Below are 142,605 nucleotides of genomic sequence, written 5' to 3'. Positions count from 1 at the left end.
TACCCAATCGTATGGAATTCATTCAATAGTTGCCACGGGAAATAATGTAAATCCAATTATTCCATTCCAGACACCCAAAAATCTGAATTAAAAAAATAATTTTCACGAGAATAACTGTAGCTTGACATGCAAAAACAGTGTGGAATAAATGTTACTAATGAAGCAGATACATGAACATTGAACATCACTTTTACCTTTACTGAAGATTCTTGATGGCGTATAGAAGATGGGAGGTGGAGAGAGAGGAAACCATTTTTGTACTTTGAATTCTATCATGTTTTTCGCCTTCTTCGTCAAATGGCCGGCACTTGTAACTTTCTGTCGTATTGTGTTTAAAAAAACAAAAAAAGGTTCAACAGATGCCACAATGCAAGCTTTTATTCACTACTTATGGCAATAACAACCCTCCCGGGCTGCTCGGCAAGACTGGGACAGGTTGGGGCAACATTGATGTAATATCCTGTCAAAAACCAGGCCTTCAAAATAAAAGTATGCTTCACCACACTTTATTTGGCCCTATGGTGGCTTATTTAGCAGTCACACAAACTATTTTGTGCTTGTTTATTAAGTGCGACTGTTAAATATAAAAGTCCAGCCATCTATCAAAAAAAATTTCCACGTTTTTTAAGACAAAATGACCATGTACACACTGATGTTTTACATATTTACCTCCTCCTCCCAATTTCTCAACCAGTTCAAACGATTGCATCTTTTAACTGTTTAGTTCGACTGAACTATTTTTGCATTACCCAAATTCCCACATTTTTCAGTATTCCACATTTTCCAGGACAAAATGAACACATACATGCAGATATTTTATATGCTGTATTTACCTCCCCTCTTGTACAATTTCTCCACCGATTTCCGACTTTTCCCCAAATTGCCACTTTTCCAATGTGCCGCATTTTCCAAGACAAAACTTCCAAATGTAAAAAAAGGAAAGTTACTGTCACGATAATACCGTGTTTACGGAGGCTCACGAGCACATCCACCCGTGGTGTTGGCCCCACAGTAGAGGGGAGCGTCAGGTGAGCAATGACTCATTTGCGTGAGACAAGACCGCCCTCTCGAAACAGACTCCTAGAAAATCTGAGTTTAAGTGAAGTGAAAGTGGCAGTGCAGCATTTTTAGCCGCAAGACAGGCTGCGCTCCTCCTCCTTGTGCTCTCGCTGCACGAGCAGCTCTTGAACGTGAAACCACAAATGAGGAAGGGACATCGTGTCCCTTTAAACCGTCATTAGGGTCAATATCTTTGTAATCTGAGGTGGTCTAGTTTGTCGGATTAAAAAGCTTTTTTCCCCCGTCAGAGGCCATTTTACTTCCGATCAAGTCCTTCGAGGGAAGCACTACATTTATGAAACAATATGTTGTTTATTATGACAGCGCTGGGTTTTTATTTTTTCCATCTGTTCTCCATTCTCCATGAGCCAGGAAGTTCCCTTCTGCTTGAGTAACTAACAAACAGATGGAGAAATAAAAAAATAATATGTTAGCCTACCCCTCCTTGAGCCGTCACCTTGTCGTGGTGGAGGGGTTTGTGTGTCCCAGTGATCCTAGGAGCTAAGTTGTCTGGGGCTTTATGCCCCTGGCAGGGTCACCCATGACAAACAGGTCCTAGGTGAGGGACCAGACAAAGCACGGCTCAAAGACCCCTAATGATGACGACAAACAATGGACTTCGTTTTCCCTTGCCCGGACGCGGGCCACCGGGGCCCCCCACTGGAGCCAGGCCTGGTGGTGGGGCTCGAAGGCGAGCGCCTGGTGGCCGGGCCTGCACCCATGGGGCCCGGCCGGGCACAGCCCGAAAGGGTAACGTGGGTCCCCCTTCCCATGGGCTCACCACCTGTGGGAGGGGCCATAGGGGTCGGGTGCAGTGTGAGCTGGGCGGTGGCCGAAGGCGGGGACCTTGGTGATCCGATCCCCGGCTACAGAAGCTGGCTCCAGGGACGTGGAATGTCACCTCTCTGGCAGGGAAGGAGCCCGAGCTGGTGTGTGAGGTCGAGAAGTTCCGACTCGATATAGTCGGACTCGCCTCCACACACACCTGGGGCTCTGGTACCAGTCCTCTCGAGAGGGGTTGGACTCTCTTCCACTCTGGAGTTGCCCATGGTGAGAGGCGCCGAGCAGGTGTCGGTATACTTATTGCCCCCCGGCTCGGCGCCTGTACGTTGGGGTTCACCCCGGTGGACGAGAGGGTAGCCTCCCTCCGCCTTCGGGTGGGGGGACGGGTCCTGACTGTTGTTTGTGCCTATGCACCAAACAGCAGTTCAGAGTACCCACCCTTTTTGGAGTCCTTGGAGGGGGTGCTGGAGAGCGCTCCCGCTGGGGACTCCATTGTTCTGTTGGGGGACTTCAATGCTCACGTGGGCAATGACAGTGAGACCTGGAAGGGCGCGATTGGGAGGAACGGCCCCCCCCGATCAGAACCCAAGCGGTGTTCTGTTATTGGACTTCTGTGCTCGTCACGGATTGTCCATAACGAACACCATGTTCAAGCATAAGGGTGTCCACACGTGCACTTGGCACCAGGACACCCTAGGTCGCAGTTCGATGATCGACTTTGTGGTCTTGTCATCGGACTTGCGGCCGCATGTCTTGGACACTCGGGTGAAGAGAGGGGCGGAGCTGTCAACTGATCACCACCTGGTGGTGAGTTGGCTCCGATGGTGGGGGAAGATGCCGGTCCGACGTGGCAGGCCCAAACGTATTGTGAGGGTCTGCTGGGAACGTCTGGCAGAATCCCCTGTCAGAAGGAGTTTCAACTCCCACCTCTGACAGAACTTTGCTCATGTTCCGGGGGAGGCAGGGGACATCGAGTCCGAGTGGACCATGTTCCGCGCCTCCATTGCTGAGGCGGCCGACCGGAGCTGTGGCCGTAAGGTGGTCGGTGCCTGTCGTGGCGGCAATTCCCGAACCCGTTGGTGGACACCAACGGTGAGGGATGCCGTCAAGCTGAAGAAGGAGTCCTATCGGGCCTTTTTGGCCCGTGGGACTCCTGAGGCAGCTGATGGGTACCGGCTGGCCAAGCGGAATGCAGCTCTGGTGGTCGCTGAAGCAAAAACCCGGGCATGGGAGGAGTTCGGTGAGGCCATGGAGAAAGACTTCCGGACGGCTTCGAGGAAATTCTGGTCCACCATCCGACGTCTCAGGAGAGGAAAGCAGTGCACCACCAACACTGTGTATAGTGGGGATGGGGCGCTGCTGACCTCGACTCAGGACGTTGTGAGTCGGTGGGGAGAATACTTCGAAGACCTCCTCAATTCCACCGACACGCCTTCCCATGGGGAAGCAGAGTGTGGGTTCTCTGAGGCGGGCTCTCCTATCTCTGGGTTTGAGGTCACCGAGGTAGTTAAAAAGCTCCTCGGTGGCAGGGCCCCGGGGGTGGATGAGATTCGCCCGGAGTTCCTAAAGGCTCTGGATGTTGTGGGGCTGTCCTGGTTGACACGCCTCTGCAACATCGCGTGGACATCGGGGACAGTGCCTCTGGATTGGCAGACTGGGGTGGTGGTCCCCCTTTTTAAGAAGGGGGACCGGAGGGTGTGTTCCAACTACAGGGGGATCACACTGCTCAGCCTCCCTGGTAAGGTCTATTCAGGGGTGCTGGAGAGGAGGGTCCGTCGGGAAGTCGAATCTCAGATTCAGGAGGAGCAGTGTGGTTTTCGTCCTGGCCGTGGAACAGTGGACCAGCTCTACACCCTCGGCAGGGTCCTCGAGGGTGCATGGGAGTTCGCCCAACCAGTCTACATGTGTTTTGTGGACTTGGAGAAGGCGTTCGACCGTGTCCCTCGGGGAGTCCCCTGATACGGGCTGTTCGGTCCCTGTACGACCGGAGTCAGAGTTTGGTCCGCATATCCGGCAGTAAGTCGGACTCGTTCCCGGTGAGGGTTGGACTCCGCCAAGGCTGCCCTTTGTCGCCGATTCTGTTCATAACTTTTATGGACATAATTTCTAGGCGCAGCCGAGGCGTAGAGGGGGTCCGGTTTGGTGACCTCAGTATTGCATCTCTGCTTTTTGCAGATGATGTGGTTCTGTTGGCTTCATCAAGCCGTGACCTCCAACTCTCATTGGAGCAGTTCGCAGCTGAGTGTGAAGCGGCTGGGATGAGAATCAGCACCTCCAAATCTGAGACCATGGTCCTCAGTCGGGAAAGGGTGGCATGCCATCTCCAGGTCGGGGATGAGATCCTGCCCCAAGTGGAGGAATTCAAGTATCTTGGGGTCTTGTTCACGAGTGAGGGAAGAATGGAACGGGAGATCGACAGGCGGATCGGTGCAGCGTGTGCAGTGATGCGGACTTTGTATCGGTCCGTTGTGGTAAAGAAAGAGCTAAGCCGAAAGGCGAAGCTCTCAATTTACCGGTCGATCTTCGTTCCTACCCTCACCTATGGTCATGAGCTGTGGGTCGTGACCGAAAGAACAAGATCCCGGATACAAGCGGCCAAAATGAGTTTCCTCCGCAGGGTGTCCGGTCTCTCCCTTAGAGATAGGGTGAGAAGCTCGGTCATCCGGGAGGATCTCAGAGTAGAGCCGCTACTCCTCCGCATTGAGAGGAGCCAGATGAGGTGGCTGGGGCATCTGATTCGGATGCCTCCCGGACGCCTCCCTGGTGAGGTGTTCCGGGCATGTCCCACCGGGAGGAGACCCCGGGGACGACCCAGGACGCGCTGGAGAGACTACATCCTTCGGCTGGCCTGGGAACGCCTCGGGATCCCCCCGGAAGAGCTGGATGAAGTGGCTGGGGAGAGGGTAGTCTGGGTGTTCCTGCTGAAGCTACTGCCCCCGCGACCCGACCCGGATAAGCGGTAGAGAATGGATGGATGGATGGATATGTTAGCCTAATTAAAAAAATAAAAATAAAAATAGCGAGTACATTGATCTTGTATTATTATTATTATTATTATTATATATATTTACGGTGAGGGATGCCGTCAAGCTGAAGAAGGAGTCCCATCGGGCCTTTTTGGCCTGTGGGACTCCTGAGGCAGCTGATGGGTACCGGCTGGCCAAGCGGAATGCAGCTCTGATGAGATGAGAATCAGCACCTCCAAATCTGAGACCGTGGTCCTCAGTCGGAAAAGGGTGGCATGCCTTCTCCAGGTCAGGGATGATATCCTGCCCCAAGTGGAGGAATTCAAGTATCTTGGGGTCTTGTTCACGAGTGAGGGAAGAATGGAACGGGAGATCGACAGGCGGATCGGTGCAGCGTCTGCAGTGATGCGGACTTTGTATCGGTCCGTTGTGGTAAAGAAAGAGCTAAGCCGAAAGGCGAAGCTCTCAATTTACCGGTCGATCTTCGTTCCTACCCTCACCTATGGTCATGAGCTGTGGGTCGTGACCGAAAGAACAAGATCCCGGATACAAGCGGCCGAAATGAGTTTCCTCCGCAGGGTGTCCGGGCTCTCCCTTAGAGATAGGGTGAGAAGCTCGGTCATCCGGGAGGATCTCAGAGTAGAGCCGCTGCTCCTCCGCATTGAGAGGAGCCAGATGAGGGGGCTGGGGCATCTGATTCGGATGCCTCCCGGACGCCTCCCTGGTGAGGTGTTCCGGGCATGTCCCAGCGGGAGGAGACCCCGGGGACGACCCAGGACACGCTGGAGAGACTACATCCTTCGGCTGGCCTGGGAACGCCTCGGGATCCCCCCGGAAGAGCTGGATGAAGTGGCTGGGGAGAGGGAAGTCTGGGCGTCCCTGCTGAAGCTACTGCCCCCGCGACCCGACCCGGATAAGCGGTAGAAAATGGATGGATGGATGGATATATATATTTTTTGGGGGGGTAACATAATGAGTTGGGCATTTATGCTATTAGGCTAACAAAATACGACTCTCAATGAATTGTTTTCACTTTTATTAATAGTTCAGGACTTGGTGGAGGTCTTTGATAATTATGGCATTGCTTGAACAATATTTATTTACAGTTATTATTTTTAAATTACTCAATTACATTTGTTTTTATATAAAACAAAGAGACTTATTTGGGATTCTCAATGAGATGGGCTGCACCAAATAACATGCAATTTAATTGGATTACTTTATATTAATAGCTAATTAATATTCATTTGTAAAATGTATTTTATAGTTTTAAAAATGAATTTTCATTTTTAGCAATCGTTCGTTTGGTTTTACTTTAATTACTTTAATTTTTTTTAAATCTATATATAGAATAAAGACTTCCTTTAGAGGTTCTCAATCAGCTGGGCTGCAAGAAAAAAAAAAAACATAAAATGTATTAGTATTCATTTTGTAATTTTTTTCATGCTTTTCATTTACGTGTATTTTTATGTCTATTTAAAACAAATTTAAATGTGTATTTATTATTTATTTTTATCTAAATTTAAAAAAATATATAAAATAGGCACAATTTCTTCGAGATTCTTAAATGAGTTGGGCAGTGACAAATGTCATGTTATTGATCAGTGTTAAAATTCTGATGAGCATTGTTGGGTAAAATATTTGTCTTCTTTTGCACAGATGCCTTCAACATCATGTCGCTGGACAGTGTCAACAACTATTACCGGTTGGTATGAGAGTCATTTCACGCAAAAAGTGGACGGCGCGCTTGTGGATGAATTGGGGCCTGGCGTCTATTAGAGCAGACGCCACCGTTTGAAGTAATGTCAGCCGTGTCTCCGCGTGCTATTTAGGAAATACTCAGCCAATCAGAAGGTGGGCTCCTTCCATTACGTGCACACCACGCCCTTCGGAAATTACTCCTTCGTGTGCGCCGACGCCACGCTGACGCCGGGACCCAAGAGGCCCTATAATTTCTTCGGGATTCTCAATCAGGTGAGTTACTGTATATGGTCGCGACTTCTCAGATTTTCGTTTATCATGGGATAAACGAGGGACTACTGTACTGATATAAATGTTTATTAATATGCTCAAGTGTACAACCACAATTGTAAACGGGCTGTTAAACGAAGGAACTAACTTGTTGTTTTGCAGACTCAGATGGACATGCTGGACGTGTTCAGAGCTGAGAGTCTTAAAAGCAACCAGTCGATCTGGTTCGGCCACTACACCACCTCCACCATCGTGTCGCCGTCTCCGGGCGTGCGGGAGCTGATGAGGTGAGCGGCCACTTCAAAACCTTCGTCTTTACAGGTTCACGATTTTGGCTCGTTGGTTTCCCGTGCGTTCAGGTCAGCCGTGGCCTACCTGTGCGGCCACCTGCACACGCTGGGCGGCCTGATGCCCGTCCTGCACAGTCGGCATTCCCACGGCACCCTGGAGCTAGAGCTGGGCGACTGGATGGACAACCGCAGGTAAGTACGGTAGCGTCACTCGCTTTTTATTTGTGATTTACCATCAAAATACATGGAATATGAAAAGACAGCACCAATGCGACTGAACTGGGAACTGTTACCGCCACGCAGGTACAGGGTTCTGGCCTTCGACCACGACCTGCTGAGTTTCTCCGACCTGAGGTTTGAAAAGTGGCCGGCCGTGCTCATTACCAACCCCAAGGATGCGCAGTACATGCATCCGGGCCTGGAACCTGTGGACCGCATGCGAAGGTCCACACACATCAGGTAGGCTCGTCAACACCCAAGCCAAGTTCTTAGTTCATTTATTTTGTTTGTCTTGTTTGATTTTGGTTTAATAATTTCAAATTAAACTTTCTATATTATTTTTTTGGGTAATGTAGTAAAACAAATTATTTTAAAATGTATGTGTTTTATAGGAGTTTAAAACAAATATTTATTAAGTGTATTTAATGTTTTATTAATATATTTAAATAAATAGACTTATATCTTGTTTTCAAATATTCATATATTTGAATAATGTGTTTATTTTATAGTAATTTATTTAAATCATGTAATTATTTGTTACTTAAAATTTTTAAGTTAAATATTTAGTTTTTGATATAAATGTATTTAAAATTAATTTGAAAATTATTGTATTCATGAAATTTTGTGTTTTTATGAATTGATTTTAATTTATTTGAAAAAACTTGCATTTGTATTTTTTATGATACATTATTATTTTGTAAGATTATTATTATGTTTTTTTGTCTTTTAAAAATTCTTTGATGATTCTAATCTACTGTGTGTTAACAGGATTTTGGCGTTCTCTGAGGCCACCATCACATCGGTGCGCGTCAGCGTGGACGGCGAGGCGTTGGGCGAATGCCACCCTGCCGGCGGCCCCCTGTACGCGCTGCCCTGGGACCCGTCGCGATACCTCACCGGGCTACACGCCGTCCGGGTGCAGGTGGAGGTCAGTCGATATCCCGTGTGACGCCGCCCAAACCTCGGGAGACTTAAGCCCAGACAAAAAAAGAAATATAGTTGGCAAACATAAATAAATAAATAAATACAAAATGTAAAAATAAAAAAAAATAAAAAAAAAAAGATAAAATAAGCAATAAAAGATATGCAAACACTTGAAAATATATTAGATGAAAAATAAAAAATAATAGAAAGTACAAACATTTTAAATGTCCAAATATTTTTGCTTGATTTTTTTGTTTTTGTTTTTGTTTTTTTTTCTTGGGCCAGGACTCGTTGGGCCATCACAGTGCGCAGGAGCAGCACTTCACGCTGGACGCGGACGGGGCAACCCCGAGCTTCGGCTTCGCGCAGTCCTTCATCCTGCTGACGGATCATTACGTGGTGGGCCGGGCGGCCTTCGCGTTCACCATGCTGCTCAACGTGGGCTTGCTTCTGTCCTTCAGGTTCTTCCGCCAGATCCCGGCCGGCCGAGGTGAGACCCCTCCGGCTCCCCGCTGTATCAGTACACACAGCGCAGTACACCAGCTTGATTGCATGTACCCCCTCAGCAGGGTGGTCCTCGCAAGCTTGTATGTCGCTGCGGCTGCTCAGTAAAGTGGACTCTTTCTTCTACTCCCTGCTGCTCTTCAACTTGTGCACAGCCTTAGGTGAGTTGACCCACTTCCACTCTACAACTATGACGATGTATATTCACCGGACACTTCATTAGAGATACCTAATGAGATCCAATCTGAGATGTATGAAAAAAAGGCCACCTTCACTAAGATGGTGCCTATTTTCAAGATATTGATTCAGATATGGTTGTTACTGTGTTTGTGGTTTATCTGCATTAGTCTGATAGTTGTTTCTTATAGTTTGACTCTCATAGGTAGATTTAGTGACATCTAGGGGTGAAATACTGTCAAACATGCTATTTTTTGACCACAAGAGACAAGCTTAATGCCACCTAGCGGCTAGCGTTAGAAGCTAAAGCAGCAGTCTAGGTCTTTACTTAGTGCTGCTTCTTGTCCACAGCCCAAGCAGAGATGCAAAAATAGAAGGCAGAAACCTTGATTTCCAAATCTCTTTGGGTCACAATAGGTTTATAAATAGCAACTCCGACAGGAAGTCCTGTCAAGCCTAAAAGAACGGGAACAGTATTCATCTGTAAGTCATTTGTTCACAAAATGTTGGTAAATGACAATTTTGGCTGGAAGTCCTATCAGACCAATGGAAACAAAAACAAAGCCCTATCAAGCCAATGGGAATAGAAAAAAGAACAGGAAGTAAAAAAAAAAAAACTCGATGCACGTTTATTTATACATCCTTTGTTAACAAAAAGTTTGTCAATAGCGAGTCCTACTGGGGGTCCTGTCTAGCCAATGGGAACGTGAACAAATCCAAATTGGTAGAATCCTTCATATTTAATTAAGTCCATTGTTCACTAAAAGTAGGTCAATAGCGACTCCATCCCGGGAATCCTATCAAGTCAATGGGAACAAAATCAGGAAGTAGAAACCTACTTGCTGGTAGCTTCCTGTGCAGATGCTAAAGTACTAATGCTAATGTTAGCGTCGTTGTTCTTGTTATTCTTTCCTGCCTCAGGGCCGTGGTTCATCGGGGAGCTGATCGACGGCCATAGCGGCGCCTGCTTTGCCTTCGGGGTGTTCATCGACGGACATTTCCTGGAGGGCAGCCTCACGTACGTGGTGGGCGTCATTCAGGTGAGCCCAGATTGCGACCCAGAACGGCAGAACTGTGAGACAGACATGCTAGGTACTAGTCTAAAGTGCTGCCCCACCCCCACAAACAAAACAAACCGCATTGGGTTCCGTTACCAATTGGGGAAAGAAAAAAAATACATTAATACAAATGCAAATACAAAACATACATTTCCAGAATAATAAAAATAAAAATTTCCCAATTGTGACACAAGGGTACAACAAAATAAATGCATACATTTAACTACATTTATACATATAAAAATTAAATACCAAAATATATTGAATGTGAAGCAAAATTAATTACTAAATGAATACATTAAATGATTAATTAAAATAATGAAAACACATGTAATGATTATTTAATACAATGTAAAAAAAAAATGTTAAATTTGAATAATAAAAATAACACATTTCCCATGTTTTTAATCATACAATTATCATTTCTTAAAATGTAAACATACAAGCACAATACTGTATTAAAAAGACATTATTATGCAATTGGAAAGCTAAAAACTAATTGTGCACAGTTATATGCAAAATAAATTGTAAAAATATATCAATTGTAAATTTAAATAAATGATTCATTAAGTAGTTATCAAAATTAGAAAGTAAAGAAACAAAAGAAGAGCAGCTATTATTTAGTACAATATAACTGCACAATGTTAAAAATAACAAAATTTTATATATATATATTTTAATCTGAGATTCAAATCCCAAACCATTGAACGCAGACCTGCTAACCACTATTAAATTAAAAAAAATAATAAAAAATCTGACTATTGTTATGTCATACAATAGAAACAAGCATCATATAAAAAAATCCTAACCAAATAATTTTACAATTATTTAGTATAATAAAAAAAGTTAAATTTTAAAAATAAAAATGCTTTTTTTTTTTTTTTTTTTTAATCTGAGATTTCAAACCACAAACCTCAAAACTGTGGGTTCATAATGACATTATATTGACAACAACAAAAACTGAAGAATGGGTGAAAGTCCATTCAAAACTTTAGTACATCACATCTGTATTATTGGAACGCACTTTATTTTGGAGTCAGCCAGTACTCCCTCAAATGTCTCCAGTTGGCTCAAAATGCTGCTGCTCGCTCTTAACTGGAGCTCGTAAGAGGGAGCATGTAACTCAGATTCTGGCCTCTCTCCACTGGCTGCCTTTGCATTTTAAAATCCATTTTGAGATTCTTTTATTTGTTTTTAAATCGCAGCTGCTCTTCTTCAACATGCCGCTCACCTTGTACCTGTGCTGGAGCCTCCACCTGCGTTGCCGCGGCAATAGCTTCCGCTCGCTGCTACTGCGCCCGGGCTGCCGCTGGCGGTGCCTGGCGGTGCACCTACTCATGCTGCTGCTGCTGGCCTGGCAGGCGCACTCTTGCTACTTCCTGCTGGAGACGTACGGCCTTCTGGCCTTCCTGCTGTCGCCGGTGCGCACGTGGGCGCTGGGACTGGGCCTGATGCTGGTCTACCGCGCGTGGACCTGCCCCGTGCCCTCTTGGAGCTCGGTGGCGGGCGGCGGCAACGGCAAGAGCGTCTCGCCGTCCTCCTGACAGTAATTCGCCACTCTCGCCGCATTCACCGGTTCACCTGCGTATTATTTACTACGCATGTTTTCAAGTGTAAAGCACCGGCGAGCACATTTCTGGACCATAGTGTACACCAGTGGTTCTCAAACTAGGGTGCCTGGACTCTCGGGGGTCTGGGAGACGAAGCTGTGCTGCCTTGAGAAGAGGAGTTTAATTCGTTCTGTGACCACGCTTGTATCTCAAATCATGTTTCCCCATTGAAATAATGGAAAATGCCATTCAAATTTCTTTTGTTAATAAGGAAAATACTACTCAATAATATTGTACTTAACATAGTCAAATAGAATGCAATGAATTAAACAGTTTGTGCATCATGATTTAATTAAATTCAATTCATTGTGCTGCTCCTTCTGATATGCCCGTCTTGGCCACCGGGGGGCAATATAATCAAGCAGCAAGTGTCACCATTACTCTTAATGTCTCAATGAGCTGCAATAATATTCGTCGTTTTTCGCAGAAGATAAAGAATATATGCCTGTGTTATGACAATGTGACTATCGATGCTGATCCTTAGCCCCGCTATGGCATTTTCTATGCGGTCAACAAAAGGCATAATAGTCTTTTTTTTTTTTTTTTTTTTGTTTCGAACAAAATACTTACAAAATTGTTTTTTGTTTTCAGAATAGAGTTCTATTTCTTTTTTTTAAAGACATCTTTTCCAGAGTAAAAGGGTTAATAGGAGAATAAAGTTCTATTTTTTTATTTCGTCCGTTAAAATATGACTGTTTTCCCTTGTTACAGTACTTTGACGTTAATATAATCATACTATGACTTTATCTCGGGAAAATACAACTTTATTCTCATAGGATGGTGACTTTTCATCCTAATAAAATACATATTTGTTCTTTTTGGGGTAAAATGACATGACTTTGTTCGCATGTTACAATTATTTTTTTATTTTTTGGCAAATATGAATTTGTTATCCCAACATTACAACTTTTTAAAAAATCAAAAATAGGCTACTTTTGACTTCTTATGTACCCTTAGGGGTACATGTGGTATGTTTAATTGGTGTTAGAATTATGAGGGTGTCCTTGGAAAATTTTCTCCGCTGTAAGGAGTCCATGGCCGCTCAAAAGTTTGAGAACCCCCGGTGTACACTTTAAAAAAAAAAAAAAAGAAAACAAAAACAAAGAGAGCCACATGGGTTGCTGTGGTTTGTTTACTTTCGCACTTTGTTTTTCAAAGTGTTGCCTTCTCATCACCACTGCCAAAGGACACAAAAGTACAAATGCATTCAATTCCTGACAGCCACAACAACCCAGAGTATGTACACTCAAAAATGTTGCTTGTGTTTCGAAAATATGTATTTTAAAACTCTAAATTGTCAATGATTGTAGGGGGGGGGGGGGGGGGGGGTGAATTCGGTTCATCGAAGACTATTCTTTGGCTTCAGTTTGTGAAAACAACATACACGAGGTGCATTGGAGACTCTTCAATGTGTACATTAGGATAATTGGAAACTCAATTTAACTTCAATTTAATTGTCCTCAGTGTTAGAAAAAAAATGTACATCAAGATCACTGAATTCTAAATGGTTTCAGAGTTTCCGAAAAACGTACGCATAGGTGCATTGAAGACTGTCTTCTTAAGTGTTTATGAGAAAACGTATGTTATGTTTATGGAACATTTTACATTGTCTTCAAAATATTCATTTTGGATTTATTGAAGATTAAATTGTCTTCAATGTTATGAAAATACCAAGATTAAATTATTCAAGATTACCTGAAAATCGTATGTTGAAAATCGAATGTTAGGTTCCTTAAAAACAAAACAACACCATACTTTAGGGTCATTACAAACTAAATGTTCTGCTTTTTTTTTGTTTTTTTTTACAAAAAAACTGAAGTTCACTGAAGAATCAAAATTATACATTAGATTTTAAAAAATTGGACAAAACTATGTAGGTTCATTGAAGACTCAAATTTCTTCAGTGATACAAAAAACATGCGCTAGTTGCATTGAGGATAATTGTCTTCGCAATGTTACAAAAAATGTACATTAGGTTCACTGAAAACTACATTGGCTTCAAAGTTTAGAAAGTAATAACTTAAGGTTTATTGCAGACTTAAGTTTTCACTGATGTTGTATGAAAACAGACATGTTCCAATTCACCAAAGACAAAATTGTCCCCGATGTTTTCCAAAACACGTAAAGTAGGTTCATGAAAGACTTGTCTTCAACGGTTTTAGGGAAAACAAAGTCAACACCGAAGACAACATTTTCATTAAGTTTACAAAAACACGCTTTTTACGTCAGCTTAAGACTCGAAATTGTCTTCAATGTTTTCAAAAACGCAAATGCTCATATATACACAGTAATAATAAGAATATTTGTTTACTCATTGCATTATATTATCCCATAAATGTAGTATCGCGCTCGGAGAAGTTTATAGGACAATATGACTTACGAAAGTGATGTGTTCAGTGGCGCTCGGTGGAAACGCTTCTCCTAACGTTTTGCTATGAAATCAACGCTGAGCTGTTGGGATTCTCAGGAACGTTAATGTTTGGACACAATAAAATCCCAGGATATTTTTATACTCCACAGTAGCTCTAAACAAAAATAACAAAACATCAATGGAAATCAACGCGTGGTGGCTTTAAATAGTGAAAAAATGATTGTGATATAGTTGTGAAATGAATCGCTATGCCGTTATTTAATTTATGATGATGATGTGTGATTTCCCCTCAGCACCACCATTTCACTAAATCCGGCATTGGGTAGAAGGCATCCCGTTGTGCCAAAACAAGTACCGACAGAAGGTGAAGGCCTAATTTATTAATTATGTATTGTGTGATTTCCCCTTAGTACCCCCATTTCACTGAATCCAGCACAGGGAAAAGGACATCCTATGTTGCGCAAATCTACCAACAGAAGGCAAAAGCCTCATTTATGAGATTGCTTGATTCCTGACACCAACCTACTCCCGTTTCACTGCATTCAGCACTGGGGAAAAAAAGTGATCACTTCAGAAAGGGAAGGCCTCATTTATCAATAGTGTGATTTCCCCCTCAGTACCCCAATGTTATTGTGTCCAGCACTGGGTAAAAGGCATCCCGTGTTACAGAACAAGTACTTACAAGAATGTGATTTTTTTATTTTTTTTTATTTATTTATTTTTTTTTGATGATATCGTCTGATTCCCCTTAGCACCGCAATTTCACTGCATCCAGCACTGGGTAAAATGCATCGTATGTCACAAAAAAATACCTTCAAAAGGTGAAGGCCTCATTTATCAATAGTGTGACTTTCCCCTCAGCACCCCCTTTCACTGTGTCCAGCACTGGGTAAAAGGCATCCCATGTCACAAAAAAATACCTTCAAAAGGCGAAGGCCTCATTTATGATGATGGCATGTGATTTATATTGTGTTTTGACTGCATCCGGCACTGGGTAAAAGACACCCCGCTGTTGAACAAAAAGTACCTACAGAATGTGAATGCCTCATTTATGATGATATTGTGTGATTTCCCTGAGTAAAAGGCATACCATGTCGCAAAAAAAAAAAAAAAACAACAGAGGATGAAGACCTCATTTATGAATTATGATATAGTGTGATTCCCTTCAGCACCCCCCCCCCCCCCCCCCCCCCCACCCCCATTTCACTGCATCCAGCACTGGAAATGTACTAGTGTACCTACAGAATCTTATGAATTATTTTACCCAATATGTATCCGGGAGGAGTTATTATAACCACTGAAATGACATATTTGGACACAGTCCAATGCACGAAGGAGTCTGACAATTATCCGATTGGACACACACAGGCAGGTGTCCCCAATGAAATTCCTGTGTGACAAACTACTGAGCAAACTGGCACTTCATTTATAAGCACGTGTGTGAGTGTCGAAGAGTTTATGGGTGCCCGCTGATTACATCATCACTACGCGGCTGTGAGTGTGTCTGAACTGTGTTGTGGATGTCACATGGCCACATCTATTTGTAACATTCACTTGCAAAAAAATGAATGAGAAGTGTGTTCTGAATGAAAAAGGGAGCAACCACTTTTTTTTTTATTGAATGGTTTATAGTGCTGTGGATTAAAAATGTTCAATACAGTTATGTCACAGCGTTGTTATTCACTGGTAAGTCAGTGGGAGATCTTCACGATTTGCTTGCCCAGGTTTCCCCCTTTCATCATAGAGCAGAAGGCAACTGAAAGGGGGGAAAACGATTAATCTGGCCAATTTTGAATACGTTAAATGATTAAAAAAAAAAAAACATACCTCCCATATTTTCAATGCCGTTCTCAATCGTTTCTTGCACCTGGAAAAAAAGTTAAAGAATGTGTATATACAACATTCCTAGAAAAGTGACTTTTCTCTCGAACATATGACTCGTCTCAAATATACTATAATTATATATTCTCAAAAGTGTACGTCCTTTTTCTTGAAAAGTAACTTTTCTTGAAGAGAAACCCTTTTTCTCAAAAAACAAGACTTGAAAATTATCTCAAACAACTTTTCCTTAAAAATTAGATTTTGTGAGTGACTTTTCTGAAAAATATTTTGAAATGTGCAACATTTTGCTTGAAAATGTACAATCTTTATTAAATAAATGACTTTTCTAAAATATACTTTTTTTCAGGTAAAAGTCAATTAGAATGAGTTTTAATGCCATTGTTAGTGAAAACTAAGATTTTTTTTTTCCAAAAGTACTGTTAATACATCCTTTTCTCAAACCTTCGTGTACAACGTTTTTTCTCTAAAATAATCCCCAAAAATGTCTCAAATGCGCGACTTTTTTTTTTGTACATCTTTATTCTTAAAAAACAAATAATCCAATATGCGACCACGACCAAATATGACTTTTCCTGACTTTTTTTTCTTCTTCTTCTTGAAACAACTTGTCTGTATGTATGACTTTTTCACAAAAATGTACAAACCTTTTCTTGAACACACACAGCCTTTTTTCTTCTGGAAAATACAGGACTTAAATCTGGTAAGATTCCGACTCACCTTGACTTGTCCGGAGGCGACCAAGCGGCCGAGCTCGCAGAGTGCGTCTTCGGCCTGACCCGTATAGTTGAGCACCATGAACCTCTCTCTTGTGATGTTCTTCCTGCGCAGGTTCTCCTGCGTTTCCCGGCTGAGGGGCGGCGGATACGGAACGTCCTTGTTGTACTGCGAGATCTGACCGCACAAGATCACGTGGCCGCCCTCGTTCATCTGACGGTGAATGAGACAAGCGGAGGTTAACTTTCAATTCTTTGTTGACGAAAAATGTGCATCAAGTTCATTGATGACTATACTGTCTTCAGTGTTTATGAAAAATATACGTTAAGTTCATTGACAAGTTTTAGTCTTCAATGTTTGTGAAATATATACGTCAAGTTCACTTTTCGTAAGCAATGAACTGAACGTGTTTTTTGTGATCACGGAATCTTCATTAGGTTTTTTTTAGTCATTGAACTTAGTGTACATTTTTCAGAAACGTTTAAAAACAAAGTAAATTTTGTACGTTTGTAATCAAGAATTTTGAGTTGTCAATTAACTGCATGTTTTTGTAAACATTGACACGTCATAGAAACTTGATGTACGTTTTTGGTGAACATTGAAATTTGACAAAACATTTTACAAAAATAGACAGTCACAGTAAACTTGAGATACAATTTTCAGAAACATTTAAACTTGATTCGTTTTCTTGTAACCTAAACATTGCAATGTGATGTTTATTTTTTGTAAAAATTTCAAGACAATAGGTAATCATTAATGAACTTGATGTACATTTTTCAGAAACAATTGATAGTCTGTGAATCTAATGTAAATTTTTTTCATGAACAAAGAATTTAGTCATCATTTAAGTTAAGTTTTTCGGGAACAAAGACAATTCAGTCATGAACTTGACGTACGTTTTTTGAAAACACCAAAGATAATTTATAGCTGTCAATGAACATAGCACACTAATTTTTCTACAATTTCTATGGAAAAAAACAAACAAAGCCGCGTGATGGTACCTGCGCAATAACAGTGTCGCTGATGTCACCTCCCACATTGTCAAAGTAGACGTCGATGCCGTCAGGGCAGTTCTCCCGCAGTCCCGTGGCGACATCCTGCCGCCGGTAGTTGATGGCCCCAGAAAAGCCCAAAACTTCCACCAGTGCCTTGCACTTGTCTTCGGAACCGCAGATACCGACCACCCTGCAGAAGCCACCCAGTCTTATTTTGTGTTGTCAATGAACTTGATGTACGTTTTACATAAACACTGAACACAACGTACATTATCTTGTACACATTGAAGTCGTTAATGAACTTGGCGTAAGTGGTTTGTAAATATTGAAACCTGTCAAGTTAATTGACGATTTTCAATTTTCTTCAGTGTTTACAAAAACATAAGTCGGTTCAATGTTTCCGAAAAATGGACGTCAGGTTTATTGACAGCGGTAAATTGTCTTTGTTTACAAAAAAACATATGCTAGGTTCACCAAAGACTATAAAAAGTTTTCTTTTAACATTGTAGACTGTGTCTGAAAAATGTAAAGTTCATTGACTCTAAATTGTCTTAAATTTTTAGGGGGGGAAAAACGTTAGCATCACGTTTCATAAGCATTGAAACTTCAAATAGTACGTTTTTGTTAACATTGAAGACAATTTAGATTCATGAAAGACCTTGACGTACATTTTTCGTAATCATTTAAACGTGACATACATTGAAACTAGACTTTACGTCGATCTGATCGGTGTTATCGGTATCGGACGATAATTAGCATTTTTAAGCTGATCGGCTTTCATGTCATAACCAAATAAAGTTTTTTCAATCTTGTCGGTGTGGGACTATTTTGCGGTGTCTCAGACAAACAACACGTAAGTTATTTGCAGTCTGTGCACAACTGAAGTACGCTGTGGGGAACGTCGTCTAAATGCTTCAAAACAACAAACTTGATCGAGCGCCTGAAGAATGTACACGAGGAGCATGTCACGTTCAAGCAACGCAGTGTGGGGCAAAGAAATTTTTTAAAATGTATTTATTAAAGTAATTTAATTGCAGTAAGTTAGCACCCATTATTTCTGTCATGTTGTAATGTTGATTTGACCTAAACTTATGTCAGTGGCCAATCCTTGAACTTTCAATTCAATGTTTATGTAAAAAAATGCCTTTAGTTCATTGATGAGTTTCAAAGTGTTCAAAAATATGTATGTCAAGTTACGGATGACTCTAAATTGTCTTCAAAATGTATGAAAAACCTACATTTTTGTAAACATTTACGAAAAATGCCCAACAATTTAGTCTTCAATGAACTTTAAGTACGTTTTTGATAAACACCTGGAGCAACCGTCCAATCGGCCGATCTGTCCAGCCACCGAGCCGCAAGCCCCGGCGGCTCCGCTGACCACCAGCGTCTGATTGGCTCCTCTGGTTACGTGACCCTTCTCTCTCATGCCCAGTAGCGCCGTGAGGCCCGTCATGCCCACTGCGCCCAAGAAGTACGAAACGTGGCCGTCCACCAACGCCGGATTCACCTGGATTCAGGAGGAATGATCGTCATCAGAATTGAGAGTAAAATGCACACAATTTCTACTAAAACGAATACCAGAATGTTATTGATAATAACGTTGATTGTACAAAATAAATATACTGTAATAAATGCAGATTATATTATAAAATGATTATGGCAGGAAGTTCATTTTTTAAATCACTAACAAATTTAAAACAAAAAAATCTTAATTTTAAAAAATTGCCAAACAAAGAGATGTCTAATAAAAAAAGTATTATGTAGTAATACAATAAAAATAGATGAATGAAAACAAATGAAATTGTTTTCCTTTAAATTATTCCACTGTAACGATTCATAAATGATACAAATGCTGAAAATGGATGATATATAGAGTATAGTTTCAACCTTGTGTAGGATGCTTGCGTTCACCACAGCGTGGCTCTGCCAAGGCCAAGTGAAGGACGTGACCACGTCCCCCTCTCGATAGGCGTCGTGGCGGCTGGACTGGACCACGCCGACCCCGCCGCCGTCCACGCTCTCCGACAGCTTCCACGGTGTCAGATACTCCGCACCGCTGTCTTCATTCATCCGACATCTCTGCATTGTGAGGCAAATATATTTGTGGCTTGGAAGCACATACCTCGGGTCAAAACTTTCCAACGTATACAATGGCACCAATGAATTGAACAAAAGTGCAATCGTACATTTACCAGCTGCTTTGTGTGTGTTCAGTACCATGTAAGGGTCAACAGAAAGGTAAAGCGTCCGAACCAGCACCTCCTCTTCTTCCAAACCAGGTGCAAGAGTTGTCTCCTCCAGGCGGAAATTTTGAGGATCTGGCACCCCATTTGACCCTCGATAAACATTAGCAAAGAAACATTCAGTCCCGACAGAAAATGGGACATTTCCGCGAATAAGAGTTAAGTTTGACAAACCTGGTCTGGAGTTGAGGACTACTTTCTTCACCAGCATCCTTTAAAAAACAAACGCTATAACCAAAAACTAGCTTCACTGAAACTGATTGCGTTCACAAAGTCCAGAGCGAGATCACAACCTACCGATAACGTCCGGTTTCGCTGCCGCTTAATTAAAGACTTAATTAGCGGGTTTTGAAAACATTAGACACTTAGAATAAACGAGAAATATTTTAATAAGGTTCATATAAAAACAACATTTTATATTTTTAAATTAAATGGTATTAAATAAGGCTGTTTTGGTGGCGAAAGTGCGACGTTCGTTAGCTCAGCATGTTATGATCTTGTCATTTGTTCGTCTTAGCAACGCAAGCAAGCGTCGTCCCCTGCAAGTAATCACGGCCAAGGGCAACAACTGCAAAATCAAAAAGGCTTCGCCGAGTTTCGATGTTTCCCGGTCGTCTTTCATCGTTTCACCAACATTATTGACATTTACTCAAAACATTGCTTGTGTGTGTGGCGTTAACAGCTACGGAGTTGCTGCAATGTGTCACTTTTGTCACGCTAACTTCCCCGGAGAAATGAGTGACGGCGTGTGGAGGAATTTGTCCACACTTGAGCAGATTTAGGACATAGTGGGCAAAGTCACACAAGAAGCCAAACAAACCAAGTGTAAGTACTGCGTGTTGAAGTGTGTGTGTGTTTTTTTTTTATTTTTTTTATTAAATATACATGTTGCTTTCCCAACCATGTTGCCGGCCCAGACGACCGCTTTACGCGCATGCGCAGTGACACAAACACGCTGACGAGTAATGTCAAGAAGTGACGGGAATTAATCACGACCGATAACAGTTGAGCAACTTTAGCACACCCCGCAGTGGTGGTGTACAAGTGTAATTGCAGTACAATGTATTTTCTTATTTGTGCGTGTTTTTTTAATTTATATGTGTTTAGCTGCGAGCTTCAACTACGGTACGGTGGCTGGGAAGTACTTCCCTTTAAGCGCATGCGCAGTGACTCATACGCGTTAATATTAATTAATGATGTCGATTCCCACCACGGTCAGAATTGACACGGACATGCACACTTCTAGCCCCAGTTTCTACACATAAGCTCCTAAATGTAATGTCAAATTATATCATAAAACATTATTACTCACCCGTTTTATTTTTTTTTTAACTTTCATTTATTCAGGTACAGCAATTGAGAACAGATTCTCTTTTGTAATGCTGACGTGACTGCAAACAGCAGAGTAAAACAAGGCAAAATTAAACCAAGTATATGAACACATTTACAGCAAACTGTATAATGTGACGTACTCTCACAGTACATAAAAGAAAAACAATAGACACAAAACATGAAATAATGCAATCACAAATAACCAGGCAACATATTGCCGTCCAATCAAAAGAGACCATAGTTCCCTTCACAGCGTGCGTGGCGTCATTTGCGTTTGCTACGAGCTGAGTTTGAAAGTAAACAAGCAACTGTAGTTTTCAACAGCTGACAGTCTTTCCGTTGGCGAGTAACACACATACAGAAAAGCTGGTTTAAATTTGCATGTCCAATTGAATCGTTTCTCTGGCTTCACTGTACTTTACTTACAAAATGGCAAAAAAACTAGTAAAGCCACTGCAGTTAACCACACACCTATGGGGGAAATGGAGATGCTGGGAAACAACATGGTGCCCGTAAACCACGTGACGCCGATTCAACCAATGACAGTGCGGTGCTGTGAGTTCACAGTGTGTCCAGACTTTGTTTCTGTGCGACTTTGCCTCCCTCTAGTTTAGTGTGATTCCTGCATGCGAGTGTGTGTGTTGGAATTTCCCGTAAGGCCTTGTTTGAGCTAGCTTGCCCGGTAAATGGCTTGTCACACCGGAAGCGACCTTATAAGGGCACCGGAACACAAGAATGGGCGGGGCGAGGAGCCTGTTGTCACGAGACGAGCAGCCAGTCAACAAGATAGATATTCTTTTATTTTTTATATAATTTCGACTCATGCAGTCGGCCACGCAATCATGTGCAATAGCGACATTAGCACGTCAGGTTAGCATTGTGGTTTCCCCACCACGGACTCGGAACTCCGCCTCTTATGGGGGGGGGGGGGTGAGGTCAGCAGCCGCCTAGCATGAGTCAACCTCGGGCAAAGCAACGCAGCAGTCATCGCGCCGCCGTTGTGCACGGTGCGGACGGAGCGACTGACTGTCACCGCCGCCCTCCGCAGCCCGAGCGTCCGTAACATCACACAACCAACGTAAGTACGACGAGGTCGTGTCGCCCCGTGCGTGGTGTCCATCTTGTTCTTGTCTTGGAAGTTGTGCACATGTGACATGCGTCTTGTTGACTATCGCATTGTTTTGGTTGGCTGCAGCATTGGGAAGATGGATAATCCCCCCCTGTTTTGTTGTTGTTACCACAACAGCGCTGAGCTTGGGGGTCCTGCCTGCCTGCGTGCCTGCCAGCCTGCTGCGTTGTGCACGTTCTGTGCAGCCTACGCGTGCAAAGTCAGATCTCCTTGCAACGGATTAGGGCGGCTAACGGTGCTCGTCGTTTATTTTAGGTACCTTGCTGCGCTTGTTTATGCTTTACTTATTTTTTTATTTTTTTTTTGGGTGGGGGGGTGCATGGGGTACAAGTGGTTAGCGCGTCTGCGTCACAGGTCCCAAGTTGTGGGTTAGAATCTGGGCTTCCTGTGTTATAATTTGCATGTTCCCCTCGTGCCTGCGTGGGTTTTGTCGTCCTTCGGACATGCATGTTGGGTTCACTGAAGACTGTAAATTGTTCATTTATGTTTATGTGTTTTTATTGTGGCTACTGCACGTGCCCTGCGATTGACAGGCACCCAGGGTGCACACCGACTCTTGCCCAAAAGTCAGCTGGGAAAGGCGCCTCCAGCAAAACAGAAAACTGATGGATATTTGGCAAGCTTGTGCAAGGTTGCACCCCAACCACCCTCCAACTCTCTCTTTGCTTTCCACCTTCGGCTGAAGGTTTTGCCTTTGATGTGGGCAAGATCGCAACTTTGCTCTGTGCATGGCTGCGTTGACACTGCACGCGTCAAGTGACAACGATTCGGATATGAGTCACGGCAACTCGAAATGGAAAGCTGCGAGAATTTCACATTTACGCTGATTGCGATTGAAGGGATCACGGTTTGCATTTTCAAGTTCAAGTTTTATGACGTACGCAACAAGAAATGCAGGCGGCACGGTGACGAGTGGTTTGTGCATCCGCCTCACCGTTAGGAAGTTAGAGGTTTGAATCCGGGCTCCGGCCTTTGCAGATTCTCCCTGTGGGTTTTCTAAAACATGCTTCATTCGGTTCATAGAAGACTCTAAATTGTCTTCCTCTGTAGCATGTAAAACGCATACTCTGTAGGGTTAAAGTTCGGAGATTGCCGTGGCCTGTGCAGTACTTTCCACTTTTTGGCCCTGATGAACTCTTTTTGTTTTTATGGCAGTTGTTGGTTTTGCATTATGTTGGCCAAGTGATTAGCACATCTTCCTCAATGCGAGTGTGACTGCTTGTTTGTGGCCCGTGATTGGCTGGCGACGAGTCCAGGGTGTACCTCGCCTCTCGCCCAAAATCAGCTGGGATAGGTTCCAGCTCAGCCCGCGACTCTAATGAGGATTAGCGCCATAGAAACTGGATGGATAGGTTATTATGTTGTGTTTCCTTGCCCTAGCAGAGACCCTTTAAAAAAAAAAAAAAAAAAAAAAAAGTGCCACAAAAAGTGTGAAATGGGAACTGCAGTGTCAGTACAGCCTTGGCAGAGGTTTCCTGGGATCTGAACATCACACGGCATTGCAGTCTCAGGGAAGGCTGAGTGTGAGCGAGCGAGCGTGCAGGATCCCAACAGCTGCAGCTCGTCTATTTTAAGGAGCCCCTCGGCGGGGAAAGGGTGACAATTGCCAGGCACTTCCTAGATTTGTCAGAGGGTGGCCTTTTTGCTAAGTCCATGGTGGCCACTCCAACATTGAACACCATTTTTTTAATTAACTGTACAGGAAATGTTTTTGTCACATTTCGATTTTTATTTATGATGCTAAATTGAGCAAACAAATAGCAAATTTATTAAGAATCAATGTTTACGTTGATGTTTTGACAAAGGGGACAGCATTTATTTGCACACGATCTGAAAAGAAAATAATATTTCCGTTATTTCTGTGGAAGTTGATGGAAGTTAATGATAGGGGGGGTGTTTTAAAAGTTGCTAAAATTGGGAATTAGACATTTATTAAAAATAAATAAAGAAAGAAAGGGGGGGAAAAAGATTTTATTTTAAGGCAATATCGCCTGGCATAAATTTATTCTACTGAGCACTAAGTAGAAAGAGTAGTTAACCACTGTGTAATACAGTTGGATAAAGCTCAAATATAGTAAAACTACTTGCCCAAAGGTGACACAAAGTGGAGAGGGAATAGGAAGGTGTTTGCAGAGTGTTACTGTCACCTGGTGGTGTTTTTCTAGGCGTTGTTTAACAGAATGCATTTTGTGTGTTGATAACGCTACCATAATGCTTAGTAAAAGTACTTGGTGTACTGATGATAAAGTAGAATGGGAAGCTAACCGCTGCGTAATAGAGCTAAATAAAACTGAAATAAAATGCGGAGTGAACAGTTTCGCGTTTGCAGAGTGACACCATCACCTCGTAGCATCTTAAATGTATTGCGTGAATTCAAAAGCATGTGAAGTGTATAATACGTGTATTTATCTTTTCACTTGCTCTGTAAAATGAATTTTTGGTTCCGAAGTGATAGTAAAGTTCCATTTGCTGTTCTTTGCGTATCGGCACACTTTCACTTTTTGCCAGCATTTGTAGACTTCTGTGGTACAGACGGAGTTATCATCATCATTATTATTATTATTTTTTAATCCCACAGATGCTTGACAAGTTGGCATCATTGCCAAAGTCTGCTCAGAAACCTGCGCTCCCAAATCTTTTTTATATTCATGACAGGGGTTGCCATGGCGATATGGAATCAAATGCCGGCTGTCAAGTCACGGCAGGGCCATTAGACTTTTTGGCTTGGCTTAGTAGTTCGTCATGACTTGCACTTGCTCACTTTCATTTGCCTGTCCTTTGTGAGTATTGGCGGTTCAAAGGGCACGAGCCCCCCCCCCCCCCCCCCAATGAGCCACACTGTGGTGTAACAGTCACTTTGTCTCATGTGAAGTAGTTGCAGGTGGCGTGCAGTTCGGACTGTGCGGTGTCGTTGAACAAAACGACAGATTACAGTCGTAGTCGTCATCGTTGTTTTGCGGGTTTTCTGAAAACAAGCTGACATTATTAAAACATGATAGTTTTGGTGAACGGGCAACACGGGGCCCTAGCGGCGAGCATGTCTACCTCACAGTTCTGCGATTCGGGGATCGAATCTCAACTCGGGGCCCCCTTGTGTGGCGTTTTTTGCGTAGGTTTTCTCCGGCTCCTTCCCGCATTCCAAACACATGCACGCCAGGTTCATTGAACACGTTCAGTTGTCCAGAGGTGTGAATGCTCTTTTTTTTTTTTTTTGATGAGCAAATGAATGGAGGGATGCTTTGACAAACACGAATCGTCGCTTGCGTAATGGATTGTCGGTGTCATGTGACTGAAGACAAACTCTCGCCCCACGAACGGCACCCATTCTGTTCTATATTTGCACACGCGATGATACCTTTCAGCTGAGGTTCAATTCTTTGTCCATTGGGAAAGCAAACAGTAGGTTTTTGTACAACCACGGCGGTGACGGTAGTGCTAGACCACATTCTGTCAGTAGAACCCCTTTAGGGTCAGTTTACACAATATTTTAAAGTAGAAAATGGATAAAGAAGGATGTCATTTGTCGTTTGTTTACGGTACAACAGTATTGTAGTCTAATTACTATCTCCAAACCCTAAAAACGTGCACAAGAGTCTCGGGTAGAGTTGTAACAGTACATGTATTCCGATTTTTCGGGACATAAAAAGAAGGTTGTAGATAATGGACAGGAAGTGTGACTGCCTCGTAAACCAACACAGTGCAGCTCAGCCTCTGGCTAGTAGATGTTACGGCTAGCGACATGGTCTAAGAATCGGCTATTTCAATCCAAAATGGCTGACTTTTTGTGCGTTCCGTTACGATGGACGCCCACCCAATTTCGTGTAAAAACTGTAGAAACTGGTGTCGGGGGATATTTTTTCCCTCACTTTCCTGGGGGCACTACTGACTCAGTATTGGGGGTGATCGTTCCCGGGACCCATGAAAACAAAATACATGAACATTGACCTAGATACAGACACTTGCAAAAATGGATGCGTTTTCGGGCATGTTGAGGCAGCTAAAAAAGGCGATTCATTCATCGGAAGAATACTAATAAGCAGCACTGGTAATGTTGCACTACACTCAAAAGAAAAGATGTGACGAGAGCTCTCTCATTTTTCTCTTCACAGGGTGTCGCACATGAACGAGGGACAAACATTTCAAGACTCGGAAGAGGAAGATGTTTTGCTGATGTAGTTTTACTCTTATTCAGACTTTTGCTTTTGTGACTCCATCAGGGGAAAGAACAATTAGTGTGCCCGAACAGTTTTTCCTGACACCGGCTTTTTAATGCTCGCCATGAGCGTACCAGCCCAGCAGAAACCTGGCGCAAAACGAACGGGCAAGCGTATCACATTTTTTACCGATCCCACCGGAGCCATGAAAGAGACCGGCCAGCATCCAGAAGGGTCCTACTACATTCAGGGCGGCGGCGAACCCGGGAAATCCGAGGCAGCGAGCGGTGTGGCGTCTAATCCGGAGGGCCATCGTGTGTACCTCAACTCTGTCATCTTTAGCCCTGACAAGGGCGACCAGAACAGGGGTCACTATCAGCAGACGGTGCCTATGAAGTGGGCCCACCAGGATTCCGGTCAGCAGCAGCAGAGGGCTGCCACCTGGACCACGGTGGCCAACTGGGAACAGAACTTTGCCAACTACTTGACCGACACCAGGAACCAGACAGTGTTTGCAAAACCGACGCAAGAAACTGGAGACAAGTCTGGAGACAAGCAGCAGGCGGGGCATGACCACGCAGCGGACGTATACCGAGACGCCGTTAAGGCGAGGGGCCTGGAGTGGGACCACCGGCAGCTGCAGTCCCAGGCCTTTCAGGAGACCCTGAAACCCGGGGTGCTGAACCCCCAGCCGAACAGCGCGGCCCACCCGGCGGGGAGCTCGGTTTTGCAGCCGTTTCAGTTGGCCTTCGGGCAGCCCCGGCAGCACCTGCCCGCCTACTACCAAAGCTTCCAAGGCAACGCCAGGTTGCCCAACCCGCCCAACTACTCCGTGCAGGCCAAGCCCCCCCAGCAGGCGCCGCAGCTGCAGAGGCAGAACCTCACCCAGCAACAACTTCAGCAGCAGCAGCAGATCATTCTCCAGCAGCAGCAGCAGCAGCAGCAGCTCCAAATGCCACATCAGCAGTTGCAACAACAAAGCCAGCATGTGCTCGACTACTACCCTCCCAACACGCTCTCCCGCCCGCAGCTCGTGCACTCCCGGGAGCCGATGTTGGCGGCCGCTCCCCCCAAAATCCAAGAACCGCTCATCCATGACATCACCCCGGAACCGCCGCTTTCCGCTCTTCTGCCGGATTCCTTGTCCCAGACGCAGAATCTTCGCAGGTCGCGGCGCCTCTCCAAGGAAGGCGGCGCACCGTCGGACGACAACCCCTTCCCGGGCGACCCGGCCATGCAGGGCCCTCAAAACGGGACACGCGGCTTCGACAGCGACTTCCTGGCTGCCCCGACGGGCGTTATCCACAGCGCGCCGCGGCGGACGCGCAGGGCGTCGCAGGAGGTCAACCTGGAAACTCTTGCACAGAAAGCCTCGGAGATGGAGACGCTGCCGTCACAGGGCGTCACGGTACGTGTCCTGAATGTTGACCCTTACGTGTCTACGTTGGGAGAGAAAACAGTGCTGTGAAAAAAAGTATTACCCTTTTATTTACCGCACTTCAATGTTTCAGATCATCATACTCATTTGAACATCTCACTATGGCAACCAAAGTTCATTCAAGTTAAAATGCAGTTTCTAAATCCAAACTTACCTGATTCTTTGTGAGCAAGTAATTTCCCCCCTTGTTAAATCACTGTTAATTGTGACTAACCAGAGTTTTGAGAAAGTTGCGTTCGCCTTGACTATCACCAGATTTTTTGGGGAATCAAGAAATCAGATAAAGTCGGCTGCAAGATCTCAAACTCGTCCATAGAAATTCAAGAGTGAATGAGAAGCAAAATGATTGAAATTGATCAGTCTGGTAAAGGTTACAAAGCCATTTCCAAGGCAAAGCACGGTAAGAGCCATCATACACAAATGAAGACAACTGGGGGACAATTGGTGCACCTCACTAGGACTGGTCGGCCGACCAAAATCCCTCCAAGAGTGTGACAACCACTCATCTTGAAGATCTCAAAGGAACCCAGAACGAACGACATCCGGAGAACTGCAGGCCTCGCTGGCCGTAGTTCAGGTCAGTGTTCAGACTCAACCATAAGAAAGACATTGGGCAAAAATGGCATCCATTTTTTTTAATGACATATTTTTTTTTATGGCACTGTACAAAATGAACCTCCGAGTGTTATGTTTCAATAAACACAGATAGGATCCCGTCCCGTCCGGTATCAGGCAGAGTCATGCGCCGTGATTGCGCAACAAGTTGCTCAACAACACTGTGTCAGTGGAGCTCAACGTGGCCTACATTTGCCTGCTGATGTCTCGCGCAAACCCTGTGTTGGGTTACATGCTTGCCGCCCCCCGCCCCAATCCATCAAAGGAGAGAAACTCCAGCCTGGCCCCACTTGCCCCCCACCCCCACAGCACACACAAACACACTCACGCTCTCTCTTCATGCAGCACTCAGCAAAATCTCTCTCCACCGACCACCACTCTGGTGGAGTTGCTGGTGTTTTCCACCGCCGACCGACATCAGTGTTTCACTTTGCAACACTGCTGGCAAAAGTTATAAATATATACCGCCGCTAAACGTTGACGTGGTTATCAGCTAGCCTGACTGTGCTTCGTAATAATAAGTGGTGTTTTCATTTAATTATTGATTTTTTTTTTTATTCCAGTTTGTTTTTAAGTCGGACACATATTCTTCTCCGCTCACACACAATTCAAAACAGTTCCTAGTTGTCTAAAACCACATCTAGTACTCTTTTGCCAAAATACCCCAAGGCCTATGAAACTGCTTAGTCATCTCATCGCTTTATTTATTGCATCATTCATGGCCCTGAAAACCTTTGCGAAAGAGTTTGGGAAGATGCCGTAACCGCAGTCATTTGCTTTTATGAAATATTAAAGGCTTTTTGAGTGCAGACTTTGATGTGGATGGCTCACGCTGGCAGCGTCACAATCCGGACGGAATAAGTATGAAGGGCTCACTCACGGGAACGTTTTCAGAAACTGGCTATAGGATAGCTCAAGATTGACTTGGTTTACTGACAACTATTTGTAAACAAACAAACACACACACACACAAAGTAAATTTGCACCTTTGATATTGTAAAATGAGCAACAAACAAACACATCCAAATTAAATGTTCCCTTTTTAATATTGTAAAATGATCCCCTTTGATGACATCATCCCCACATATGCAAGAGGCCTTTGGTTTGGTCTTGTCCGCATTGTTATGATTATTTCTATTTCCGTGACTTATTCCTAACTTCCCCTGTCTCTTGTTCACCAGGAGCCGCACAGGCCGTGGAGTCCGCCCCAGCCGGGCGGCCCGAGCATGAAGCGGCCGCGGGACGACGGCCTCCTCCCACTCGTCATCCCCGTGTCGGTGCCGGTGCGCCGGCTGGACCTGTCGTCGCGCACCGACGGCACGGCGCTGACGAGCGGCTGGCCGCCTCCTCCGCCGCCGCCCAGGCCCCCCAACCCGCCGGAGATCGCCGGCGCCGAGCGCAAGCCGTCGGTCATCGTGACCCGGCGGCGCTCGATGAGGAACTCTCTGACGGAGGGTTCGGAGCAGGTACAAAATTATTTGCTAAGATAGCTTGTTTAACTTAAAATTGCCCAAATCCTCAGAATTGCAGCCTCTCAGCAGTAAATATTCGCAGATTTGAAAGCAGACAGATTTTGTCTTTTTGTTTAATCAAAATCAGACATTTGCAAACATCAGCTTCTGCTTTCACTTTGGTAAACAATGATCAACATTTTTGCCTATTTTCTGACGTTATGGCCCAAACCACTAACTAAATTATAATCAATTTACGTTCTTACTTTTTCTGCACTTTTTTTTTTTTTTACAAAGGGATGGAAATTTAAAAAAAAGTTTTTTATCTGATTCATCAAATAATAATAAAAAAACAAATTGACAGATTAATCAATTATTGAAATAATCATTAGTTGCAGGAGAAAGTAAATGAACTGCACGCGTGTTATGTGATTTAATCCATCACTTTTCTTGCGATTTATTTGCGATAACATTCACCGTTCACAATAGAAATAAACAGAACGACTAGAAATATTCCACACGTTAAAAAAAAAAAAAAGAGCCACAATATGCTGGGTTACGCATGTGCGTCATGATAAATGCAAATAAATGTCGTCCCTCCTCTCGCTCGTTATTCATGATAACCTTCACCGTGCACAATGGAAATAATATCGCGATGGTGTAATGTGACTAGACCTACTGTATTCCACTGCGTCTTCTCGCCGTGTAAATTCCTTGCACCCCCCCCCCCCCGAGCCCCCCCCCCCACACACACACACACACACACTCCCTCCCTCCACGCAGACGTCCCCATCCCCCCACCGCTATCTGTGTCTCCCCGCCCTCCGTTGCTGTGCTCCTCACGTTTTCTCTTCATTTGATTAGAAAAGGGAGTCTACACTGTCCACGATCAAGCAGATTATCCAGATTATTTTTTGTGTTACGACCGCGTGGCCCTGCCATACTTTTTTCCATAGGATAGCTCTACACTGTACATTCTATACCACGAATCCTAAAAGTGCCATGCCTTACCCAAACCCTGAAATTGGTTATTTTTAGCATAGTGGAAGCACATTTTCCCAGAGGAAATAATGGAGATTAGAAATAGGATCAAACTGTATCTGCCAAAGCCTTTTATTGAACGCAAAGGCAAATTCGATTATTATTATTATTATTATTCCTATACTAGTGCAAAAATAAGTTATGAAAATAATGAAATAAATCATTAGTAATTCTACAAATAAAAGTAACATTAAGTTAACCATAACAATCATGTAAATTTAAATAAATCAAAATGAGGGCGGGGGAAAACGGCATTAAATATTGACATTGTCAGTTTCAATTGATATCTGTACATAAGAATAAGTTAACCGTAAACAAAATTTAGTTAAGACAAAAGCAAATACACATTAGTTGTCGTACAAGTGTCAAAAAAAGTTAACTGTCACGAGAAATATTAAAATAAAATTTAATGTGTTGATGTTAAATAAATGTGATCACACATTTATATTGTTAGTTGCTTTAAATAAAAATAAAATAAAAAAAAACATACAAATTAAAAGTAGAGAACCTTGGTGATCTTGCGGTGCCCGCTGAACTGCTGTCTCGATTACTTTGGTCATTGGCCAAAATTGACAGATGAATTTTGTATTCATTCCTAAAAGAATCTATGCAGTACATCTGCGGACTTGCCAAAATGCTTGAATGTAGTTTCTGCCTCCTGCGTTAACGTCACGCGTCTCCTCCTCGGCAGAACGGCGAGGCCGCGCGAACGGACGACGACGTGAAAAAGCTGAAGCGGCGCCCCCGGCCCGAGCCCCTCTTCATCCCGCCGCCCAAGCCCGCCGCGTTCATGCCCCCACCCGCCGCGGTCTACTCCGCCGTCACCCCGTACCAGAGCCACCTGCGCTCGCCCGTCCGCCTGGCCGACAACCCGCTGGCCATGCCGCCCTACACGCCGCCGCCCATCCTCAGCCCCGTGCGCGAGGGCTCCGGCCTCTACTTCTCCACCTTCCTGTTGTCCTCGGCCGCCGGGGGGCCACCGTCCGCTACCCCCAAGTCGGCTACGCGCAGCCTGCTCTGCTCAAGTAAGTCAGAAACATCCAAAGAAGCAAATAATGGCTTGAAACCCTAATTTTCCAACCGTAACCATTGCTCAAACCCCTGACTGAGGCTTGAAACACTAATTTTAGAACTGTTCCTTGAAACCATAACTCTTGTTTAGAACCTTAACCCTGACTTGAAATCCTAATTTGAAATCCTAACAAAGGTTTAAAAACCTTAATAACCCTTTCTTGAAACTGTAATCCTGGATTCAAAACCAAATTTTGAAACCATAACCATAGTTTGAAACCCTGACTGAGGCTTGAAACCTTCATTTGAAACCCCAAACCTGGCTTTGAACCATGATTTATAACCCTAACTCTAGTTTGAAACCCTAATTTGAAACCTTAATTGAGGCTTGAGACCTTCATTTGAAAACTTAACCCCAGCTTCTAACCCTGACACTTGTTTGAACCCCTAACCAAGGCTTGAAACCCTAACCCTGTTTTGAAACCTTAATTTGTAACTTTAACCCAGCCTTCAAACCCCAAATTGAAACCCTGATGCTTGTTCAAAACCCTAACCCAGGCTTGAAATCTAATTTTGAAACTGTTGGTTGACACCCCAAACCAGGCTTGAGCCCTTAATTTGACACCCTAACCTAGGCTTGAAACCTTAAATTAAAACCGCAACCCTGTCTTCACCCTAACTCTTGTTTGAAAAACCAAACTGAGGAACCTTAATTTGCAACCCTCACCCTGGCTTCAAAAAACTGCTTGAAACCCCAAACCAGGTTTGAGACCATGAATTAAAAACCTTCAAAAACCCTAATTTGAAACCCTGTTGTTGCTCGTTCAGGTAGCTGCGACATGACTCCTCCGGTTCTGTCTGCAGTGAGTGAGCCCACTCCAGTCAGCATTGAGCCGTGAGTATTTTCCTGTTTTCGGTGGAATTACGCACACACGCACATACACTCAGTCCAAGCGCCGCGGGCAATTATCCAGATCATAACACCGAGCTGAATCATCAGCTGTCCTCGGTGAGCTGTGTTGAACTTTCAAACCCAGCACCGTTGCGCCGTGTCATCCTCGGCTCATGAACACCATTTGTGATATCCGCCACAAAGTCCACATCACACACGGGCGTGTAGTGTTCATGTTCCGATTTCTGTGATCCCTCCTTTCGCCAGTCGGCACCGTGCAGTGTAGAAAGAATTTGCACGACTAGGAATAATCCAGAGTAGGGCTGCAACCAACCAAAAGTGTTTTTCATAATCGAATCAGATTTAAAAATAACTTCACGGACCATTAACTGGACTTTATCTCAAAATGACCATGCAGAAAATGCACAATTACAAATTGATTATGATTTAACTCCCCGGTTTGGTCAATAAGTCAGAAAATAGGCAAAATTGTTGTTGTATCTTTTGCAAGGTAAAAGAAGGTATTTGCAAATATCATATTTTGATGAATATGTCAAATGTGTCAGTCTGCTTGGTTATTATAATATAATATATATACTTGCTTTATTATAATCATAAATATAATTATTACTATTTACTGTTGAGAGGCTGAAATTCAAAGGGTTTAGACAATTTGAAGTTAAACCATGTCTCTAAACGATTACTCAATCATCAAAAAATGTAATTGAAAGTCGGCCAAAAAAAAAAAGTCCAATTTTTGCCCATTTTTCTCTTTTTGTTAAGGACAATAACAAGACAAATCTTAAAACAGTCACATTTTCTGCCTTTAATTCATATCCATAGCTAGCAAGTTATTTTATATCTTTTAAATTAATCGGTCGATTAACCGGTTTTCGGAATTTTACACTGACAAATATCGGACTCGACATTGGACTCAAAAAAAAAAAAAAAAATCCACATCGCCTCGGGCTCAAGTTCAAATGTCCCAAAGCTCATCCCGTTTCGGTGTCCCGTCGTCCAGACGGATAAACTTGGGGTCGCAGTACCAGGCGCAGGTGCCGGACCTGAGGCCGCGCTCCCTGGTGGAGCTGGACACCCACGGAGCAGAGCTGGTCTGGGCTCCCCTGACCGAGCTGGAGGACAAGCCGGACTACCACAAAAGAGGTACGTGGACCCCCAAAAAGGGGGAAGGCCACGTGTACGGATGACGCGATAACGTGTCTTTGTGTCTTTCCATCAGTGAAAGACCTGATGCACCTGGCATGTTCCAGCGCTTTGTGCGGAGGAGGCAGCAACCAGGAGCTGGCCCACCATTGTCTGCACGAGTGCGACGGCGACGTCATGGTGAGAACGCACGGCGAGCTGCTCTCAGCTCGCTCTGCGTCTCACCCACTTCCGAGCACGCGCTCGTCAACTCGTCATTCCCCAGCAATCTCGACACTTTATTTGGTTTGAAACACTGAACCTGGCTTAAAAACTCGAAACTTGGCTTTCAACTCGAGTTTGAAATCCCGACGTTTGTGTTAACAAGTAACTCAGGCTTGAAATCCTAACGCAGTCTCGGAGCCCTTTTTTGAAACCCTAACCCAGGCTTGAAGGCCTTAATTTGTAACCCCAACCCTGACTTCAGACCCAAATTTGAAACCTTAATCAAAGCTCGAAACCCTAACACAGGCTTGAAATCTTCATTTGAAATGCAAACCTTGACTGCAAACCCAAATTTGAAACCTATACTTCTAATTTGAACCCTCACGCTGTCTTGAAACCATAACCCTGGCTTTAACCCCTATTTTTAAACCCTAACTGTGGTTTCAAACCCTATCCCTGGAATGAAACCTTAATTTAAAACTGGAACCCTAAACCAACTCCAAATACTTGCACCTCAATGTCCAATCACATCAAATCTTCCCATTTTCAATTCTAACGATGTAAGACGGATCTTGAAGATTCCATGCCATCAAATGTTTTATTTATTTTTATTTTATTTTATTTTCGAACTCTTGGATGTCCCTTTATTGGTTTTGCAAGATATTAGGGTTGGAAATGCCCAGGATGTCCTTTTTCAAGCTATTCTCGTTGGTCTTTTACGCCTGGCAATTGAGACGGCCATCTTTCTCATTCATATTTGAAATGTGAATAAGCTTTGCTCCGATTGAATCGCTGTTATTCTTAATTTAAATATGGAAAACGGCTTTGCCCCGATTGGTCCTTAGCAATATCACGGCGTCTTGTGGCGGCCGAGCGTTCATAGCAGCGTGGTGTTCGGATTCTTTAATGCGGGGGCGTTCGATACGTTCACACCGGACGCGAAGCAAACTTTCGCCCGGCGACTCGCTCGAGTTTGATTGCGGGAGTTGCGTACGAGCCAAAGTTGCACTGGCTTCATTTGCGCCATTTAGACTCGCTCGCCCGTGTTGCCGTTCAGTGGCTGGTTACGAGCTTCAAAGTGGGCATATACTTGAATAATTACTATCTACGTCACAAATAACAACAACCTGCATAGATGTCACAGACTCATTTTGATCTGTGATACGCATAAAACAGAAACGTCAGGATTTTGACGGCATGGGACCTTTAACGAGCACAAGCAGGAGTCCCGACTGTCTCGGCAATTTCTGTGGCAGCGCCACGTTGAGATTCCAGGCCCTGGCGACCGGCGCCGCTCCAGCGTTGCCAAGGAAACGGAGAGCGCGCAAGAAACACGGAGGGGGTTGGCGGGATGTCGCGTTTAGGCGCCCACTCTGCTCTGCGGCAGCAATCTGGCAAGGCGCAAAAAAGCGGGAGAGCGCAGAAGTTGATTGATGTTCTGGTTAATTAAAATTCTCGGCCACCTCGTTGGCCAACGTTTGTTCAGTGTCAAATGAATGTTGTGTTTTTCAGGCTGCTTTATCGCTGCTCATGCTGAGGAATCCCGTGTTGCCCGAGTCGCATTCGCTGTCCAATTACCACTACTCAGGTTTGTCGTTTGTCTTAATAGTGGCCAGCCCTGCTCGCCAATAGATGCGCCGTCCACTCCGAACAAATGAACGCCCGCCTCACTCACACACACACACACACACACACACGCCCGGACATTGTAGAATTTAGCGCAGGCACCATTCGAAATCTGATGCTAACCGAAACAGCAGTTCGGAGGGATGTGGTCAGTGCGCCACGGTTTTCACAGTATCACACATGGGTCAGGAAGCGCTGAGTCGGCAGTAGACAAAGCGTCACGTGTTTGTACAAATGCAGACCTCAGAGCTGTGAACGCTGCAGTTTTTTTTTTTTTTTTACTTCCACCATCTCCACATTGCCGCAGAAGCCTTTAGTCTCCTCTTGGATAAAAAAGCATGCAAACCTTAGCTTAGTCTGTTTCTTCGGCCGCACGCTGCAGTGTGATACTCCACAGTCTCCACATTGCCGGAGAGGCCCTTAGTCTCTTCTCGGATAAAAAGCCATGCAAACATTAGCTTGCTCTGTTTTTTTTCAGCGGGATGCTGCAGTGTGATACTCCACAGTCCCCACTTAGCTTCAGCGCAGCTGCAGCAGCGAAGAGTGGGTGATGGGCGAACCGAGGACGGGACGAGTGGGGGGGTAGTGGCTGGGGTCCGGAGGGGGGGGTGTTCCAGCATGTGGTTAATCCCCATCCTGGGCAGAAGACAGGAGAGCCATTGTTCATCAAGTGTGTTTTTAAGTTTTGGGGGGGGAGGGAGGGGGGGGGGTGTCAGGGTCCAACATGTTTATACGCACGCGTGTTAGCTGTTGGTGCGCTGATTTATTAATGCAAACTATTTTTGTGTCCGTCAGGATCGGCCAGGTGGTCTGCAGTCGAGCGACGTCAGTTCAACAAAGGCATGGCCACCTGCAAGAAGGACTTCTTCATGGTGCAGAAACAGGCAAGTCCGCAATTGCAATTACATTAAAGGTCCTGTGCCATGAGATGGATTTATTTATTTCATAATCTTTGATGTCTACAGACAAACGTTTCATTTTTGGGGGGAGATTTTGAATTGTATGTGTTGGAAATGCCCAGGATGGCCTTTTTCAATCTATTCTTGTTGGCCTTGCAGTTGAGCCGGCCAAATTTCTCACTAATCTTCAATTTGTAAAGAAGCGTTGCTCTGATTGGATCTCTCATCTCCCTCATTAAAATACGGAAAACAGCATGGCTCTGATTGGTCCTTGGCGTTCATAGGGACATGGTGTGTGATTCCCTGAATGGCGATCCTGTTTTGACTGCACATACAGTATAGTTGATCATTTTTATTAAAGCATAAAGTAAGAGAGAGTGAGAGAGAGGAGCAATGAGGCAGGAGCGGCTGGCTACAGAAGATGTCGGTGAAAATCAAAAGAGAGGCTTATATCCAAGCTCCAGCTCGTGACGTTTCACTGCAAGCGTTGCTATTTCATCCACAGTTATATTTTAGATTATAAATATAGTAAATGAGTATCGTTGTAAAACAACACGTATGCTTTTGCATACTGTGTTCATACGGCCCGTTGCGGCCGCCGCCCCGGCTGAGTTGTGCACTCGTAACCCGGGAACGCACTTCCAGCGTGTGTGTGAAAGCCGATGTTCACGGAATGGCGGCAGTTTTATTCCTCAACTCGTCAGCATTTGGCAGGTGACGTTGTCGCTCAGCCATTTTTCATGTTCATTTTGACCTATGTTATGCATAAAACAGTGGGGGGGGTAAACATTTCTTTTATGACCTTTTAAAAAAAGAAAGTCAGCCCCCGAAGCCAGTTTCACTTGGGAACATGGAATTTGGTAGACATGTCTATCATAAGTTGACCTACAAACAAGTCTTAAGAGGCTATGCCCGAAAAGACACAGGAAATCTGGCAGTTTGGTTACAAGCGGCCATTTTAGGGCAATTTTGCCCATTTCCAGGGCTCCTTTAAAAACAGACTGTATAGATGCAAATGTATAGATGGGTCTTGCCGCAGGTGAGCACCAAGACGGTGGCGCAGTGCGTGGAGTTTTACTACTCGTACAAGAAGCACGTCAAAGTCGGCCGCAACGGGACGCTGATCTACGGAGAGGCGACGCCTCCGGACGGCGGCACGGCCGAGGAGGAGACGAACGCAAATAAGGTAAGCTTCGAACGTCACGCTTAATTTAAAGCGGCTCGGGGGATTCACCGTTCGTCGTAAATGCCGCCGCAGGCCTCTCTCAGGCTACAGCAGCAGCAGCGGGAGGAGGACAGCAGGAAGTGGGAAGGCTCAGCCGACAGGAAACGGGACGTCGGCCCCGCCGGGTCGGCGCGCGCGCTGCCGTCGGCCGACAACGTGAGTGTGGCGGGAAACGAAACACAATGCACAAATGAAAGGAGTGGATAAATAATTTTTTTTTTTTTTTTTTTTTTTCTTTTTTTAAAAATACAGCCTCAGTGCTGAGACGTTATCATGCTTTCGTTCATCGTGTTGCATTATTGACTCAAGCGGCCACGTGGGAAATAGCAGGAATGCTTGAAATGACTTTACGAGCCCACTTTAGTCACATTTACGGGACGCGAAACAGAGAATGTGAGGATAGAGTTTTTAAAGCATTTCCATTTATTTGTCCTCTCGAGAGCATCTTGCTCTTAATAATCCTTTGACAGTTTGATAACTTATTTTTATTATTATTGTCTGTTATTCCATCTCCAGAATGGCTTAGAAATACTGTCAATGGCTTCAAGTCGTCCATGTCACGTGCCTATTTGTATCATAACATCTATAAATGTAAGAACATAAAAAAAATTTTTTTTTTTTCTTCTTCTCAAAAATTAAACTAGCAACTCTCCACATTAAAACACATTTAACAAAAATGTTCTCAAATTATTTTAAATTCATAGTTATTTGCTCACTAAACAACACATTAAACCAAACTTAAAAATACCAGCATGCATTCTTTACAAAATAGAAAATGCTGTTTTAAAATTATAACATTTTAAGATATAATTTGGGAATTTTTAATTGTTTAAAAATTAATTAAACATTGCAAATTTTCAAAAAATATAAATTTTTACTCTCTAACATGTCCACACTAACACAAACCTTAAAACAACAACATATTATATATATAATTTAAATGAGTAAAGTGTTAAATACAAATGTATTATTATATATTATATTTTATTAAATACAATAAATCCAAAATGTAGTTGTTCAAAATATGGAACTAATTATTTCAATTTTATACTGTATCATGATAAATACTTGTATCTATATATTTGTATGTTCTTTCTCGCCAGTTTATCCATGACACAAACCAATTTTCAAAAAGTATATAAAAAATATTTGTTTTAATTCATAGAAAAGAATATATTAATTTAAAAGTGCAAGAAAGTATTTTTTACAAAAAAATATCTATAATCTATAAAAATATTGTTTTAAATATATAGATGCAAACAACAATTTGTAACTTTAGAAAGTTTTCTGGACACATGACTTTTTTTTTCTTGTTTTTCTTCCTGAGGTATTTGACTTGCCACGGTAGTGTCACGTTCATTGTGTTTGCTGCCCCCTGGTGGGCATGCTGAAGCACTATAACTTATTGCCTAACGTCAGTGCGTGCTGGTAAACGATGACTCTGCAGGAAAGCACTTTTTTTTCTGCATGCCATCACATGAACTCTTCCGATGTCCACAGAGCACCACAGTCCTGATCATGAGGGCCCAGGAGGATGTCGTGGCCAGGGATCGACCGCCGCCGCCGCCTCACGTCATCGGGCCCCCGCCCGGGACCGACCCCTCAACAGGCAACAAGGGCGCCGGCGGCCCGGAGGGAGAGTTCCCCTGCAAGAAATGTGGCAGGTCGGTCGTCAAACGTGAATAAATCATCACCCTGGGACTCATGCAAAAGATTTCGGTTTTGTCATTGCCAATTGCGTCGTAGCAACTGATAACAGGACACATGTACACTCGTACTACAGCGTGGTGTACCACTACATCCACCATGCTGTGTTACAAAATTACATCCATAACCAATCATTTATACATTATTTACAATCTATAATTCTATTTTATTTTGTTTTGTATTCTTGCATCAAAATGTAGATTTTTAGAAATGTTCTTAACGGATAAGTGAAAGTGTTAATCATGCGTGTCGGTCTCTCCGCCAGGGTGTTCTTCAAGGTGAAGAGCCGCAGCGCTCACATGAAGAGCCACGCCGAGCAGGAGAAGAAGGCCGCCGCCCTGCGCCAGAAGGAGGCGGAGGACCGGGCCCGCGCCGCCGCCCAGGCCCGGGCCGCCGCTTTCATGGCCGCCCGGCAGCAGAACGGCACGCGGCAGGCGGGCGGCGACAGCGAGGACGACGACGAGGACGGCGACGCCTCGGAGAGCGAGGACGACGACAACTGGCAGTGACGTGACGCACTCCGCGGCGGCGACCCGCACTTGACAAGCTCGCGTGGCACATTCAGGGAGGTGTGTGCCCGTTGTGTCGTCCGTGTGTTATCTCAGCTCCACAACCTCCAATTTATTAAAAAAAAAAAAAAAATCACTGATTTTTTTCATTTTGTTTTGTTTGTTTCTTTCAATTATTATTACCGCCACCGCCATTGTCAGGCTTTTGCCCCTTCCTGCCATTAAGCACCTTTTCACAGGCAGGTGGCGCTCTTGTTGCACTCTCGGGTTTTGGGTGAGTCAATGCCTTTTTGACAATCAAAAACATGATATAAATACTGTACATATACAGGGTATTGTTACTCTTTCAGTCCTGTGTGGCTCCTTTTACGGTTCCTGTTGTGTTTCTATTCTTGTTCATGATGATTATTATTATTACTGTATTATTATTATCTAGAGCGCGTTCAGTTTCCTGTTTTTGAATTGATTTCAACCAATACGATGGCTGCCTGTTTGTTACTGTGAAGAAGAAAAAAAGTGTCAGGCGTGCAATAGATGGAGCGTAACACACACACACACACACACAACACTTTTCACTGGAGTTTTTTCCCTTATGCGGGGACGGTGGGTCGCTTCTTTATCCCAGCCAAGAGTCCTTTCCTGAGCTTGCGAGTCACTGATGTCCCCCTCCCCCACCACACCCCCTTATTTTGTGAATGTATTGCTATATTTATTTATTTGACATATTATTTTACATTTACATGATTCAATGCCATGGTAGTGTGTTTCTTTTTTTATTTTTTATTCTTTGCTGTTGAGTAGTTCCGGGGTCTGAGCCGATGGAGGCCTGGCAGCCTTGTGATCTCTCCCGGCCAAGAGTCCTCTTCCTGGGGTCGGGAGTCATGGATCTCCCACCTCTATTGTGTGGATATATGGATGACCTTGTTCCCATGTTATTTGACACTTGGAGCACCCCCCCCCCCCCCCTTGCCCGCACCTGTGACACACACATACTCAAAAACACATGACTAGTGTTTCCCTACATGAGGAGGGTGGGTGTTTTCTCTTAAGCTCAAAAAAACCCTCCTGGACCTGGATTCTGCTTCTGTTGCTGTGGCAACAAAGCCACTAAAAAGGTTATTTTCCTTTTTTTTTTTTTTATTTCTAGAGAGGGCGAAGACGCTTCAAGGAGACGGTCAAGTCCCAGATGATAGAACTTGGGTCTATGCACAGATTGTGTGCGTGCGTGTGCGTTGATGACAAAAAACAAACAAGAAGACTGTTCCCGTTTGCTATGCTTAATGTATATTTTCTTCTTATTTCCGTGCACATGTTGAAATTCTTGCAGGGGAAAAGTTGTTGTTAAAAAAACATATTTAGCTAACTATTTAAAAAAAGATGTATAATGAAAAGGTCTATGTTTGCATACTTTCTACGCTATTTTCGTAAGGGGGTTCACACTAACGATTGGAAAAATGCAATCTCGACGAGTACTTTTTACGACAGTGTAACTTATTTGCTTTTGTTTTCTACCACGTTTTTTGGTAATGAGGCACTGTATTAAACTTAAGTATTCCTTAACAGTGTCGTTTTTTTTTTCCTCCCCAGTTGGATGTCAGGGCATTTTCTCCGAGACACTAGAGGGCAGTATTGCACAGTTTTCACTTACAAATAACGTTTTCGAATTATTGCATTTATTCCTCAATACAAAACAAGTAGTGAAACTGTCCATCCATCCATTTTCTGAGCCGCTTCTCCTCACTAGGGTCGCGGGCATGCTGGAGCCTATCCCAGCTGTCATCGGGCAGGAGGCGGGGTACACCCTGAACTGGTTGCCAGCCAATCGCAGGGCACATCGAAACAAACAACCATTCGCACTCACAGTCATGCCTACGGGCAATTTAGAGTCTCCAATTAATGCATGTTTTTGGGATGTGGGAGGAAACCGGAGTGCCCGGAGAAAACCCACGCAGGCACGGGGAGAACATGCAAACTCCACACAGGCGGGGACGGGGATTGAACCCCGCACCTCAGAACTGTGAGGCTGACGCTCTAACCAGTCGGCCACCGTGCCGCCTATGTAGTGAAACTGTTTTGTCCGATTTTTATATGATACAAAAATGCACCAGCATGCATTTGAACAGTTAGTTTTTCCAGCGCCACCGCTGTTGCTGTACTACAGTCTTTATAGTAAATACTCAATGTCACAGTCACTTTATTGATTTAAACCATAAACCAACAGAATAATAATCGGAACATACGCAAATGCTGCATTCGTGGGTCCCAGAGTGTGGGGGAATTTATCCTAGGCACGTCCATGAAGAGTTTACAGCTAAATACTAACATTCGAATGGTAAGATATGCAAAAATATAAGCAGCCTCAAGAAATTAAGACTTGTGATAATAATTAAAGGTGGAACAATCAATCGATCAATTGACAAGTAATCAATTATCAACATTTTGATAATAATTTACAGCTTTACCTTAAAATGGTCCTAATCCTCTAATTTCATCTTCTTGACAGTAGATATTCTCCGATTGCTGTTGTCCTCCATGAAAGCAGATTAACTTTGTGTTGAATCAAAATATTTGCAAACATTTGCTTTTACGTTGTAAAAGAATGCTCAACACTTTCACCTATTTTCTGACATGTTCTGGACCAAACAAGTAACTGAATCATAATCTGTGTGGTTTTTTTCCCCCTTTTTTCCACTGCCAATTTGAAATAATGTCCTGTTTTTGAATAGAGGAACGGAATTTTTCAAAAAAACATTTTTATCTGATTAATTGAAAAATTAATCGACAGATTAATCGATTATTTAAAATAATAGGCCTAATTTTTGTGGTTTTAGTACATAATTTTAGTATGTTTTGTCACTCTTGATGAAGCCAAGAGCATTTTCTATTTCCATCCAAGCTATTTTTAGCGTAAAGTCGAGGAGCTCCACGGTCTGAGCTCAGGGACTCCGGGCCGCCTTGCGATGTATCCCAGCCAAGGAGCCTCTTCATGGGCTTCCAGTGAGTCAAGGATAACCCCTTTTTATGTGGATGAATGAACAGACGCATTCATGTTTATTAAGTTGTTTGACATTTTCCTGATTCAGAGCCTTGTTATTTTGTGTGTGTGAGGTCGAGGCTTGTGGGGTCCCAGACGCCCCCCCCCCCCGTTTTGTGGATCTATACATGGATGCTCATCATAGAGATGAGAGGATGAAGTTGGCGCCCCTGACGACAAGAAAGATGGATGCATGACGACGGGAGGGAGTAAAATGAAAACTCAAGGTCGGTTCAAAGAATATGAGCTCATAATTCATGTGGCAGGAAACCACAGCTCTCTTTTGAGCCACTAATCGCAGTATGCAAGCTTCAGCTTCAGTCTTGATGCCACACAGTATTCCGTATGTGATGATAAAGGGTGCTGTGTGCTTGTCTAAGCAGGGGACAGCTGGCCCGCATGTTTTGTTTCTGTTTGCTGACTTGTTTGTGTCTGTTGCCGTGGCGACCGCCCATCAGCGACCCGGGAACCCTTTGACCAATCGGCAGCGGGCAAAAAAAAACGATGCGATGTGCACCCGCAAATGTACGTGTGATACTTTACTACCTGTGGTTAGTAAGAGGGTTGAGATAGATTTTTATTTGATTGACATTACAATTGATATGCAATTTTCATGTAAGACTCAATTTCATTTTTAAAAATTTAGGTTAGCTGGAGCGGCGCTGGTCAATTTTGTAAAAATTTGTAGGATAAATGAATATGCACTTAGCATGTTAATTAATTTTGATGTATTTTTCTATTATTAAATACCAAGACGTTAAAATTAATTTGCACTTATTTTATTTCATATTTGCAATTTTGGGGGGTTGTTATGAATTCTAAAGACCCTTTGAAATATTTTATTACAAGTTAAAATGTATGTGCACGTTTCAGATTTTATTTTTATTTTATTATTGATTTTATTTCCTGTATTATACTGTTACTTATTATTACATAGTGTACAAAAGTTAAAATGAAGTTGCACTAGGCAGATTTTATTTTATTGAATAACAGTAGCATGTTCGAATGACTTAATGCGCTAATTGAGTTCAGTCATGTGAATGGCGATTAAAGAATAAAACGCTGATTGTCACACATTGGCAAGCCTTTATTAATCAAAATATCCACTTGTAAAGACAATCAATTAGAATAGAATAGAACATGGTGTGTGTGTGTGTGTTAGAAAAATGGAAAAGTTTAATATTTGTGACTCTCTGTTCCTCCGTGTCCGTATCCTGCAAGAAAACAACAAGAATCAAAATGATTTTTGGGCGGTAATTAAGATAAACGTGTGAAATATATAGATGCTATGTGGACAAAAGTATTGGGACACACAGAACATTGGGTTTACAGTATGTAATAGTTTATTACCACCGGGTCCGAAGAGTGCGCTGTAGCAGGGCTTGTTGCAGTAGGGCTCGCCCCCATGCTAAAACACAACAACAACACACCCGCTCAGTTAGATGGATAAAATAACATTAGCGGTTAACAATAACGTTAGCCGTTAACTTCTTTTGCCACTTGTATGGCCGTCAATAACGTTAGCTGTTAGAAGCGACGTGCGGTGGGCGCCTTCAAAGGCTTTCTCTGCTGACCTGCTTTTACAATTTACAGAAAATTGTATTCCTCTATTTCCAACAATCTCCTGTATTCATGTCATAGCGCGTCTTGGCTGAGCGGCCGCCAGTCGTTTAAGGGTTAATTTATTTGGCGTCCAATCAGATTTCAGCTTCTCTGCGTTTTGCCATATGAATGTAATTTTCCCAGGGCCTTCAGACTCCAGATTGCATGATTTATTTATTTTTTACCAATCTGAACCAATCAGATTTCTGATTCCATAAACAGCGCCACAGAGCAGGCCCCCCGTGACGTTCGAGTTTTCTGTCCTCTGATTGGTTGAGAGCTACTCGAGTGGCATTTCCCTCCTTCGGCTGAGCAAGATGGCGAAAGTGACGGAAATTAAGGGTTCAAATTTGATTTCCAACGCGGACTTTTCAAGACAAACTGGACATTTTGACAAGAAAGTCGGACAATGCTTGCAGCTGGCTGGTAAAGGATTTTATTCACCACTTCAACAACTAAGTAGCTGGCTCAGTTGCACCCAACACAGCTAGCTAAAGAGGATGGAGTTTGTCCGACAAATAATATGCATCTCTGGTGAGTGCTGTGTGTATTATCGAAAGTTTTTAGGTTGTTATTCCATAAATAATGGTCGTGAAATAGTGTAGTGTAGAGATTTGGTGTTAGAACCGTAGTAGATTTCTCCTTTTAAAAAAGGGATTCCGACAGCAGTGTCGCCGTGTTTGTAGAATGCTCAACAATTAGCTTAATGAATTAGCCCGGCGGGCTCGGCGACAGAGTCGAACGTTGTCATGGAAGACTGTTTGGGCCACCAGCCACAATTTTTCGTGTCCGAAATGACGGGAGTCGGTGCGCAGCTGTTTAAGGTCGACTGAAGTTCCGCTGCTTCTCATTTACGGATGTCGGTTACCTCAGCGTGCGATCCCGACGACAGAGTCTTGCCGCACTTCTGACATCTGAGACAGCTTCTGTGCCAGTCTTTACCCAGAGACGTCACCTTCTCCGCTACAAAACAAACAAAGACTCTATTATTTTTTTATTTAATGTGTTTATTTTCCCGAGATTTTTAATGTATTTATATTTTGTAGTTTTAAAATGTTTAAACTTAAACTAAAAAATTAAAATGTATATTCATTGATTTATTTATTTATATTTTAACCCTTTAATGATAAAAATGTTTATTTTGTCATTTATTTTGGGAGCTTTTTAAAATGTATTTTCATGTATTAAATTTTTTTTAATTAAATTTGTATTTATTGGTAATTTAACATAATTCATTTCGGTCAGCATAAGAAAATTGTCAATCATTCACACCATGATATACATAAAATAAAGAATAGCTTTTCGAAAAGGCCGTCTGCTGAAGCAAAGCGTATAAATGCTGAGCCCCTGTTCTCTTTTTTCTCCATTCACACAACTTAAACCTTCATGCAAACCATTAATTTTTTTTATATATATATAGATGAATCACATTTTATTGTACTATATTATCATAAATAGTCCCCAAATACTTTTGTGATGTTTTTTTAAATAATGGGAAACTAATAATTAAAGAAAATTACTAAATAATACAGTTAAAATGTTTTCAAATGCTACTAAAGCAAAGAAAAAGTGTACGCTAACACAAAATTCTAAGCAGATCAAAAATATCCCCAGTTCCGTCTATTTTAAATACAGTCCAGGAGAAAATTAGCACCATGTGTTGGATGCATAAGCAGACATGCGGTGTGCAAAGCTTCTTTGGGTCTGCCTCTGGAATTTCAGAGTTCACTCAAAAGACCCTTTTGTTATGTTGAAGAAAGCCCATTTTCCCTGATTTATGGCCTCTCCCACGGCGACATGCAAAAACATTTATTCCTTGTGAATGCGGGGGCAGAGACCTCAAATAACAGTGCATTGACCTGTAACAATGACTTCACTTAACACCCAATAAAACAAGGAGAGTATGCTCAGAAGCCATGGTGGCACACATTAGATTACCACTGTTAAGTAATACTCCTTTAATGTCATCTACGTTGTAATTAAAGGCACACACACTAAGGGAAAAAAAACCATTGTGTTAGTAGTGATGGGCTGTTAACTTTTATTTATTTACACACTTTCTTGACAGTCAATAACATTATCCATTAACAATAATGTTAGCACTTAGTGTAACGTTAGCGGCAAACTTTTTTATGTTACGTTAGCAGTCACCTACGTTTGACACTCGAATGTCAATTAGCGGTTAGAAATAACATTAGCGCGGCACGGTGGCTGACTGGTTAGAGCGTCAGCCTCACAGTTCTGAGGACCCGGGTTCAATCCCCGGCCCCGCCTGTGTGGAGTTTGCATGTTCTCCCCGTGCCTGTGTGGGTTTTCTCCGGGCACTCCGGTTTCCTCCCACATCCCAAAAACATGCATTAATTGGAGACTCTAAATTGCCTGTAGGCATGACTGTGAGTGCGAATGGTTGTTTGTTTCGATGTGCCCTCCGATTGGCTGGCAACCAGTTCAGGGTGTACCCCGCCTCCTGCCCGATGACAGCTGGGATAGGCTCCAGCACGCCCGCGACCCTAGTGAGGAGAAGCGGCTCAGAAAATGGATGAAAAAAAAAATAACGTTAGCGGTTAACTTATTTTTACGCTTGTCTGGTGGTCAGTAACGATAGCAGTTAGCAATAGCATTGGCATTTGACAATAACATTAGTGATTAGCTTTTTTTACGCTTTATGACAGTAAATAGTATTAGCAGCCAATAATAATGTTAGCGGTTAGCAGTAACGTTAACAATTAACTTTTGACACTTGCGCGACTGGCAATAATGTTAGTGGTTAATGTTAATGTTAGCAGTTAGCAATAACATTGGTGGTTTAGAATAATGTTAGTGGTTAGCATTAGCAGTTCACAATGCCAGTAATTAGCAATAATAATAAAAAAAAAAAAAGTTCACAGGTGCGCCCTCATTTCTTTCCCCGAGGGGAAAATTATTTTCCAATTTGGATCTAAACGGGAGAATTTCAAAAAGGATCCTCTTTGATGTCAAACTTTTCCCATGTACTGTACACGCAATAACGTGGTCCTCCCGAGAGCAAATCCATCAGATTAGAAGTGGAATGTTTTGGCTTCTTCCCGCTCTGCTCGGCTCATTATAGACGTTATGCAACATTCCTGCATGATTCATTTTGATAAAGCGCACTAGAGTGACCTACTGGCGGCCCCGACCGGCTGCTCATACGCCGTAACTCGAGTTGGCTTTAGAATTGCCGTATTGTTCTCGCCTTTTTGTATCAGGTCACCTCACGAGATGATCGTCCAATGGGAGCACGGAGAAGTGATGCATAATTGATGAAAACTTCACAAGTTACATTCAAGCACTTTGATGATATTCTATAAGCTAATTTTCCAAGCACTATGAAGCTAATTTAAAAAAATATTAAAATATGTATTTATTTTCCTCCCTGTGGAAAAAGTACACTTTATATGTATTGTAATATATTGTTGTTATCCAATAACAAGTTTAGAATATTCATACTAGTCTGAAAAAATATTAAATTAATTTTTGATTTGTTGCATTGGACATATTGTAGGTTTAAATGAAAGAAAATGTAATTAAAATTCCCCACCCACCCCCCCAAAAAAAGTTCAGCCACACTCGTTTAGTAGAAAACAGAAGTACAGATTTTTTGGGGGGCTTGAGGAAATAGGATAAATAACTAATAATACTAATAATAATTTGGACACACAAGCATTCCATTGGACACATTGTAGTTTTAACATTTACAATTCACATTTAATTAAAGCTCCAGTCACACTTTTTAATTTTAATTAAATACAAAATGCATTTTTAATGAAATATTAGGAAAAATGCTTTTTTTTTTTTTTTGCATAAGAAATAATTGCAAAGCCTACATATACATACATACATACATTATATATATATGATTTTTTTTTAAATTCATGATTTTCATTTAAAAAAATGGAGGAAAGAGCTAATATAATCCTTTTTATGGCACTTTGATGAGGCATCTTGATTAATAGAAGCGTGACATCTGTTTTTAAGTTTTACTTTTTTAAACATATAAGTATTTTCACACCGTGCCCTACTAAAAAAATGCAAGGTCTTCCCCCAACCTTGAACACAACATTTAAAGTCAAGTGTTTTCACGCTCATAGAAAATGTGCACGTGGTGAAGACATTGTCTGAATTCATGTGCGTGTCAGCACTTGCCGCCGTTTCCTGTTTCCTCATTGAGATGCAGAAGAGGCACAACGATTTACATCGTGAAGCCAAAACCAAAAGAATGCAGTTCTTACCAAAGTAGACCTCCTTGTTGCACTTGGGACACTTTGGCATGTTGCTGCTGTGCGAATCCTTTTGTGCAGATGATTGACTGCCGTGTGCGTCACCACCGCAAAGACGAGCGCGTCTCCCGCACGCCCGCTCCTCCGCCTTTATAACGCTCCAAATGCTTTATTTATTTATTTAAAAAAAAAAAATTTTTGCTGTGGGAGAGGCTTTCGGTCACAATGTGTTGTTTGTCTCCGTCCTGTTAAAGAGATACACACCTCGATACAGCGGTGCCCTGGCTTATGACTTTAATTTGTTCCGTGTTCCCAAAATACTTAAATGGAAAATGTTCCAGCACCCCAAAAAAAAAAAACATCAATAGAATTTTTTGTCATAAGAAAAATAGCACTTATATAATTGTACTATATAAAAACATACAGGAATAACATAATCAAAAAGAATGTAGAGAAATAAACAGTTTGTGCATCATGATTTAATGCCCATTGACATTGTGCTCCTTGTGGTGCACACATCTTGGTGGTCAGGGGGGCAGTATAACACAGCTGTACATTATACACAAAGAAGAGTTTCACAATTAAGTGACTCAGTAAACTGAAGTACTAGTCATTTTTCGCAGAGGATAAAGAATATATGCCCGTGAGTATCGTTATATTGTCTGTCTACATGTGTTGCTGCACAGTTTCTGTTCAACTACTTGTTGCTTAAAGGGTGACTACTACTGCAACATTGCTGCTCGCTTTGCTTGCCCATCTATGGCGTTTTGCTTTGTGTGCTCTCTTTTTTTTTTTTTTTTTTTTTTGTCCAGGGAAATTTTTCCAACGACCCCCTAATAACCTTAATGCCAATTCAGCATAACTTCCTGCGTGTACCAATAAATGTCATAGGAATTTAAAAAGATGCACGTTTTTGGGAAATACGGTTGTATTGCTACGATATCAAATTCAATTTTCTTTTGAGAAAGTGTTTTGAGTATAAAGTTGTATTTTCTCAAGGGAAAAAAAATCTTTACAAAAACAAATATGTATTTTGTCAGGATACAAATTTATAATCTTACAAGAATAAAGTTTTGTTCTTGAACAAAATAGGACTTCATTCCTATAATAATAATACACATTTTGTCCTTTAAAAAAAAAAAAAAACTATTCATGCAAAGATGCAAGATTTACCGGTTTGTGACCAGTTGCAGTGACCATTTGTTTTTTAACTTTAACTATCTTTAAACTTTAGTTTAACTTTACTCTTTTTTGGACCCGACTGTAGTTTTACAATCGGCCTTGTAGTTGTTTACGCTCCAATCAGTCAGGGTGCAGCCTGTCATACAAAAATGTGAACCTGTCACATTCTCACAAAATGGCAGGGATGGTGGACAAGCTTCACACTCCAGATATGGACCCCGAGGCAAAACCTTTCATCTCACGGGAACTGTTGAGGAGAAAAAAAGCCATGGAATACACTTCTTCATTGATTGGTTGAGAGGAATCACGTGTGTCTGTGTATCTTATTGTGAGATGTGGCGTCCATTTGAAGTTACTTGCCCTATGAAGGCCAACAATCGGCCGTGGAGGTGTTTTTTACTCACAAGCATGTCTACATTATTATTATTATTATAATTATTTTATCGTTAATTTGGTAGTTGTCATATTTTCCCCTCAAAACATTAAAATATTCAATAAAAATGTTAAAAAAATAAATTATGAATATGTAAAATTATGACTAAAATGTTTGCCTATGTAGATGTCCAATCTTTCAAAATAGGAGATAAAAATAAATATGCAATTTAAAAATAAACCATACTAAAAAGTAATTGAAGAACAAATTGTTTGTGGAGTTGGAATATTTTTTCATGAAACACAGTTTACAAAATGAATTTAATAATGTTCTGTAAAAATAGATGTTGAAAAAAATAATAAATTAAACAAATTAATGGAAAGAAAGTTCGCTTATTTGATGTCATATTTTTTCATCAAATATATTAAATTAAAAAAATCATTCCATATGTATAGATAATACATATTTAAAAATTAATTGTAAAAAAAAAATGCTTTCGTGTGTAATCTTCTTTCATTCATATGCATACCATTCAGAAAAATACATTCCATAAAAAAAATTAACAAAAGGAAGAATTGAATTTCAAAAGTTAAGATTGCATTGTTTTTGCTCTGTGTAAAATACATAGAATTTTTTTTTGTGAAAATATTTTTATTAGAAAATAATAACATAGATTTCTTAATTATATTTAATATTTATTCTTGTCATGCTACTCCCAATATGTAAGTATTTTAAAATGATACCACAATTTTTCGCAAATAATTTTATATCCTATCAATTAAATAATAGACAATTACTGTGACTGTCTCAGTTAAAAAAACATTTAATTTGCTCCATCATTTAGGGTAGAAAAATAAATCACAACTTCTGTTCTGTGTACCTAATAAATTAAACTGTAAGCAATGTGGTTTCCATGGCGATGGCAACACTTGTTGCTTTATCCCGAAAGGGCAAAGTCTGCATGCTGATATGGAGTCATCCACTATCAACCCGACCTGATATGACTGGAACGACTTCACAGCCCAGTGGTGATGTCATCATCAACCTAACCTGCCCGGCAACATGTCCAACCTCTAGAAAAAGAGACATTGACGTAATATCAGGTCAATATTAAGTGCGCTTAAATGTTTTTGATAAACAGTGACCAAACAAATAAACAAACACGCCTTCTTAATGACGTTACCATGACAACCAAACAATTGTCACATGAGGCACGGGCTCACCTTTGGGTAGTGTCGCTTGATTGCCGACTGTTAGCCAGTCTGCATTAGTCTCACGATCAATGGAGACTAGTTGGGAAACGACACACAAAACACAAGACACGTACTGTAGAAAAGCTATTAACGGTTGAAACCTGAGGGATAGTTCGGGTTTAGGGTTCTGGTTAGGGTAGAAGTACATTTTAATAGCTATAAGGATTCCTATTAAAAATATATTAATATTTAAAAAATTGTCTTTCTTAAGGGTTCCAGGTTTGGGTTAGGTGCTTGGGGTTAGGCTAGGCGTTAGGGTTAGGGTTAGGGTTAGGGTTAGTAAGGGGATTATGGGGTTGGTAAGGTTTGGGTTGGTTTTGAGGGTTCTGGTTAGGTTTGGGGTTTTGAGGTTCATAAGGTTAGGGCTAGCCATTGTTATTTGGGGTTAAGGGTTAGGATTTAAGATTAAGGTTAGGGGGTTGGGGTTTAGGGTTCTGGATAGAGGGTTAGGGATTGTGATTTGGGTCTAGGTTCTGATTCGGTTTACGCATTGCGGTTTAAGGTTGTGGTCAAGGATAGGGTTAAAGGTTTAAGATGAGGGTTTGGTGTTAAAGTTTGGTTTAGGCTCTGGTTAGGCTTTGTGGTCGGGGGTGTGGTTAAAAATTGGGATTCACAGTATGGGGTGAGGGGTCAAGGTTTAAGGGTTAACGTTAGGATTTGAAGGTTTAGGTGTTAAAGGCAAATGTTTAGGATTATGGTTATGGATTTAAGGGCTAAATATTAGAATTTAACATGTTAATATTGGGGGTTTGGGGTTCAAGGGTTAATGGTTAGCTAGTCAAAGCAAGGTTAGGTTAGGGTTAGCTTTAATGGTTAAGGGTTACGTTTAGGATTAGGGAACAAAGCATGTGACTTGAACTGGTCACTTATGAAAATCATCTCCTGGGAAAATATTCCAATTAAAATAAATAAGTAAAGAATAATAATAATAAAATCCTAATAATCCCAAAAATGTGTAACAGGGTCTGCTCTTCATGCTGATTACGCTGGCACAAACGCTCGTCGAGTCAGTCTGAAACAACAAACAAACAAAGATCGGTCGCCATGGGCAACCGCTGTCTGTTTGTTAGGCTGATTGCCATGGGAACAGGGAGTTCTTCAACAGGAAACCAGGGAGGAGGGCCTGGGATCACTTCACAGGAGATGATGATGTCAGCAAAGATCACATAGTTAGCAACTATTAGATGGGGGGAAAAAAACATTTTTGGTTTTTTTCCCTCTCTCTCACATCTTTCCCAAAGGAAGACGTGGAAATGGAAACAATCTGTTCCTGGGTCAAATTGTCGCCGTAGCAAAACCTGACTTCACAGTCACACAAGTGTGGAAAAAAAAGTTAAACACTCCAAATAATCAGACGTAAAAAAACAAAAACAAAGGGTGTAATGCAAAGATGACATTCTTACAGGAAATGAACCACTGTTAAAAAAAATAACCAACAAACGAAATGGTCTATTTTAGCTTTGCTAACAAGAGACATTACGTCCTGTTTTTCTCGTTCTTCGACCCTGTTGCAAAAAAGAGTATAAGATGGCATGAGTTATGCTCGGGAAGTTTTGTGACTTTGGCGGAGCTTTCCTACGTACTTTCTATTTTGATGGTCATCAACGCACAGCTACCAAAGATGAAACATTCCATGCTCACTGAGCTGAAATTTCACAACAGTGCGTTGACGTATTCTGATTGGATTTTAGAAGGATTTAATTAAAAGGACTTTTTTTTTTTTTTTTTTTTTTTTTCTCAAACAGCATGACTTCATTTTCCACTTCAACACGCTGATGTAATAGAAAGGAGCCGCGAAACATGCAGGAAGGAAATAATTTGAATTGCTTATTGTTTTTCTATGAAAGCACCATGCAAAAGGCTATTTGCAGGCTAAAGTAGCGTACGTACTGTACGACAGTACCTAAAGGTAATGCGTAATCTGCTCTAAATGGCTTTGTGTCAACATCCCGCATGCATTTCACCGTAAAATCTACAATTTATTGGCAGCTTAAATAATGTGTTCATATTAAACTTGACTAAAATTGGGGGCCAAAGGACAGGGAAAAGAGGAATGCAGCACAATTGGGAAAAATGTGAGAAAAGAATAAAATAAATAGATGTTGGTAAATTAGAAAACAAGAAGGGGAAGAAGTTAAAAGAAAAAATGAAATGATTTAAAAAGCGAAATATAAGGCATACAGAGGAAAAAAGCAATATCCAAAAGAAAAAGTGGAAAGTTGGAAGAGAAAAGAAAAATTGAAATGAGAAAAAGCAAAAATGGGAAAGGAAGCCATTTTAAAAAGAATACAAAGAAAAGGGGAAAATATTGAAAAAGGGGCAAGAAAGAGAGTGAAAGGAAAAGAAAGTAGATGGAAGAAATAAAGAAAAAGGGAACAAATTGGGGAAAAGGAAAGAGAGATGAAAGAAAAAGAAAATTAAAGTAAAAGAAAGTAGGAAAAGTGGGAAAATTAAAATAGAATAAATACAACAGAGAGGAAAAATGTAAAGGGGAAAGAAGAAAAATTAAAGTCAAACAGAAAAAGAAAAATGAAACAACAAGAAAAGAGAAACGTAAAGAAAAGGAAAAGGGGAAAACTTCAATTAACAAAAAGATCCTTAATTCAAAACAGGAAACAAAGGGAAATAGTAATCGTAAAACAGCAAAAATTAAAACATTTTACATGATTAAATTTCAAAGTATAAAAACAAAAAAACAATGTTAAAAATGTGTGTGGACAAAAATCACCGCCTTTCCATAGAATTCCGTTTGCCTTTTTTCCCCCAACGCTGCACTGAAGACAGATGCTTCTTGGAGGAGGTCATTCCTCCACCACATGTAAAAGAGTGTAAAAACAAACGATCCTCGTGTTAGAGGCCACAGCTATTATTATCATTGTATCATTATTATTATCATTATTAGGTGAGGGTGTGCCTGCTCAGATCTGCTTTCTTTCTTTTCTTCATCCATGCACTCAAATCGGCCCATCTGCTCCTGGCCACGATGCCTTCAAGTGCGTTTGGAGGAAAGAGATACTTTATTCTTTCAGCCAACCTTTTAAAAAAAACAATAAAAAAAAAAAAAAAGACCACAGTGGTGCTTTGTGATGTGAGTTTAATACGTCCCGTGACCGCATTTGTAACTCAAAGCACTTGTTACTGAAATCATCTTTCTCCATTTAAATGAATGGAAATGCCATTAATCCATTCTGATCCCCCCCTAAAAAAAACATTTTTTTTGTAATGTGTTCATTAATAAGAAAAATGGCACTCTACAATATTGTACTTTATCAAAACATAGAGTAATATAACTAAATAGAATGTCAAGAATCATGATTTCATGCTTTAATTGAATGCATTTTTCCGCTCCTTTTAATGTGCCTGCCTTGGCCACCGGGGGCTGTATAATAGTCATACAGACCCAAATGCGTAAGAGTCATCATTACTCTCAGCGATTCAGCAGCCGCAATAATATTAGTCGTTTTTTTCACAGAGGATGAAGAATATATGCCTGTGAGCATTGTGATGGTGTCTGTCTACGTGTGTCTCCACCATTTGTGTTCAAATACAACGGGCATTAAAGGGTTAAAAAAATCACTACTATTGACGAGTACTCTAGAACGGGTGGAAATTAGAGCGCCTACCTCGGTAGAAATGTTTAAATCTCGATGTATGACTTATTTCTACATGCTGGCATTTATTGAAACCACACCAAGTATGCAAATTGCCTCTTTGCCAGCTCTACCCGACATCTGGATTTTGGCCTGTTTTACTGCCACTTCTCCTCTGCCCTCCTTCCTTTCCTTCTTGAAGAAGGGACGAGGTGGCGATGATCGGAGTGAGGCTGTTGCTGGAATGATTCGGCAGCGACCGACCGGGACGGGTATTGAGGAAGAACCACTGGACGTGTTGTGGTGGGCGGCAGATGGCGGGCGGGGTGCGTTTTGGGTGCGCTCAGAACTTGGACGGAACCTTTCAGGAAGAGACGGCCAGGAAAGTTGGTTTTGATCCCAACATCTGCTTTCAGACTCTACAAGCCTTCTTTGTTTTTTGGTTTTTCTTTGTTTTAAACTCAGTCATAACGGTGGTAAAATAATGTAACCACTGTAGCAAGTTTATTAGTACTCTCACTGCAACACAATATGGAAAGTAGCAGTATGAAGCTCCACATAGTAGTAACAGTAAAAAAAAATTAAAAGTAGTATGCATTTTATGAAGTTCTGCAGAGGAGTAATAGTAGACTATATATAAAGTAGCATAAAGTTCCATGTAGTCATAGTATTAGTAGACCATGAAAAGTAGTATGAAGTTATAGAAAACCATCATCAGGGGAAAAAAAAAAAAAAAAAAGTTGTGTATAAGGCCTCCAAAAAGTGAAAAACTGGGAATTTTTCACTAAGGGATGAGGATCTGTTCTGGGTCACTGCTTTATGAAAACTGCCAAAATCTTCACAGATTATCTTGTGTGAAAGTAAAGCCGCAGCAGCATTTGGGCGAGGCTTTGATTGCCCTGCCTTCCTTCCTTCCTGTGTGACGCAAAGTGAATGTGTGCCAACGCGTGGGCGTCGCAAAGCGGCTTCCCGAGGGACACACAGCAGGGAGCAGCTGCTAAGCACATCCACAACACCCATTTTGCACACTTTTGTCACCCTTTTTCCTGTTTTCTTTTTCCTATTTTTGGCCCGACATGAAGTCAATGAAGTATGAAGGCAAGAGACACTTCATTAGGTACACCTGCACATTCTGCTGCTACTACTACTATCCTTAAATTCACGCTACTCTTCATGTAGTATAATACTACTACCAAACGGAAAAGAAGAAGAAGATGCAGAACTTCATGCTACCCTCTTACCTGGAACTCCAGAGTAGTCCAATTGTCTACTACTTCTACTACTACTACTACGACGCAGAATTTCATAAACCTACTATAGTCAAAAAGAAAAGTAGGATAAAGTTCCACGTGGCAGTAAGAGTAGTAGTAGTAGATTGTATGAAGTTCTGCGCATAGAGGTAGTAAGAGTAGAAAACTATTAATAGTAGTATAAAGTTCCACGAAGTAGCAGTAGTAGAATATGAAATGTAGTGTTGCGTTCATTATCGGAGTTGTTGTACTAAATGACATGAAAAGTGGTTTGAAGTTCCGCATAGACAATGTGAAAGTAGAATAAAATTTTGCGGAATATTAGCAGCTGGCACGGTTGGCGACTGGTTAGCACATCTGCCTTACAGTTCTGGGGACCGGCGTTCAAATCCTGGCCCCGCCTATGTGGAGTTTGCATGTTCCCCTCGTGCCTGGGTGGGTTTTCTCCGGACACTCCGGTTTCCACCCGCATCCCAAAAATATGCGTGGTAGGTTGATTGGAGACTAAATTGCTCGTAGGTGTGAATATGAGTGTGAATGGTTGTTTTTTTATATGTGCCCTGCGATTGGCTGGCGACCGGTTCAGGGTGTACCCCGCCTCCCGCCCGACGATAGCTGGGATAGGCTCCAGCACTTCCGTGATCCGCGTAAGGAGAAGCGGTAAAGAAAATGGATGGATGGAATAGTAGTTATAGTACTTACTACCTAATGCAGCTAATACACCTAAAGTACCTGATGTGCCTTTTGGATCTCATGTGCCTCATGTACTGAAAGGTCCCCTTTCATCAAAATCCCAAATTTTCCACCATTTTATGGTTAACAAACGGGAGGTCAAAACGAGTCTGTGACCTGTGTGTTTCAGTTTGACCTCTTTGCGGTTTGTTCACTGAATGCAAAAGACGATAAACAGCGTAAGGCTCTCAAAACGACCCGATCAGATTTGCACGTGCTTGTGACGTAGCAAAATAGCGATTATTCAAGAACCTGCTCACTTCGTAAACATAAACATTCACAAAGTGGATTTATGGGTTTCGAGCGAGCGGCCGCCGAGCCATGCGAACGCAGTTTATAAAAGCATACGTGCTGTGGTGTACAACAATACTTAACTATATTTATAATTTATAATGTACTGTAACATACCCTAACGCACTTAAAACTCATTCACTGCCATTGACGGCTGTTTAATTCAAATGTCCATGTTAACATGGAGGACAGTGTTAATGACGCTAACGTGCCGAATGCAGTTTATGAGCGTACGTGTGGAGATCAGGTCCGCGTCCGTGACGAGTGCCTCGTATGAAGCCGTCGTGCCGAAGTGTGAACAATGGCGGCAGTGTGAAAGTGAGACAGTGGTGTCCAGTTGGTGGACGACGAGCTGCAAAGTGGAATGCGATGACTGAAAAAGACAACTATGGCATTTTGTTCTCCCCCGTATTGACTTTTGAGTGATTCCCTAGCATAAAAATGCCCCAAAAATATCGGAGGAGAGTCTGGTGCAGCGAGTTGAGCTTCCGGCTATTTGTGTGATGTCATCACCCGCCGCGGTTCCCACAAAGCGGACGAGGCCCCAAGGGGACCCTCGCTCGGGAGCCTATCGCTTGGGAAAACATGGCTGCCGGGATTGTGTTATTGTTACGGGAGGCGGTTGCCACGGAAACTAGGCTTTTCTCAAACACGCAGCATTCCGACTGATTTCCAACCCAACGCTGTTTTGGTTTTTTTTCGGTTTTTTTCGGGAGATCTTTGACATTCAAATGGCAGCCACAAGTAGGATTCACAATGCTTCACTTTGAAGATCACATGAAAAGTACTACTGTATGACGTTCCGCATAGTAGTAGTCGCAGTACAAATAAAAAGTAGCATGAAGTTCTTTATAGTAATAGTAGTAGTAGAAGAGGACATTTAAAATGTACTATCAAGTTCTGTTTAGTAGAAGCAGTAGTAGGAGGCAAAAACACAAAATAGAATGAAGGTCTGTATAGTTGTAGTAGCAGTAGATGAGCTGAAAAGTAGTGAGACCTGAGGTTCCACACAATAGTCGTAGTAGACAATATTAAAAGTAGTATGACATTCCACATGATAGTAGTAGTGCTAGCAGTAATATAACGCGTCGTCTGAAATTCCGCATAGTCGAAGTAGCAATAGTAGTAGTTCTATAAAAAGTAGTATGAAGTTCTTTATAGTAGTAGTAATAGTACACGACATAAAAAGTAATATGAAGTTCCATGCAGTAGTAGTAGTGGTGTAAAAAGTAGTATGGCATTCTGCATTGTAGTAGTAGTATGAAGTTTTGCATAGTCGTAGTAGTAATGGACATACAAAAAAATACTATGGAGTCCTGTATAGTAGAAGTAGCTGTTTCGCATAGTAGTAGAAGACATAAAAAGTAGTATCAGAATCATCTTTATTTTGCCAAGTATGTCCAAAAAATACACAAGGAATTTGTCTCCGGCAGTCGGAGCCGCTCTAGTACGACAACAGACGGTCAATTGACAGAGAACACTTTTGAGACATAACGGCATTGAAAAAAACAGCCACTGAGCAATAAAGGGTTGCTAGTTATCTGTTAATGCCGGCACAATTTGTATTTTTTTTAAATGTTTTTGACAAATCCTATAGCACTTAGAGCAGTTCGAATGACTAATCTCGCAATAGTCCGGCGCAATGACCATGGTGCAAAGGGCGCCGAGACTTATTCTGTAGACTGTATTCAAATTTAAAGTGACTAGTAGCGTGATAGTCTGGGAGAATGTCGATTGTGCAAATGTTGCAGATACTCTTCAATCAGTGTGCAAATGGAGCAGATGCTACTCTGGCATGAGTGGCCAGTATTGGTCAACAACAGATATGCAAAGAGTGCAGCGTGGCGAGACTACTACAGTGAGTGCACGAGTAATGTATAATTGGCCCGACAGAAATGTGACAACAAACTCGAGACAAAAAAAATTGGCAGCATGTTGCAATGGAATTGTAAGTTAGCTGTTTGAGAAGTTGATGGCAAGAAGGAAGACGCTGTTGGAATGTCTGCTAGTTTTAGTTTGCATTGATCGGTAGCGCCTACCTGAGGGAAGGAGCCGGAAGAGCCGGTGACCGGGATGCGGAGGGTCCGAGAGGATTTTGCACGCTCTTGTCTTAGTTCTGGCAGCGTGCAAGTCCTCAAGGGTGGGTCGGGGGGTACCAACAATCCTTTCAGCAGTTTTGATTGTCCGTTGCAGTCGGCGTTTGTCCTTTTTTGTAGCAGCACCGAACCAGACTGTGATGGAAGAACGCTGGACCGATTCGATGACCGCTGTGTAGAACTGCCTCAGCAGCTCCCGTGGCGGGTCGTGCTTCCTCAGAAGCCGCAGGAAGTCCATCTTCTGCTGGGCCTTTTTGATGTTGATGATATGAATTTCTGCATAGTAGCAGTAGTATAAGTATTCATAGTGCTTCAGTTTGTCCACAGTTTGTAATGTATTTTTTGTTATATTAAAAATAACAACCTAAGAAATCCCATGTGCATTCCCAGCCCTTGGCACAATGCCTCAAGTCTTTTGGAAATATGATGCACCAAGTTTGACATTTGGCACCCTTGCAGTATCTTTGGCCAATTTGGCCCCTTCCATCAGCTTTATATGCGCAACTACAGAACATAATTATTCTACTGTTCATACCTCGTACTACTCAACTGAAGAATGTGAACGAGGACAAGTGGCACATTTTGCTCTACTTCTGCTCGTCAACGTTGGCAAGTAGTAATTAGCTGCCGGAAGCAAGTTGTTGTCTTTGCTGCTTGTGTAACTAAATATGCCGCTCACCATGCTTTCTGGTTGCATCACATTCCACGGCGAAATGCTACGTGGTTCCCCCAAAAACACCAACAAAAAAAAATGTAAACGTGTTTTTAAATAACAAAAATAGCACTCGCAAAACATACAGCAAAAACAATCGTATGTCAAGGAAAGGGGGCAGCATAATACATGCATATTTATACACGTAAAGAAGACGGTCACAACCACCCAGTAAGCTCCAGTAATATTAGTCGTATTTTGCAAAGCATAAAGAATATAATATGCTCTGTTACCTCACAAAATAAGAACCCCCACGCCAACAACCTGGCAGTCAGGCTTGGATGAAGTTGCAGAGTGAAAGAACCTCTATCATGTCAAAAGCCAAAAAGGTAAGCAGAGCTACAGTGTTAGAACCGATGACCCACAGCTAGCAGTGTTAGCAGCATTCATCAGTGCAACAGTGGGCCAATGTCCCAGAAAGTGACAGCTCAAAAAATAGCGCTTGAGTTTGGGTGCATGTTGGTACACGTGAATGTTATTTATCATCTCTCATGAAATATTTTTAGATTTCCCAGATGTTAGGACTTACACCACTACTGCGTGTCACTTTGTTTTTGTTTTTTAATCACAATTTGTCTCTTTTCCTTCAGGGAACGGATGATACTGACCAGCAAGAAACTGAAGATGATGACATCATCTCAGTTGTGGATTAAAGTGCAAGCAATATGATGATGCAAGTCCAAAATCGTTGTTTAGAAAAATGCCCAGCTATTAGACAAACCACAATTTCTGTCAAAACACGCATCCACAAAAATTAATCCCCCAGATTTTTATCACAGCTGTAAAACTTTAATTTACTCTTGTGAAATTGACAAAAAAAATGGAGTTTGCCCACTCAAGCATTTTAGCATCAGGGGCTTTTATATAGTCCAAAGACTCACCTGACACACAAAATGGCCTACACGCTGACAAACAGGAAGTGAAAAACGCAGACATGTGATGCCACACACAGGAAGTGCTGTCAAATTCATATTTTTTAATGTATCAACTGAAAAAAATACAATCAAAAAGACAATATTTTTCAGTGGAAAAAATAGCCTTTTTTTTTTTTTTGTCCATTCAGAGTCTAATTTTGTCCGTAATTGCTGGTTTAGCGTGGCCATTGAATCCACAGTTTTGTATCCAGGCAACCCAATGTGGAAAATATTGCAGTCTGTATTTGACTTTTGAATTAATTAAAAATAATGATAACCAGTGTGGTAGTGTTCAGCAAAACCGTTTTCAACACAGACCAAAGGCATGCAGTCAGGGCATTTCACAAAATGGCGCTAAAAGCAGGGATGGTGGACAAGCCTCAGCTCGGGGCTCCATGCAAAACCTCTAATCTCACAGGAACTTTTAAGAAAAACGCTCTAAAATATCCTTCTTCAAAATCACATGGTTCCAATTGGCTTCTCGGATGTGGTGTCCGTTTGAAGTAACTTGCCCAATGAAGGCCAACAATCGGCCGTGTAGTTGTTTTCCCCCATTAAAAGTATTCCATAAAAATGGATATTATTGAAAAACGAAATATTTAAAATTCATTAATTGAAATTTTTTTTGCTTTTGTAGTTATCATTCAAACCATGAAATCTGTTAAATAAAATAAAAATTCCATTAAGTGGATGTGTTGTTGAAAAATGAAATCATTAAAAAAAATTATGAAGTTATTTTTTCATCAATCATTGATGAAAAATCAATCATAAAAAATCATTGAAAGTGACTTGAAAAAATTGCTTTGTGTAGTTTTTCATCCAATATATGTTAATTAAAAAAGATTCCATAAAAATAGGTTAAAAAAATAATTTAAAATGTATTTATTGAGAAAATAGTGTTATTTGCTTGTGTAGTTATTGTTTTCATCAAACAAATTAACATATAATGCAAACATTTTACAAATTCAATATTTCAAATTAGTTTTCTTTTGTAATTGTTTTATTAACATGCATTCACTTTGGAAAAATAAATATTCCAATTAAAACATTTTATTTAACAAAATAAAGAATTGAATTTAAACATTTAACTCATTCACTGCCAGTCCTCCATTAAAAGTATTTTGATTATCACAAAAATATGTATTTTTGTTATGATTAAAGTTACTTATCACTGTGTTCATTATGTAGCAGACAGCTCCTGTAAAAGAAAAGCGACGGTTAACCAATGACTTCCTGACAGGAAACCAAAAGAGGAAAGTGTCCCCATGTGCAGGGACGATGACGTCATGGTATCAAGTAAGAGCGCTGCTTCTTCCTGTTCTTTAGCCACATCATTAGGTACACTTGCACAATTTAGGCGGGCCATCTGGATTGGAGACATTTTTCGAGACAACAATTTGAGTACAGTTGCTCTGCCTAGTGGCCAAGTTCGTACATTACACTTCCGTCTACTCCAACATACATGATTTTTCTTTTTTTTATTAGTTTTAGATTTAGAAACAGATTTAATAATGTAAGGAGCAAAACAATATTTTTTGATCAACAACTTTGAACAAAAAATAATTGATAGAAAAAAGTATTAAATGTAATATAAACAATGTAGAAAAATTGAATGGAAAAGAAACTACGCATTATGTAATAAGGTTTACACATAAATACTTGACAATTAGTAAAAAAAATAATTAAAATGTACAATTTTAAAAGGAGCAAACTACTTTTTTCCTTTGAAAATGCATTAAATTTAGTTAAAAAAATCTATAATTTAAAACATGAAAATAAAGAAATTTGTAACGCAGAAAAGCAGACATCACATGGTGCATGTAGTGATTATTTTATTGCATCTTTTATACAACAGATATCACAATCTGCCTAAAACAGATGAAGACTACCATGAATATTAATAAAACATGTTTCTGCCGTATAGCGAGTGTGTCTCAGATACAATGCTAAACTAACAATAGCAAACACAATGCAGTGTCTCTACAAGCTACGCTAACAGAACACTTTGTCGTCAAACAGCTTTATTTTTTCTTAACGTCTTGAAATGACAGGAATACTTTTTTTTTTTTCATTAGGGTGAACTGTAGCGTATCCCAGCTGACTTTTGGAATGTGGCACAGATAGAACATGCAAACTCCACAAAGGAAATCCGGAGCCGGGATTTGAACCTTAGAAGTGTAAAGCAGAATTGCTGGCCACTAGATCACACCGTGCTGTAACAGTCAACTTTTTTCATGTTGTCAGGCTATCAAAACTATTAAATATGACCTTGAAAAAATCTCCCGTCTTTTCTGTCCCCAAAACCACCGGAATTTTTTTTTTGGGAATGAATGGCTGTGCAATACAAGTTGGTCATGAGAAACTGTTAACTCGTGTGGGGGGGGGGGGTGTAATTCTGGCAAAACTGCTACTCGGAACAGGTCAGAATTTTTCAAACGGAACAAGACGGCAGGAGAAAGTGGCGACGGATGGGTTGGGAGTGTGGGGGGTGGGGTCTTGGCGGGAGGGAGGAAGGCCGGGTCACTGGGCAGGCTCGTAGATGTAGCTGCCCACGCCGCCCGTGTTGACGCCTGGAGAAGGAAAAAGCACAAAGGGACAGGAGTTGGGGGAGGCTCGTTTGCATAACGGCAGGAGGGGTGGGGGCAAAATACGGCACCAGGGCACACTTACTGTCCCGCGTATTTCTTCGTACATTATCAAGAGTCCTGTAATACTTGCTGCATTAATTTTGCCTTTTTTTCTCCGGAAATTGGTTCGTTAAAATGAATTTATCGTTCACTTATCTAGTTACTTTAATTGACTTATTGTAAATAATTAAATTAATTCTATTAATTCATTTTACAGTTTGCCTTTTTCTATTAATTTTTTGATAAATTGTAATGCTATTAAACAAATACAAAAAAAGATGTAATAAACTAACATTTACATGTTTTACACTAAATGTTACATGCATTTCTTGATTTAATTTTATAAATGCAACATTTTAATCAATGAATTAGTTTATTAATTAAATAGAATTAACATTATTCATATTTTAATATTACATTTGTGTATTTGTATTCATTAATCTCATTGAATAATTGTTAACTTTACACAATGAAATAAAAAACAGTAAATAAATAAATTTACCATACAATTAACATTTGTTACTGTATTACAAATAGTTGGCTATAATTCTTAAAATCAATTAATCAACATTAAAATAAATTTACTGTTCATGTATTTTTTCATTTTTCACTAAATCTGTTAACAAATTTAACTTATTTTGTAAATGTAATTTAAAACAAAATAAGTACAATTTAAAAAAATTTGAATCATTAAATTATTTAAAATGAATTAATTCTTGAATATATTTTTATGTAACAATTTTATATATATATATATATTCTGACTGAAAATATTTTTGTAAAATAATTTTACATACACAGATTTTTTTGATCCAACAATTGGGTGACTATAATTACATTAAATATTCAGTAAATAATACAATCAAGAAAATGCAATGATTATTATTGTACCTATTTTACATGCACATTTTTAAAACTCAATCTGCGAATAAACTAGCCCACCTGTTGTTTTTAAAAATCAAATCTGAGCCTTGCGCACAAACGTTTGCCCACCCCTCGTGTAGTGTGAGTTGATGTCTGTTAGTGTATGACATTCAGGTTGCAGTGCAGTTGATATACGCCGGGTCAATGGCGCCCCCTAGCGGTTACCTTTGGGCCCGAAGAGGACAGCGTAGCATGGCTTGTGGCAGTAAGGCTGGCCGTCGTGCTGGAAAATGACAACAAAACAATATGTAGACTTGGTGAAGCAGCATATGGCTCATAGATATGCAAGTCTGATAGCAGCAAAAGTGGCTGAATTGTAGTGTTATTCGAGTGATGAAAGCAGCTAAGATTTAACGCCAACATATAGACGAAAGCAGCTAAGTCATGGCGATACAAACGGCTAAATTGTAGCAGCAGCGTCGCGACAAAAGTGGCTAATTTGTAGCAGTAACAAATCGACGAAAGTAGCGGTACGCTACCGCTTTGACTTAGCCATCATTATGCTACCGCCGAAGTAGCTTGGTCATAGCAACAAATGTGGCTAAGTCGTTGTGGTAGCGTAATGTTGAAAGCAGCTAAGTTTTAGCGCTAGCGTAGCAAACAAAAAGTCATAGCAATAGCATAGCGATGAAAGTGGAGGGAATGCGCACTTGGGGTAGACGTGGAATAGTGAAATTGGGCAAGTGAAGAGATTGCCGTCCTATTTAGACGCTGTAATGTAGCCAGTGGTTACCTCCGCGTGGCCGCCAGCAGACAAAGTCTTGCTGCACCGCTCGCAGCGCAGGCAGGGGCGATGCCAGTCTTTGCCCAGCGACGTCACCTTCTCGGCTACACACGCAACATAAGAACAACACAACACTAATGACGATGAAAGTCTGAGATCGCAAAAAATAATCAAGGTGAGTGGAGTCACCACTAAATTTTACATTTTAAGCCACGGATATTTGACAAACAGTGCAGCAACACATGAAGGCAGACAAGACAACATTATTCACAGGCATATATTCTTTATCCTCTGCAAAAAAAAAATGTAATCTTACTACAGCTTAGTCTAGATGGCCTTTAGTATTACACTGTCAAATCTAAGTGTATAATATCAGTCTGCCCCCTGGTGGCCAAGGCGAACAGACTAATAGGAGGGCTATTTAATTAAAGGATGAAATCATGATGCAAAAACTGGAATTCTTTACACAATTTCATTGTTATTGCTGGAGGTTTTTATAAAGTACAATACTGTAGAGTGATATTTTTCACTCACACATGAACAAAAGTTTTTGTCGATGTATTTTGGTGGTGCCAGAATGGATTAATGGCCTTTCCGTTCAATTCAATGGGGAACAATCATTTGAGTGTTTTTCCAGTTCCAAGCGTGGTCACGGAACAAATTAAGATCGTAAGTGAAGGCAGCAATGTACTCGTGTTGTTTAGTTGTACTAACACATTCACAATGCCATTTGTATTGTCTATGACTTGATTGCCGTCTCAATGAAGCGCCTAACCGACAGCCAGGACTTACTCACCGAAGTACACCTTCTTGTTACATCTGGGACACAAGTTGGCCTCGCCGGAAAAAGTGGTGACGCCGCCAGCTGTACACACAGACACACAAAGTTGTTAAAAACGTTCACACATCAGGTGTTTGCGTTGGCTCGGCAGTATTTGAAGCCACTTAAGCGGGCGGTGTTTCCATGGCAACAACAAAGGCAGAAGTATTCTCTGCATTACAAGCTAGGGGAATCAGCAAACATCATTTTTAACCTTTTAAATATAAGTTAATAACGTACAGTACGCTCTCTTCTTGAATCTGGGTCACCGAGCATTTAAATTACCAAGAGTGCTGTAATATTTGTTGCTTTCATGTAGACAGGTTATTCCATAAAATTGGTGAGTTAAAGTATATTTATTCATCTATTTCATTAAATACTTGGTAAATTGTTTTATTGTGAATTAAAACAATAAAAATGAATACATTTGTATAATTTACATTAAATTTTATTAAATAATTGGTTAAATAGTATGATTAAAGGAATTGTTAAAAATACTATTTAAAAATGAGCACAACTTATTAAAAATGAACTCAATTGTATTTGTTGAATTTATGTAGCCTAAATGGGTTATGCATTTACTCATTTTTGTATTCCTTTGTCTCATTAAATATGTAAATTCATTTATTTTAAATACCAAAGTAGATAAACAAAAATATATTTTCTATAAACAAACAAAAATAACAGTAAAATTGATCATTTTACATAGAAATTTTTAACTTACAGTATATTTAAGCAAATATTTGGTCAGTTTACGTATTGTTAATAAAATAAATATATAATAGTAACAGCAACATACGTGTAGATGTTTATGAAATACTTAGTATAAATATCTTCACAACATGAAAATGAATAATTTTATTAAAATCAACTATTTTGAATAGTTTACAGCGACATTTCCCTTTTTTTTTTTTTTTTTTTTTTTTTTAAACCATTCCTACGAATGACATGGCCCATCTTTCCCAATTAAAAATCAAATGAGCACACAAGTTGGCACACGAGATCAATTATCTTTACTGCTGCAGTGTTGTCGTCCGACCTGCAGGTGGTGCCAAAGAGCTGTGAGCCCAAACGTAACATAATGCGTGCAAAGTGTCCCATGGAGATAATAAACGAAAGCCGTTGCAAAGTCGTTTAACTGCCTCAGTAGTCGTGGGAACCGTTTTATAAGAGCCCGGCACAATTGGTTCATCTTAGCACCGAGCCATCAGCCGCTGGTCTCTAGAATGGAAAGCTATCTGTGCCATCTGAATCTGAAAAGAAATTTTTTTGCATCAAAATTAAAGTTATAATAATAAAAAATAAAAATAAATGAAGCACATTTTTTGTCTGAAATTTTAAAAATGTAAAAAAAACAACTTCCATTTGTTTACTTCAGTTTTAATTTGAATTTTTTTAAGATGGCGAATTTTTAAACACTGAATATTTTGAGACAATTTTTTTTACTCCAATTTTTGAGGGAAAAAAATTGCGTAAAAAAAACAAGCTAGAAATGATTATTTTTAACATTCCGAGTTTGATTTTGAAGCTAAAAAAAATATATATCAGTGCTAGAAATTCAAACTCAGATATACTTCGATACTACAGCCCAGTGGCTGATGACTTTGTGCTAAGATGCACCGAAAAAACCTCTCTCAATACCTTTGGACGGCGGCTTGGCAGCGAACGTCTTCTTCTCCTCGGCCTGCATGGGGGCGCTGTCCCCGCAGGCGGGTGACACGTTGTTATTGGCCGGCGCGTCGTACACGTAGGAGCCAGCGCCGCCGATGTTCACGCCTGCAAACATTCAAAAGGTTGCTAGAATGCATCGTTTCGTATAGGATTAAAACCCAAAAAATGACATTGTGTACTGCACCTTTAGGCCCAAAGAGGGCGGCGTAGCACGGCTTGTGGCAGTAGGGCCTTCCGTCATGCTGAGAGAAGACAGAATGTGATGCAGTGGAGATAAAAAGACATCACAATGAACTTCCGTTACTGTGCGGATGCGTTGTGACCCAGTGAAAACTTGCGATTGACACCATACAGAAACATATTTTTAAACATTTAAATGTAGCGCATTTTATACCTAATTGAACACAAAATTAATAGCAAGTATAAGGTGTATAGAAAATACTGTACTTATTGTAGAACATGTTAGGTATCTGCCTTAAAGAGGCGGAGCCTGGTGGGGTGGGGTGGCGTGAGTGTCTGAGCGTGAGCTGCAGCCAACAGCAGTTCAAACAACAAATGGTTACTGTCGGTCGTAACCAGTAACCACGCCAAAAAAAAAAAAAGCCATCAGGCTCAACCAAACTTCAAAAGGCCGCTCATCTAATCACAAAGATAAGAGCAGCCGTGTTAGACTTAAGACGACGCTAACTAGGACTAAACATGGCATCAAAACAACAACAGCTCAGCGGAACATCTCTAAACTTGCTGGATCTACCGCCACCAGTTCGTGTTGTCACCGGGTTGATCCAGCAGTTTCGGGGCAATAAACACCGAAGCGTTAGCCATTCTAGTACGAACTGCTACGTCAGTCGAGCGAACTGCGAAGTGTATCTGCGTGCTAAGCTGTAAGCCGTTTACTGTATTTGTAAGGGTACAGCAAGTTTTGAAGATATTTGTGCATGTTTCAAATGTTATTAAAGTGTTTTGGAATCATAGTGTGTGTTCGATTTTTGCTGTAAACTATGAATATATGCAATTATAATCACTTTTAGGGAGCGTCAATTATTTAGGAAAATTGGCTATAGCATGGGTCCACTGTACTAAAAACATGAAATAATCGTTCTAAATCTCGGTCCTGGCTGCAACACAAGCTATTTTATAAATAACTAAATGTCCCCTCACAGGAAAAAGCGACTCTTTCCAAAAAGGGACACACTTTTCCATCTGACGGCTGCCTGATGATGTCATCGCTGCCGGTCCACCCAACACAAAACAGTATAACATGTCAAGTGACTGTTTCCACTTGACCCCCCTGATGGCCTGTTGCATGCTGGGAATGCGGCGGTCGCTCACGGGAGAATGTGACCCGGAGGGTGGGGGGGTGACCGCTGGTCCGGAGCTCAATGACCATAGATGAGGGGAAAGTGGCGGTGGTGTCGCGCTCTGGCAAGGTGCTACCCACAATGCTCTCTGCTCGGGCCACATGACCTCATTCAATTTCGTGACAGTCGAGATAAATGCCCGGTGGGCCATAGTTGGCCCACCGGGCATTTATATTAACAATGATAATACAGGGCTCTAGATTTTCAAATTTATATTTAAAATCAGTTAAAACTCAACAGTCCTTGACATTCTTATTTTGGACAATTTTTGAAATCATCCTGTAAGGTGCAAATCGGTGTGTTTTTCAGCGGATACTTTCAGGTAGGTTGTCGTGAAAGATTCCCTAGCAGGCGAGTTCGCATCAGCAGGGTCCTAGAACTATCCCTACAAAACTCCTACTACACCTGTATTTCGGTTTAAAAGCGACAACCTCGAGAAAAGAAGATTAGCTGGAGAAAATGTGGACGTCAGTGTGGGAAGCTGACTACTGGGAACCGAGTGGGCTGCAGTGGTGATGGATATAACGAGAGGCAGCAGCAGACTTGCGCCACAAAGGAAGCCGTGTGTGCGTGTGTGTGATGTCCTGAGAAAGTCATTAGTAGGGTTGTAAAAATCCAGACCATCATTTATCACATCAAAGAGAACCAATGAGCAGACATGTCGTGATGTCTCCACGGTAGTCCAGTGAGAACTTGTGACAGGCATACCATAATAATTGATTTACTGGTAGTTAGGACGTCTGTTGACTGAAAGGAACCGATTGTGGATTAATCGCATCTTGTGCTGTTGTCGTCAGAACCGACCGCAACGCTGTATGGCTCGTGAGACCGCAGGCTAATGACGAGTACGGTTTTCGTTACCATGACGAGCGGGAGTGTAGGGCCACAGCTACAGAATAGCTTTAGAAGTTAGTCTTTTCAATTATTCTACCGATTATCCAAGTGACTGATCGAGTAATATATAACAATTTATTTTGCAGGGCGTTTGGGTGCCATCTTTGGATTCCAGAAAGTATACAAAAATACACAAATAGGCGCGAATAGGTGCGTTTTTCTATGAAGAGTTGGAGTTATGTTCTCCAGAGAAACATTTCCTAGTTCCCAAATCAGCTAGGATTTTACTCTCTCTCCGTTCTCGTCTGTTTGATGGCTCTCAATTTCTTCCATACCAAACTCATCCAGGCGGATATTTTTTTCCCCCCCTCTTCTCTATCAAAGTCTGTATTTGGATTATGTCCACAGAGGATGGAAGCAGGGGGTGCCGGGTGGGACTACAGTACTGTAATCGTGCAGAGATTAAACAGCAGCATGATTTTGAGGTCTGTCAGGGAAATTGCTTTCGACGCCGAGATCCCGTGGCGTTCACAGACCAGTGACACATTCCGATGCGGTTCACAGCGGAAAACTGTGAAAACCACGCAGCATTGAACACGCAGGTCGCGACGGGTTTCGCGGACAAACGGCAATGGACAACGAGGAGCTCCTGTCTAATTTTAGGTGGGAGGAGACGGAGGGCAGCAAGAAAACGAAGCGTTGCCTGCGTGTAAAGGTATTCAGCAAGCAATGCCGTGTCGCTGGGTGAAAGTGCACAAAGTTGCAGAAATATCCTGTTTTCACAAAATTCTCTGTATAAATGTTACAGTTCTGACCCGATAATGTTACGAGATCCTCATTTTTACATTTATGAAATTTTATAACTATATTTAATGAACAAATTCTTCAAAAAAATAAATAGAAAATTGTTAGATATGGAATTATAAAGTGTTTTTATTGTGCGACAATAACAGATTTTCATTTTCGCACTTAGGGCTGTATACAAATGGCCATACTTTGCCCACCGGTCCTCGAGATGGTAGCCATGAACCCCTTTTACGTTACCTGTTTTTCCAGTGTTATCATAATGCCGAGACAGAGCTCGGCAACATTTAACACCCGACACACTTGCTTTTTCTTGACACTGTCTGCAAACTACCTCCTCTCAATTCACAGCCATGTTGTTAGAGTAAGCAGCGCGCATTAGTAAATCAATTAAATCGGCCAGCCCTAGTTATACATCACTCGCATGGTATTTGTTTGCGATGCTTGGAATCCCCAGCTACCCGCTGGTGCCAACTCCACTGTTTAAGATCCCGGTTGCGTTGTGTCTTCGTCCCCAAAATGTCGTCGTACTGACCTCAGCATGGCCGCCGGCGTTCAGCAGCTTGTTGCATCGGTCGCACTTCAGGCACAACTTGTGCCAGTCCTTGCCCAGTGACGACACCTTCTCGGCTGGGGGGGGAGACACAAAACAAGACACACACACACGTGCACAAAAATGAGTCCACAAGGGCCTTTCTTTGCACTATGGCAGAAGAATGATTAATTTGTGCTCCAATCCTGTCATCAGGCCAAGCCAGTGATGACTGGGAATGCCTGTGAACTAGACAGGATGCTGCGATGATGTCATCAAGGGACAGACACACAGCTGCGTGGTCCCAGTCCTGCTGGAAAAGGGGCGGCGCCCCCTCCTTCCCTATTGCCCCCTCCCCCAAGTCTAACCTAGATCCTTTGTGTGACCCTCCCACTCCCGCCGCCCCCCTCACCCATCCTGCCTCAGACGACCTACCTCACGCTACAAAATCTAACCTGCAACGACGACTACATTTTAATTACATTTTTTTGCATAACACTTCACTTGCTTGCACAATTTTTAGCACTGTATTGCATAAAAACATGAAACACGCTAAAGCGAACATTCACCAACAAACTGAGTGAGTGATGTGAGGAGGTGGACTCGGTTCGTCTGCGCGCATGTGAGCGTCTGGGTGTGAGCTGTGGTCCACAGAAGAGCCTTGCGAGTGTTTCATATTCGTGCATTTGACTCTTTGTCCCGTTCAATACACAGCTGAGAGGGCGTCTGCGACAGTGGGCACCATTGCCCACATGCGAGGGCATTACCGTACCTTAATTGCTTAATTTTTCTGCGACGGTTCTGTGGGTATATAATATAGATACACAGGTTTTAGGACATCACTGGGGTTTTTGAGGCTAGCCATGTTCACTTGTTTTCAGAAATCTTACCACGTAAAAATGTCCTGTTCTATTGGGAGATAATTTTGCTTAGGTTAAGAAAAGCAATGTATTCGGCTATTCGTTATTTTTTTCCTTTTTTTTTTTTTTCCCCCAAGTCAAGTTTTTCAGCCCCCCATTCTTTTTTCACTTCCAGACAGACCGCCAAGGAACCTAATAATACTCGTTCCAATAATAAGTCTGTTCGCACACAATGGTGCCCCAAGGAACCGTGCGGGGGCCACAGAGGAAAGGCCTTCTCTTATCACGGTGGGACACTAATAACCGGATACTGGAGTTGACTTCCTACCAAAGACCCCCCCCCCACCGACAAATATCCCGTCAAATTCTGGCGAGGAAATCGTTTTCATGAGACGAACCAAAGCAAAAACAGGAAAGTCAGAAATGCTGAAGTCCACGGAGTGCAGGTCGACTGCTAACATTAGCTGGTAATATTAGCCTCCGACTACCTAGCCCTGCCATTGACAAGCTGCTTTTTCGCACCGTCGTTTGCTTTCGGGAGCCCCTCAAGCCAGCCGCTCACCGAGCGACACGACTGAACCGGACAGAACTGAACAACGGCAGTGGACAAACGACAGTCAGTGACTAGCAACTAAAAAACTGGCATTGTAATCAGGGAACCACGTTTTTGAAGTGCATGTTATGTTTTACATGTTACACCCTCTGCTGTTGACTGAAATTAACGTCACAACTGCTCTCCCGCTTGCGTTAAGAACGTAACATGACCAAACCCGGAAAACAGGTAGCAGACTCCCCATGTATGCTGTGATAACTAGCATAACTACGGGTTAATGACATGATGGTTTGAACAAAATTTTTAGAAAGTTTCAGAAAGAAACAACACAAAAACAGGATTTCAGAACACTCAGAGATGTTATTATAATTGATATTACTGTACACTATAATACTATTCCTCAAATCAATGCATTGGTTGTTCATTTTCCACATCATCGAACAAGGGAATTTAGGCAAAAGTCCCTTCAGTCAATGTTTTATTGTTTTAACATCTTTTCATGGCCAGCACAGCGAACGAGTGGTTAGTATGTCTGCCTTACAGTTCTAAGGTTTGGAGGTTTGAATCTCCTTTGCCTTGCTGTATGGGGTTTGCATCTTCTTTCTGCGCTTGCGTGGGTTTTTTCTGGGTTGCCTCAAGATATTGCCTAAAACAAAATTACGGTTTACAGTTTGGCGTCTCTTGGAGGAGGAGGTGCCCAAACGTTGACTTTGTGCGACTTTCACCATTTGTGTGTCGTGACGCAACGGCGAGGTGTCAACCAACAGTCCCGAGCGTTTAAACTGGCTCTGGGAAGCGTTTTGATTTATCGCCTCGCAAATCCGAGGACACCCGTCAACATCCCGACACCGCTCTCTCTGCTCTAAAAATAGACCCACCTGCCCGTGGGCCATCGTGTGCTCGTGTGCACTTCAGTGAATGAAAAGTGCATCGTAAAAAAATTAAGTGTCCATTTAACAGCTCACTGTTGTTGTTATTGTGAGTGTGGCGTGTAGGGTTGCGAGTGGGGGGGAGGTGGCTCAGCGTGTGTGTGGCCTAGATGATGTTTATAACACACCCACCCCCAGTGAGGCCGAATTGCAATACTCATTATCCGCGGGAATGAGATGTCAAGGATTCATCTGGACGGTTACCGTAACAACGCATGAACAACATATTCCCTACTGGGTCCTTGGTTACAATTACCGCTCAACTCACTGTTTTTCATTAGATTGTTTTGTATTTACCGCCTAAAAGTGTTCTTCATACAAATATTTACTGTAATCGTGACGACTACTGTCTAGTGAGACAATTGGCACCTTTGTAATGCACATTACGACCTCCACAGGACTGGAGCGAAGAGAATGGCCCGACACCTTGTGTCCCCCCCACCCAATCGCTAGCATACAAATTACGGATTCCATTTCATCCTACGTCAAGTTTCAGACTTCAGGAGGAAAACTGTGACTTCCAAGAATTGGACAGAACATTGAGGAAGAGGAGTGGGTGGGGGTGCAATAGCCTGTAACTCTATAACTTAATTGCAGTTGATTTGTTCGGGCTTAACCGAGTCAGACAAAAGGGGTCGCCCTTCCTCTTGAAAGTCACAACACCCCAGGGTGCCGATTTTTTTTTATACACAGCGGATATCCCAGAATGCACCATAGCAGTAATGTCCCGACAATCTATAAATCCGAGTGTGGCAATTCGGGCGTGGGGGCTTGGATGTTAATGGATTTGACAGACACAGGAAGTCCATGCTGGGCTATGGTCGGAATAATAATCTTTTGTCCTCCTTATGATCGGTCGCATCAAATGACGGCTGACTGGACTCAATTTACCCTCTGGCATGGCGACCCATCTGCTCAGTCACGTGTTCCTCATGCCAAAAAGGGGCAGCTGCATCCCTGCGTGAGGTTCTTTCGGGAAGAATCAGGTCCATATCGCAGAGAGAAAGAACTACAATATCTTGGAGAGTAAACCCAGGACCTGTATGCTTAGACAAAGGTCTGAATCCACTTTGAACAGTCGCTAGGCTGCTTTGACAAAAAGTGAATGGAGTGAGGTTCCCCAGGTTGGCAAAGTTGGCGTCTTATACCTCTCCATCCCTTCAACTATAATTCAGGGAGCGGTAGTTGTTTTGCTACTGGCCTGACTGCAGCCGTCACTTTGACTAAATATGAAGTGATAAATTGAGCGATGTTTCTAAAACTTCAGCATCCCAACAACTCGGGAGATAAATCGGGAGTAGGGATGAAACGGTTTTTGGTATACTGATAAACTGTGATGAAATCCCAAAAATTAGAATCACCGTTTCAATTCTCAAACTTTTCCCCCTCCTTTTTGAATCTGTATAATTTAACTTCAGTTTTATTTTACTTTGTTTAATCGTGTCTGTTTTGGTGTTGTTTTTGTCACTTTCACACTTGTTCGAAATAAAGAATTCAACCAATCAATCGTCAATGGAGTCGGGTTCCCTAGGTTGACAAATTATGCCTGACGGCATCTCCACAATCTTAGTACCTTTTTCAGCTACTACACTGACGAGGCAAAAATTGAGTCACGGAGCAAATGTAGTGTCTCTGCAGCTTTGGTACGAAGGAAGAGTGAACTTTCAGTTCCTACACTACACTAACAGTCACTACCCTGCTTTGACAAAAAGTAACATTGGGAATGGATCCCAGGAACTGTTGGTACCAAGGAAGGGTGTCTTTTCAGCTACTATACTGCTTAAGCAAAAAAAAAAAAAAAAAAAAAAAAAAAAGAGTAAATGGAGTGAGGTTCCCTGTGCTGGTAAAGTTAACACTCTTAATACATCTGCCTGCCCTGAGTCAGCTCAGTCCTGAGTTTCTTTCAGGTTGATTCAAGTCCAGAGGGGAGGATATTTCCAGCTGCTACACTTTGACAAAAAGTGAAGCAGCAAATATTTTGTGGTTCTGGGTGAGCTTAAAAAAAGAAAAACAGCGGCACAGCGTGGAACAGCGCAATTGATTTCTTCTGGGTCACCGTGCGCAGAGTGGGCCCAGCGCCACGACATGCTTTTTGAAAAACAGGGACCTCTCTCGCCCTTAATCTCTGTCGCCCAGTGGCTGACACAACCTTGCAGTAAAACTCAGCTCTGGAGGTCGTCTGTCGCCTCGGCCAAGGCGAGGTTCCCTGCGCACGCTAATCCCCCTCCCTCACCGTCACCGTCGCTCTGCGAATAAAAGAGGCCGACCTCGTGAATTCTTGCGTCTGACGTAAATGGGCTGCAGTTAACTCGCATCCTGTCTGTGTTGGTCAGAGAAAGCCGCCGGGCAAAACTGCAGCCCTGCCTCCGTGACTCGTTTCTCCCGGTTACACCCACGCTTCAGAGATATTCAGCTTCTCGGGAAGTTTACAGAATGTTTGCATCTACAACCCCAATTCCAATGAAGTTGGGACGTTGTGTTAAACAAATAAAAACTGAATACAATGATTTGCAAATCATGTTCAAACTGAGAAAAACCTCATTGTTTTTAGCAAATAATCATTAACTTTGAACTTTATGGCTGCAACACGTTCCAAAAAAGCTGGGCCAGGTCATGTTTACCACTGTGTTACATCACCTTTTCTTTTAACAACATTCAATAAACGTTTGGGAACTGAGGTCACTAATTGTTGCAGCTTTGTAGGTGCATTCCTGCTTGATGTACAGCTTCAGCTGTTCAACAGTCCGGGGTCTCCGCTGTCGTATTTTACGCTTCATAATATGCGCCACACATTTTCAATGGGAGACTGGTCTGGACTGCAGGCAGGCCAGTCTAGTACCCGCCCGCTTTTATTCTGAAGCCACGCTGTTGTAACACGTGCAGAATGTGGTTTGACATTGTCTTGCTGAAATAAGCAGGGGCGTCCATGAAAAAGACATTGCTTGGATGGCAATGTTTCTCCAAAACCTGTATGTACCTTTCAGCATTAATGGTGCCTTCACAGATGTGTAAGTTACCAGTGCCATTAGCACTAACACAGACCCATACCATCACAGATGCTGGCTTTTGAACTTTGCGTCCATAACAGTCAGGATGGTTCTTTTCCTCTTTGGCCCGGAGGACACGACGTCCACAATTTCCAAAAACAATTTGAAATGCGGACTCGTCGGACCACAGAACACTCTTCCACTTTGCATCAGTCCATCTTAGATGACCTCGGGCCCAGAGAAGCCGGCGCCGTTTCTGGGTGTTGTTGATGAATGGCTTTTGCTTTGCATAGTAGAGTTTCAAGTTGCACTTACGGATGTATAGTCGAACTGTATTTACTGACATTGGTTTTCTGAAGCGTTCCTGAGCCCACGTGGTGATATCCTTTACACATTGATGTCGGTTTTTGATGCAGTGCCGCCTGAGGGATCGAAGGTCACAGGAATTCAATGTTGGTTTTCGGCCTTGCCACTTACATGCAGTGATTTCTCCAGATTCTCTGAACCTTTTGATGATATTATGGACCATAAATGATGAAATCCCTAAATTCCTTGCAATTGTATGTTGAGGAACATTGTCCTTAAACTGTTGGACTATTTTCTCACGCACTTGTTCACAAAGAGGTGAACCTCGCCCCAGCTTTGCTTGTGAGTGACTGAGCAATTCAGGGAAGCTCCGTTTCTAGCCAATCATGGCACCCACCTGTTCCCTATGAACCCGTTCACCTGTGGGATGTTCCAAACACGTGTTTGATGAGCATTCCTCAACTTTCTCAGTCTTTTTTGCCACCTGTCCCAACTTTTTTTGGAACATGTTGCAGCCATCAAATTCTGAGTAAATGATTATTTGCTAAAAACAATAAAGTTTATCAGTTTGAACATTAAATATCTTGTCTTTGTAGTGTATACAATTAAATATAGGTTGAACACGATTTTCAAATCCTTGTATTCTGGTTTTATTTATGTTTCATACAACGTCCCAACTTCATTGGCATTGGGGTTGTACTTTGTTTTAAAAAAAATATATGTTCAGGCCTGACGAGTCTGCTACCAAAACAGGCTGAAGAAATCACACAAAGCAAGTCCAGTTCAAGATAACAACAACAAAAAACAACTCTTTTGCAGGTGTTTTACTGGTCTGAGCAACACTAGACAGCTTTAACCAATAGCGATGGTGACTGGAGTGAGGTTCCCCAGCTTGGCAAAGTGAGCGCATCAACATCAACGCATCCCCTCAACTTTGATATTCTTGGAGCAGGAGTTTGTCGGCTCCTGGACAGACTTTCACTAAGTTGCTTTGACATCAAGAGACATCATGAATGGAGTGAGGATCCCTAACTTGGCAACGTTAGCGCATCAAAACCTTAATGCTAATAGCAAAGTAATTAGGCCGCTTTTACACGATGACGTGTAGCCTCTGCTGTTACTTGAAAGGTGACGCGTGGTAAAATGCTTTCACCTGTGTCGGAAATTGAGAGGGTCTCCCACGACATAATGGCGCCTCCATTAGGGGATCATATTTGCGCCTCCAAAAAGGCAGAGGACCGGAATTGAGCGGCGGTTATGCAACGGCGCAGTGCGGGAAGCAGCGACTCAAGAAAATGGACGTTACGCAACAAACGAGGAGCATTCATGCAGCCGAGCGGAAAAAAAAGGTACTCCGGGTACGCTGACGGGAGGATAAAAAGGATATTGTGTGGTCAAAGTGGCATTTAGGTGTGGGAAAGAGCACGGTCCGGCGCTGGGGACGTTGCGACTCCACCACGGGGAGAAAAGAAAGAAAGCCTGCTGTGAATGGAAATGTCGTCTCTAATTATAATGCATGAGGCGCTTTGGGACACTCGTTTAAATAAAGGCCAGCCATTACAGCCTACCGAACCACCGCGCAGTGGGAGCCAAGGATAAAGGAGATGATGTGGAACAAGAAGAAGAAAAAGGTGAAGATGAAGAGGACAGTGATGAAGGAGATGAAGACAAAGATGAAGAAGAAGGACAAGACAAAGAAGAAAAAGCAGCTCTATTATCATTTAGCTGCACAAAGACGGCACCGTTTGTCAAGCAGGAAACACCCAGCACAGTCGGTCGACATGACTGGCTGACGGGCACGAGACTGTGGCATAGAGTGAGGTTCCCCAATTTGGCAAAACTAGCGCATCAACACCTTAAGCGCACGTTTAACTTGTTACGTCGTGGGAGGCTTTGCAGTTACTGTCGCTAGACTGGTTCGATATGACAATATGCTGAATGGAGTGAGGTTCCCCAGGTTGGTGACGTTAGCGCACGTGAACCAGATTGATTGTCATTTGGTCTCTTTGATGTAAAACAACAGTGTTTGGTGTGAGGTTTCGCACGTTGGCAAAAGCTCTAACTTCTCAGCTACTATCACTAGACTACTCTGACGTAAAGATCTAGCGAATGGAGTGAGGTTCTTTAAATCGGTGAAATTAGCACCTACAATACAGTCCATCCCTTCAAATTTGGTATACCCGCAGCGGAATTCTTTTTTCTGCTTTGACAAAGTGAATGTCAAATGAACGGAGTGTGGTTTCTCACCTTCCCAGCTACTGATTAAATAAGTGACATGGAGTGAAGTTCCCCAAATTGGCGAAATTAGCATCTTTGCATCTCTTTATTTTGTCATGTCGGTAGAGGGTGTTTTCTGCTACAGGACTGACCACATGCTCACTTAAGAGTGAGGTTCCCCAGGTTAGCCATATTAATGCCGTTTTGGTGTTTTCTTTGCCGCTTTAAATGTCAGGCCACGGCGGCGCAGAGGCGCCACATCATAACAACGCCTGGCACGGTGGCCGTCCTAATGCAAGGAGATAATCTGCGTTTATTTGACCATTAATCTCATGGTTGTACTTGAAAAGCAGTGGGGGGGGGGAAAAGTGGTGTTTAGCCATAATGAAAGCAACCTGCTTTGAAAGTAACCAATGGAACGTTTAAAAACCATTTCCACGCCATACTGCAGTATTTAGTTTTTTCTTGTGTGATTTAAAAGAGGGGAGTCAAGTGTTTTGACTTGTCGCCTGCAACAAATCAATAAATGGCAAGAACAGCTGGAAGTGTACTAGCGTAAGCTCACCACCAACCACCACAGGAATTACAATTGGAGTCAAATGGGACAGGAAATTGTTTTCCCCCACCATTTGGAATCCACATTTCCACCAAGGTCGGTAAACTCTAAACTTGCTAAACTGATTGCTTTTAGGTAAATTAAGATAGTGAATAGAGCGAGGTTGCCCAGCCTGCTAAAGTTAGCACATAGGTACCTGTGCAATGCATCAACAATTTTGATGCCGATGAAGTGGGAGTTTTGACTGACTTTCACTTGCCCGTTTTGACAAAGTGAAAGAAATGACCAAAGTGAAGTTCCCCTGGTTAGGAAAGTTAGCATGTTAGTACCTATGCATTGACTAAACTTTGATGTCCTTGGAGTGGGAGTTCTCAGCTACCGTGGCTTTGACGTAAAGTAAAACAGTGACTGGATTGAAGTTCCCCAGCTTGGTAAAGTTGGCAAGAGCGTCAAACTCCTTTTTGTGTCGGGCCACATCATAGTTATGGTTTCCCTCGGAGGGCTATTATGACTGTGAACCCGTATAAATGTATGATCGTCTCATATTATTACATGTGCACAACGAATTGATGGATAACTAGTTTTTCCTTTTTTGACTATTATTCAATTCATTTCAAAAGGGGCATTGGGAACAAAACATAAAATGCATGCAATATCTCAACGTCATTAAACGTGAAGACAATTTGCAATTTTTGTTATTTTCGCAAGAAACAAAGTGGTAGTGATTTGCTTTTGCGGGCCACATAAAATGATGTGGCGGGCCAGATCTGGCACCCGGGCCTTGAGTTCGATACATGTGAATTAGCACGTCAGTACCGAAGCGTCGACACAACTATGATGCCCTTGGAAAGAGTTTCCCTCATCACAGTGGTTGGGGAGATCACTGACCTACAAAAATGTGTCACCAACGTCTTGGTCAAAACATTCCCACGTAATTCCGGCCAAACTGTGGGACGAGGAGGAGAAAATGCGCTGATTCCGCAGAATCTGAACTCATCTGAAAACCTCAGAACGTCGCCATGTTAACTCCCTTCTGCCATGTGCCTTGTCATGTAGCTTCATTTTTTTTCTTGAACCTCCCATGTGATGACTACAACTTAAATAACGTAGCGAAAGCTTCTGAAAGCTATGCGGGTGCACTTGTTTTCCCCATCGCCTTCACATCAACACAGGCCAGGCAGGGACACACCCAGAGCAGAAATAACTTTGCTCTTACATAAAATAAAACGCCGGCTGTGCCTACGAACGCTCGCTCCACGCATCTTGCGTATGATTCCCGGGGCCGGTGTCTTTTTTTTTTTTTTTTTTGGGCGGGATGAGCAGCAGCTGTGTCACGCCGCTTATGTAATTGATTTAGAGGCATGAAATTAAAAAGGCAGCCTGATTTTTGTTGTTTACATCTGCATGACTGAATCCTAACAGTAGCATCATATTATTTTTGTTTTATTATTATTAAAAGATAAAGATCCTTGTTTACATGTTTTCTTCCCACGTTGCTTGATGTGGGCATCTGGTGTTTTTGCACACTTGGCAAGAGCGTCACCCTCATTCCCTGCCAAGCTGCTCTGTGGACCAAAACAACAAATTAAAATGGCAGTAATCTATGAGAAAGACTGAAATCAGAGGATTTGGACAACTTGTATGGAACGATGGCTCTAAACGATTAATCGACAATCAAAATAGTCGTGGATTGTTGGGATGATTTGATTAGTTGTCGATTAAATGATTAATTGTGTCACCTCTAGAGAGAAATGTGACAGTTTTAACAGTAGTATATGACATCTATAAATCTTTTCTTTTGAGGAAAAGGAAAACTCATTCGTTTGTTTTCATTTTAGGAAATCCAGGATGCAGACAAGCGTAACAGTTTAGACAGGAAAATGTAACAGCTTAAATCTCCGCTTTTAAATAAAGTGCACCATAAGTAGTTTGTCTTCATTTTAGTAAATGAACGCAGACGAGTGCAACAGTAACCGTTTTGACAGTAATTTATCAGAGTTTCAGTCTTTTCTTTACAGGTAAGTGCAACATCAACAGTTTGTCTTCTTTTTAGGAAAGGAACGACACTGAATATTGCAACACTTTGAACAGCAATATGCAACATATTCAATCTTTTTTTTTTTTTCCCCCCAGAACAGTGCAACATCAATAGCTTGCCTTCATTTTAGGAAAAGAAGGACACAGAGAAGTGCAAAAGTAACAGTTAGAACTATGTAATCTTCAACATAGGTGTCAAACTCAAGGCCCGGGGGCCAGATGCGGCCTGCCACATCCTTTAATGTGGCCCGCGAAAGCAAATTATGCTCGTCAACTTCCGTGATTTTTGCTAAAATCTGTACCCAAATTCCAAATTGTCATAATAATAATGTTGAGATATTGGATTTTTCTGTTACCAAAGCCTTCTTCTACAGTCACTTAAACAATACTTGAACAAACTATTATCCTTGTCTTCTGACTTCAAAACTAGTTATCCCTTAATTTAATTTGTTGTGTAATGGTAATAATGTGATTTGGTGATTAAACATTTGTATGGTTTCACTGTTCTAATGGCCCTCTGAGGGAAATCCTAATTACAATGCGGCCCGAGACAAAAACAAGTTTGACACCCCTGATTCTACAACATCTTAAATCTTTTCTTTTAAGGAAAGTCCAAAACCAATGGTTGGTGTTCTTTTTAGGTAGGAAATAAATGACGCAGACAAGTGCACCAGTGACCGTTTGAGCAGTCCCAAGTATGTACTGTATGTAAATATGTTTGATATGTTTTAAGAACCACATTTTTTTTCGCAATGTTTGCTTTTTGTGGAGCCTTTTCTTCCTGAAGTTCGTCTCTGTCAATCATTGCTATTTTCCCACAGAGACTCCCTTTCCCTTTCAGGAATGCTGTCAATGTAAACCTTAACCTTAAATTGGGTGAACGTTAATAGCTGTGTGGATGTTTGTCTAATGTACATGGCGCTTTTTCAATTGAAAAGAGAAAAAAAAAAAAGCAATTATTTGTGCTATTAAGCTAAGCTAACGTGGTTAAAGAAAAAAAAAAGGTCAATACTGTACAATCGATATTTTGGCTAGTAGCACTAAAATTTAGTCATTTCCACAGCCGGAAAGAAGACAAAGCGGGAGGAAAACTCACCGAAGTAGACCGTCTTGTCACACTTTGGGCATTTTGAAGCCATGTTTGGAAAGACAAGTGATATTTTTCGCTTGAATGGGAGCGACGCGCGTCTTCTTCCCAACCCACAACACGAGTGTCGTGATGTGCAGTTTGTGAAGCCCAGCACCAGAGTCGATTCAGGCAACGGCTGCTCATTTGCATAGCCACGCCCCCTCATGCTGGTGGTGCCTTAAGGTGCATCAGGAAAACAAAAGCCCTGTGATGTCAAAAATAGGAATCAGTGACGCGAATAGCGCCGGGTGGAAATTCAGCTACTGTGGGTCGAAGACGAACAAGAGGAGGAAAGCGGGTTCTTCGGCAGAAAGAGAAGAGGAAAACACAGAGCCGAGAACTGAATGTGGGGACTCTGAATGTTGCGACTATGACAGGAAAATCTCGGGAGTTGGTTGACATGATGATTAGGAGAAAGGTTGATATATTGTGTGTCCAGGAGACCAGGTGGAAAGGCAGTAAGGCTAGAAGTTTAGGGGCAGCTTGAGGGTGTTATGTATAATGTGATTAGTGGCTATGCCCCTCGGGTAGGATGTGACCTAGAGGTGAAAGAGAAATTCTGGAAAGGAGCTAGACGAAGTAGTTCTGAGCATCCCAGACAGAGAGAGAGTCGTGATTGGTGCAGATTGTAATGGACATGTTGGTGAAGGAAATAGGGGTGATGAAGAAGTGATGGGTAAGTACGGCATCCAGGAAAGGAACTTGGAGGGACAGGTGGTGGTAGACGTTGCAAAAAGGATGCAAATGGCTGGAGTGAACACTTTTTTCCAGAAGAGGAAGGAACATAGGGTGAGCTACAAGAGCGGAGGTAGAAGCACGCAGGTGGATTACATCTTGTGCAGACGATGTCATCTGAAGGAGGTTACCGACTCTAAGGTAGTGGTAGGGGAGAGTGTGGCTAGACAACATAGGATCGTGGTGAGGAAGATTAGGAAGACAAAGGCAGAGCAGAGAACCATGTGGTGGAAATGTGCTGGTGCCCATTTTTAAGAACAAGGGTGATGTGCAGAGCTGTGGGAACTATAGAGGAATAAAATTGATGAGCTACTCAATGAAGTTATGGGAAAGAGTAGTGGAGGCTAGACTCAGGACAGAAGTGAGTATTTGCGAGCAACAGTATGGTTTCATGCCTAGAAAGAGTACCACATATGCATTATTTGCCTTGAGGATGTCGATGGAAAAGTACAGAGAAGGTCACAAGGAGCTACATTGTGTCTTTGTAGATCTCGAGAAAGCCTATGACCGAGTACCCAGAGAGGAACTGTGGTACTGCATGCGGAAGTCTGGAGTGGCAGAGAAGTATGTTAGAATAATACGGGACAGAACAGCGGTGAGGTGTTAGACAAAGTTAGAGAGAGCAGACTTGGATGGTTTGGACACATCCAGAGGAGAAATAGTGAGTATATTGGTAGAAGGATGATGAGGATGGAGCTGCTAGGCAAGAGAGCGAGAGGAAGACCTAATAACTAAGACAATAATAAATGAATGAAATCAGCAAAAAACCTTAAATCAAGTGACGCACTTATGTAACAAACAATTCAGCGTGATTTAAAAAAAAATATTTTGCCCGTAATTTTGATTCACATATCCATCCATCCATTTTCTGAGCTTCTCCTCACTAGGGTCGTGGGCGTGCTGGAGCCTATCCCAGCTGTCATCGGGCAGGAGGCGAGGTACACCCTGAACTGGTAGCCAGCCAATCGCAGGGCACATAGAAACAAACAACCATTCGCACTCACAGTCATGCCTACGGGCAATTTAGAGTCTCCAATTAATGCATGTTTTTTGGGATGTGGGAGGAAACTGGAGTGCCCGGAGAAAAACCACGCAGGCACGGGGAGAACATGCAAACTCCACACAGGCGGGACTAGGGATTGAACCCGGGTCCTCAGAACTGTGAGGCTGACGCTCTAACCAGTCGGCCACCGTGCCGCTTGATTCACGTAATTAACTTGTATTCATTTGTTATTTACATGAAATCAGTAGAAATGACATACAAATGTATTTACTATGCACATTTAATTGAAATTACATTTTTAGCATTTAAATTACTACAAATAAATACAAATCAAATATAATATTAAACTGTATACGTCACATACATTTTATTTGAATTTGCATAAATAAATGCAATTTTATGTATTGTGCAAATCAATAAAAATTAAATTTGAAATAAATACTAAATACAAATTCTACAAATAAAATTTAAATTACATTTTCATTTTAAAAAACACACAATAAATAATTAAGAATTAAAACACTTTAAATCATAAACAAGATATTTTCAAGAAAATTATACACATTCATTTAAAAAATAACAAATAAAATGAATTAATATAATTGCAGAAAAATAACTAAACATTTCTTATATACATTTAATCTGAATTAAAGGGGTCATATTTTGCCCAACCAACTTTTTCTATTTTTGGGATGTACTATTGTCCCTACGGTGCCTCAGTAAACATGTAAAACGCATTCCTGAGTTGCAGACCTTTGTTCTGCCGAGAGGCCTGAAACCAGCTCATTCCAAATTCTCCAGACAAAACAAGGTGGTTTTTGAAATGAGGAATGGTTGCTATTTCATTGCATCGTGTGAACGATAATTATTGTTTACTCATTTTGCAACTGTATTAACATAATGTTTTTTTTTTTGTTTGTTTTTTAACTCCATAAGTGCAAAGGTGTGATTTACGAGGCTCTCTGTAGACCTTGCAGTGTTTAAGCTTCACTGAGGCGCTTTTCCTCTTCCCACAGCAGCAGCAGTAGTGGGCCCAGTTTTGCAGAATCACAATGCTCCTTTTGAGAGCCGCTGACTCGTAGGAATGCGTTAGGCAATGGAAGAGTGCCTTGGGTGGATCCCGGTCCTCCTCCGGTTCTAATAAAAACAACGTCAAGTGTCGCATACGTCCAGGATGACTGAGTCAAACGTTTTATTATTACTGGACTGAGGTCATGTGCTTTCACACGTACTGGAGGCGTCGTCCGCCGGCTGACGAAAAGCAGACGGCGGTGGCGGAAGAGCAGATTTCAGTACAGTAGCGGTAGCGTGGAGATAGAGCCCCCATTTCCACCCATCAGCACAATCCAGTTCCGTATGCGGTGTCAATGCCAAAACATCAAGTACTTTAATAACACGTTGATGTTGTACCAAATTCTGGCACCGTTCTTTTATGCTACAGAACGGTAGTGCCAGGAAAGGTAGCAGATTTCAGTACGGTAGCCTGGAGCTAAAGCCTCCGTTTCTATCGATCGTAGCACTTTTTGGCACGCTCCGTTTGGCGTACAAACTCCATGGGTACAGTATGGCACAGTGGCAGGATAGCAGCGTGTCCACCAAGCAGTACCATTTGTATTTTGCTGGCTTTATTGTCGAAAGCGCCTGTGGCCCGCGAAACCGAATTATTTGAATCAACTTCTATGATTCTTGCTAAAATTTGTACCAACATTTCAAGCATTTTTTTTTTTTACCAAACCCATTGTTTTACAGTAACTTGATCAGTAGTTGAACAAATAATTATTCCTGACTTCTGCTTTCAAATAGAGTTATCCATCAATTTGTTGCGTGGACCGGGCCAGACCATGACGAGCAAAACTTCACGGATAACTGACGCCCAGTTTGGAAAAAAAGAAAAATGGAAACATTTGAAATAATTGAAAAATAATTTTAAGACAGTTGAAATTTTTTTTTTTAAATCAGCGAGTATGTAACTCTCCAGTGCCAAACCATGAGTATGTGGGGGTCCACTGATTTTTCATGACACGATGAAACATTTATATGGTTACAAAGTCATAATGGTCCTCTGAGAGTAATTGTACCAACAATGTGGCCCGTGACAAAAATGAGTTTGACACCCCCGGTCTAAAGTCACGCTTGGTACATAGTCGTTAACGCCGGCGCTGGCCGAAGGAACCGTACTGTTTGGTGGAAACACGTCAAAAGAACAGCTTTGTGTCGTCCCCGGTACATTCTCCGTTGGCGCCCACAGAGATAATAACATTTGTTACAGAGCGCAGGGAAAGTCACACGGATTGAGAGGCAAGGATGCCGCAATGTTCTCTCTCTTTGCTCCAGTGGATACTTGCAATAAAGCTTCCATCGCCGCTGTCCTGTTTGTCCTCATGATACTTACACAATGTTCACCTCTAAGCCTGAATGAGTCTTTGTCATTTGCTGATGATGTCCTTTTTGGGTGGACACCTTCGCTCTAAAAATGTAACAATGGTTGTTAAAAAAAAAAAAAAAAAAAAAAAAACAGAAATAGAAACGTGGTAGGATTTAATCTGGTCATATTTCTTAAAAGGGAAATATTATGGAAGATGCTCTTTTTTTATGTTTGTTTCCAAATAGTTGTGTGCCTGCTGTGCCTTCCCACCCGTCGCAATTTGCAAACCAGTTTTCAAACTTGCGAACCCGAGCCGTGGTTTTGGGGTTCGGCAAAAGAATTTGTCATACATTTTTATGTCTTATCATTTTAAAAAGTGCATACTGTAGTCTTTATTCTGAGCTTTGAGCCAATTAAAAGCTTTGATAGGATTGTCACATCTTCACATATATCCGACATCTCTGCCTAATTAGACTTTTATTTTTCTTTATTATTTTTTTTTAACAAAAGCCATATTATTACAGGTTTATATAGTCCAAAATCTTTGGAGAATGAAAGGCATATTTTCTTTGAGAATATAATCCTATTATTTTAGAACAAATGTCTTTTTTTTTAGAATATAGTCTGACATTTATAGAAAACAAAACTTTTTTTCAAGAATGTAGTCAATTTTTTTTCAAGGAACAAAAGGTGTATTTTTTGATCATATAGACTTTATTTTTTTTTTTTTTTTATTTTGTTCAAGAATATAGTCCTATTTTTTTTTTAGAACAAAATGTGTATTTTTATTTTAAGAATAAAGTCAAATTTTGCCAGCTACAACATTTTTACAAACAAAAATTCTTAGAGAATAAAGTTCTTTTATTGAGGAAAAAGGCGTATTTTTTCCAGAATGCTGTCCTATATTTTTGAGACTAAAGGCACTGCTTCCAGAATGTGGTCATTTTTTCGAGGACAAAAGGCGTAATTATAATAGAATACATAAATTTTTTTCCAATACTTTTTTTGTGTGTGCGCTCAATATAGTCCTATTTTATCAAAAATAAAGATATCTTTTCCGGAATAAAGGCCGTAATATTATGAGTATAAAGTTTCTTTTTTTTAAAATTCACTTGTTAAAATATGATTTTCTTCCCTTGTTAAACTGTGACTTTAAAAGCATAATATTTGGACTTCATCTGGTAAAATACGACTTCCCTCTTGTAAGATGACAACTTTTTTCTCTGACAAAATGTCTTTGTCAATCTTTTTCCTTTTACTTTCTTTCTCATAACATTACAATGTTTTTCAAAAATAAACACAAATTTGCTATCGTAACGGTACGACATTTTCCTTTGAAAATTGATTGATTCTTACAGCATTTTAGGGCACACGTGGCAGTTGTGTTTAATTCCAATCCAAACCAATTTGTTATTATAAAGCACATTCTGTACATCAGAGGATGTAAAATATAAAAGTATGAAATAAAGCACCAACAACACAAAAGAAATGATAATTCTAATAATTGGAATCTCGTCTGTAAGGGTCCCTGGACCCCCAACATTTTGAGAGCCCCCCCTCGAAACCAACTGAAGCATCTGCCGGATCGCACGTGTTGCGATCACGTGCGCAGACCGAACGAGTGCGCGTTAATTATTGAAACGTTCCCACGAGGCCGCGCCTCGCAGCCTGCCGGATTATTTTAGAAACAGACGGCGTGTTGAGGAGATGATAAAATGTCGGCGCGCAGACTCGAGTGTTCGGTGGGATTCAAATGGGCAGATACATTATCTGGCGGATAAGACTGAAGCGCTCTGCTTTGTCTCGCGGCCTTCTGTTTGGGTCTCATTGCGTGACGGATGCTACCATGTACAGCACAAGGGTGGCGCTGGAACTATTTCTGTATCTCTGACACAGTTTAGGACTCGGACTCATTGAGTCGTTGGTTATTCCTGTCTCGAGGGGATAAGGGGAACAACATCTTCTGTCCCTTTTGGGGTCTGGAGATGATACAAACATTGACCTTGGAATCCATTTACGGTTGATTTGGTTGTCGAAGGAATTTTGAAGAGAAATTCTGAGTCTTCTCACCAGTTTGAAAAGTCTGGTAGACTTTAAGACAGTATAACTCCTGAGACTAGGGTTCGAGATTAGAACTACAGGGGTTAGGGTTAAGGGGTTATGTGAGTTAGGGTTAGGGCAAGGGGTTACGACAACATGTTAGGCTGCAAATCTTCTCAAGTTAGGGCTTCGAGTCAGGGGTTAGGGTAAGGCGCTTGGGCAACATTATAGGATGTAAATCCCCTGAGCTTGGGGTTAGCGTTGCGAGTTAGGGGTAAGGGTTAAGGCAACATTTAAGGATGGAAATCTCCTGAGGTTAGGGTTTTGGTTGGAGTCTGGGTTGGGCAGGAGTTAGTGTCGTTCACATCTCTGTCACGGACTCGGTGACCTGTTTTATCATGTACGCAGTGGGTTCGGATAAGCCTGCGGAGACACAACAAACGGCCTGTTCGCGGGTTCGATGACGGAGCGTTTTTCCAGAGAGCAAAAGGGGCGAGTGACATTTTCTTTGGCGATGGCCGGTCGCGGGGGCTTATTCCCAGCGGGGGGAGTTTGAGATTCCACTGGAGTCCATTTTTAGGCATATGGGTCCCAAATGTCTCCTCTTTCTGGGGAATGCCAGCACTTTTATTGATTAATCTGCACAAGGGAATGAAGCAGGAGTGCTGCGCTTGCGCTAAAATCAGACGGTGGCACCTATGGTGAGCTCCCAATGGCGCAAGGGTGTGCTGGAGAAGAAGGTTGCATATTACCAAATTCAAGGATTTTTGTGAACGGTTTGTTAACATCTCATACATTTTTTGTGTGTGGAATTTGTCAATGGAATTGCGTGACCGACGCCATTGTGTCCTCTTCTTTCTGATTGTATTGATTTCATTTTTTTTTAATGAAAAGTCTCCAAAATGACACAGTTTCATACATCGCATTAACCATCTTCACACTTTCTCAAAATGTATTCAAATTTAATCGTTTGGAAAATTTGTAGTAAGCATTTATATGAAAAAACTGTAGAAGAGAATGTGTAAAATTTCTGCGAAATAATGTTTAAACAATTTTGTAATGTTTTTTTTAGTTCGTCTCTGGGTTGTGTGTCGGCAAGCAAATACATACCAGTCTTTGTCCGTTGGTGTTGTAGTCTTCTCTTTAAATCTATGAAATTTCAGAATTATTTAAAAGTCAATAAAACCTTGATTGAAAATGAATGAAATAGCTACTAAATTCCTCAGTTTTCCTTTTTAATCTTGCAAAAACTGTAAAAAATGAACATTGTTTTTCAGGAACCTTTTTTTCTGGACTGTACGAACAAAAACACAACACCAAAAAAAAAAGTCGTATTCATTTTGCCACCTAGCTAAAATGACCTCAACCGTTTGGAAAATACTTTTCTTCTTTATTTTTCTGAAGCTGCTGCACCACCGCTGAAGTCCTCTGGTGTCTACCCACACGATAGGTCCGCCGAAGACTTCAGCCCCTTACAACACTATGCCTTTCATGATGTCATCATGTATCTAATTATCTTAATAGGGCAAGCCGCAATGGCTTTGCGAATGCGGACACGACAATGTCCCGCTTCGGCGAGTTCTTTCTTAAAGGGGCAGGGGGCTGATAAATGCCGGCTCAAATGTTTGATGCCTCTGTTCCTGATGCGGTCGTGCATCTGCAGTAATTATCTTAACGCGGCAATCTGCAACGACCGTGCGAACACTCACTTCTGACGCTGCAATGTCCCGCTCGGGCAAATTCTGCCTGAAATGGTGGAAAGGCCAATAAATCTCGGCTCTACCGTTACGCCTCTGACGCCCCAATTTACCTGAAATGCAATCAAAACGGAACGTTACGGCGAGCCCCTTTCATGCCATCCGTAAAAACGGACATTGCGCACTCTCGGCCAGAGACGTTGGATACAGATGGAGGAAAAACAGGATGAATGTCTCTCTCGCCAGGTGGTTGGCGATAACGGACGGAAAAAGGAAAGCAGGGTGGAAGTGAGCTCGCTTATTGGCAATTTAGCAATTTTTCTATTTTACTGTCTTTTTTTCCTCGTTGCTGCTGTATATAAACGGCAAGGAACGGCGAGACTAAAGCCTTCTGACTTCCGTCCTTCAAACGGCGTCTGCGTGAAAGGAAATTGTCAGCATTGTGAGGACCAGGATGTGATGTTGAATACTTCGGAATTAACATCACGGAATGAAGTGTACGAAAGGCACCTTTCAAATTATTTGCTTAAAAAATACGTAACAAATGAGTCTCGGGAATGTCTTTGTAAAATAGGAAATTGCAAAAGTGAAATAAAAATGATTTCATTTTTATTGTTTTATTTTTGATTCATTTCCTTATTATTTAATGTGTGCGTGTAATTGTACATTGAGCTATTTTCATGTCATTATTAACAATAAATCAAGTTAAATTATTTATTGTATTAAATGAATAATACAAAAATACAAATACATGAATAAATATTAACTAACCAATACTTGATTTTTTAATTGTACTTGTGAAATTGTTAATTTTAAGAGTATAGTATTTAATTTGTAGGAAAAGAATTATACGAAATTGTTTAATTTATTACATTGTTGTTCTTATTAACAATAAATCAAATTAACAAATTATTTAATGAGACAAATAAATAATAAATAAATACAAATTAATCAATAAAATATTAGCCGATAATTGAAATATTGAATGTATATGTGAAATTATTGATTTTACCAATATGTATTTACAAAAAAACTAATTAACTAATTATTCAATAAGATAAATGAATAAAAAGTGAACACAAAAAGTTTTACTATACAGTGATTCAACTTTTTTTTGTTACACTTATATGACACTTAGGAATGTTAAAACACGACTTCAAATGTTACGATACGGTGGCCCGCTAGGAATTGACTGAGTTTGCATGACTTCCAACCGGCGTCAAGTTCCGGCGACCTCCGACCAAGTCCGAGTGCCTCGTTGACGCCGTCAGGTCTGAAAGTCGACGCCATCTCAATACATTTTTTTAGCGCCATTTGCCATTCCGGCGATTCCTGGTTTTGGCGTGGCCTGCCCCCACTCCCCACCCCCGCCTGAAGCCGACCGATCCGAGGCAACAACTGCCACTGCTTTAAGATGGCGACCGCACGTGTGGAAGGAAGTTGACCGGCTGTTTCCCAACAGAAAATAACAGAAGCGCTGGCGGTATACGATACTCCATGCTAAAGGATTCCCAAGCTAGTTGGGGCGGGCGAGGGTATAAACAGTCCACGATAGGACCTGGGAGGGGACAAATGATGGAAAATTGACTTTTTAATGTTTCTGCGCAAATAGTGGCAAATCTGGAATGTGTGAAATTAAACAACCAAGCAAATCTTTAGTTTAGCTGCCTATTTCGGAAAATGTTCGGGATAGACCGATTATATCGGCCGGTTGATTATCGGTGCCGATATTTGGCATTTTGACGCATGCCTTTTTTTTTGTTTGTTTGTTTTTTTAATCGGAGGGCCGGTAAGAGATTTAAAATTTAAAACTTGGTAAATTTGAGCGAACGAAGAGATGCTGCTGACCCTGGGATCTCCTTTTTGTTTTTCTTTTAACTTCAATCAAATATAAGTGAAAGATTAACATTTCAATTCTATTCATATTTTAGAAAAAAATTATTTACTGTCGAAAACATTAGAGCGCTATTTATTTGTTTGTTTTCATTTAACTTTATAAGACAACCCGCAGAACCTGGGAGCCCCGTGCACTTTTTACTTGAATAAAAAAATCGGAAAAACTGTTTGTTGATGTGTCTATGTGCCACAAAAATTCTTTAATAGTCTTTGACATTCACTGGTTTTGCCACATTCTGGTCTCCGCTTCTAGGCTTCTGCTTAACGAAACCCTCGCCATTGGCCCAGCAGTATATGGGGCAGTGGACAGAACCGCCACTTAAAACTCATTCACTGCCAGTCTTGCCAGTTAACATGGATATTTGACTTGTAAAGCCGTCAATGGCAGCGATAAATCAAGCCGATTTCACCATAGCAAGAAATATGCTGGTAGAATATGTCTATAATTGCTGATCCATGGCGTATTTTTTTGACACAGACGTGTTTAAAGACATCTTTACGAGTTTTAAATTGGGAGGGGGAAATGCATACACAATTTGACTCCTTTGACAGCCCCTGCCCGTGTGAAGGGGGACCCCTGCTGGTAGATTAAGGTCACTACCACAACTAGAGCAACCAACAATGCCCCAAAAAGATTAGGCCAACAGCTCCCTCTAGTGTCTTATACTGGCCATCACAGTCATAGCGCCCAATAGAGGCTCTAGCCACTCATATTGCAGATGGCCAAATGTATTGGGACACGGCCTTTTGACTCGAGTCATCTATTAGATCAAAGGAAAAAGTAGAAAAATAATGGAAAGGGGAATGTTGTATTTCGTTAGAATTTTTTTATAGTAGCTCAATGAACACTAAACCATTTAAGATTGTTTTTTAAAATATTTTCCATAAGTCTATTTCAGAAAAAAAACAATAATTTCAGAACAAGTTGAGTATTTGAGAATCAAAGTCATATATTTGTAGAAAATAATATATTTTGCAGAAAAAGGTTAAGTATTTTTTTGAGGAAAAAGCTGCACATCCTTTTAGATTAAATGTCTTATGTTTTCAAGAATAAAAATTGCATATTTCCTAGAGGAAAAGTATTTAAGTATTAAATTCTGTGAGAAAAAGGGGAAAAAATCACTTTTTGGGAAAAACATATATTTAAGAAAAAGGTTTTGTATTTCAGAATGAGTGTTATATATTTCCAGAAAAAAGCAGTATATTTTCTGGAAATAAATAATATATCTTTGAGAATAAGAGTCATATTTTCTAGAAAATGTATACTTTTTAAAGAAAAAAAGCAGTATGTATTTTCAGGGAAAAAAGTTGTGTTTTCTGGGTAAAAAGTCTTATTTTTTTTGTGGGGAAAAAAGTGTACTTTGTGAGAAACAATAAAACAAAAAAAAAGTCTATTTTGTGAAAAACAATAATAATTTTGAGAAAGTCGTACATTTTCTGTAATGCAATGTGCTTTTCTCAAATGAGAAAAGTTGTATATTACCGAAAATGTTTTATACTTCCGAACAATTTATATTTGAGGAAAAAAAAGTTGTATGTTTGAGGGAAAAAAACAACCTATTTTTGAGAAAATAAATCTGATAAAAATGTTGGCTATGTTCCTACGGTTCTGGTTTTATGATAAAAGAAAAACACAGTACGTATTACTGCCTTCTGGAGCGCTTCTGCTCCAGCTTTGACGCTGCTATTTTGCAGTATGTCTGTGTAAAAGAACCGAATCCAAATGTGTTACATTCGCATCGGCGACCCACATAAGCAGAAAACGCGGAATCTGCATGTCTTCCTGCGTTTATTTTCACAAAAGGGACCATACAGCATCCCCTCAGTGCTGTAGGCACGGCGCCAACGTTGAAGACTGCACACTTGACCGGAGGGCCTGCCCGCCATTGGCTCTTCGGCGTTCACGTGGCCACAAGGCCCGAATCCCAAGTGTCAGGCTCCCGTAATTGAGGCTTACACATGGTATAGATCAGATGGAGCTCTGACCGCAGCATTCCGATGGCGAGGACGTACGCTGTTATACGAGGTAGCAAACGTCGCAAAAAAATGTCATGTAAAGATGGCATTTTTGTATTTTTTTGGGCAGGTTAACAAGCGTCACACTGGGAATAAACGCCTTCTTACGCGAGTTAAATCAAATTATAACAGTTAAGCCTTTATATAGTGGTCGTGGAGCCCCATTGAGCAGAGGGATTTAGGATCAGCATTGAGTGCCTGGTAAATGGCTATTAAAATCTCCATGCAGTGGAAGTGCTGGGTAAATGCTAATAATTACACAGATTAAGGTCGGAATGAGCAAAAAATAAACTTTATTTCGATGAAGTTGTGTATTCTAGAGAGAAAATTTATGAGCGGTATGATGGCTAGACAGTCCCATGGTGTTTGAACCTGATGAACCTGGCACCTTCAGGCATCTGGAAATTGCACCCAAGGATGAACCAGCCTCGTACCAGTCCACAATTCTCTTTGTGAAATACTGGCTGATTTCGTTTGACTTTCCAACGGTGTTACAGAAAGACGTAGCGTGTCTCAGGTGTGCCGAGTTCAAATACATCCACAAGCGTGTCTTTAATAAACTCAAATGCTGCTAATACACCTATTCAAAGCTTCCAAAGAAATGATATAATCATCTGGGTTTTCCCGATTACTATTGTGCAGTGGCGTGCATTTGCAATTTCCCTCGGAGGGCCGTTATGACAGTGAAACCATATAAATGTTTAAATCGCTTCATCATATTCTTACATTTTCACAAAAAAATTGATGGATAACTAATTTTGAAATCAGAAGACAAGGGTAAAGGTTTGTTCATGTTACTGTAAAAAGGGGTTTGGTAACAGGAAAATGCAATATCTCAATAGTATTGTTTATTATATATGATAATTTGTAATTTTGGTCCAGATTTCGGCACGAATCATGGAAGTTGCTGCACATGATCTGCTTTCGCAGGCCACATAAAATGACGTGGTGGGCCGCATCTGGCCCCCGGGCCTTGAGTTTGACACAGATCTATCTCGAGGCAGGCGATGTAAAACTTGATGTTTTCGAACTAACCTGCTACAAGTGGTCACGTAACACATGGCCCACATTGTAAAAACAAGCAAAAGAAGCTAGTAAGGCGTCAAACAAAACAAAAGCAATTCAAACAGCAATTAACTGCAAAATAATAGCAGTCGTGTTTTGTTGTTGTTTTTTTTTTTGAATGTTAGGAGTCGCTCGCCGCCTGCCGGAGCTCCGCTCGGCTCCCCTCGGCTGGGCTCGGTTCGGGTGTACTGTCTCTTTAAGGTCTCCAAGGCTGGTCTGTTTCGTATCGATCCGGCCACCATTTTCCAACACACAGCGGCGGCGGCGGCGCAGCTAGCAAGACGGCCGAGCGACAGCCAGGGAAGCAGGGAGCCAGGGAGCCAGGGAGCCAGCGAGACGAGCCACCCTCACCACCCGGAGAGAGGAGGCTTCCTTCCCCTCGGCACCGGCGGCGGGGCAGCCATGGCGGCCAACATGTACCGGGTCGGAGGTAAGACAAAGTGGGGGGCGGGGGGCGACGCTACGAGAACGGGGAGGTTTGTCACTCAGTCACGGTTGGACCCGCCATGGTAAATTCTCTGTTGATGCATTTGTCTTCGTCCACCTCCCTCCTCCGCCTTCCTCCTCCTCCTCTTCGTCTTTTTTTTTTTAATAAACTCCCCGGAGGTGCTATGAGAGCCTTCCTCATGATGATGACTCGCGGTGGACTCGATGAAGAAGAGTCGTTTTTTGTTTTTTTTGTCTAAACTTATAATGACCGCCAACCGCCTCTTCAATGGTGTGTCACATTCCCAGCTAGCGCATCGTTAAAAGTTATTCAAAACAACTTTCGTGTTCATGCCTTTATCGGTTCGAAAGCGCCACTCTGTTTCTGAACTAGATTTTATTTTTTTGTTTTTTACATACAAAGTGAAGAAAGCTTGGAACTTGCTGTGCTAAAATGCCATTTAAAAAATGCCTTCGTGACAAAAAAATGAATGTGAAGCACAGGAGACAAAACATTAGGGACACGTGCACGTTCAAACAAATGGAGAAAGGGGGAGGCACCTTTCGGTGACAGATAAAATAGTAGCCGGACAGCGACATTTGCTTTCGACGCAAGAAGTTGCGTCTCCTGTGTTAAAACTATCCAGCCCTGCTCCGATTTTCCACAATTTCCTTATGCACACTGTGGCTCTGATAGGACCCCCAAAGGCAGAAGATTGCAGGGACGACATATCAAATAATTGTTGGCCAGTGACAATTGCTTTCAACGCAAAAAGTTGAGAATCTGGTGTTAAACGTCGCATCCCCGCCCCGTCATTCCAGAATTTCCTCAAGCGTAGGCGTCTTTATGGCTCTGAGAGGACCTCCTGAGGCAGAATATCGCCTGAATGACGTATAAAATAGTCGGTCAGTGACAGTTGCTTTCGACGCAACAAGTTGAGTGTATGGTTTTTAAACGTCTCTCCCCTGTCCCGTCATTCCGGACTTCCCTGTTATGCACAGGCATCATAACAGCTCTGATAGGACTTTCGAGACAGAATTTTGGCGGGGCGACGTATACAGTAGTCGTGACAATTGCTTTCAACGCAAAAAGTTGAGTGTCTAACGTTAAACGTCACACCCCTTCCCCGTCATTCAGGAACTTCCTTACGCACAGGCATCTTCGCGGTTCTGACGGTAGAATATTGCTGGAACAACAAGAAATCATTCAAATTATCAGGTGTCAAACGTTCACACACTTGTCCCGTCTTTCCGGAATTCTCTTACACGCCGGCGTCAAGAATGACCTGGAGGAATGTCGGCTTTTATGGGCAGCGTATAAGTGGCTACAAGTTACCATGTTAAGCCTTTATGTAAATACGCGAACATGGTTGTTTGAAAAACTCGACTTTATATAGCCTCTAACACACTGGCCATCTAAGACGTCTTTTTTTTTCCGCCTGAGCTTTTCTTCATGTGTTTTTAAATAAATCAGTGAAAATGAACGTTTCTTACAAATTATGTGTACTGTGGTTTCACAGTTTTACTGGATTTGGACATAAACAAGAGCCAGAACCCTACACCAATCAACACTACCCAAACTTTGTCCTAATATCGTTGTTTTTTTAACCCAATAAATCATGTGAGGGACTTGCTGTGACGTCCACTGGTGGGACAGGCCAAAAGTTGCAACAACTGTGGTTTAGGTTCCCCATTTTCATGGATTTGAAGGAGAACTGGAACCTGAACGTACATATAATAATCTAATATCCAAATTCCTCCCTAACCGTATCTTAATGCGTATCGTTGTCTTTTCGTAATTGGTGGAAACGAAAGATTCTCACATAATCATCTTCCTGTGGTTTAGGTTCCCCATTTTCTTAGATTTGAGGGGGAACCGTACACAAACCAACAAGAACCGTACACAAACCAACAATCTCCCTAACCTAACAGATTTAGTCCAGATGGCTATGCCAGCTTCAAATATTCAAATGATGTCGTTTGTTGTCGTTTCTCCGCTGGTGGAAAAAATAGCATGCGGGGCTACCTGAGGATTACGTCCTCCAGAGCGCTGTGGAAAGTTAACACTTCTGCCGCCAACAAGTCTGCTCAGTTGCATGACCATCTCGAGCGTTTCAGTTTGAGATGGCGTCCGTTGGAAACTGATTTGCTTCACTGGAGTATAAACGGCTGATTAATGGGATTTGCCTGCCCCGTTCTCGTTTTAACTCCTTGGATTGTAGCACGCGATCCGAGACGCATTTGAATGTCGCAGTTAGGCCTAACGCAGCACAAGCAAATCTGCCGCTGAGTCCACATAATCGTATTGCACAATAAACACAGGGCTTGCGCATTCCCTTTTTAAATAGTAATCCCGCCAAGAGGAAGTCTTCGATTGAATGTTTCAGTCCAACTTTTTGGAGCCCTTTGAAAGATGGCCGCCGCTTTGCAAGACAATGTGGGCCCATCTCGGGAAAAGCAACGACTCCCCCGAGTGAATGAAGCCGGGACAAAAGGCCGCCTTGGCAGGCCTTGATGTCTTTGTTACCCCCCACCCCCTAATATTCCTCTCCGATCCCCTGGTGTGGGCCGCAGCCCGCACGTCCCGCACCCGCTTCCCATCTACCCACCGCTCGGCATAGGAAAACGTTGCCGACAAAGCGCTGGCTTTACTGTCCGTCTCATCGACCCAATGGCCCAGATGTTTGTTTTCTTTGGACCGGAGTCACCCAAAGCTGGGATGTAGACTTGCGAGGGACACTCACACAGTATGTTTGCACCACCACAAACTTGTAAAAACACGGAAGTTCAGACCTGATCAAAACAAGCCGCGTTTACATGCAAAAACAAACAAAGTAATTAAACTAAAATTAAAACACTGCAATGGCCATGCCAGGCTACCAGTTGGCGATGTCACTCTGTAATGAAGCACTGCATTGCAGACAAAACCAGTACAGGGTGTCGTCGGTTTATGATCGTACAGACATACGACATTTCGACGTTCTGAACGCTGCGCAATCAACTGCTTTGTAAGAATATGTGGTCACGCGGCAGAAGAATGAGCGCTCAGTTACTGCCGTACTCACAGTTTTCCTTTGAAGCCAAGTGATTTCTCTTTTTTTTTTTGTATCGCAACTCAACTTTATTTTTAGAGCACTTTATCAACAACCGCAGCTGTAACACAGTGCTGTTCATAAAACGTCAAAGACAAAAATTCAAATCGTAATAGATACCTGAATCAAGTCAAAAGTTCCCTTTACCTTGGTAGATGAGAGAGAGAACCAAGATTGAAGTCTCCAGCGACCAATATGAGGGCGCCAGGATCATAGATGCTGAATTTGTGATCTTGCGGTCACAGCATGGAAGACATCACTCACGTTGGCTACAAACTGAGTTTGAATGTAAACAAACTGCAGTTTCCGTTGGCGAGCAACATACATACAGAAGGAACGGTTCAATTCTCTTGTCCCATTTAGTCCTGTCTCGCTGTCGCTTCAGTTAACTTCATTTTAGCGCCAGCTCTTGTCGCTCTCCATATCTTCCCAGGGGTGCATTCCTCGCCTAGGGGACGTCTGCCGGTTCCAGTTTGGGGCCAAGCTCCTCACGGTTGTAGCATCATAAACGAACAACGGAGGTCCAATAGCGCGGATGTTCTCCGCAAAAAAAAAAATAAATGTCACTGCTAAAATGGTGTAATGGTGCAACAACAAGCAACTAGCACCCGTATTATAGTTGCAGTTTTGGAGAAAAGAGATTAGAGTTAAGATTTTTATAACAAGGTGTAATTTCACAATTTTAATCACAATGTTACGAGGATGAAATCATACATTTACAAGTACATTTACATTCACAAGAACACAGTCATAATTATATGAAAAAAAGAAAAAAAGTTACAAATAAACTGTAATTCTGCAAGATTAAAGTGTCATTTTACGAGGAAAGGTGGGGATTTCAAAAGATTAAAGTGGTGAGATATAAAAAAGGTATAATTTCAAGTCTGAAATTTACAGTTGAGAATGAAGTCGTCATTTTACTGATTCCACAAGAATACTGTCTTACTGTAATTTTTTACAAAAGACAGAATTTCTCAATATTAAAGTCATGAGAAAATGTTTATCGCCGTAAGATGAAAGTCTGAATGTTTGCCCCGAAAAGTTATTTTACGACCGCAGATATACCGGTGTTGCATTAGCACTCGTGTGTATGACTCGCTCGTAGCTAGTGTCGTCTGCCTCGCATGTTTTCCCTTTCACGATCGTGTCTCGCTGGCCTGGTTCAAATCAACTCGGCAATCTCTCTCGGTAACACGCCTCGATTGGCTCACGCGAACCTCGACGTCACGATCTCGGAAGGCCGGTGGTTGGCCTACGCTGGGAGCCGGAAGGTTGGATGGAGCGGGGGGAGGGCGGTTTCTGTTTCCCGAGTTGAGGCGGCGGGAGGGCTGATGGGGAAAAGGAGAGAGACGAAGCGACGCTGCTCGGCCCGCAGGCCCTCTCAAGTGACGGAAACTCCAAACATCCTCGCTCTCCACTTCTCAGTTGTTCCCTTCACGGCGACTTTGTCCCCCAGCTTGGAAGCAAAGAGGACAGCCCAGGTTGTCCACCTTTTTTGGCGGCAAGAAAAGCGCCACAAAGCCTCTCGTTGTGTCGCTACGTCATCTGCTTGTGATTTAATTGCTCCCTCGGAGCTGCCGCAGGCAAACGTCCACATTCTCTTCTTCTGGGTGGCTCGTACTGTAACAGTCTGATCAGCAGACTTGTGTCTCCATGATGTGACTCACGCTTTGCGTCAAGAAAGGACCCAAAAATTTTTTTAGCGGGGTTAAGTGAGGGCCCCGTATAAGCACTGGTAGTATAAAGGTGCACGATGGTGTCTTCCGCGCTGGCAGTACGGGTTCGATAAAAAATGGTCGGGTCGCGTCACGAATGGCATCCAACGTTAAAATTGCACCAAACAAATAGTGCGAGTGACGCGCTGTGACGGCCCCTGATGCGAGAGCACATACGTAGGGCCTGCGTAAACGAAAGAATAATACGACCAAATAAAGCCGCCATCTTACAAAAGTAAAGCTGTGATTCTAGGAGAAGTCATATTTGTCAGAGGCGGGAAGGGTAGCCAAACATTGTACTCAAGTAAGAGGAGCGTTACTTTAGAATAATATAACTCAAGTAAAAGTAAAAAATAGTCCTCCAAATATTTACTGGAGTAAGAGTATGAAAGTACTCAATGATTTAAAAAAAAAATCTTCTCGAGTAACTGGTGAGTAACTTCTGATTAAAAAAACACAAAACAAAAAAACCATCAGACCATGAACGTCAAATAAAATACAAATTGATGATATATGGGAGTCCACACACACCTGCCGCCATTTCAATTTTTGAAGTGCCCAAAAACCAGCAACACATGCATTGGGTCATACAGAAACATTATTTGCTTTATTCACTTAAATGACTGAATGAAGAAGCTGTTTGCTGAACAGACTTATTGATAGTGTGTGTATGTATGTGTGTGTGTGTGTGAGTGAGCATGCAAGAGACAGACAGAGAGAGAGAGACACCGTGTGAGAGAGAGAGTGAGAGAGAGAATTACAGCATGGCACATACCCCAATGTTTTACAGTTATTTATGACCATAAAATAGGGCTAAAGTTGCCAGATGCACTGCCAAAACAACAATAGAAATATCTCCAACTTACTGCAAAGTGTTTTCTCAAGTTGTCAAGAAGTGGGCTGAAATATCCACGTTTGGGCAGACGTGAGACTACATCATCATCATCATCTGGATCAGAAATCTGTTGTTTTTCGGAGTCTATAAACACTCACGCGGCTGTCTTCCCCCCCCCAAATTACTCACTTTGATTGACCCACAAAGGCTTCGTGCGCGGTCATGTGACGTCTCATTGGTGAATTGGAGTCAAATGACATTGGTGATCACGATTGGCGCAACGGCGCCCTATCCGGAGGTTGAAGATGAAGTCTAAAAATAGATCGCGCAAGCAATGATGCATCACTAAAAGTAGCGAGCGGCATGTCGATCATTGTAGCGGAGTAAAAGTGTCGATTCTTCTTAACATGGATACTCAAGTAAAAGTAAAAAGTATGGTGCATTCAAACTACTCTGACAAGTACAATTTTTCCAAAATGTTACTTGAGTAAATGTAACGGGGTAAATGTAGCGTGTTGGTACCCACCTGATGAGTGGAGGAGAATTTTATGAGAAACAATGAATGTTTATACTGCCAAAATACGTTCACAAAAATAGTATCAATTTTTATGAGAAGATTAAAGTTCTAATTATATGATAATAACTGTGTACTTTCACGAGGGGAATCTTAGAAGACCGTAAGAAGTCTTAATTCCAGTACCGTCTAAAGATTCGAAGAACGAAGCTATACGATCTGACGTTCACAAGTTGCGGCACGGCCACGAACGTCCGTGCGGCTCCTCGGGCTCGGCCGTCTCCTTCCGCGGGGATCGTGGTCTCGGTGGAGGGCTACGGACTTCGTCGCCGTCCCCGCTGCCGCCGTGGGGGTTCCAACCGGCGCGCCGGTGGACGGTGTCCCGTCTCTGCATGGACACCAGCTCTCGCAATAAACGTGCAACCCCTTTTTGTTTTTGGGTTATTTGTATAGTGTCCTTGGGTGTCATTGAAGGCGCTATATAAATCCAATTTATTATTATTATATTAACGTCTAGACTGCAGACATGGCATCTGTAAAGCTGAATTCTCCCTGCCGCCGTTCTGTATTTAAAAAAGAGTGGGGGCTTGTGTATGGCAGTTTTGACGGCATGACCCGAGGGGGGAGCATAGATGGGGGATGGCTTTGTGTGTGTGTTTTTGCGTGTTTCGGGGGGGCCCGCGAGGAGACCGGTAGCTCCGGGCAGCCGACCAAGTGTGTGAGGTATAATCTGACAGTGCTCGGCCAAGACGCATGCCGGGCGAAGACCGGGCGCCCCACCAAGCCCGGGGGGCCTGCGGGGACATCCTGGTGAGCGCTAAGCCTCCGATGCGTCTGGACCCGGGCCAGGACCCACACAAACACACACATCTACGCACACGCACGGAACGATAACGTTGTATGTGTGAGTCCTGAGATAACTGATGGTTATGGACATTAGCTCAAATAAAAATTGGCCCTTTTGCATGAAGGTGGGCTAATTCAATATGACTGATGCTTCTTTTTTTTCTTGTTGTCCTTTCCTAATTTTCCACCCCTTCTCCTTCCTCCTCCTGCAGATTATGTTTATTTTGAGAACTCGTCCAGTAACCCGCTGCTGATCAGGAGGATAGAGGAGTTGAATAAGGTGAGTGTGTCTCCCCCCCCAGCGTATTTATCGAGACGGTGGTGATTTAACATTCAGCCTCCTTCCAGAATGTAACCCTTTTAATAATTAACCAGCAGTCGGAGTGGGCGTGCACGGCTGCGCGCCCGTTCCCCACGACACCTTCCGCCCAAAACCAGTGCAGCGGTTTTAACGAGAATGAAGCAATTTTCAGGAGGTTGTCGTCTGTGAAGAAGTAAGAGTCGGGACAGCTGTTTAACAGGCGCCTGCTCACCCACCGCGACGTTAGGTGCACGTGGTCCTCGGTTTACCACAGTCACGACATTTCGAGGTCACGACTGACCAGAACAAAATTACTTGGTCACACGGCACAGGATGGCACACTCCGTTACTGTCGTACTCAACGTTTTTTGGCCTAGAAATATTGTTCATACAAATACAGTATTTACTGTAGTTATGACTTTGGTTAATGATTGACGAGGGTGAGTTCTGACGTATGTAAATTGAGGACCCCTTGTAATGACTGAAAACACACAGCCAAAACAACAAGGAGTTGATCAGGGGCAAGAGGGGACAACGTGCTAGAAATCTGCTCTATCTATCATTGCCTTCGTTGGAGTTTGTACCCTGGAAAACTCCCAAAATGGCTGCTTCAACCAAAATGTCCGACTTGCTGTTCAGTTCATCAATAGATTCTTGAGACCTTTTTGTGCATCACTCTATATATAATTTGAGACAAAATACCTTTGTTGGAATGGAATCCTCCCGAAATGCCTGCTTCAAACCAAAATGTCCGACTTCCTGTTCAATTTCGGGCAAGGGTCCTTAAGACTTTTTCGTGCGTTCCGTCCCCAATTTCGTGTCAATCTATCTATCTATCTATCTATCTATCTATCTATCTATCTATCTATCTATCTATCTATCTATCTATCTATCTATCTATCTATCTATCTATCTATCTATCTATCTATCTATCTATCTATCTATCTATCTATCTATCTATCTATATATCTATCTATATATCTATCATGGATTTTCTAAAGACTAGGGGCAAATAGGTTCCTCATATTAATAAAACAAATCATTCAGGTGTATTTGCCCATTACGAGACGCTTCATGTCATTGTCATTACATTTAATTAGCGGTGCACTTTATTTACACATACATGGCTGGCTAAAGGCCACACATCAATGTCTAAATGACCATTATTGCTTTTTACGCTTAATTATTTTCCGCTCCCCCACCACCCACCAAAATCAATACAATGCTGCCATCTTAAGCATTTGCAATGTAACACAAAATGACTGTATTTCGGCTGCCGGCTGTCTTCATTGGGAAATCACATGTTCGGATTCCACGACAAAGGCTGACACTGTTCTTCTGATTTTTGTGCCGTAAAATTTCATCACACTGTTTTCAGCCAAACTTAAGAATGAGCCTCCTTTTTTCATTTTTCATTTATCCTCTGTGTGTGCGTGCGCATGCCGCGGCACCACCTGTTGCCACGGTAACGGTGATTGTCTCTCCTCCGCAGACGGCCAATGGGAACGTGGAGGCCAAAGTGGTCTGCTTTTACCGACGCAGGGACATCTCCAGCACGCTCATCGCCCTGGCAGACAAGCACGCCAGTAAGCGACCGAGCGTAACTCCGGCCTGAAAACGTGGAGCGAGTGCCACGAATCTGTTTGAGTGTTTATCCTAGGGCTTCTTTTCACTATGCATTGACGTAAAAACAGACTGCAGCCCCTCCACACAACACGCCACTCTAGCCGCAAGACGATGACACTTCCCCGTGTGCATATTTGCCTTTCATTCAGTACTCGGAAAGTGGGTCTTGGAGCCAGTGCGGTTCTCCATAAGTGCTGGCGGTCTTTCGAATGGCTTCCTGGCTGCTTCACAAGGACGTTGGGACTGATGGAGAACTTAAAAAATAAATAAATAAATAATCTATCTATCTATCTATCTATCTATCTATCCACCCATCCACCCCCTCAATTTTTTTTATAATCTCTTTTATCAATAGTTTAAACCCTAAATATACACAAAACTATGATCCAAAACATTAAAATCTCATTTCAAACTCATCGTACAACATTGCCCTTAAAAATACATTCACTTGCTTTGATATGAAAAGCAACCGAAGTGCAAGGATGCTTCGCAACCCATAAAAATACCAATTACTCCTATCCTGTTAACCATTTGATGATATTTTTGACCCATTAATACAAAGATACTCACGTTTGTAAAATACATAGTGGCAAACGATTCTTTATGGTTAGTTATTACCATACATGGAGCAACTAGCCATTAGCAGCTGATCAGCGGTTAACTTTCACTCACTGCCGATAATGACCTGAAACTTTCTCTGCATCCTTCTTGATAAGTTTACCGCCCTACTTTCCCCGGCATTAACCCAACAAGAAGCCTTGCCTGCCTGTTGGACGTCTGGTGGAATTTTCCTTCACATTAGTCCTCCGCTAACGTGGTAGCTTAGCAAGAGCAGGGCATCTGGGCACCATTTTAGGGTGTTACAGGAAGAGCAAAAATACGCAGATGGGCGCGAGACGTTTTAGTTATGTTGTACACAAGAATTCAGGAAGAGGTGAGTTTGCTAATGATGATTTGCAAATTGACAAGAGTTCATTGTACTTTCAATGTGTACCCCAAAAAATGAATGCAATTTCATCAATCTTTTAACCTTAAGAATCCTCATCAAACATTTCTAGGAACTGAACGGCCTGTATTTTACAATCGTCAGTTGGCAATTGTTCTTCCCTTTTGCAGTTGCTCGTGTTTCTGTTTAAAGTACTGCACCGTACCACCCATGGCGGGTTTTTTAGTCGCTGTTTGTATATGTGTCAATTATCTCGGGTATCACTGGGGCGTTACAGAAAGAGTGCGAAAATAGGCACATTGGCAAAAATAGGTGTGCTTTTCAGCGAAATGTTTTATGTTCTGCCCAAAAATGAGAAAATCAGCGAGGGTTCACTGTACTGTGACTGTACCCTAAATGTTGTTCAACAAAACAATCCGGTTCCAATAATAAGGTCCGTATTCTACGTTTGTTACCTCATCGGTATGGTCGTCTCGTCTCGAGCTCGATGTTTTGTATATATGGCCCTCATCGCAGCGTCTCAGAAAGCGCTGGCGTCTCAAGTTACCGACAACATTGGCGCGAGACAGAAACAAGAGCAGCATGACATGACACGAGAGCATCTCCTTTTTGTGAGCGCTTCCAGCTTTCCGGGGCTGCGTTCAATAAAGCGCAAGCCGTTGATCTTCGACTGCATGATAACATCGGTGTCTAAACACGAAGCGCATGTGTGACGGAGAAGGTGGACGTCGCTGGTGCCGGGATGAAGAGATTCCTGATGCTCCAAAATTGTGTTTTGAAAGAAGCGTTCCGCCAAAAAGACATCAGTGACTTTGATCATAATTAAAGCTGCGAGCAGCGATGAACTGGCCCTTGGATTCCGAGGCGAGGACTCGATGCGAGTATACAGCGTTTGAAGGAAATCGGAGTGACATTAAAGCTGTTATTGCATTTATATACTCGTACATATTTCATCACAAGAGGTTTGGTATCGTATAATGTTGTGGGTGTTCTGACTTCTGATCAGAGTTTGGTGTTCAGTGGCGAGTCATCAGACTTGAAGAATCCGATGAAGAATTCTTCACAATTCGACCATCTGTGTAGTATACGTCGTTCAAATTCGGTTGCAATGTGCCACAGTTCGTCTTTGAAATACCCCTGGAAATGGGCAAAATGCCCCCAAAATGGCCACTTCAGATCAAGAATGGCTTTCAGGGTATGTCTTTTTCTGACTTTTTTTGTGGATCTTCTCATAGTAGAAATGCCTACAAAATTCCATGTTTGCCAAATGAAACTGGCTCTCATCTTGTGCTGTGTTTTTCCCGCAGATGAAATTTGGAGGCAGCCGCCGCCACCTAATTTTGGGCCGGCTCCGCCTCTAAAACCTCTGAAATCATGAAAACTGGTCGTTGGGTATCATTTTGAACAGGAAATGAAGTATTGCGACGGTGCGGCGCTGTATCGGAAACAGTTGGAAATTGCTTCTGAAACTGCTGAAAAGCCACGAATAACAGAATTTCTGTCCTACTGATAATGAGTTGCTAGATTTTGTGGATTTTCAAACACGGTGGCTATACAGACTCACTTGCCTCACTGCTATACTGTATGTGGTTCAAAAGCTCGAGAACAAGTTTGTCTTTGCCCCAGAAACTGCCGAGAAATCACCCTACAATGGCTGCCTCAAAGCAAAATCGTTTTTTTCAGGCATTAGTTCTTTTTTGTTTCGGTTTATAATAGTCTTGACCACGAAATTTCAAGTTGCCAAGTGAATGTGGCTCAAATCTATATATATGTTGTTGCTTTCAAAAGGTCTTTTTACGTCAAACTTTGCCATCATGCTCAGTGAACACACAATGATGACAACTCTAGAATTCTTTTACAATTCAACTTTACCCAACTGTACGTGGTTCAAATTTGGTTGCAATCGCATACAATTTCTGTGTATGAGGAGTTCACTTTCGAAAGGTGCTTGGAAATGTCCAAAATGACCCTGAAATGGGTGCAGTAGCAATTTGGCTGAGGAAGTTTAGGAAAGGCTGCTCGTATGGAACTAAGGTGAAAAAAGTTGCGTTATGGCAAATTTAAATGTCAAAAGGGACGAGACTGGGGGGTTAAAATACCAAGCTAACCAATAAGGGGCTGCTTTGATCGTAGGGGGCGGGGCTTCTTCGTCAAGGGAGCGCTCTGAATCTCTGCAAGCAAAATATTTGATCAATGACTCACAGCACACGTACATTAACACACACACGCACTCATGCAACACATTAACGCACGCACACACACACGCGCACACAGTTGGCTGTCATCCTCCACTGATCCATAGAAACACTGAATTAAATTTACACACAAGCCATTTCTGTGGCTGGTCTGTCACGCATACATAAGAGCATGTGTAACACACGCATACATACCAGCCACACACACACGCGCACACACACACACGCACGCACTTGGCTGTTGAGACGCACACAGGATGTAGCCCACGCCCATGCAGCCATGGACCTCTGTTTAGAAGTGCCTCACAAAACTGTAGCTGGCACAGTGCTGTTAAAAGCCAGCCTGCCCGCTTTTTACCTTAAGCTAACACAGTTAGCCTCCACGTGAGCACATTGTGTTCTTTTAGCATGACGTGATGCTATGTTGGTTCCGGCTCCCTCGCCACATTTTAAGTTTCATCACAATCCAGGTCATAACACACCTTACGACCAAAACATGCATCCGAGGTAACAATTAAAGCTGCTCCATCCACATTAGATGGTGTTGGCAATTTACTGTTGCCAATCTGTCTAGCGTTTCTTTACAGGCATGGCTTTTTGAGACTTTTTTTGTAGTTCTACTTATGATAGATGTACTTATCAAATCTTCATGTTGCTAAGTGTTGCTGGCGCTAGTCTTGTGGTTATTAGTTTCCTATTTAATGGCGAGTCATCAAACTTGCCTGCCTTGCGCCACCCACACACAACAGCGAAAACTAAAATCCTTCGCAGTTTAGTGTTGCGCAATTGGTCTAGTATTTGAATTTGAAATTTGGTGGCAGTCGGACAAACTTTTTAAGAGCAGTTCATCGTTGAGAGAGCCCCGAAATGACCCTAAAATTGCAGCTTTGCACAAAAACTGCATTTATAGTTGCAGTACAGCTCCTTTATTTTGAGCTGTACATCGATATTAGGGTAAGAGTGTGCAAATTCAGTTACTTTCATTCAACAGGATGAATAATAGAAAGATGACTAGTTACTAATGCAAAACAGTTACTGCCCGAAAAGAATATTTCAGACAAAACGGGGCCATGAAAATCAAGACTTTTTGTCATCACAGTGGTGCAAATGAGGAGTCAATTTAAATGTTTAATAAATTGCCAGAGATCAAGCTGACTTGAAAGCACAAACATGAAAAAGAGGCATCAATTTGACTTTAAAACTACGCCGGGAAATATCAGTCCAGATTCCGGAGACAGGCGGGGACTAGCAAAATATGGCCCGCTTTCAATTATACATGACTACCGGTAACTATATAACTACAACTGTCTAGTCTGTGTATTTGAATTGTCTAGAACCGAGCGAAGTGGGGCTTTGTGCGAGCTTTCACGCAGTGACAGGGCAGTCCCCGTTCAGATAATTTTATATATGTGACCACAAAAAAAAATATTGAAACCAGTGCAAATTTGGGAATAATGGACCCCCTAATTTTTGGGAAATAATTGCATAAACAGTTGCAGCCAGAAGTTTACATTATTTAAAAAGATGTTTTTCTCTCACTGGGCAGCTGAAATCTGTTTAATAGAAAAGTAGTGCTTTAGCACCATCTTATGGCATCAATAGGAAATAATAAATCTTTTGTTGAAGTGGGGGGGGAGGGGTGGGGGGGGAGTTATTTTGTGTATTTTCGCTTTTCGTAGCATGGCTCCGTGCCTATGCCCCAACTGGATCTCCACGTGATAGCGGCTAAGTCGGCGGATCGACAGCTGCCTGTTTCGAAAGCTTACTAGTTGGGCCTGAATTAAAAGCGCCCCCCTGGTCGTCGGCTTTCAGGGTTTCTCGCCAGTATCCTGCGCACAAAGAATTCGCTTTTCCCCCGTGTCATTAAGGTGAAGTCGGTTCGTTAGCCTTGTAAGCCTACGCCATTTGTCAATAATTGATAATAGGCCGGGACAGGTGAGATGGAGGGGCAAATTTGTGGAGGAGGAGGTACTAGAAATTGTCCCGTCCTCCGCTCTGCCACCACCACTCGTCTAGCTCTATCCTAATCTCACTTCCTATTTGATTCATTTTTCCCACTGAACTGTATTCAATAAGCTCAGTTAATAATTAGCTGCTAGATGATAGCTCGGTTGGAGCGTGCGTGCTTGTGTGCTTGTATTGATTTTGGCCACACATTCCCGCTGCCGAAAATCCCTTGATTGCTTTTGTTCGCCCGTGCGACTCGCTGGCTCTGTCTGGCCTCTAATGAAAGTCCAAATGAATTGGCGCACGTACGCTCTCGCTCTCTCACTTGCATTCATAGTGTCTCTCACCTCTCCTTTATTCTCTCTCTTGCTCTCTCACTTGTTTTTGCTCTCCTTCTCCCGCCAGATTTCTCTATTGCTTTTCCTCCTCCTAGCCATCCCGCTGTCTTCACACATCTCTCTGTTCATCCAATGTTCCGCCGCCATTGCCGCAACGTTGACTTGAGCTATTTCAGCCCATACGTCTCCCCTCGCCTCATTCTTCCGAACCTCTTTCACCCATTTCGTCCATAACAGGAGGTATATAATCTCGATGTGGTAGTAGGGCGATATGGGTTTACAATAAATTATCAGGTTTTTCCTCCCCCCCCCCCCAAATTTGATTTTATTAAAATTTATCACCACTCGCTTATTGAAAAGGAAATGACACCGACTCTGACGATGAATTTTTGCTTTGATTTGCTTGATTTGATACCGTGATTGCCTTCCACCCGGCTTCTTTCTTGTGGAAATGGGGAAAGAAAAAAAAAAGTAAAAATTATTCCGCTTATGTTTTCTGTTTCTTAGCTGGAATTAAAGTAAAAAAATATTTTGCTCATGTTGTTAAAGTCGCTAGTAGCGTTTTTTAAATAAGATTTGCGAGAGTAATATCATTGATTTTCTCCTCAAAGTTCTTTATACACCACCATAATAAGCGCACCATTTTAGTTTTTTTTTTGTTTTGCCAATGTATTTTAAACATGTCAGGAAAAGCCTACCAGAACATCTGAACTTTATTTGGAGTGAATCAGCGGCACTTTAAATGGTGGCCACTTCTCCAGTTATCCTCTCTGGAAAATATTTTTTTTTAATTTCAGTTGAGTTGTACAGGATACATAGGTCAAATTAGTGGTGGAATAAGTTTTGAAAGAATTGATCTTGGTCTCATTTTTAATGTCACAAAAAAATGGCACTTGAACAGGGTTATGTAGACGTTTTATGTAAACTGTATGTATTCACAGCCTTTGCTAAATACACTGTTGATGTACTGTACCTTTGGAAGCAGTTACTGCCTCATGTCTTTTTGAAAACGATCCTACGAGCTTGGCACACCTATCTTTGGTTACTTTTTAGTTTTGTATTTTTAATACGTTTGCAAAAATTTAAACAGAGTGTTCTTTGCATTCCAATTGTGTGGTGTTGTGTGTTGAATTTTGAGGGGAAACATGAATTTAATCCACTTTGGAATAAGACAGAATAAGAATAATAAGAAAAATAAGACGGAATAAGAAAAAAATTGACCTGCTGTGAATACTTCCCGGATGCACTGTGCAGTATATCTGAAGTGTACCTTTTCCCCATCCGCCTCATCCCTAGGGGAGCTGGAGGAGGAGATGGAGAATCCCGAGATGACCGACCTCCCCGAGAAGCAGAAACATCAGCTCAGACACAGGGAGCTCTTTTTGTCCCGCCAGCTTGAGTCCCTCCCCGCCACGCACATCAGGTACACCGCACGCAAAATGGGCACAATTAGAGCTTAAGACACGCAAAACCGGTGGCTCATCGGCCATCCGCGGTTGTCCTTTTTTAATGTCACAAGGAGGATTTCTCCTTCTCATCATAAGCACATTATTACGTAACATTTTCAAGCAACAAATGATAAGTTGTTGTTACGAATACTCTGAGAGCAGTTTGTTTGTTTGTTGAGGGCAGGGGTGGGTGTCCAAACCTTTCCCCTCCGAGGGCTGCATACAGAAAAATGGAAGGATGCAAGGGGAGAGAGGGAGGGAATTTTATTGTTTTTATTTATTTTATTTTTTTAAAGTTTTTATATTTTAAATTGAATAAAATATATTTTTGTAATTTTTTTCAAATAAAAAAGTAAAATGATTGACTAATTAGGTTAGAGCCACATATGCTTCACTTTTGTTAAAAATACATTCTGTTGGGGAATGTAAAAAAAACTTTCTACTTAAATAAAACTGAAAAAGTACAATGCATAAGTAACTAACTGAGGGCTGCATATGGAGAAAATGAAGCGTGGGCCTTTGATATTCTTTACCTTTTATTTAAAAAAAATTATTGAACAAGAACAACATTTTCATAATTTGAATAATTATTTTTAATTTTAAAAAAATTAAGACTTTTTAAATAGGTAAAACAAATCGAGAAAAGTGATTAACTGACTAATTACTAACTAAGGGCAGCATATGGAGGTAAGAATGAAAGGTTCTCTGTTTTGTTGAAAAAAAATAATGAATTTTAAAAAATCTGTTCTTTTTTTTAGTCCTTGGAATGTTTTTATTGTTTTACAGTTCTTAACTACACTCTTTTCAGTAACACATATGTGTGTGTGTGTATGTATACATATAAAACCTTTACAATAAATTCAAACTATTTATTAATTATATTAACTAATTATTAAACAAGCTGCATTCTGAAAAGAAAAAGGGGCACATGGGACCTCCTTGATACGTTTTTTAAAAATTAAAATAAGATATTCTAATTATTACTAATTTCACTTAATTGAACTTTTAGAATATTCCACCAGCCAATAAAGAAAAACAAAAAACGAGCGGTGGGACGCAAATGGCCCCGGGGGCGAACTTTGAACACCCTCGGTGTAGGGAGAATGCAACATTGTCGTCAGTATGCGCACCTCGATAAAATAACGCAGCCACTCCTCTCATGTCACGAACCTCCAGGGGGAAATGCTGTGTGACGCTGCTGAATGAGACCGAAGCGCTCAAGTCCTACCTGGACAGAGAGGTGTGTTCATCCGAGACATGAACATTCTTCACTCTCGCACAGCTTTCGAGAGAAGTTGACTGCCATTTAAAATGAAGTACAACTCGTCGCCCTTTCGTGCGCGTTCCCAGGATGCCTTCTTCTACTCGCTGGTGTACGACCCCCAGCAGAAGACCCTGCTGGCCGACAAGGGGGAGATCCGGGTGGGCACCAAGTATCAGGCCGACATCACCGACCTGCTGAACGAAGGTGGGACTGCCTCCGTTCTTGCCATTTGGTTGCATTTGTCCGTTGTTCTTTGGTTTTCGGGTCCACTTTCGCTCGACATGAATTGTAGAAAAGCGCTAACATTCGTTTGAATATGAGTTTTAAAAAGTGTGTTACGGACAGCTCGGCCCTTCTGCTGTTGAATAATTAACTGCACCCTCTGCCACTATTTGCAAGAACAAGGTATTTATTTTATTGACTTATTATGTATTCTATATACAGGGTGGGCCAAAAGTAGGAGGAAACCGTTTCACATTTACAGTTATTTATAATATAAATATAATCACATTTGTTAAACAGTTTAATGTGGCAGCTGCTCAAAATGTCCTCCTTCAGCGTTGCAACATACTGTAGCTTCCTTCCATCCATCCTTCCTTCCATCCTTCCTTCCTTCATGTCCTTTCTTCTTTCCTTCCTTCCATCCTCCTTTCCTCTCTTCTTTCCTTTATTCCTTCCATTTTCCTTCCTTCTTTACTTTTATAACGTCCTTGTTTTCTTTCCATCCATTCTTCCTTCCTTCCTACTTTATGCCCTCCCTTCCTTAAATAAGTTCCCTTAAAAAGTATATACCTACATTTGGCCCACCTTGTATCTACTGTATCGTATAAGTTATATTTTTTCTCTTTGCCATTTAGAAATGTGAATTACTTTAATGGATTATTGATTGATTGATCTTAATATTCGTTTTATTTTATTTTTTATTAGAATTTACCATTTGCATTTAGCCCTATGTTCAGTGGGTTGTAAAGCCAAAATGTAATTCATAGCAGGTGGGATTACAATTAGCGTACCGCAGGTGGGGGAAGGCGAGCTGGCTAATTAAAGCCACTTTAATGACATTTTCTTACATTTAGTTTGACTCTTAGACACGTTTGTGGTTCTGGGTTTTGCCACACAAAAACAGCAGAAGAATCTTTCAGAAAATATATTTAAAAAAGACTTCAACTTTTTGGATAATTTGCAAAATGTTATTCTTGTGTCTGTGTGTGTTTAGGTGAGGAGGATGCCAGAGATCTGGAGAAACTGGAGGAGAAGATCTGGGAGCCCAGCAGCTCGCTGACGGAGAAACAGATCGACCAGTTTTTGGTCGTCGCTCGGTAAGGTTGATGAAGTGAATGGAGGCAATGTTTCTGAATGATGAAGTTCGCCACTGTAAAAAAAAGACTATTCACACTTTAAAGACCTTCTATAGTTATCATAACGCTTAGCCTCTTTGATGTCACTGGTATGCTTATGTGGCGACGCCACCCAAAAAAAAAAATGCAAATGAAAAAGTTAAAACAAACTCGCAGGGCTACTCCCTCCCTTTGTTCCTTCCTTCCTTCCTTCTTTGTGTGACATCAGGAGGCGGAGGCAAATCCTTTAGATTGTCACTGAGCTGAAGCTCGTGGTTGTCCACGACCGTGCATTTGTCATTTTTTTCCCCCTGCTTTGGTTTTTGTACACATGCAGCTGTGAAAATGATCCAGGAACCAACTTATTTTTGTTGTTACTGCCACTGTTCCGTTAGGTCGGTGGGTACCTTTGCCCGAGCCTTGGACTGCAGCAGCTCGGTGCGCCAGCCCAGCCTTCACATGAGTGCTGCCGCGGCCTCCAGAGACATCACCTTGGTGAGCGCACCCAAAAACAGGTCGAAGGTTGAATTGGTACCGCGGCACACTGGTGGAATGTACGGAACGAGTTAGCGCGTGTGCCACTGTGGATTATTCACGTCATATTCATTGTGAGACATTGTAAAGTCATTTGAGGCTGTTCGTGCTCTGGTAATGGATAAGAAGAAGCTCCTGGACCTTGAAGGCTGCTCCTATAAAACAGAGACTTTTAAGCAACACTCATTCTAATACACACACGCTCACTCACACACATGTGCACTCTCACTCAATCACACGGACTCACTCATTCATACATGCTCTCACTCTTTCACGCCTTCACCCACACTCATCCCTTTCTTTACACTCAAATCTCACACATCTCCTTTTGTCTCTCTCTCACACACTCCCTCTCTCTGTCGTTTAGTTCCACGCCATGGACACTCTGCACGGCACGGGCTACGATGTGACGCGGGCCATCGCGGCGCTGGTGCCCCAGGGCGGCCCGGTGCTGTGCCGCGACGAGATGGAGGAGTGGAGCGCCTCCGAGGCCAACCTGTTCGAGGAGGCGCTGGAGAAATACGGCAAGGACTTCACGGACATCCAGCAGGATTTTGTGAGTCGATGCCGTGGTGCTTTCTCTAGTTACGATGAAATTAAATGGAATAGACGCAACTAGAACACACTTCGCAGAGTACGGATCTTTACAAAGGCCAAATTAGTCGATCATTTCTCTGACTCCTCCTATGGGCGGCGACATTTATGAAAGCCTAAAATATTGTCGTAGTTGGGCAGAATCCTCACGTCTCAGAATCACTCCTTTTCCGGAAATAAAAAAACTAGGGGTGCTCCAATCGGGGTTTTATGCTGCCGATTCTGATAAAGATCATCCGTGAGTGAGATCTGCCGATCGCTGCCGATATGGTTCATATGGATTAGCTGTGAATTGTTCAATTTATTTATGGTGAGTGGTCTCGGCTGTATGATCTGACATGTTTCTTTGGGTTTGCCTTGAAGGTGCTGCGCGCCGATGCAATGTGAATTGGGACGCTACACTAGGACTGGGTGATGACGGGAACAAATAATAATGATCATAATGATAATAACTATTAAATAATAATAACTATTTTGATTGATATTGAAATCGCGATGAATACACCTCATATTCCGCATCAACACAACACCACTCCAAAACCATGTTCAATCGCTGATTAAATTAGCTAAAAAAGGCGCTAATTTATTATGCTGTCATTAACTAAAATGGTTGAATGTCGCCAGTGCCAGCTGTCCTAATCAAGTCTGCTGTCAGACTCAGACCAATATTATCGATTTGTGAAAAATATTAAATGAATTGTATTTGTACGTACGAGGTTTCTGCCCGACCCAGAAATGGAGACAAATATTGGAAAAATAGGGTAAAAGAAATTAAAAAGGAAGGGGAAAAAAATGATTGGAAGCCCTCTCACCCTGTGTGCGTCACTCTGACACCTGGTGGCCGCTTGCTGTCGGTCCCGACTTGGCCTTCTTCTGTCCAAACAAACAGCACCGCCATTGTGGGCGGGGGCCTCCGTCTTGCTCTTATTTCGATGTTTGACATTTGATCCTCTCTGTCCCTCCCAGTTACCCTGGAAGTCCTTGACGAGCATCATTGAGTATTACTACATGTGGAAGACCACTGACAGATATGTGCAGCAGGTATAAAAAAAAAAACAATTCATGTTGCAAAAAGTCAATTCAAGCATCTATAAGTCACTCTTGGGTAGTATTGCCCTTAGGCCTTCACTTAAGTCATTATGGTATTGGCTTGATTTTCACTGTTAGTTTCAGATGCAACAGTAATACAATGTTGCATTAAGGGAGTGTTGTTCTCGGCTTTTTTGGTTGAATTGAGTCCGTCTATGGGACTACTCCCACGTGAAAATATGCCTGCGAAATGTGAAATATGTGCTCATTAAATAAGTTGTACTAGTACAAAAGCCCTATTCATGAATACTTAATGGCCTCGCTCTCTTACTGACTTCCAGAAACGATTAAAGGCAGCCGAGGCCGAAAGCAAGTTAAAGCAGGTCTACATCCCCAACTAGTGAGTACGCAATCTTGCGGACACCACACGGAAAAATAACCTTTAATCCTATGATCTGTATTTGTATTTTAACCCCTCCTGTTATGGAGTCATATTATGGTTTTTGAAGTGGGGTTTCAAGGCTTGGTTAGGGTTTATTGGCAGGGTTATGGTTTGAAATTTGTTTCAAGCCTGGGTTGAGGTTTCATGTTAGGGTTTCAGAGTAAGGTTTAAACACCGGTTTAGGGTTTCAAAGTAGTTTTACAAGCTTGAGTTATGGTTTCAAAGTAGGGTTTCAAGGCAGGTTTAGGGTTTCAAGCCTATATTAGGGTCTCAAAGGGGTCTGATTTGAGGTTAGGGTTTCAAATTGGGGTTTCAAACCTGGATTAGGGTTTTAAAGTTGGCTTTTAAGACTGGGTTACGGTTTCGAAGTAGGGTTTGAAGCCTGGGTTAGGGTTTCAAAGAAGGGTTAGGATATCAATATGGGATCAGGGTTTCAAATTAGGCTTTCAAGACTGGTTTACTGTTTGAGGGTTAGGGTTTCAAATCTGTGTTAGGGTGTCAAAGAAGGGTTGGGATATCAGAAGGATTTCTAGAGAGAGTTAGGGTTTCAAAATTGGCTTTCAAGTCTGGGTTACAGTTTCAAGACAGGGTTAGAGTTTGACATTATGGTTTCACGGCAGGGTTAAGGTTTCAAATTAGGATTTCAAGCCCTGTTTATAGTTTCAAGACAGGGTGTCAAATTATAGTTTTAATGGCCAGATTACGGTTTTAGAAGTAGGGTTTTAAGTCTGGGTTAGGGTTTGAAAGGAGGTTTTCAAGCCTGGGTTATGGTTTCACAGTAGGGTTTTAAGCCTAGGTTCTTGCTTGGCAACTTTTAGATGGCTTCAACCTTGTCCATACACGCATTCTGTGCTCGTGTTGTAGCAACAAGCCAAACCCCAACCAGCTGAGCAGCAACAACCCAAAGCCGGTGGCGCTGGTCAACGGAGCCGCCGGAGCCGCCGCACCCGGACCACCGGGGCAGCTGGGTCAAGGGCAGAACCCCCCACTGCTGGCACGAGCCTGTGAAAGCTGCTATAGTAAGTCCTGCACGTCTTGTGCATGACAAATGATGTCCTCCACTATGGTGGAAAGAAATTGCATTACAAACATTCCTTCCCCCATTTTAGCCCCTTGTTTCACTACTAGCTTAGGTGGGGAGGGTTTGGAAAATTCAATAATATTTTAAAAATTGAATAATATAAATATATGGACAAAAATAGGGCCAGTGGGAGCAGGTTCATCCCCAAAACAGTTTGCAACTTGATTTGAAACTTTTCTTTGACTATCCTTGGATGTTGTGGGTCAAATTAACCTGTTTTTTTTTTTTTTTTTTTTTTTTGCCAATAAAAAAATATTTGGATCACTTTTCTTCTGCTGGCCTTGTTTTCTTTTTTTTTTAATTAAATGTATATATGTGTGTATGTGCGCAGCCAACAGTTCATATCAGTGGTACTCGTGGGGACCTCCCAACATGCAGTGTCGCCTATGCGCCTCCTGCTGGACATACTGGAAGAAGTACGGCGGACTGAAGATGCCCACCAGGCTGGACGGGGAGAGACCCGGACCGAACCGCAGCACTATGGTACGCTCACACACGCATGCCACATACACCATGAATCCCACGATGCAACAAGCCTGACATCCTCCCCGTTGCGTTTAGAGCCCTCACGGTGTGCCTCTGCGACACAGCGGCAGCCCCAAGTTCGCCGTCAAGACGCGGCAGGCCTTCTACCTGCAGACCACTTCCCTGACGCGGGTAGCGCGCCGCCTCTGCCAGGACATCATCAAGCCCCGCTACCTGGGCCGCCACCCCTACCTCCCCGTCAACACGGCCGCTATCAAGGCTGAATGTAAGACGCCGTTAAATACGCTCAACAGGGAACCAACCCCCTTTCACGGCGGGGAATGCCTCCCCAATCCAGACCCGCCCGCAATAGTTGAACACCCACCATATAGCACTTTTTTTTCTGTTGCTTGGCACCGAGGTCCCAACCGATGGCACCAACGCAATACTTTAGATCGGTGGTTGTCAAACTTTTTAAGCCAAGTACCGCATAAAAAAATACTTGGCTCGCTAAGTACCACCATCATGTGTACAGCTGTACCTAATTCTTACTCTAATTTGTCACGGGTCCACAGGTGCGATGCGGTTGCCAGATAAAGACCCGGGCAAGCCTTCGCCGCTCAAACCCACGGAACGCAAACCTCTGGAGTCTGTGGTTCGATATCTAGGTACGCTTGAACACTGAACCCTTTCACCACCAGGTTGCGACTTTCCAAGTCAAGTTTCAAGACATGATTAAATGTTTCAAAGTAAGGTTTAAAGCCAGGATTTCCGTTTGAAACTAAGGTTTCACGACAGGAGTTATCCACTATCTAATAGTTTATGCTGATTTAAAGACAAAGGCATTGTTTTCCTGACGATGTCGTCCGTCATACAGAAGCACATCCCCGTCCAGCCAAAGCGGAGACGCCCGCCCGCGGGGCGTCCATCTCCATGGGCAGCCTGACGCCCATCAAGTCCTCCCCCATCCTCAACAACGGCTCCCCCACCATCCTCGGGAAGCGCAGCTACGAGCAGCACAATGGACTCGATGGTGAGTCCCTTGAAAATGTACGCGTGTGCGCCTTTGCGCTTGTTTGAAGCATTTTGTTTCTGATATTACAATTTTATCCTCTTAATATTGCACTTTCTTGTAGCTATATTGCATATTGTTTCTCAGAAAAATGAGAATTTCTTCTCATTTTATGACTTTTTTTTTATTCCCCCAATGTGACTTTATTCCCTTAACATTCAGACTTCTTTCTTATAGCATTGTTATATTACATGACACATTAAAAACTTATTGGGCTAATCTGGGACCTTGGGTATCAAATTTTGTGCCATATCGTGTGTAAATATGTTTTGGTACAACAACGAAAATCCTGGAATCCTTATGAAGATACCTGTAGTAAATAAAAATTGTAATAGTACGAATTTATTAGGCTGAGGACTTTTCTCATGACATCCCTTTTTTTTTTTCTTGTAATATTACCAATATATTCTCGTAATGTTATGACTTATTCTCGTATTATTACAACTTTTTCCCTTTATGAAATGAAACTATTCATATTACATTTTTTCTCCAAATATTCTGTCACGAAAAAGTACGACTTTATTCTTGTGATATCACAACTCTATTCACATCTTAGAACTTTTCCCTCCTAATATAACGACTTTAATCTTACAATGTTATGAATTTTCCTCTTGACATTGCGACTTCATTCTCAAAATGTTCTATGACTTTTCTCTCAAATTTGTCCGACTTAGTTCTCATAAAATTCTTATCTAGAAAGAATACGACTTTATTCTTGTAATAACGCAAGTTGTTTGTTGTGATATTGCAACTTTTTTCTTGGATTATTCCTGAAACTTGCCCCAAATATTACAATTTGAATCTTGTAATAGAACGGCTTTTTCCTTGTAGCGTGATGAATTTTTCCTCCAAATAGTCTTGACTAAATTCTTTGTCAAATGTAATGCTTTATGATTTACGAACGCATGAAAACCAGTGGTGCAAAGTCCCAGTGTGTCTAGTAGCGCAGTGAAGGGTTACAAGTGGAGGAGGAGGGCGGCGGCGGTTGTTTGTTGTCCTACTTCGACTGTCCCCGGTGGACTTGACGGAGAGGGGGAGAGAAGAGACAGACTGACAGATCGAGAGAGAAGAGGACGGCTTTGGCCTCGCTCGCTTTAGCCTGGAGGCTACCGTCCGTGTTGTCATGGTAACGGCGCAGAGGAAGAACAGGAGGCTGCTAGCTCATCCAAGTTGAGGTTTTTTGTAGGGATTAGGAATTGCCGAATAATTGCTCATCACGTAACTGACATCACCGCTTCAATGAATCTTCTTTAGAACAACATTTTATTATTGCAGGAATGGGGTTTTATTTTTTTCGTGAACAAAAAGGGATTTGACAATGTATTTTATTTTTATTTTTAGAAAGAATAAAGGCATCTTTTCCAGAATAAAACCCGGTACATTACAAGAACAAAGTTGTAGTTTTGGAATTCGCTCATTCAAAAATTACTTTCTTCCCTCATTAAACTTGGAATTTAATGAGAGTCCCACAATGGAGAAGTGTTGTAATAATAATAATAAAAATATTACAACTTTATACTTGGAAAGAAACAATTTTAGTTTTGCAAGATTTTGACATCCCGACAAAATAAATCTTTGTTCTTAAAAAGATTACGAATGTTCTTTTCTTGAAAAAATACAACTTTGTTCTCATTTCAACTTTTTTTTCCTAAAAAAGATTTTTTTTTGGACCTTTTTAATTCCTATGGCGTTTAGGGCTACACACAGTAGTTAAGTTTAATTGGCGTTAGGGTAATGTGTGTGTGAGGCGTGGGGTGTCCTTGGAATAATTTCTCCCCCAAAACGTTTGAGGTCATGTGTTTGTGTATTTCCTTTTCCTATGGCAGGCACTAAATCCAAAGGCTTGGCCCCCCAGTGGGACATCATGGCCAAACGCATGAGTGAAGTGGGCCGGGCCTCAGCTGCCATGCAGGACGAGGTGCACCAACTGGACTGAACGCGCCGCAGGGACGTCCCACGTCCACCTTCCGCACCTGCCGGGTAAGTTGCATTGAGGGGGGGGAGAAAAAAACAATTATTCAAAAAATGACTTAACAGTTATAGTAAGCCAATGTCTATAATTAACTTGTTGTTGCGCTTGTGTTCTTTTCCCTGCAGAGGGCGCCAGAAGTCACGTTCCACTAAAATGCTTGGTCCTGAATGCAGCTGGAAGGAGTCGACTGTGTTTTTTTTTTGTTTTTGGTTTTTTTTCTTCAGTCGTCCGACGGTCCATCTCTTTGTACAGGACTGTGTTTATTACTTACGTCTATTGTTGTTATTATTACAATGTCAACGTTTTTTGTTTTCTTTTTAACGACTATAATTCAGCTTCTTGTTCTTCTTTAGCAATCAAATGTTTCATGAGGAATACTTGTAAAGTAAAAAAAAAAAACCTGTGGGGGAAAAAGAGAGGGTGGAAGGACTGTAACATAAGCCACTTGCAGCTTGTATGTTTTTTTTTTTTTTTTTTTTTTTTTTTTAACGCGTTACTATTCCAAACCCCCCATGAGGAGATGCACTTTTATTTCATGACATGAGTTAACTCCGTCTTTTTTTTTTTGGGATTTGTTTGTTATTGTCATTTTGAATTTAAAAAAAAAAAAAAAAAAAAAAAAAAAAAAAGCTTTACGGGAATCTTGTTTCACGTTCCGGGCCTGAGCGCTCTTTGGGCCGAGAGAGGTTTAACTTATTGAGAAGGACTCGCTGTTTTTTCTACCTTTTTCACAAGTAATGCATCTATGCTTCGATAATGTCATTAAAAAAGAGAGAGAGAGAAAGAGAGAACACTGATTTGCCCTTCATGCGTTCTATGCTTTCTTTTGTCTTTGAGGGCCGGCACTATGGCCCTGTGAGGACGAATTTGAACTCGGATTGGTGAACGAAACAGCCCTGTTGCTATTTTAGTTGAAGTTGCAATGGCCTGCACATCTGATTCTGAAGGTTCTGCCGGGTTAGGTTGACATGGCAACACGTAAGCGGCTGAAATTTGGATAGAAAAATACGTACTAGAAGCAATGCACCAGGAGCAATGTTACGAAATGAAGAGAATAGCCAGCTGGGGATGATAAATAAATAGAATTTCACGGGGAAAAAAATCGTACCGTTTTGCTTGTAAATGTAGGTCAGAGCTTCTGATCGTGTTTCGACGTGTAAGAGGCACGTGTGCATGTGTGCGAGTTGTGCGCAAATGTGTGTTTTAGTGCATGTCTGGTTTAGTGGGTACAGGCATTTGTGTGTGTTTCTGTGCTAGTGTGTATCCTTTATTTACTTGTGAGTTAAGGCCATTGAAATGATTTAATGCCCACCTGACTGTAGGCAGCAAGGCAAAATAAGAATAAATACAAATAAACAAAAAAAATACATGAACACATAAAATGTAATTGTTACATATTTGCATAATGCAATGGGGCGTGTGTGTGTGGGACGTGTATTTTTGTGCATGACTTTTTTTCTTTTTTTTGGACGTGTTTGACCCACACACGATTTTTGTGGGTGGGTGTAGGGGGCGCGTATGTGTGTGTTTTTGCGTGTACGAGCTACTAATGCTGCTAATGGTGATTATGAAGATGATGCTGCCTTAAAGTCCCCCCCCCCCCCCCTCCTCACTCTTCTCCTCTCTTAAAAAAACAACAACAAAACCTTCCATCGGAGGGCAGCGGAGACCCATTAGCTGCAGACACGCAGCCGCCGATGGAGATTCGTGGCCGGGCGCGGCGTGGCACGCAGACTCGCTGCTTGTGTGGTGCCGCGGAGGTTGATGTCATCACATTTAGCGTCACAAGCGGACTCATTTCGTCACACGCTTGCGACGTCAGTATTACACGACGCCGTTTTAGTGGCGTCGTGGCATTTAACAAGCGTCGCGGTGTGTTTTGCGTGTGTGACGTTCACTGTCTCACCAATGCGACGCAGAGGATTGTCGCCATCCGCGCATGCGCGCGCGTGTCGTCACGTCGCATCAGCGTTTGTCGCGTTTGTGTACAAAGCAATGGAGACTCCGGCCGTGGTGCGTTTAAGTGTTCAATATTCATGTCTTCATTACACATACGAAATGATGCAATCCGGTGGAGTTTTTGGTGGGTGAGAGAAAAAAAAAAAAAAAAAAAAAACTGAAATTCATCTATAACCTCAAATACAAGTTAATTGGTCGCAATGGGGATGAGTTGTTGTAAAAAACAATGTAAGGTACCGTTTACATTTTTATAAAAGTATTTCATTTTTATTTAATTTAACAAAAAAATAATCATTTTGTGTTTTCGTTAGCAGTTAGCTCAGCTATGAGCTGGCTATTTAGCACTTGTTAGTTGTTAGCCGTCATCACACGGAAACGTATCATTCTTCTATTTTTGGAGTTTGGGAACTAGCCCTATTATTGCCAGTTAGCTATCAAGGTATGTTTAGAGCTACCTAGCGTGCTCAAGAGGTACACTAGCTGAAGTCCCTTACCAATTTGACTTTTTTTTTTTTTTTTTACCAGTAGTTGCTAAACATATATATATATATATATATATATATATATATATATATATATATATATATATAAAACCTTTTTTTCAATGTAATAAGCATTTTTCAATATATATATATAAGCTTTTTTCAATTTAGCACCAGTCAGCTGTCTGTGTCTTAGCAGTTAGCATCAAGGTTTATGTAGAGCTCCACGAGTGAAGTTGCTAATCATTTGTCAGTTAGCTAGGTAATTAGCAACTGTTGCTATAAAAGCAAAATTTTTTTGGGCACATATACTGTCCACTTGGCAAATTTTCAAGCTTTTATTTCAGACCAATACCAGTACGACTATTCACTGAGTACTCACCGATAGCCTTCACAAGTAACGGATAGTTTGAAATGAGGCCAGTATCTGTGTGATATCGGTAACCTACTATCGGTACTCGACAATCCCTAATTTTTACCCAATAGTTGCTAAAGCTAAGAAAATAACAGCTCACTTTGCATTTAGCAAACAAGCACCAGTTAGCATGAAGGTGTGGTTTACGCCACACAATTTGAAGACTAGCTCACGCCAATGTGCTGTAGCAGCTCGGCTAACCGACACTCATATGTGGTGGCCATGTTGGGGAGGTCAACGTTCCCGTCAAAGGCAATACATGGGCATTGAAATTAAGTCGTTACTTGCTCATTTCCCGACAGATTTTCACGAGGTTTACTTATTTGTCAACACCAAAGTGTATGCTATCCATTCAGAACTTTATTTTTTACCTGTGAAAGGTAATTCCCATTTCCTTTGTTGTGACTGGACAGTAGTGTGCAACCGTATGCAGCACAATGTGCCGGCATCCTTGTTCTTTGATTTTTTTTGCCATCCACGCACATGCAATGGGTTGATGACTTAATAGCGTCACCGTAGGCACGCAGCTCAAAAGGCGCGTCGTATTTATTCAACTAGCATGTTCAGATGTATGCTTGCAAAGTCGTTAACATTTCTCAGTTCATGCCTACGGTCACACCCCACCCACAAAGCAGCCCAAAGCCACGCACTTAACCCCAACTCATTTTCCCTTTAAGACCTGGGTCCTGAGTCTTCAAGCCGCGTGGCCATGACGACCATGTCCATCCTGGCGCCTCCGCCCCCGCTGTCCGCGCTGTCCCGCTGGTACCTGTACGCCATCCATGGCTTTGTGTGCGAGGTCATGTTCACGGCGTGCTGGGACTTCGCCTTGCACCGCAACTGGAAGCTCCCGGGCGTTACCAGCGTGTGGGCGCTCTTGATCTACGGAACGTGCATCCTGGCCATCGAGCGCTTGTTCCTCCGTCTGCGCGACCGCTTCAACGTGGGCATCCGCTGCCTCATCTACACCCTGTGGATGTACGCCTGGGAGCTCAGCACTGGCCTACTCCTGCGTCGTTTGGGAGCCTGCCCTTGGGACTACTCCAAGTTCCGCTACAATTTAATGGGCCTGGTAACGGCCGAGTACATCGTGCCGTGGTTCTGCGCCGCCTACCTGGTGGAGCGCCTGGTGATCCAGCACACCCTGCGCCTGCGGCACTACGACGGCTCAGACGACGGCTGGTCCGACCCCATGGCCGGGACCCTCAGGGCTGCCCGCCGGGGCGAGAAGACGTTGCGTGCCGCTGGAGTCGGTGGCTTGTTCAAGTGGGACTGAGGACCCGCCATTTGTGTTTGAACCCAAAAATTCCACCAAAATATTTTAAAAAAGAAAACCTATGTAAAAGGTAAAAAAATTAATAAAATAAAAACAAGTAAAATGAATGGGTTGTGTGACAGGTTATTGGAAAAACAAGTCAAAAGTGAAAAAGTTATGTAAGTAATATGGCTGTGAAGAAAATTTGTCTTAATTCTGCTAAGTTGACCACAAAAATTGGTCTGCAAAATTTTCTGCCTCGAGGCAATAAAAAAATAATAAAAGCATATTGGCGCCGACCGGAATCACTTCTCCACTGTTCATATTTACTGCACGGACATTTATTAGAGACGGACGCACTGTTGGGCCTGTGAAAAGTGTGAATGATTATAAGACACTATTAGATGTGTTATTACATATAACATGATATATGAGTAAGCTGAATGATAGTTTTTTTTTTTAACAATGGTAATCCCTAGCATGCTAATGCTAATCGCGAATGCTAATGTTCAGCAAAAGCTGATTTTGTCGTCTCAAATTCTGTACAGAGTTTATACTTGACCAACACATGCAGTTTAAGAATAGAAGTTCAGCCCTCAGAAATTTATAGTGGCAGCCCTAGTAAAAAATAAGGTTAAAAAAAAGTACAATTTTCAAATTAAAATTCCAATGTAAAAGTAAAAAACAGTGGATAAAGTTGGAAATGAAAAAAATCTTAAGAAATGGTAAAAAGGTTATTTAGGCAAGAAAATATAGTTTTGTAAACATCTTAAAAATATATATTTCTATGAATCTTTTGATGATAGTATGGACCGTAGATGACATCCCTAAATTCCTTGCAATTGTACTGGTCACGCAGTTGTACAAAATATGTTGAGACTCACCCCATCCTTGCCTGTGAACAACTGACCGTCTGGACGAAGTGGACAGTACATTTGTCCCAAAGTAATTGCCAGTTGTCACTTAAACCGGAATTGACAAAGTGTCAGTTCCAGAATTGGCCACTGTTCTTCACTGGCGCTGCGGCGCTAAATAGACAAGAACGGGACACAGGTATTTCCGGGTCACAGAAGTGGTCGTTGAATGTGCTGACATTTCCCAAGCAATGCATTGCGGCCATGATGGCAAGATGGTTATCTACTGTCGCGTAGACTTCTGTTCAGGTCGCACACACACTTAAACACCGTCGCACACATGGCGACGGTGTTTAAGAGGAATACGACTGGTGGAATACGAAACACAAGTGTCTGGAGTCTGTTACGTGTTATACAGTTTTGTCCCCCCCAAGCCGTTCGTCTATGGCAACGGGTTTGGAAATAGAAAGCACACAAATTTTTCGTGACTCATGAAAACGACCCACCTTGACTCGTCACTACGACACCAAGCACATCAACGTGGTAAGTTTGCATACAATTTAAAACTTTTGAAACTTTTTCAAGCTTTTTTTTAATATGCATTTACAATAACTTTGTAATAACTTGGCATTTTAGGCCACGAAAAGTACAAAAAGTACAAAGCAATAATTTTGTACTTGCCACAAAAAAAAGTGCATCAGTATAGCGGACAATCGGCTGTAACGGAGGACCCCCCCCCCCCCCCCCCCCCTTCCCATATTGGTCCAATCAAGATTCAACTTTATTTTGTTTTATTTACATTTTACACAACGTACCAACTTCATGGGAATTGTACAAATTATGTAAAATTAAAGCCCAGTGGGAAAAAAGTCTACAAAAACAGGAAAAAAACTGGTCAAAAAATTCTAGTTTTGTAAAAAAAAAAAATTCTCCAATGAAAAAATAAGTGGGGGAAAAAAACCAAAGAGTGAAGTCATAAAGAAAAAAATAAAAGTTCTGTGAATAAAATTTAACAATTGTAAATAAAATTACAGTAAAAAGCAGTTTAAAATAAATCTACCAAAAACAAGTAAAGAAATGGGCTGCAAAAATTCTAGTTTGGTAGATCAAAATCTCAAAAAAAGAAACATTTTAAAAAGTAATAAAAAATATTTACGTTTTAAAAGTAAAATATTTTTAAAAAGGATTTTAAAAATAAAAAAAACATATTGTAAGTATTTGACTGCAAAAACTTTTACATTTTTTTAATATACAAAATAATAAAGTAAAATTAAAAAAATTAAAAACCTACATTTACGCCTTTTGCATTTGTAAAATACTTACCTCCAACGAATAAAGATAAAATTCTTAAAAATGTGAAAATATATCATGATTTTAATTTGTAAAAATATTCAACTGCAAAAAAAGTTTTGAACGAAAACGTAAAACAAGTTAAAAAAAACATTTGTTTATTTTTTTTTATTTTTTCCCAAAGTGAAAAAACATGTTTATTTATTTATATTTTTATTTCCCATGTTAAAGCATGTTGTACTTGTATCTGGCCACGCGATGGCGTCATCTCCTTGTTTATGATGGTTCATCCTGATACAATTGGTCAGTATTCTCACCCGACATTTCATTAGGTACACTTGCACAATCTCAACACCATCCAAGAGTTGTACCGTTTACAATAGAGAACACATGGAAATATTAATATTAATATATATTTATTTGGAAACAAACAAAATGCTAGCATTCTAACAGTTTGTGTGAACAAATGCTAAAAGTTCCCATGCTAACATTACAGCAAAATGGCAACAAAATAGTAGATAGTTTAGGATTTTATATTGGGTCTTGGCACTCGGTTATGACAGTTTTTGAAATGAGGATGCCTCAAATGTTGTAGTTCTTATGATTATTTTGGGGCAATAGGGAGAACGCAAACATCCAGCAAGCTAGCCGATGTTTGAGGGCGGACACTGTCAGTTATTCAAAATCCACCCTCGGTCACAGCGCGGTGCGTTCAGGTGCAACGGTCTTCAGCAAAGTTTGCATATTCAAAATCTTGTTTGCACTGTAAATAATCTCTTTGAAAATACATCCTGCCTCTCAGTATATCATATGGTGTATCGTTTCCTACATCAGCACAGGCAAATGATCTTCAGAGTTTGGAGTTTTAAATTGGTGGGGCAAGCAGCCCAGTGCCCCTCCGGAACATTACCGGAATAAAGTCGGAATATTTTTACAATGAAGTCGTACTATTAAGAGACTAAAGTCATAATCTCACAGAATGAAGTCCTAATATTATGGGGGGAAAGTTGCTATATATTTTGAGAAAGGTGTAATGTGACAAAAAAAAAAAAAGTCCTAATGTTAATGTTACAACTATGGCTGGGGGGAAAGAAATCGAATAACTCGGCTCAATCGACTTCAAAAATAGGTCGACACAACATTTCTGCCTTGAAGCTCCGCCGGGACTCCCTCCCAAAAAAACTAAAGTTCTTCCCGGAAACATCTTTTCCCCGCCGGAACCAATGTTTCACACGGACATTTATTGTAGACGGACGCCGTGTTGGGCCACTGATAAACTTTGCCAAAAACGACAGAGGAGCATCTGTAAGTGAATTTTAAGACACTGTTAGTTGTGTAATGTACATGTAACATGATTTATGAGTTAGCTGATTGATTTTTTGACCTAAAATGGTAATCGCTAGCGCGCTAATGCTAATCGCGATAGCTAACCGTTGAGCATTTAGCTGTCTCAAATTCTGTACACCAACATATACAGTTTAAGGATCAAAGTCCATCCCTCGTAAATGAGAATGAAATGCATGTTAGTAGTGCAAAAAAAAAAGAAGGGGGGTGGCTGCGCGGTGAGGAAAAAAGTGGTACTTGCAAGAGAAAATCGTCATAAAGTTACAAGAAAGATGTCACATTACAAGAATAAAACTGTAACATGAGTGAAAAAAGGTGCACTATTATGAGAAAAAACGTTGTAATGTTAAGAGAACAAAAATTGCAATATTTAAGAACGTTGCAATATTACGACAAAAAAAAAATCACATAACAAGGAAGTTGTCTTTTTCTGAGCGTTAAGTCGTAATTCCATCGCATGAATTTCAAAATTGCACACTAAAAGGCAACTGAATCCAGATATGTTTTCATAATGCTACTTTTTTTTTTTAACACGTGGTTTCCAACTTATCCTCTTCTCATTCCTGTGGCGACGACGTTGTTTTTCGGTGTAGCCGCTCACAGAACGCCATGTTGTCATGGTATGCAAATACGCGCTTTTCGAGCGATAACTGTCCACGTCAGCTGCTTGTTGACACTCGGGGCAGCTGTCATCTTTGTTGCATTCGCCAAACAAGATAACAATCTAACAATCTAACTGTGCGATGATGCTCAACTGCTCTTTTCCTACCGAGCGTCATCTTTATGTTTCTTGTTACAGTCGACATTTGCTGTACTTTGGCGACTAAGACCGATTTTCTAATTGCCTTCATTAATATTCACTGTGATTCCCAAGACATTTGACTACAATTTCAATATCAGCACTCCAGCGTTACCCTTCAAAGTAAATGGCAACAGATGATTTAATCTTTCCCAATTGTAATGAATGAAAATGACATTAATCTGTTCCAGGCCTCCCAAAAAACACCAACCATTTTTTTAAAACATATTTTGCATAGGAAATAATAATAGCACTATTCAGTATTTTACTTCATATTTCATAATTTATCAGAAAGTAAAGATTTAAACAGTTTGTGTATCAATGTTTCAATGGCCATTAACATTGTGCTGCTCCCTCTGTTTGGCCTCCAGGGGGCTGTATAAAACATACCGTTGCTGCCGTTTTTTGTTCGAATAGACATTGTTAAAAGGTTCTTAACTACTGCGATATTGATCCTGAAATGATTTTCTGTCTCGATACTTCAATTCAATGACAACTTTTTTTTCCCTAATGTACAACTTGAAAAAGTAGTAAAGTAAACTTGAATTAAAAAAAAAATCATATTTTTTTGGGGTCATTAAATGATGGCTGAATAGGTTCAATACGTGTGCCAAAGTTGTTTCAAGGTAGCTAAACTGCACATGAGAACATTTACAGTACACAGAAGAGTCGCACAATCCTTTTTTCTTCTTAAATAAACATAAGCGTCAAGAGTGTATTCAATGGCCAGCCGTCGTGGGGACACATGCTCCCTGATTGGCTGAGAGTCAGTGGATGGACGGGCGTGAAAGTTTGCCGCCGTTGTGACTTGAGGATAGGGAAATCTACCCCAGGCCTTTGTGGTTTTGGCTTTTGTGTTGCTGCTAGATGATTGATTGACTGACTGACTGACTGATTGGTGTCGCCAAACAATCACAAACACGCCTTCAGCCTTTTTACTTTCTTTGGTGTTCACGGTTCCGCCTTGTCAATGACTGACAAAGAAAAACTGGAAATTCAGGTTCAGGTTGTTAGTTACTTGTGACTGACCTCTTTCTTTAATTGAAAAACAACTCAGTGCAGGTCGCACGGTGTCAGGTCCAGACAATGGCAGACTACATCCCGGCTGTAGTGGTCTATGTCCTGAAAGTAGAGGTCTATGCTGGCCGTGTGTGAAAAAGTAATGGTTTCCTGAACCTAATAACTGGTTGGGCCACCCTCAGTAGCAACAACTGAAATCAAGAGTTTTCTAGAGCTGTCAATAAGTCTTTCACATATCTGTGGAGATATTTTGGCCCACTTTTCCTTACACAGTTGTTTTTATTCCGCAACACTGGAGGGTTTTTGAGCATGAACTGACTTTTTAAGGTCACGCCACAGCATTTCAGTCGGATTCAAGTCCGGACTTTGACTAGTCCACTCCAAAGCCTTCATTTTGTTTTATTTTTTTAAGCCATTCTGAAGTCACAAACAGTCTTCAGGATTTTCTGGTAAAGAGCAGAATTCATGTTTCCATCAACCGCAGCAAGTCGTCCAGGTCCCGAAATAGAAAAGCAGCCCAAGACTGCATTACCACCGCCATGTTTGACTGTTGCTATGATGTTCTTTTTCTGAAATGCTGTGTTACGTCTATGCCAGATGTAACGAGACACACACCTTCTGTAGTAGAAGTCTATATCCTGACATAGTGGTTTAAGTCTTGACTGTAAACATCTTTGTTCTAGCTTTAAAGGCATAGGTGTTGAAAGTTGAGGTCAAGGTCCTGACAGGAGACGAATCCTGGCTATATAAGTCAATCTCAGTTGTAGAGGTCGATGTCCCAAGCATTGAAGGACAGGGTCAGACTGGTGTTGCAAAGGTCATATGGTCAGTGGGTTGGGGGTCCACACACCCTCAAATGCCCCTCAGTTGTGTCCAGCAGGTGCCATGGCATGACCTCGACGGGTAATCCGAGACGCCAGGAATGCCAGCGTACCCGGATCGATCCTCGGGGAGCACGCGAGGCGTGTCGGTTACAGTGCGGCTGTGATCTCGGCGGTCCGGGGGGGCGATAGGCGCGCCCTCGACATGTGCCGGGAAGGTGGGAGTGATAGACTGAGCCAGACTGGAACGTGGGTCACTTTTCTGCCGCGCGCCTTCCGCCGTTTGATGTGCACTTGCTGACAGTTGGTACGTTCTGCCCTCTCCAGCCTGTCCTTACGCTAAGGTCGGCGGACCACCCATGTCTGATAAAATGCCTGAGCAGGTTTAAATTCTCGCAAGAATGCCGGCCATCTGACGGTCCCACACAACCCCCCCGCCCGACAGTCCATCTGGACCCCTCATATTGGTGATTCGGTGTGCGTGCGAATATGCGTGTGGCATGCTCACCTGGTGCGATTGAGAGCTTTTGTAAGAACTGTATCTGTTCTTAAAATGACACTTGGAATTTTGCGACCCTAAACAATGGAAACACTGGCTACAACATACCATACTACTTGGACAGATACCCTAGTGAAAGGGCCTCGCATAGCGGAACTGTTTGGGTTGGATATTTAGGGACCGTAAACAATGGAAAGTGTTGCAAAGTGATACTGTTGGCCCCGATATTTTGGGATCCAAATGGGACGCATCCTTGTGACGGTGCGCGCTTGTTAACTTGTGAGGATGAGGACGCGTAAGGATGTGTACCGGTGGGAATTGCATCATTGTGCTGCCGCGTCTTGGAGGACGATTGCTTATGAAGTTCACTTTGGATGTTGTGTACTTGAGACGTGTGGCGTGTGCATACTTGGGAGGTTGTTTACTTGCGTGGAAGACAACTTGTAGGTTTGTGTGCCTGCGTGGATTTAGCCTAGTGTGGACATATATTTGTGGGAAAGCTCACTTGCGAGGTTGTTTCTTTGTGAAATTGTGCACTTTGGAGGACATTTCAGCACCGCCTCACGTGGCTCGGCAATGTTTTTTTTTTTTTTTTTTTTTTTTTTTTTTTTACCGTAGCGTTGGTAGGTCAGAGCGTGTGATTGAGTAAATGAGACCATTATGTTGCTCCTCTTTGACTGGAGCCAGAGCACATAACCTGCTCCAGCGGTGGCTGGGAAAAGAAAAAAAAACAAAAAACAAACATGCCCATAAACAGGCTAATTTTAGCATGCCCTAACACCACCTGCAGAGTTCTTGAAAAGCTTCCATTTTCATGACCCTTCCCTTAAAACTTGAGCGTACTCACTGGTGCTGTGTGTGTCTGTCAATTAACAGGCAGTTAAGTGTGGTTTTGATTGTTGTTGTTGTCTTCCAGTTAGGCGTGTCTAATCGCCCATAACAAATAGCAGCACAAACAATTCCGCTGACTTGGCAACAAGCTCAGTTATTGACCTCCATATTGGGAGGTCTCGTTTGTGGACTTCAGAATTAAAAGAGAACGAGCTGCCAAATAATGAAGAGCGCAATACAGTACGTGGTGACAGGCGTAAAACTCCCGCCCTGCTCGCTTCCTTATTTGTCCAAACACGCTTTCACCTCAACAGCCTTCGGCGTTTCACATCTGCTCCGGCAAAAACTCCCATCAAACGTTTGTGGTGTCCTACCAAAGTCCCGCCCGCCGTTGGCAAGGATAAACAGAGACTTTCATCCTAAACGGGAAGCAAAGGTTCAAGTGCGGCCAAACGAATGTTGTGGGGAAATTTTTACCCGCCGTATCTCTTGACGCTCTTATCGTCTTGTGAACTGGCCTGATATGACCAAAGCGTAATAAAATGCGCGTAGCAAACTGTAAAGACTTCGCAACACACCTGTAAAACCATTTACAAACCATCACATACTTACTGTCCATTCTGCACTTTAGCAAGGGTATTTAGCCCTTTTTCCACCAACAAGTGTGGCACAATTTGGTCTGACACAGTTGAATGTGTTCCGATTGATTAGGTGGCAACTTTTTTGGGACACTAGGAAACCACAATGCACTACGGCGACCAGTCGACCAAGCGAAAATGTGTGATACATGCTTTAGGGCTGGGCGAATAATGGTCGTTTCATCTTGATTTCGATTTTGGCTTCTCGCGGTCATGAAAACATCATAGTCGAAGGAAAACAATTAATGTGCCACGGCGCGGGTTGTGTATGCAAGTTCCTGCGTTGTAAAAGCACCCTGAAGGCACCCTGTGTCGCATGCATGTTATTCTGGCCTCCCTGAGCGTTCTTCAAGCCCTTTGTTGACACCCTCGTTGGACTTTATTAAGAACCTAAACGCACAATAGAAAGAATTAAGACTCATTGTATTTTTAAAAATCGCCAGCTAATGGAAAACCGTATTGATGGGCGAGCTAAAATTAGCATTTGCTCACCGGAGCGATTTCCCAAGAATACAACCTCCCAATGATATACTCCCCAATATACACAATCCTATGTACACCTCCTCACAAGGATGCAACCTGTCAATGACGCTTCCTAGCAAAGTGCACACAAGTTGAAGATACCACTTCCCATTTCCCAAGGACGCACACTCACAAGCGGGGTCGGAGGTTCGGGGTTGGAATCTCCGCTTTGGTCTTCCTGTGTGGCGTTTACATGTTCTCCCTGTGCTTCACTCGAGACTCTAAATCGTGCGTAGGTGCGAACGTGAGCGTGAGCGCTTGTTTGCCCTGCGTGCCCTGCACCCGGCTGGCGACCAGTCCTGGGTCAGCCGGGGTAGGCGCCGGCTTATCCGCGGCGCTATTGAGGACGCGCGGATGGCTGGAAGTCGACAAGGATCTCGTCTTTCATCAGAAGGCCTCCCGAGCGTTCTCCGCGCGTGCTGAAGCGCAACATTGTTGCACAACGCACTCGATCTGTGCTGTACATTCATTCGCATGATTTGGTCAGGCCGTAACCTGGTTCTTCACGCCTTTACGCAACCGGGGTGTGGAGACTCTCACGCTGACTCCACGCTGTGTAATCGCACCGTGAGTCATCACAGGCGGGGTGAATAAATAAACTGGCAGGTTGATGCATTGGGAGGCCACCAGCAGGGGGCGCTGGAAGAGTTACCACAAGAGTTGGGTTGGGTTGGGGGGGGCTGCTGTCAGGATGCAGGTCACACTCGAGTTATCTCCCCCATTTCCTCTCCTTTCGCCCTCCACTCGTCCTCTCTCATCTTCCTTTTGCTTGTTTTTCTTGACTGAGACCTCTCGCCCCCTTTTTTCGTTTTCTCCCAGCCATCCGCACACTTTAGTTTTTGTTTTTTTTGAAACATTGATGCACCACAGATGGGACATGCATGCAAGCGTTTGTGTGGGCATGTTTTGCCGTCCCACAACAGTGTTTGACTAACCTGATGACAGACGTGCTAATGAGTCAGCAAATTTGTAATTTGCGGCAATTTTTTTTTCTCTGTGCTAATTTCTCACCAATACAATTTGCCATCCCACAGCAGTGTGTGACTATTATAACTTAGAGAAGTAAAAAGGAGAAAGAAAATGCTGCTTTTGATGACCTAATGTTGGACATGCGTATGTGTTGGTCATTCCAAACACAATTTTTGGAAGCGTTATCCCACAGCAGTGTGTGACCAGTTTGAGGTTAAGATTGTGCTTATCTTGAGAAATCAGAATCAGAATCCTCTTTATTTGGCAAATATGTCAAAAACATACTGGTACTACTTTTGATGGTCTGAGATACTGATGCTGTTAGAGGTTAGGAAAAGAGAACAAAGAAAAGTCGCGGCCCGGGTATAACCTTGCCGGCCGTACAAACCTCTATTGCCCGGTTCTTTTATTCTGGTCGAGGTAAAACCTCAATGATTAGGCCTGATGAAAAGTCGTCGACCAATCCTAGCGACAGGCTCGTGTTTGGGGACCGTTCGGAAATTCAGTCCGATGTTCCCATCGCGCCACGAGACCGCGGCACCCAGAGACAGAGCGTGTTCCGCTTTCTATAACTTTACTCGTGAACCTGTTGGCTATTGCTAAGGATGCGTCAGTCCATCCGCCATATTGAATGTGTCAGTTTTACTTATATCGAGTGGCACACACACTACCGACGCTCTGAGTTACCGAAGGTCCCGGGTTGCGGAGAGCGCGCCCGGAGTGAACTTCCCAACGTACCCTATGTTGATATGGGGTGCATTTGTTGTGTCGGTGCGACTAAGTGCAATGCAATTAGATGTTTATAAGCATATCTGGATGTGTATCTGTAATGGGATGTGTCAAATAAAATGTATGTATGCAGTGTTGTGTTAGCGTGCAGCCAGTCATTTCTAACAATGCACAAAACATAAGTTCTCGGTCATAACAGTACTTTCTGCCAATACATTTTGCAGTATCACAGCAGTGTGTGACTGGCATGAGCTGAAGATTGTTTTCTTCAGCGTCAAGATTTGAAAATACTGATTTTGGTTTGCTGTTATGATGTAAACACGAAACAAAAAGTTTCCGAATGTATTACTCGGTCATAATAATGCTTTCCGCCAATACATTTTTCCATTCCACAGCGGTGTGTGACTAGCATGAGCTGAAGATTTTTTTTTTCATGTGTGTCAAAATGGGAAAATACTGCTTTTAATTAGCTGTTGCGATTTAAACACAAAACAAAAAGTCTGCAAATGCATTTCTAAACCACTGCTGTGGGTTTTGCCAACACATTATATAGACCCACAACAGTGTGCGACCAGGATAAGCTGCAAATAGTTTTTGTTGGTGTTAAAATGGGGGAAATGCTGCTTTTGATGACTTGTTATGTTGATACTAGTTCTTGCCAATACATTTTGCAGAACCACAACGGTGTGTTACCAGTTCTTGAACTTTAAAATTGGAAAAATGCTGCTTTTACTGTAATGACCTCCTGTAATGTAAATACAAACCCAAAATGTGTTTCTCTGCCATAATGCTTCTCACCAATACAATTTGTCGTCCCTCAACAGTGTGCGACCAGTATGAGTAGGAGGTGCCAGGCTGTTCTCTGATATGAGAACATGTCGATGAGGATAAAGTATTTTGTTTTGAGCCCTAATTTCTCTCTTTCAACATTGCTTCTCGCAAATGCATTTTGCCATCCCCCAGCAGTGTGTGACCAACACGAGCTGGAGGTTTTCTTGAGTGTCAAAATGGGGGAAAAAAAGGCGCTTTTGATGACCTCTTGGCTAGTTCTCGTTCATAACAACGCTTTTCGCCAATATATTTTGTCATCCCACAGCAGTGTGTGACTAGCTTGGCTATGTGAGTATGGCTCCTCAAGATGCTACACTGCAAGATTGTCAATCTGGGCATCATTTAAAAGGGAAATAAACAAGCTTTCCAGCTGGATGAAATGAATTGGCAAGAAGCAGTGGGTTGGGGGTTCAAAAGCGAGTGGGTGGGGTCCATTCCGGGATGGATGGATGTGGAAAAGTGCAGCGCTGCAGAAATGCATTCCAAGGTGGAGAAGGGGAGTCGCGGGGTGTGTTGAGTTCCACGACTATCATGTTCTTTGCGGCTTTGGCCTCCATCGTCGCTTAATGGCAGGAAAAGCGCGGCGAGTGTAGCGATGATTAGCAGTAAAGAAGGGGCCAAAACCAGAGAGAGAGAGTAAGAGAGAGAGAAATATTCTGCCCTGAAACGTTTATCGTTTATAGATGAAACCCATGTTTGCCAGAGCAGGGGGGAGTTGGGAGAAAAAAGTTCCCAGGCATTAGAAGAACAAAGGTTGATTGACTGACTCCCTGAAAGAAAAAGCCGCCTTGTTATGCGATGTCCTATGTGTCTCTGCATGCTGATACATGTGTGGCGCTACGAGGGGGGCGACTGCTAATGAACACGGGGTCCGGCGAGCTTGGGGCGGGGGGCTCAAAGGGTTCTTTCTCCCGCCGAGCCAGCGGCAGTCAGCTGCCCAACGAGCTGACCTACGGCTCTGTGATGATGTCACCGCCGCATTCATCCGTGGCGAGGCTGCACGTCTGGTCGGCAATCAAATGGCCCATTAAAAACCCTCCACTGGTTCTCCTTTCACGTCGCTCGCTGATTGAGACGCAGCTGCCGCCACCAGTAGCCGTGCCAACCCGGCCACTTTATTTACACTCTCGAGTGGTGCAAAATGTACTACATACAAAAAAAAAAAACTGGACAAGGATTAACGAACGCGGGTGCCGACGAAACATCTGTAGCATGCTAACAAACTGGAATCAATGTAAAATACAACTCGTCTCACATTGGAACCTACGAAAACCTGGGCACTTTGAACACATCACTTGTAACGAAACAACATCTGACAAACACCGATGACAAAGAATGAGAGTCTCCTGTATTTTGTTTTAAGGGGAAAAAAAACAAAAATATCCAAGATGAGAATAAGGCCATCGACAATAAGGAGCACTGCAACAAAGTGGAGACTGAGGGCAGCAAGGAAATGAAGCACTGAGAGTCTCCTGTGTTTGGTTCTAAGGAAAAATGACAAAAATTCCAAGGTGAGACTGAGGGCACAGAAAATAACGAGCGCTGCAGCAAAGTGGAGACTGAGGGCAGCAAGGAATTGGAGCATTGAGAGTCTTATGTATTTACAAAAAAATGAAAAAGGGACAAAATATCCAAGATGAGATTAAGGGCTAAGCAAATATGGACTGATAGGGGCAAGAAAAGGGAGCGGTGCAAAATGGGAATGAAACTCGCTAACAAACAGTGGAGAATGAGAGTCTCCTGTATTTATTCCAAAGGAAAAAGGGAAAACATCCAACATGAGACGAAGGACACCAAGAAAACAGACTTCTGCAACAAGTGTAAAATGAGGGTAGAGAGAAAACAGAAAATTAGCATCTCCTGTGTTTACTTCAAAGGAAAAAGGTATCCAAGATGAGCGTAAGGGCACAGATAATATGGAGCACTGCGGCAATGCGGAGACTGTGGGCAGCGAGGAAACAACAGTTATGGAGAATGAGAGTCTCCAGTGTTTAGTTCCGAAGAGTTGCAATTGCGTTTTATCCCAACATGCTGCTTTCCTTCATTCTAACACAAAAAGCTACCAAGCGCAACATTCTTACACCGTTCATTCGTTGATTCTAACGTGGTCTCGCTTGCCGTTTTTTGGTTTTGGTTGTGTTCATCGAGCGCTTGTCGCCAAGGGCGACGGGCCCTCAGGAGGAAGAGGAGGAGGAGGGCTCTGGTGTCCACTCTTTCCCTCCCTCCTCTCCTTCACTGCTTTTGGCAGAGTGCTAGGATTCTTTCACAGCGGCTGCTCGTTGCCAAGACAGAGCGAGACCCCCCCCCCCGCCCCCCCGACCCCCCAAAAAACAAAACAAAAAACTAAAAGCTGTGCAAATGAATGTGGGTCACTGGGAGTCAGAAGGGGGCTTTTCATTCGTCCCCCTTTTTATCCTCCTTTTTGTTCCTCTCCAATGCTGTTCTCACTCTCCTTCCACCCTGAAATCAAAGCCGACCAAGCAGCAAACAAAACAGACAACGAAAACCCGCTTTAAAAAAAAAAAAAAAAAAAAAAAAGGATCCTCAGCAGATGTTTCACTGGTCTCGCTTCCTGTCACCAGTTTGCCACTTCCTCTTTCCCTTCTCCTTTTTTCCCTGTGATAGCCGCAATGCGCTTCGAGATGTTATTTGGTGGCCATCCGGCTTGTGGGGATTGCTCGTAAAGTGAGAGTGAAAATGAGACTTTTTCTCCCGCATTTAAAGCCACAATCACCATCCCAACTGACATGGCGCACCACTTCTCCCTCACATGCACCCTAAAAAAGAGACACACCTGGAAAAAAAAGAATCAATTCAAAGCTCAGATCGCCGTCAAAGTCATTTGCAAGGTCCTGTGAAAGTAAACACGATCTAAAGAGGAGGGAACTCGATCCCCCGGTACAGCATGTACACAGAGACTGATAGAACATCTCACCCATTAGCCTCTGGGGCATTTCTTTTTAGGGGATGAAGACGAGGGCGGCGGACGCTAGCTGACATTTAGCTAGCGGCGTGGGATAGACGGCACTATTGTGGCCGCTGAAACGAGAAACTGGCGGAGGGCGGCGTCCCGACAACTCGATATCAATCTGATGTGGTCAAAGCCCGTCCTCCTGACAGGTGGGAGGGGCACGACGCCGATATCGGGCTGTGAACGTCCCATTGTGGATGTCCCTCGCCGGCTTGGGAAGCGAGGACGCACAAAGACGACCAGACAGAGGACGCTCTTTGGCGAAGGGAACACGATACGATGTTATCTCGATATTCTGCCGACCGTAATATCAGCACACAGCCATGAGGATATGTAGTGGAAGCACATCAGCTACGATCCATAACACCGTCCTTAAAGGGGGAATTGATGGCTTGTGTATTTAAATTGACCTTTTTAGGGTCTTTGCGGGGGTGCGACATCACTGTGGTTACTTTTAAGGGGGAACGTGGCTTGAAACGTTTAGGAAAAGCTGATCTAGGCATTCTCTGGCTTGCGTATTTACATAAATTTCAGTGTGGTTATGGATAAAAAATGCCGCACACCCCCTTCAACAGAGAAGGCGCACCCCTTCTCCCCTGCATACACCATCAAAAAAGTCAATTGATATACACAATCCAAAGAAGGCCTAAATCAACTAAACCTTTTAAGGCAAACACCCCCTAAAACATTTCATCAGAGATGGTGCACCTCCTCGCCCCCCAAAAAGTATACTGACATTCACAAGCCAAATAAACAAGAATTTTCAGGCCAAATACCCCTTTCAAGAAAATGACAGAAATGGCTTACCCACTCCCAGGGAGATTGTCACCTCCGCTGGGAGGGAGAAGGGGGTGTGTGACATTAAAAGTTTTGCCAATTTAGGCGTTTTTCTGCTTGTGTAATTAAATGGAATGTTTTTTTTTTTTTAAGACTGCATGGGACGTAGAGGGGTGCGCCAAAGTTAAACAGAACTAGCTCACACCTGGAGGAGCGAGTAGTGAGGTTTTCCATCAACAGTGCGGCATCGATCCCCCCACCCCCCACATCCTTCCTTCACCACTGGCGTCTGTCTGCCAGATGTCCTACGTAAGTTAGGCCAGCCTTGGGGGAGGACTGGGGGTGCGGAGGGTTGGCTAGGAAAGACTGGCAGAGGTGTCTTATATCTTGAGGAATGATGACGCTGATTATTATGATGAGGCTATAACACGACACATTCCTGTCAGTCCCTGAGGGAGTCACAAGCATGGTCTCCATTAGGACCAACTTTCTGGAATTTGAGAAGACCCCTAATAGGGAGGGGGGGGGGGGGGGAAATGTGGGGATCAGCACTCAAGAGTTTTGTTAAAGGGGTGTGCAGACGACAGGGGGTGGGCCAACTCTGTCAAGATGTTAAGTCAAGTTTATTTTTACGGCCCTTAGCTCATTCACCGCCATTTTTAATGAGTCAATTGGAATCCAACCGTTTACTGCCGCCGACGTGTATCTTCGTCAAGTACGTTTTTCAATGGTTAGGCGTGGAAGAGGGTAGCGCCCAGCTTGTCTGTGAAATTCAGGATAATAAACTACTGTTTTGACTAACTACGGTACAACTGCGGTACAATTACGATCCACTCCGATTATGATGCGAAACAGTCTGATTCAGTCCAAATACAATCGGACTGACTCCAAATATGATACAATGTATTATTTATTCACTTCCATTACAACGCAATACAGTATGATTCACTTATCATTACTACAGCATTAACTCCAATGACAATAATGATTCAACTCCTCAGACAAAATGATTCACTGTGACTACGACAGAATACGATTCACTGCAATTGCAATTTAGTATGATATAATCGACTGCAATGATCCGATATGATTCACTCCAATTATAATGCAATATGATCCTTTAATTATGACCTGATTTACTCCAGTCAGGATACGATAAGATTTTCTCTCATTCCCATGTTATTCACTGTTATTACGATAGAATATGATTTACTCCAATTATTATTACGTTTGACACCAGTTACGATATGATACGACTCGTTCCAATTACGATACGATTTTACTCCAATTACGCTGCAATACAAGATGATTCCATTGTGATTACGATACAATATGATTTACTCTAATCACGATAGGATTCACTCCAATTAAGATACAATATGAATACATGCACTCCTTTACATTTTATTTAATTATGATATGATTCACTTCAATTACTATCTTGATTTTCCTAAAATGACGATATCATATGATTCACTCCGATTATGATACGATTCAAT

The 142,605-nt window shown here is 42.2% G+C and overlaps 7 protein-coding genes across 15 annotated transcripts in view; 4 read left to right on the top strand and 3 right to left on the bottom strand.

Moving 5' to 3' along the window:
• tmem62 (transmembrane protein 62) overlaps nt 1-15,591 on the top strand; it is a 17,067-nt gene extending 1,476 nt beyond the window's left edge. The window contains exons 4-13 of one of the 2 annotated variants that reach the window (XM_061795370.1): nt 6,468-6,513; nt 6,641-6,782; nt 6,942-7,066; nt 7,139-7,261; nt 7,373-7,528; nt 8,057-8,216; nt 8,498-8,702; nt 8,782-8,877; nt 9,815-9,933; nt 11,157-15,591. In XM_061795370.1, the coding sequence (XP_061651354.1) occupies nt 6,468-6,513; nt 6,641-6,782; nt 6,942-7,066; nt 7,139-7,261; nt 7,373-7,528; nt 8,057-8,216; nt 8,498-8,702; nt 8,782-8,877; nt 9,815-9,933; nt 11,157-11,495 (1,511 nt within the window). In that variant the 3' untranslated portion in view covers nt 11,496-15,591. Of the gene's footprint in view, nt 1-6,467; nt 6,514-6,640; nt 6,783-6,941; nt 7,067-7,138; nt 7,262-7,372; nt 7,529-8,056; nt 8,217-8,497; nt 8,703-8,778; nt 8,878-9,814; nt 9,934-11,156 lie in introns of both variants that reach the window. The other variant, XM_061795369.1, reaches the window with a different exon arrangement.
• ptgr2 (prostaglandin reductase 2) lies at nt 15,509-20,213 on the bottom strand. Of its 2 annotated transcripts, XM_061795380.1 has the most exons (8): nt 19,904-20,213; nt 19,704-19,822; nt 19,374-19,565; nt 18,797-18,993; nt 17,490-17,673; nt 16,492-16,701; nt 15,760-15,799; nt 15,509-15,688 (listed from the first exon to the last, which is right to left on the bottom strand). In XM_061795380.1, exons 1-8 carry the CDS (start codon nt 19,938-19,940, stop codon nt 15,624-15,626), a joined length of 1,044 nt encoding a protein of 347 aa, XP_061651364.1. In that variant the 5' UTR covers nt 19,941-20,213; the 3' UTR covers nt 15,509-15,623. The 2 variants fall into 2 exon arrangements, with proteins under 2 accessions (XP_061651364.1, XP_061651365.1); XM_061795381.1 differs by lacking the exons at nt 15,509-15,688; nt 15,760-15,799; nt 17,490-17,673 and having other exon boundaries at nt 16,563-16,701.
• Nucleotides 20,214-20,412: 199 nt separating this feature from the next.
• On the top strand, nt 20,413-43,382 carry mideasb (mitotic deacetylase associated SANT domain protein b). Of its 4 annotated transcripts, none has more exons than XR_009791524.1 (14): nt 21,791-22,139; nt 26,300-27,752; nt 29,579-29,863; nt 31,581-31,914; nt 32,729-32,795; nt 33,814-33,956; nt 34,033-34,136; nt 35,673-35,748; nt 36,582-36,670; nt 37,725-37,871; nt 37,944-38,066; nt 39,411-39,574; nt 39,883-40,186; nt 43,235-43,382. XR_009791524.1 is itself a non-coding variant. In XM_061795367.1 (14 exons), exons 3-14 carry the CDS (start codon nt 26,460-26,462, stop codon nt 40,124-40,126), a joined length of 3,069 nt encoding a protein of 1,022 aa, XP_061651351.1. In that variant the 5' UTR covers nt 21,792-22,139; nt 22,308-22,445; nt 26,300-26,459; the 3' UTR covers nt 40,127-41,686. The 4 variants fall into 4 exon arrangements, 3 of the variants coding, with proteins under 3 accessions (XP_061651352.1, XP_061651351.1, XP_061651350.1); XM_061795367.1 differs by lacking the exon at nt 43,235-43,382 and adding an exon at nt 22,308-22,445 and having other exon boundaries at nt 21,792-22,139; nt 39,883-41,686; XM_061795368.1 differs by lacking the exons at nt 21,791-22,139; nt 43,235-43,382 and adding an exon at nt 20,413-20,554 and having other exon boundaries at nt 39,883-41,686.
• Nucleotides 43,383-44,226: 844 nt separating this feature from the next.
• crip1 (cysteine-rich protein 1) lies at nt 44,227-49,166 on the bottom strand. The gene is made up of 4 exons (XM_061795392.1): nt 49,013-49,166; nt 45,631-45,725; nt 44,511-44,568; nt 44,227-44,374 (listed from the first exon to the last, which is right to left on the bottom strand). The coding sequence occupies exons 1-4, from the start codon at nt 49,050-49,052 to the stop codon at nt 44,337-44,339; spliced, it is 231 nt and encodes a 76-aa protein (XP_061651376.1). The 5' UTR covers nt 49,053-49,166; the 3' UTR covers nt 44,227-44,336.
• A 14,042-nt stretch (nt 49,167-63,208) lies between these two features.
• On the bottom strand, nt 63,209-83,423 carry crip2 (cysteine-rich protein 2). 2 transcript variants are annotated; one of them, XM_061795390.1, is made up of 8 exons: nt 83,232-83,392; nt 71,694-71,788; nt 68,344-68,401; nt 68,130-68,264; nt 66,465-66,533; nt 65,678-65,772; nt 65,110-65,167; nt 63,209-63,963 (listed from the first exon to the last, which is right to left on the bottom strand). In XM_061795390.1, the coding sequence occupies exons 1-8, from the start codon at nt 83,272-83,274 to the stop codon at nt 63,914-63,916; spliced, it is 603 nt and encodes a 200-aa protein (XP_061651374.1). In that variant the 5' UTR covers nt 83,275-83,392; the 3' UTR covers nt 63,209-63,913. The 2 variants fall into 2 exon arrangements, with proteins under 2 accessions (XP_061651374.1, XP_061651375.1); XM_061795391.1 differs by lacking the exon at nt 71,694-71,788 and having other exon boundaries at nt 83,232-83,423.
• A 12,873-nt stretch (nt 83,424-96,296) lies between these two features.
• mta1 (metastasis associated 1) lies at nt 96,297-122,897 on the top strand. The gene is made up of 18 exons (XM_061795372.1): nt 96,297-96,511; nt 103,722-103,789; nt 105,303-105,396; nt 112,159-112,285; nt 113,487-113,550; nt 113,661-113,778; nt 114,791-114,893; nt 115,307-115,406; nt 115,813-116,001; nt 117,006-117,080; nt 117,410-117,468; nt 118,375-118,529; nt 118,923-119,074; nt 119,153-119,342; nt 119,632-119,724; nt 119,934-120,089; nt 121,955-122,108; nt 122,226-122,897. Exons 1-17 carry the CDS (start codon nt 96,484-96,486, stop codon nt 122,062-122,064), a joined length of 1,881 nt encoding a protein of 626 aa, XP_061651356.1. The 5' UTR covers nt 96,297-96,483; the 3' UTR covers nt 122,065-122,108; nt 122,226-122,897.
• A 155-nt stretch (nt 122,898-123,052) lies between these two features.
• Nucleotides 123,053-126,339, top strand: tmem229b (transmembrane protein 229B). 3 transcript variants are annotated; one of them, XM_061795386.1, is made up of 2 exons: nt 123,053-124,113; nt 125,634-126,339. In XM_061795386.1, the coding sequence occupies exons 1-2, from the start codon at nt 123,798-123,800 to the stop codon at nt 126,230-126,232; spliced, it is 915 nt and encodes a 304-aa protein (XP_061651370.1). In that variant the 5' UTR covers nt 123,053-123,797; the 3' UTR covers nt 126,233-126,339. The 3 variants fall into 3 exon arrangements, with proteins under 3 accessions (XP_061651370.1, XP_061651371.1, XP_061651373.1); XM_061795387.1 differs by having other exon boundaries at nt 124,009-124,183; XM_061795389.1 differs by lacking the exon at nt 123,053-124,113 and adding an exon at nt 124,211-124,287.
• Nucleotides 126,340-142,605: the final 16,266 nt, after the last annotated feature.

Source organism: Phyllopteryx taeniolatus, chromosome 13, assembly GCF_024500385.1.
Source record: "Phyllopteryx taeniolatus isolate TA_2022b chromosome 13, UOR_Ptae_1.2, whole genome shotgun sequence".
In the NCBI taxonomy this organism is placed as follows: domain Eukaryota; kingdom Metazoa; phylum Chordata; class Actinopteri; order Syngnathiformes; family Syngnathidae; genus Phyllopteryx; species Phyllopteryx taeniolatus.
This window is presented reverse-complemented; position numbering and strand designations above follow the sequence as displayed.

What these genes read in the sequence shown, in the direction of transcription:
- ptgr2 (XM_061795380.1), bottom strand. Translation starts at nt 19,940, where the DNA reads ATGCTGGTGAAGAAAGTAGTCCTCAACTCCAGACCAG. An exon ending in GCGACACTGTTATTGCGCAG is followed by an intron (nt 16,702 to 17,489) that starts GTACCATCACGC and finishes ATTCACCGTCAG; the next exon opens with ATGAACGAGGGCGGCCACGT. An exon ending in CGGCATTGAAAATATGGGAG is followed by an intron (nt 15,689 to 15,759) that starts GTATGTTTTTTT and finishes CCCCCCTTTCAG; the next exon opens with TTGCCTTCTGCTCTATGATG.
- mideasb (XM_061795368.1), top strand. Translation starts at nt 26,460, where the DNA reads ATGCTCGCCATGAGCGTACCAGCCCAGCAGAAACCTGGCGCAAAACGA. An exon ending in GCGCAGCCTGCTCTGCTCAA is followed by an intron (nt 31,915 to 32,728) that starts GTAAGTCAGAAA and finishes TTGCTCGTTCAG; the next exon opens with GTAGCTGCGACATGACTCCT. An exon ending in AGTGCGACGGCGACGTCATG is followed by an intron (nt 34,137 to 35,672) that starts GTGAGAACGCAC and finishes TGTGTTTTTCAG; the next exon opens with GCTGCTTTATCGCTGCTCAT.
- crip1 (XM_061795392.1), bottom strand. Translation starts at nt 49,052, where the DNA reads ATGCCAAAGTGTCCCAAGTGCAACAAGGAGGTCTACTTTG. An exon ending in CGTCGGGATCGCACGCTGAG is followed by an intron (nt 44,569 to 45,630) that starts GTAACCGACATC and finishes GTTGTGTTTTAG; the next exon opens with CATGGGGGCGAGCCCTACTG. An exon ending in CGCACTCTTCGGACCCGGTG is followed by an intron (nt 44,375 to 44,510) that starts GTAATAAACTAT and finishes GTTTTCTTGCAG; the next exon opens with GATACGGACACGGAGGAACA.
- crip2 (XM_061795391.1), bottom strand. Translation starts at nt 83,414, where the DNA reads ATGCAAATGAGCAGCCGTTGCCTGAATCGACTCTGGTGCTGGGCTTCA. An exon ending in TAACAAGAAGGTGTACTTCG is followed by an intron (nt 65,773 to 66,464) that starts GTGAGTAAGTCC and finishes TTGCGTGTGTAG; the next exon opens with CCGAGAAGGTGACGTCGCTG. An exon ending in TGTCCTCTTCGGGCCCAAAG is followed by an intron (nt 63,964 to 65,109) that starts GTAACCGCTAGG and finishes TTCCTTCTCCAG; the next exon opens with GCGTCAACACGGGCGGCGTG.
- mta1 (XM_061795372.1), top strand. Translation starts at nt 96,484, where the DNA reads ATGGCGGCCAACATGTACCGGGTCGGAG. An exon ending in CTCCCCGCCACGCACATCAG is followed by an intron (nt 112,286 to 113,486) that starts GTACACCGCACG and finishes ACGAACCTCCAG; the next exon opens with GGGGAAATGCTGTGTGACGC. An exon ending in CTGACAGATATGTGCAGCAG is followed by an intron (nt 117,081 to 117,409) that starts GTATAAAAAAAA and finishes ACTGACTTCCAG; the next exon opens with AAACGATTAAAGGCAGCCGA.
- tmem229b (XM_061795386.1), top strand. Translation starts at nt 123,798, where the DNA reads ATGGAGATTCGTGGCCGGGCGCGGCGTGGCACGCAGACTCGCTGCTTG. An exon ending in CAATGGAGACTCCGGCCGTG is followed by an intron (nt 124,114 to 125,633) that starts GTGCGTTTAAGT and finishes TTTCCCTTTAAG; the next exon opens with ACCTGGGTCCTGAGTCTTCA.